This window comes from Sceloporus occidentalis, unplaced genomic scaffold (genome assembly GCF_023333645.1).
Source record: "Sceloporus occidentalis isolate IW3139 unplaced genomic scaffold, rSceOcc1.0.p SCAF_59, whole genome shotgun sequence".
Lineage (NCBI taxonomy): Eukaryota > Metazoa > Chordata > Lepidosauria > Squamata > Phrynosomatidae > Sceloporus > Sceloporus occidentalis.
Genome location: NW_028317039.1, coordinates 3919755 through 4063933, shown reverse-complemented (window position 1 = coordinate 4063933; position 144179 = coordinate 3919755). Strand labels below are relative to the sequence as shown.

Sequence of the window (144179 nt, the reverse complement as noted above, 5' to 3'; positions counted from 1 at the left end):
ATAATGTTATATAATGTGTGCTCTACAGGCTAAGTTCACACATCAGTGTGTGCTCTACCAGCTCATTCATGAAAATAGACCCAGTAAAATGCATGTATCATTGGAATACCAAAAACCATCACAGTGGAACAATATATTTATTTAACAGTATACCGTTTTCATGTAATTAATAAATTGTCATCATTTGGACTATTCCTTAAATATTTCCAGCACAAATTACCTAGATGTGAGTGGAAGAGTTGTCGACCTTCCTCATGATTAAAAGTAAATTGATGGAAATCTCTTGCATTTAGATTGTTGTGTGCCAGCCATACGGAGCCTATTGCTTACTCCATTTCAATACTCTCCATCAATTCTAGCCCCATTGCTCCTGTTGTTAAATACTGCATCTTCTCTTCTGACGAAGGGGGGCTTATCACCTCTTAAAGTCCTCCCATGATTATTTCTGTTGACTGGCAAACCTGGCTTTATCTATTTGAATGGGACTTTAGCTGTACAAACTTCCATATTAAATCAGTCTGTCTTGAATGCATGAAGACATTCCCGTCAGGTTAGTCACCACATTTGTTGGCATCTCCAGGACGAAAAAAATAAGCAATAAACTGAGGTTGCAATGAGGTTTTCCATCTGAGTATGTAGTTTGGCATCCTTTTCGTAGACAGAGTAAAACAGAGAATTCTCCCTTTTTTTCTTTCGTCATCTTCCTACATGGTAGCTTATGAAAGATGGCTCACAAAGATGGCACAGATGTTCCAACAGATTATGGTGGTGGGGAAATGTTTAATTTTATTCACAATAGAAATCTTTTGTAGGTCACTCATCAGACAATAAGTAATAATTACTGCGTTAAACTATAACTGCATTTCGAAAGAGCAATAATAACTACCAAAGCTGCTTCAGGTGGTTCAACGCGAAAGGATGTAAAGGACACAATTTTTGTTAATAAAGTACATGAGAAAGAGGGAGAAAAGAAAACACAAAAAGTAATCTGGTGTTGTAGCGTAAAATAGCCTTGGTCCTTAAGTGATTAAATTGCATGTGAAAGAGTGTTCCTTTAACAACTGTTGTTTCTGATTCCTATCAGTCTGCTATTTGATGCTGCAATTATTTATTCATTATGTTTACAACAGGTTGGAGAGCAGAAAGTATCATTTAGTTAGTGCAAGTCAGTGAGAAGCAAGAAGCAAATATTATTTCTTAATTTGTTCTGTCCAGTTGCACAATGAACACTGATAGCCGGCAGTGGGTGGGAGAGGACCACTCCATGGTCAGCCGTATGCAGAAAAAATTCTGGAAAACTAAACAGGTTTTGATTAAAGTTACTGGAAAGAAAGAAGATGAACATGTAGTTGCATCAGATGCAGAGCTGGATGCCAAACTAGAGGTAAGGAAGTGCCATTGCTACCATATTTGAAAAAAAACATGATGCATTAGTCTACAAAGGTGCCACTTGGCAAATGTATGTTAAAGACAGAGATGTTCGGGTAAGTTGATTAAAGCATTGTCTGTTGAATATATTTTCTTTACACCTTCACATTATTTGTAATGCTTATTTACACAGTTACATAAGGTGCTATCGTGTATGACATGCTAGCCAAGGATCATGTCCTAGCCCAATACCAACTAGTCTGTTGCTGTGGTCTATTGAGTCTGCTTAATATTGTCACTTAACTTATTGGGCTATACGTTATGCAAGGTCAACACAGCCCTTTCATATTGCATAGGTTAATCAGTGAGTTGAAACAGCAGCTCTCCTTCAAACTGACCTGCAAACTCAAGCTTTAGTGCATACATTTGCATAGTATCTCATATAAGGTTTATTTACTGTAGTCAGAATGTTTGTATTCATGGTTCGTTAAACATGTTGATGTAGCACTTAAACAAGTAATTTGGTAGCAATTATTTAAAGTTCAGAATTGGAAATGGGTATAACAGATGAATTGAAAAGTGAGAATTTTTAATGTACATAGTATTCATTATTAGCTATGCTATATGACCAGATGTAGTATGAGGAAACCCCTCCTAATTGAGTTTAGGTGTTTCAGCCACACCCATTGCTAGTAGGTGCATAAAATCAAGCACATAAGCAGCCATCTCCATACCCAAACACTGGCAGTAGAATGAGTCGTACTGAAGCGCTCAGTGACTTAAAAAGTAGTACTGTCATAGAATGCCACCTTTGCTATGAAATCTCTGCCCTGTTAGATCTTCCCATTGTAAGTAATCTTATTGCGACATGGAAGCATCTAGGAGTAACAGCTCAGCTATGAAGCAGTTGACCACACTCAAGGAGCGAGACTTTATTTGCTGAATGGGAACAAATTGTCACAGACATTCTCCAAAATCTTGTGGAAAGCCTTCCCAGAAGTAGACACTGTTACATATCTCCCCACATTTCAAAATGTGAAAGAAGGAAAAAAAATTTTGTAATCGCTCTAGGGCAACTCACCAATACAAGCAATGCCACTTTACAGTGTCGCCCTTGCATTGCCACTTTTCATTTTTGTCAGCACAGTTGTGGATATTAAAAATAACCAACACATTGAATTGAATTCCCATGAGGCTCACCCAGACATACTACTTCCATGCTGATAAAGCTGCAGATATTAGGTGTGAACTACAATTCACGGTGCCCAGCTAGCTAGGTGTCCACCATAACTATGCATCATGGGAGTTGTAATCCACAACTAACACCTGTCACAATATGTGCTGCTAACTACTGTTCCTATGAGGCACAGCCAGACATACTGTTTCCACAATGCTGGCTGAGCATCATGGGAAGTGCAGTCAACAGTAATGTTGCAGATGTTATCTGTGAACTACAATTCCCATGATTCGCAGCTAGGTGTCCACCATGATTGGAAGAATAGTCCACAGCAGCAGAGATTTTTTTTTTTTTATTGAAAAAAGGCTGTTAGCCTCTCTCCCAGGACCCTTACACACTGCCTTTACACACACCTGCCCATAAACACACATATACACATACATTACCCTTACACACACCTGCCCATAAACACTCATATTATCAGGGATACTGGACAGCAGCGACAGCAGAGGAGCGGAGACCAGTATGCTGGAGAAACAGGCACGGTATTTAGTTGATCCATCCCAAAAACGAAGTCAAGGAGAAGCCAAAAATCGGTACACAGGTGTAGCAGCCGTATAGTCGCCAAGGAGGAACCAGAAGGATAAACGTAGGCAAGCCGGGTCTGGTACACAAAGGGTAGGTAAGTAGAGGAGTCAAGGCAAGCCGGGTCTGGTACACGAATGGTACACTGCTCTTGCACACACAACAGCTTACAAGCACACAAATACCTCCACTGCTCTAACACACACCTGCACAGAAGCCGAGGTCTGAAATGACAGACCTTGCGCTCCCTAATATTGGGCCAGTTAGAGGGGGATTGTGATCTCCCCAACCAGTCCTGCAGCTGCTGATTGGGCGGCTGTGTGTTCCCCCACAGCTGCGCCCGATGTGAGTGCATCGCCTCGCCCTTTCTATGGCACTGGCAAAGCGGAACAGAGATAGGGATAGGCGGGACGTGGGACTGAGTCCCAAAATCGTGACTGTCCTGCCCAAATTGGGACTATTGGGTGGCATGCTGTTATAGCCACAGAAGAAGGACTCCACATTAAGACCCATGCTTTTGGAATGGGATGTCCAACAGGGTCTTGTAGGTTTGATATATATATATAGTGTATTAAACCCTTTATTCAATTTTGAATTCACAAAACCTACAAATGCATTGTGTCGGACAGTGATTGTTACCATTTTTATCGTAATTTGTCACCGGTTTACTATAATCTAATATACTTGGCAAATGGATTTCAATGTATGTCTATTTAATTTTGATTGAATTTGTCGGTTTGTTTTCAGTTGTGCAGATTAATTTATCAACATGAAAGACACTGCTTATAATGTGAACCGGCTTTTATGCTGTGCCTGTTAGAAAATGCAGTGCTTAAAACGTGCACCAAATTTTCTGCTGTGCCATCCTCAAAGATTTATTCCATCCTATGAAATATTTTGACAGGTATTCTTGTTGTAGTTTCTAAACCTGGGCTGGGAATTGTTATAAAACCTAGAGTTTTACAACTGCAAAAATATATCTACAATATACACTTCTCTCATATTATAAACACACATAAAATCGGTTCTTTAAAATGTCTGGTTTTGGTAGATATTAAGCAAAGATTACTTTTACAGGTATTTCATTCAGTTCAGGCAACAGGATCAGAGCTTATCAAAATGATTGATAAATACCAGCATGCACTGAATGGTATGTATAAATAGACATGTTAATTTTATTTATGCTGGAATAGATTCAAGAAAATAGGAATAATAAAAATATACTCATTGGCTGAGAAAGAAGGATTTGTGAAAAGGCTTAAGGTTTTTCTTCATTTTTGCCCCAGCTTTGTCCGAAGAAGAGAATGATTTAGGCCTGCATTTAAAGGTACATGCAGAGCAAAATAGTACAGACGCTGGAAAAATGATGAAAGCCACAGGAAATGCTCTTTGCTCTTCTGCTCGGCAAAGGTATGTTGAACAATAAGGGTGAATATTGAGGATTATAAAATTCATGTTTAAATTACGATTCAACTCCCTCATATTCCTGTTAGTTATGCTGGCAATTTTCTCCACTAAAAAGGGCCGAGCTGGCCCTGCATAAACCATAATTAAATGCATGATAAAATCTCTCTGATTTTACTATACATTATACAGGGAAAGCCAGTCTCTACCTGTAGCAAAAGCGTACTGGGGTTGGCCCATAATGCATAGTGAAGTCAGGGAGTTGAAACAACAGCTCTGCTGTCACATTTGCTTTTAGTGAATAGACCTTTATGTGTAGTTTAGACATCTTAATTAGTAGAAACATTCAGAAACCTGTTTTTCCTTGTCCTCACGCAGGTTGGCAATCTGTACCCCACTATCCCGCTTGCAACAGGAGATGGATACTTTTAGTAGACGGGCAGTCTCTGACACCCTAATAACTATCAATAGAATGGAGACAGCACGGACAGAATATAGAGGAGCCTTGCTGTGGATGAAGGATGTGTCCCAAGAGTTGGACCCTGACACCTATAAACAAATGGAAAAATTCAGGAAGGTATAATGTGTTTATAATCTGGCCAGGAACTGTAGTATAGGTCCCTGTAACAGGGATCACAAAAATACAACAGCCCCAAAGGTTTTTGCACATATGTTTTTTTCCTTATTCTCACTCATTTTACAGCACCTCTGATCCTTGTCAACCTATATATTCACAATTTACCAATCTATTTAAGAACAATATGAATTTTTATTAAGTATTTATGGCCATACCTGGGAACTCTCTGGGTTTGACCCTCCAGGTCGCAGGAGCAGGGTCTTGCCACGACCCGCTCCCCGCCCATTTTCCCTTTAATTAGGGGTTGTTTCCCGCTGACATCAGTGGGACATCAGTGGGCAGTCCTGGCAACGTCCTGCAAGGGAAGGCTCTGGGTAGCCGGAGCTCAGAAGTTCCCAGGTATGTTTATGGCCAACCTCTGAAGCAAAGCAAATAATCAGGCTCTCCAAATGCAGTGTCTCTTGAGATTTTTATTACAGTCGTTCTTGTGTACTATTCACAGGTGCAGATTCAGGTTAGAACCACCAAGAGCTTTTTTGACAAGACAAAGATGGATGTGTGCCAGAAGGTAGATCTCCTTGGCGCCAGTCGATGTAATCTGTTATCGCATTCACTAGCTTCATACCAGGTAAAAACTTACTGGTAGCGCCACTGCACCATAAATTGTGCTATTCACACTATTGTGTTTTGAAGATTATGTATATTTATTTATACTTATGAGGTGTACTGTTTACTTGCTTACATGCAAAACTATGATTGTTTCCACTTTGAAATGCCCATATCTACAAGTTACATATTTCATTCATGCTGTACTGAGTTGTACCAATTTCTCCTTAACTTTTGAGCTTTTTAATTCTGGTTCTCAAGCTTATTTATAGCACTGCAAATGAATGTGGACTTTTTAAACTCTCTATTTTGTATACTATTTTTGGATTGTATAATAACATGGTGCTAAGTAAAAAGCATTTACATGTTCATGCATAATAGTCTAAATAGTGAAAACTGGGAGAGGTAGCAACTTGGAGGAGACCTTTTCTGACTACCCAACGACCGTTGTAAAGTTGCAGAAGGTTGTCGGTGGAAGCTGTAGAATAGCCGACATTATTGTTTCTTTTGGGGGGGGGGTTGGTTTACTCCTAGCCTGAATTGTAAAGACAACATGAAATCAACTATGACCAACTGTTATGCCAGCTACATGTAAAGATTATGTTTCTTGACTTCCAAGCTGAAAGAAAAAATGTGTAGAAACAATTTCCTGCTGACTTAGCTAAAACCTGCAGAACCCAACAGTTGTATTGAACCTGGAAGGGTCCAAGCTGTCATTTGTGATCTCAGTGAATAATCAAGTTAACAGTTTATCGAACCCCAAAGAAATAAGGATCCATGTAAATTTCCTACGGTAAAAGTAGGAGCTAATGTTTCATTATTTCTCTCTAACAGAAAACACTTCTGCACTTCTGGAAAAACACAGCACAACTTATGTCTGAAATACAGGAGGAATTTCAAGCAGTGCTTACATACAGTGTTTTCCAACCAAAGGTTTTGTATTAACATTTTTTCTTATTCTTCTTCATTTTACATCATGCCTATTTCTTTATAGCAAACCCTACTCTTAGCTAGCAGTGGCTCCACCAAAATGCCGAATTTTAGGAAGGCCAAAATCAAAAGGAGAGCGAACCAGAATGAGATTGAATGAGAATTAATGTGGGCACCGGGCAATGAATTTTGTTCCTAAATTAAAAATGCCCTGATTTTTGGCCTAATTGAATGGACAGGGAATTACATTTGTTGCCCGGAAACAAATGGGTCAAAAACATACCGAAAAATTTGTCTGAATCATTTTTGGTCCATTAGTAAGGATGAGGATGTTTTTATTGTGGCAGTCTTGCTTAGTTGCATTCTATGAAGAGATGGGCAACAATATCAGGTTGTTTTTCAGCTAGCGTGATTTATTTTGTTTTTGTGAAAGCATTTCATTCAATTATACATAAAAGGTACCAATTCAAAGGAAGGCTTAATCAGTGTTGCTTTCAACTGAGTTGAAATCCAACTCAAAAGTGGTAAGAGAAATACATCAGTTGTGTTCTAGGTCCATTGTTATTTTTTTTTTTTATTAATGATCATGCGGTGCATTTGAAAGCCACGTATCAGTGTTAGTGAACCAGTTATTAGCTTGTGTGCGTGTCAGTGTATTGTGTTAGCGCGCCAGGGGTGAGCCTAGGATTAGTGGTGCCTGGGAGAGAGATAGTGAGTATGTGAAGTTTATGGTATTAGAGTGAGCATGTGGGTGTGCGTATATGGCATTGGAGTGAGTGGGTGAGCAAGTTTGTGCATCAGTATGTGTGTGTATGTTAGTTATAGAGAGGGCAGAGTCCTGAAGAAATATTGCACCCAGGTGCCACTGACCCTAGGCCAGTAAGATATTTTCATGTATAAAAGGGGTATGGGCTCTTGTGAAGAAAATATAAGATTGCCTCTGCATAAATCAATGGTAGAAGTTTGGGCACCAGTTCTTAAAAAGAACATTACAGAACTTGAAGAGGTCAAGAGACAGGCTACAAAATGAGTAAGAAAACACCTTAGTTATGAAAAAATTATGTTTATTTACACTAGAAAAAAATCTTAGAAGGGCTTTGATATCATTATACAAATACATAGGATGCATATAAATACATATAGAACAGGGTCTCCCATTCAGACTTTAGAATGAATGTTTAGCAAAGAATTATACATGTATACAAGGTATATATAGGTTGCAAGGACCTGATTAGCTATAGCTTGTTGATCCACTGAGAAATTAGATTGATATGTTGGAGTGAAAAAGGAATTCTTCTACTATTTGAGGCATAATTTAATATCACTTCAGTGCCGCCTTCTAGATCAACAGCGGGGTTGAACTTGATGGACTTGTGTTCTTTTTCAACCCTAATAACTATATATATATATATATATATATATATATATATATATATATATATATAATTATACCGTATAGGCCGCACTTTTTCCCCCACTTTAAGTCTTTAAAGTGGGGGTGCGGCCTATATTCGGGGTCTAGCGCCCGACGCCCGGGACATGCAGTTCCGGGCGCCGGGCAGGCAGCAGGGTTAGGATACAGATCCCCAGCAGCGGTGAAGGGGACCTGCATCCTACTCTCCGATGCGCTCAGACAGCCTCCCCTGCCGGCACTTCCCACAGGGGGAGTGCCGGCACGGGAGATTGTCTAAGCGCATCGCACAGACGTTTACCGGCTGCGGCAATGTGCGTAAACAACCTCTGCTGCCGGCACGTCTGCACTACGTGCTTTAACAATCTCCCTTACCGGGAATTCCCACGAGGGGAGTCCCGGCAAGGGAGATTGTTAAAGCACATCGTACAGACGTGCTGGCAGCGGAGGTTGTTTACGCGCATCGCCGCAGCCGGTGAACGTCTGCACGATGCGTTTTACCTCTGCCCCCAAGACTTACCAGAGCAGACTCCCAGGTGTCTTGCGGGGCCGGCGGGGGACATCTACGCAATACGCGTATACAACTTCCGGTGCTGGCACTTCCGCTGAGTGCCGGCACCGGGAGTTGTATACGCGTATTGCGTAGCTGTCCCCCTCCGGCCCCGCAAGACACCCGGGAGTCTGCTCTGGTAAGTGTGGGGGGGGGCAGAGTGGCAGCATATCTCGAGGGGGGTAGGACAGAGTGGCAGCATATCTCGGGGGGGCAGAGTGGCAGCATATCTCGGGGGTGGGGGGGACAGAGTGGCAGCATATCTGTTACAAAACCTTTTCTTTAACCCCTTCGTGACAAAGGCTGATTTTACTTTTTGTACCCTTCGTGACAATGGCCGTTTTAACATTTCTGCGCTGCTCGTGTTTAGCTGTAATTTTCTTCTTTCCCGTTTACTGAACCCACACACATATTATATATATATATATATATATATATATATATATATATTGTTTTTTTAACTCTTTGCATGCACACATTTTACCACCAGAATTTTTTCAAAGTTTGCAGTAGTATTTTTTTGTGTGTATTTTTCCCCCACACACCTACTTTATGTATGAATTTACAGCTCCTGGTTTATGCCGCTGTCACATGACACCCCAATATGTGTTCAGCAACATCTCCTGAGCGCAGTGACAAACCACACATGCATGGGTTTGTCATTTTTTGGGGGAACTAAAAGGCCACATTTGGTACGTGTGCATTTTTCTAATTGGAAATTAGATGTGTGGCCATCCTTCCCCCCGTGTTATTTGGGACATTGTTGAACCCGAACAATTCAATTTACCCCATCAAATCATACATTTTTTAAAAGTAGACACCCCATGGGCATTTAATATGCCAGTATTTTAACTCTTTCCATGCGAGAATTGTTTTAAGCTAATGTGCTAATTTTAGGACTTGCTCACAAAAATATATTTTTTTATATATATATTTTATTTTTTTTGCCTTTTTTTAAAAAAAAATTTAAATGTTTTTTCAACTTGAAGGTTCCCCTGATAGTGACATCAGTGGGAAATTATTTTTACATTTTACTGTTTTTTTTACTATTTTTTTTTTTCTAATTATTATAAATTTTATTTTTTAATTTATTTTTACAAATCACACTGTGATTAGAAAGCTGGGCTCCATTGACTTGCATGGTTGAATGCAGTACCTGTATTCAACCTGCAAGTGGAGCCAGAGTTCTCTAGAGGGTCAGGAGACCGTCTAGCGAACTTTTTCACCTTTATTGTTTTTTTCCCCGGGCCGCCGCCATCTTGCAGATGGCGAAGATCACCAGCAGCTGCGGCTGTGACCGCTCTCCGGAGCGGTCACAGCCCATCCAAAGGTAAGTGTTTGGTGTCGCTGGATGCCTCCTGATCGAGGCATTCCAGCGACACCATTTAAGTTTAGGAGGTGATCGTTGATCGCCTCCTAAACGCTTTTAAAACGGGCGTCCGTCCCGGGGAGGGGCCAGACATGGCCCCTGGTGCCGATCGTGGCGTTGCTGAATGCCTCGAGGTCGAGGCATTACAGCAACGCCGTTTGGGTGCAGAAAGCGAACGTAGATCGCTTTCTGCACCCGTTTAAAGGCGTGCCGGTTCTGGCACGTCATTTGTCATAATCGACTTGTTTTTCCGTGCCGTGCCAGAACCGGCAATTGTCATTAAGGGGTTAAAAAAGCACCAAACTTTTAGGGTGCGGCCTATATCCGAGCCAATACGGTGTGTGTATATATGTTGTGTGCGCCTTTCAATGTACAAGAATTCCATGACATTCTTCAGAGAGACACTGAGGTTTTTAACCTGATGCTGTACTCAACGTGTTGTAGGTAAAGGCAGTCAGAGAGCAGTGGATTACTCATTATGTTAAATATGACAATCTACTGTCTTATATGTATTTGTATTGTTTTCTAGCCTGATACACAGCTATCTGAAGACAAGCCAGCGAGAAAGTGCACAGCAGAGGACAGTGAAACGTAAGTGCACATTAATAGTAAAATAAATGTACGGATTACTTTTCAAGGACCCTTTAAAATGAATCCAGAAAACATTATAGTCAGTGGCCTAGGTTTTAAGGTGTTGGGGCAAATTGACCATTTGGGCAATCAGGCTCCACAGTGGCTTACAGCTCTTGGCGACAGCTGGCGAGAGCATTTGTTCTGTCATGGGTCAGGTTTATGGCAGCTCTCCTAGTAAATAGATTATCAGCTACTGTATTATTACTGTATTTCGCTCAATTTATTATTCAGACCCATGGGTCCTCTTTCTGTTTCCCTGTATTATTGTTTCCTTTCTTACCTTTCCCAGTCTGCCCCACTTTAATATAATTTGTTAGTGACCCATTTTACTGCTTGATATGATCTTCTTTCTTTTCTAAATGTAGTCTATTCTTCTTAATACAGAAGTGCTAATTGGTAATGATTATTATCAATGGTATCTAGACTAAGGGATTAGGGAAATAGAAGGGGAAGACAGAATGTGACAAGTATACTACTACGCTCTACGACAAACACAGAAACATAACTGTTCGACCATCACAAAATAATGGGAGAGCGGATATATGTGGGCTACTGGACACAGGTAACAAAGCGAATACCCAAGTGAACAGGAAAGGTGCTCTACGAGACAGCCATGTAAAAGCGATATGGTTTGATATTTCTCCTACAATTTGCTTAAAAAATGTGATCTGTTTTTTTTATTATTGCCAGGCTACTTAAGTTACAAGGGGAAATGCCTGCAGATCATGGAGCAGAAACAGGTAAATGTAAATTATTTATTCTTAAATACTTTCAGCAGCGTAATTGTCATATTCAACATCAAGTATATCCCCAAAGGTTGTGGCACACAAACTGAGCAGGCTTGTTAGGGCACCATGTCATCCACCAAATTTTACCTCTGCTTGTGTAAGACCATAACAAGCTATTTTCATATTAGTTATATGTCTGACGTAGATCATGCCACCAGCTTATTCCATCACTTGGCACTTGAGGTACGCTCCTGTGTTACTTAGCATATACAATAGACATACAAGCTACAAAGCAAGTAGCACTGAATAATACAATTTATTGTCTTGGATCGAGTTTATACAACCACAAAACAAGGAGCCTAACACTAACCAAAACAAAAAATGAGAATAAAGTAAATCAGGAGTTATACCTTAATATAATAAAGTCATGAATATCCTTGCCTCCAGTTGGACATGAAAGAAGTGAAGTGTCTATGTGCAAGGTTTTTGTGGGGAGGGGGTCTGTCTGTTTTCTGTAGTTTTCATTTAATGAGTAGAGAAAATAGTTTTGTATCACAAATTTATTAGGTGTTCTGGTTGCGTAGTATACTCGGGACCATCTTAACTCGGGGTAAAACGGTGAAAGAGAGCATGCAGTCTTCCCACCTATTATGTAGGGCTTGCTCAGCCCTTCACCATAGAGCAACCTGCTAGTCTTGGCTCCTTATGATCATAGACTCTCCTGTAGACAGTGCCTAGTGAATAGACCCTTAAATGGTATTGAAGATTACTGCTCTCTAACAAACCAATAAATTTTTTTGAGAATTCACTTATGGCACACAAAATGCATATCATTTTAAACCTAAAGAACACAGTAAAAAAAAGTGATACCTTTTAGTGGACAGCATCCATAGACACAAACACAATCTTGACATCAGAGATTCTTAGGTTGTTTACATAATCAAATGGCCCCTGATGTCTATGTGATTTAACATATATATATATTTATGTATGTTGTGTAACTTTAATTGTGTGCCTTTATGTTTATTTTATCCCGGTGCACTCTACCCAGCCTACAATGTTGTTTTTAACATAATGCTATGTCAGCCCTAATGGTCTGTTGTTTGTATTGGAGGCCATAGTGTTGAAGGAAGATTGGCTGTCACTGCTGCATTTTCCCAGCCGTTTTATATTGAATTTCGGTGGTTACCAGACTTTATCTCCTTGTAAAAATATAACAAAAAACAGCAGACATGAGAACACAATAGTGGAAGCACACATTATTAAAAGGAATAAATAAAATAAATAATTAATAAATAAGATAAAATGATTATCCACCCATCACATCCATTGTGGAAATTCAACCTGGAACCATTGTTGCACTTAAGTGGTTAATTGGTATCAGAGAAGCAGGCCATGGAAAATAGAATGTTGTTGAGATTAATTTCAGATTTATAATCCCTGAGAATGTAGAGCACAATTCCAAAAACACCATTCAGCCAGTGACTGTGTCATTTGTACTTGATTATTCATACTTTTTAACCTTTCTAATTTGCAAGAATTTCCCTAACAGTGCTACAAAACCTGAACTCTTCTACTTTGTAGTATAATCCGTGTGTTTTCACAACCCTTGGGTTTAAACATGGTCCGCCCACAGCATGCCTGGGACCCATTCAAGCATTAAAAATATGTTTACCTGATGTGTATAGTTAAAAAAAAGTTCAAGCTTTCCTGCAATACAACTATTTATATCTTAACATATAGGGCACATCACATTGCTAAATATGCTGCTATGAGTGTCATGATGTGATACAGTGATCAATACATGTACGCATTTTCTTAATAAGCAGAAATATTATTTGATTTATATAGTATCATTATACAATTTTTTGGCTCATTGGTTGGATGCATCTAAGGATATAGCTTTGGCACCATTAAAAAATATCTGGTCTGACACTGTATACATTTTACTTGTTGCATTTTAATATGTTATAAAATAGAATGTAATGGTCTACTGCTGATACGGTTGGGGTGGATTTTCTTCCCCATGTTCTTGTTAAAGTGTCTTTGTGTAAGATTTGTTTTCATATCTTCTCAGCGTCAAATGATCTACTCCTGGAATGTACTGTGGGAGAGGATTTTGAAAAGGAGTTTTCTTTTTTGAACTTGCAGCCATTTATGCCTCCTGAGATTGCAAAATATGACCAGGATATCTTTGGAGGGAACGTTGCTAGTCCCTGTTTACAGGAGTCTGACCAACAGACCAAGCAGTCAGAGAGTTTATCAGGATTTCTCCCTTCACAGCTCCTTGACTTAGGCCTTTCATCTGTAGAGGGAATCAAAAGTAAGTATTGTGAAATTATCACTCTAGCTAGTGTGTGTAAGACAGGGCATGACAAATTTGTTGTGAATCTAGGCGCCAGCTAAAAAAGCTAGGAGCCAGGATTTTTTTAAAACTAACAGTTGGTCAGGAGTGATCTGATCATCATCAGCCCATTTACTAAACTCACAGAACTTGACCTTTAAGCACCCTGGACTTTCAGGTCAGTGCTGTGTTTATTTTTTTGATGATTTCTTTTAACTCTTTCAATGCTGATGTTCCATTAGAGCACAGCATTGACTGATATTTAGTCCCCACAAGCTTGTGGGGACAAATGTTAACCCCTGCAATGCCACGAATGTGTCATACACAATTGTGGCATTGAAGGGGTTAACGCTGCACTGTCACTCTCATGGAGCGATCAGGCAGCAGGGGAGGGTTGGGGCTGGTCTCTACACTCATGTGGAGACCGAAGAACCCTCTCCCCCTGTCCCTGAAGCTGCCTCTGCCAGCTGGGACGCAATTGCTGGTCTATAGACCAGCCATTGCAGGGAGGAGTCTCTTTGATGACTCTTGTAGGCTTCCATGCCTACAGGAGTCATTACAGGGCTTGTGGGGGCAGCAGAGCCCCATACAAAATGGGAATTAACACCTAAAATGCCGTGATTGAAGGGGTTAACGCTGCACTGTCGCTCTCAGGGAGCGATCAGGCAGCAGGGGGATGTTGTGTCAGGTCCCCACACTTGTGTAGGGACCCAATCAACACTCAACCCCCTTCCCTGAAGCTGCCTGTGGCAGCTGAAAACGTGATTGCGGGTTTTCCTGCAATCGCGTTTTTAGCCTACAGAATCACTCCGTGACGTGGGGGCATTTTTTAGGGATTTAACAGGCTGACAAACACCAAGGCGAAATGCTCAGTCGCCATGGCGACCTGGCGGCTGGGATTTGTCGAGCCCTGGTGTAAGAAACTATTCTTACCAATATGCTTCTAATTTTTTCCACGTGGACTAGAACGTGTGAATTCATAAATCTGTTAATGCATGTTTTAGTGCCATTTCCTTGTTCTAAAGATAAAGCTACTTCAACCACATGAAAGTTCACATATATTTAGTAAAACAAAGCTTGGTGAAGAACAGTAGTACAAACTTACAGTAACTTTTTATGTTTAGATTGGACATTGCCTTTGAGTGACTTTAATGGCCAGTTCTGTCCTTTCAAGAGCACACCTGACCTACAAGGCAACTGTAAGTCAGGCAATGATAAGAACAAACTGTGATGTATACCTTTTGTCTCTGTGCAGACATTTATGTATAGATAATTGGAAATGGTGCGAGTGCTTAAAAAGAAAGTAATAGTAGGGTAAATAATCACACAACAATTAAATCTTAAAACATATTAACATATTGAGGTCAATATTTTAATAAGCACATTAAAAGCACTCACACCAGTTCCAAATATTTTTTGCAATGGTGGCATTCTTCCCCAAACTACCTAATATATTCAGGAAAGGGTTTATGCAAAAAATAAATTAATGCAGCAGTCTAGTGTTATATATCTCTCTTTCTATATAAACCTGTAGCAACAAACAAATTAAGACAGAAAGAACTTAGTAAGTGTTTTCTTTTTCATGGAACCACATTCATATTTTTTTCTGTCTCTTTCAGACCAAAATGCTGGAAGAAGGGACATGTCAGCGTGGTTAAATATGTTTGCAGATCTTGATCCGTTAGCAAACTTATCAACCACCAGCCGATCAGATGATGACCTTATTAGCGCATAAAAGCAGATTAAACCTGTTGACCTCTCGTATGAAAATGTTTCTGCAGACATTATGACAACATAAGCAAAGGGAATATTTATTTAAGTGACCTGAAAAATGTCAAATATGATGAGACTTTAACATTCATTCTTTTTTACGCGATTTCCTCTAATTTTCCCAATTTCAGATTCCTTTACAGTGCTCAGTGTTTTAAAGATTAACAGTTTTGTCTCGCAAAGTATTTTAATATTTCCAATAAAGTACTTTTTAACTGAAATTATAGTGGAAAAAGATGTTACAAACTTAACTGAATAAAATGTTTACCTCAAACCTCCCATAATGCTTTTCTTGTTGGATCCAGACAGTTTTCTTCTACAGATAGGCTAATGGTGGTATAGAAAAATAGACTTTAACAGCAGATAAGAACTATTTGACCTATCTTTTTTTTTTCCCTAATGTAAAGACTCAGACTTTAATCTGTCCTTGTTGCACAACTTTTGGGCAATTTGGAACAGTTTCATTTTCACATAGGTTGTGATGTAAACATATGCATTGTGAAATGTAGAGCTTTAAAGTTAAATTAGTTAATAACTCAATTTGAATGTTATAACATAAAACCGTTTTCCAGATCGAGAAAAATGTGAGGCGCAGGTAGGTCAGAGGAAGATTTTTGACCTGTAACTTGGTGGGTCCCTGAAGAAGTGAAATAAACTCAAAAAAGAAATTGCCCATGGGGAATACTAAAACGTATAATTTTAAGAAGGCCAATTTCAATAAGATAAGGGCAGCTTTACAACTTATTGACTGTCAAAAACAAACAAACAAATATTAGCAGGATACACTTCTCAGTATGTACCACTAGGAAACAAATATAAAAGAAACAAATTGAAACCAATGTGGCTTAGTGGGGACGTTAAGCAGAAAATTAAAAATAAGAAAATGGCTTTTACAGCATTTAAATCACACGAATCAGAGGCATCCTATATAAGATATAAGGAAGCCAATAAAGCATGCAAAAAGGTGATTAGATGGGCTAGACTAGAAAACGAGAGAGTGATTGCCAAAGAGAGCAAAACTAACCCCAAAAAATTCTTTAAGTACATAAATTCTAAAAAAAAACAAAAAATGAAAACATAGGTTCATTAAAAACAGAGAGGGGAGTGTTGATTAAGGAGGACCAGGAAAAAGGAGAAACTTTAAATGACTATTTTTCCTCAGTATATATTAAGGAGGAACCTATGGCAATGGATATACATAGGACCACTGAGAAAAATTTTCAGTCAAACTGTGAGTGGATGGCTCAGGACAAGGTGCTGCAGCAACTAAAGAAAATTAATGTTAACAAAGCTCCGGGGCCTGACGGTATTCACCCACGAGTACTTAAGGAGCTGAGTAAGGAAATAAGTGAACCTCTGTTTCTAATCTTTCGGGATTCTTTTCTTTCAGGAATTGTACCAGAGGATTGGAGGAAGGCAGATGTGGTTCCTATTTTCAAAAAGGGTTCAAAATCTGTGCCCGGAAATTATAGACCTGTGAGCTTAACTTCCGTGGCTGGGAAAGTATTTGAAGGGCTGTTTAGGGATAATATTCAAGAATTCCTTGGGAAGAACAGTATTAGCAAAAATCAGCATGGTTTTATGAAACATAGGTCCTGTCAAACTAATTTAATTGCATTCTATGAAGAAGTAAGTAGAAGTGTCGATCAGGGTGTTGCAGTGGATGTAATCTACTTGGATTTTGCCAAGGCATTTGACACGGTTCCACACAATAGGTTAGTATTCAAACTGAAGGAAATTGGTCTAGATGCAAATTCTTGTTCTTGGGTAGAACATTGGCTTAGAGATAGAGAACAGAGAGTTGTTATAAATGGTACATTTTCAAACTGGTCAAAAGTGGTAAGTGGTGTCCCTCAGGGTTCTGTTCTGGGACCAATTTTATTCAACATATTTATAAATGACCTGGCAATAGGCATTGAAAGTCATGTTTCTGTGTTTGCAGATGACACTAAACTAGGTAAAGTATTACAGGGCGAGCAGGATGTTACTGTGCTGCAGAGGGATCTAGATAGACTGGGGGACTGGGCACACAAATGGCAGATGAAATTCAATGTAGATAAATGTAAAGTTATGCACTTCGGGGTAGCGAATGCACAAGCAACCTACACCCTAAACGGCAGTGAATTAGGGGTAACAACAAATGAGAAGGATTTGGGACTTGTTATAGACAACAAACTAGGCAACAATGTGCAATGTCAGTCTGCGGTTGCTAAGGCCAGTAAGGTATTGTCGTGTATAAAAAGGGGCATCAAGATATAATTTTGCCTCTGTATAAATCAATGGTAAGGCCGCACCTTGAATATGCTGTGCAATTTTGGGCACCTATTCTAAAGAAGGATATCATAGCACTAGAAAAGGAATGGAGCTCTATAGGTATGAAGAAAGGTTAACTAATTTAAATCTGTTTAGTTTAGAAAAACATCGCCTCAGAGGGGATATGATAACATTATATAAATATATTCGGGGCCAATACAAACCATTGTGTGGAAATCTGTTCATAAACAAGACTATGCATATGGCATGTGGTCATGTGTTCAGACTGGAAGAAAGGAGATTTAGACTAAAACAGAGGAAAGAGTTTTTTTACAGTAAGGACAATAAGGATGTGGAATTCTCTGCAGTAGTTTTATCGGAGTCTGTACAGACGTTTAAACTGCAACTGGGTGGATACCTGGAAAAACATAATATTTGGGGATCTAATCTTTAATTATGGGGAAACAGCTTATTGATCCAAGGAGAAATCTGACTGCCGTTTTGGGGTCAAGAAGGAATTTTTTTTCCCTGGTTAGTGCAAAATTGGAAAGAGCAAAACCGGGGTTTTTTTTCCTTCTTTTGGATCAACAGCACCAAATTAACAGATATAGGAAAGGCTGAACTTGATGGACGCATGTCTTTTTTCAGCCTATATAACTATGTAACTATGTAAGTGGGTCTTGAGGGATTTCAATTACCCTGTACAAGAAATGCATTTATTTTCATCTTTGTAGAGTCCAGGTAGGTAATTGCCACATCTGGCATCTTCATTGCCAGAGCCTATTGAGTATTTGGATATTTATAAGATTGTCTGAAAGATCCCTGCTACTTTCTTGCCTGTGTATCGTAAGCTATACAGGTCTTTTTAAATTATTTATTTATTTGTGTTTTTCATTTCTTTTATTAACCCCTTAAGGACCAGGCTGTTTTAACACTGCGGTGCTCTTTTTTAGTTGTAATTTTCTCCTCTCTAATTTAGTGAACCCACAAAAGGTATATATTGTTTTTGTCAGAATGATGTTTTATCATATCATCTAATTTACTATAAAAATAAAAAAGAAAAAACACCTCACTTTTATTACCTGCTAAATAGGGCATTAAGTACAAGTAGCATATTGCTATTTCAAAACCTTTTTTTTTTTCTTCAAATCTGGTCATTCTGCCCACATGTGCTATTTGGGACATGTTTGAAGCCAATCAATTAAATTTACCTAGAAAACTAGACACCCCAAAGTATTTCAAATTTTTTTTGTGGTTTTTTTTTACACCCCAGTATGTGTTCAGCAACATCCCCTGAGTACAGTGACACCACCCATGCATAAGTTTTTTTGGGCTGAAGGGCCACATTTGGGAGGTGTGCTTTTTTCTCTTTATTTTGATATCTGGTCAGTCTGTGCCTATGACCTACCACATTCTTCCATTTGTCTGTGGTCCAGATATTATGCTCACGTGCCCATTGTAGGTGCTTTTGTCAGTGGTCAGAGGTCAGCATGATAAAAGGATAAAAGGAAAGAGGGGAAGAAGATGGGAAAAAAATGTCAGCAAATAAGGTGCAAAGCAGGAAATCCAAGTAATTGCTGTAATTGCGCCTTGGCAATGAGCAATGGCTAAAGGAGACACTGACATTTTAAATCAGCTAAAAGAAGGTAAGTGTGATAAAAAAGTAACAAGTCCAAAACTAATATGGGGAAGTAAAGCAACATTGGAAATCAAGCATCAAGACTGAAATATTAAAGAAAGATGATGGGGATTACACCAGTAAACTATTCTCAAAATATACACTTTTACGGAGCTGGACCATTCATTTTCTGAAGAAGAGAATGAGCCGTCTCATTAACCAAGCTGTCACTAAAGATACACTTCAGTAAATCTGCTGGCAACTGCTTTTGTAACATAAACATATACCATAATTCACATGCTGTGTCTGCCATGTCCTACAGTACAGCTAGTGTCAGGTGAGTGAAAGATTTACCTCCACCCAGTTCATTACTTTATTCGTAGCCCTGCTCCCATGTCACACGCTATTAACAATATGTGGATGTGCATCTGCTCACCCTGTCAGAAATAAGAGTGGAAATTAGTCCACACACAGAGAAGCTTGGCGCCCCCCGGGGAGGGGCCAGACATGGCCCTTGATGCCGATCTCGGTGTTGCTGAATCCGAGGCATTATAGCAACACCGTTTACACGGCGAAAGGCACATCATTGGTCATTATCATTACCTGACGGTTTGTGTCTGATGTGCCTGGGCCGTCATTGGACGTTAAGGGGTTAATAGACTCATATGCATTAAAGTGCCTATATACTATATTTACATAGGTCCTTTTCAACCGTATGTACTAAGTCCATCAAGTTCAACCCCTCTACCTAACCTTACTACTCTTGATCCAAAAGAAGGCAAAAAAACCCTAATTAAGCTACTTTGAATTCTGCCATCAGGGAGAAAAATTCCTTCTTGAAGCTCTAAAATATTAATTCTACTTATAGCCCTGTATGTCATGCCTAAAAAAATATCCAGATCCCTTTTGAAGGCATCTAATGTTATTGATAACACCACCTCCCTTGGCAGTGAATTCCATACCTTTATTGTCCTTACTGTAAAGAATCACTTCCTTTGTCGTCTATGAAATCTCCGCTCTTCCAGTCACGGAGGGTGACCTCTTGTTCTTTGTAAATTTCTGTTAATGAACAGGTCACTGAAGAGCTTTTTATATTGGCCCTGCATATATTTATATAGGTTTTTCCAGTATAGTTTTAACTATACTTTCTCTCTTCATAACTAGAATCTTCCAATCACCTTATTAATTTTGTAGCCCTTCTTTGCACTTTTTCTAGTTCCATAATGTAATTTTTAAGGAACGGTGCACAGAATTGTACCGCATATTCAAGGCGAGGTCTTACCATTGACCTGTAAAGAGGCAAGTGGATATTCTCCTGTGAATCAATACCTTGTTTTATGCATGCCAAAACTTTATTGGCCCTTGTAGCTGCTTGCTGGCCTTGCGCACTGTTGCCAAGTCTGTTGTCTACCATTATTCCTAAATCCTTTTCAATGGTAGTTTTCCCCAGGGATAATCCATTCATAGTATAGGTCGTATTTTACTTATTTTTAACTTTGCATTTATCTATGTTGAACCTCATCTGCTACTTGCACGCCCAATCCCCAACTCTGTCTAAATCCTCCTGCAAAGAAGAAACATCAAGATAAGTCTGAATTACCCTGCCTAATTTTGTGTCATCAGAAACAAAAACTGTGACATGGCTCTCAATGCAGCTTGAGAGAACAACTTAAAAAGAAGAGGACCCAGGACATGTACTCCACTTAATACCTGTGTACAGTCTGAGAAACATCCATTCACAACAACTCTGCATTCTATATTTTTGCCAATTTTTGATCGAAATACAGACATTTGCCCCTAAGCCTATTTCTGTTAATTTGTAGCGTAACCTTTTATGTGGAACTGTATCAAATGCCTTGGCAAAGCCCAGATATATCAAATCTACGGCCACACCCAGATCTATATTTTTACTAACTTCTTCATTGAATGCTAATAAGTTGGTTTGACAAGACCTGTCTTTCACAACAACATTCTCTACCTTTTTTCCATTTTCCTTTTACCATTTACATACTTAAAAATTTCTTGGGATTAGTTTAACTCTCCTTGGCAATTGGCTAAATTGGAAAAGGAGAAACTATTTCAATCGCCTTTTTGCAGGCATCTTTGTATGCTGTAAATTATACTGCAGATCCCTTGCTTTTATAATGCTTAAATGCCATTTATTTCTTATTTCCTGTTGGTTTTGATTTGCTTCTTTTGTATTTGTTTCCCATAGGTATATATTGGAATGTGTAATTTAGCACTGTGTGCTTAACGGTATTCCATTTGTCCTCTGTGTGTAGTCCAGAGAACAATCCATGCCACTCTATACAGTCCATAGTTGACCTTAGTCCATCAATTTTTTCCCTTCTGAAACTGAGTGTTTTGGTAGTGTAGTTACCCATTTGCTTTTTGGAATTAATCTCAAATGAAACTATGTTATGGTCACTATTCCCCAAGTGTTCTCTTATTTTGATGTTTGAGGTAAATTCCTCATTGTTCGATATTACCAGATCCAGACAGGCATCCATTCTGGTTGTCTCTACTAATTGTGACATAAATTGGTCATTAAGCAGGTTCAGAAACTTGCTGCCCTTGGTGGAACTAGTTCCACTATTCCAATCTATATCTGGGTAATTAAAATCTCAGATGATTAAAACTTAAAAAGTTAACATTTTTTTCCTGCCCACTCTTCTCCCAAGAGCCATTAATCCTAGGCTCATCCGATACTCTACCACCACACGCTACCACATACACACTCCAAAACCATATGCTGACTAGACCCTGTCTCCTTTCCTGTAGCTCTGTTTCTTCACTTCACTTGTCTTGTTCTTCTGTCTTTGTTCATTTCTCTGTGGACTTTGCCTCCAGGAGAACTTCCGCAAAAGAGTGGAGCCTCCGGCACACACTCTACCCGAAGGCAGGAACAGGGGAGAGGCTGTTACCGTGGCTCCACCCTTTTGTGGAGGTGAAAAAAAAGAGACCATAATAATGCAGACTGACTCATTATTTTGGCCTTTCCGGTAAACCTTTGCAAAAAAGGGCATAGCTACAGGGACAATCTGCCTCTCCCCCGTTCTGTCAATCAGGACAGAGGCTGTGATGGAGTGAATTCTTAATAAAAACTGGAATCTAAGAATAGAACAAACCCAAAAATAATAATAAAAAAAAAGCCTTATGGTTAATTCATTATCATTTTAAAGCAACATTAAGTAATTTTTAGGTTATAATGCTTTTGATGAGGGGTGATTGACATGATTGTTTTGCAAGAGTTTATGCAGGAGCTGGTAGTGGAGTTAAAGAGTCTATCATAAGAAAAGTGGAGGTGGAGTGTTCAAAATGCCCACTGGATATTACATTTTCCCCACAGTTAGATTATTTACCATTGTTAAATAAAATGTTCTTTCACCTCCATGGTTAACGAAAGTGTGGGTGTCTTGTGAAGCCAGACGTGAACAGAAAAAAAAAATGAATCCACCAGTCGTTGAGCTGTTTCCTGTGCACTTCTACAAAAGGGGCAATGCCCCTGTTACATCAATTCGGGGAAAGGATGTGTCCAAAGGCTTCATCCTTTTGCAGAAGTTCCACTGGAGGCTATGTCAAAGAAAGACATGAGGAGCAGCAAAGAAAAGACAAGCAGATGCAAGAGAAGAAGCGAGATGTGGGGCAAGGAGACCCATGGAAGCGGTCTGTGGAGAAGATAGGAAGACATTCAGAGAGAGCATGAGGGAGTGCGAAAGAGCATAAGAGCGAATGAGGTGAGCAACAATGAATTGTGTGTCCAAATGCAAAAGGCCATCCAAGTTTTAGATGAACTGAAAGGGCAGGAAACAAAACTCATCAGAAAATTAACAGACCCAAAATGAAACAAAAAATAAGTCTGAATCTGTTTTTTGTCCATTGACACAAGACTAATGCTGACACATACACTTATGCCAACACCATACACTTATACTGGTGGGCACTAAGCATATTATGATCAGGAGGCAAGGCTCCAGGACCCATGCTCCATTTGTTATCCTCAATGCCCACCATAGGTGCTTTTGGCAGTGTACAGGGGGTCAGCACGGACCGTAACTGGTCTGCGGCTATGCAGCCCCATACGCAACAAACTGCAATGCACTGTGTGCTCTGAAACCTATCCGAACCAGCATTAACTTTTTCAGCAATTTGATCTACAGTAGGTCATCTGTTGAATTTGACCACACTGGCCAGCATTTGCCCCTCCACGTACATCAATGAGCCTTGGCCGCCCATGACCCTGTCACCGATTCACCACTTTCCTTCCTTGGACCATGTCTGATAGGTACTGACCACTGCAGATCGGAAACATCCCACAAGAGCTGCAGTTTTGGAGATGCTCTGACCCAGTCGTCTCACAAGGCCCAAAATGTGATGACTAAAGTCACTCAGATACTTACTCTTGCCCATTTTTCCTGCTTCCAACACATTAACTTTGAGGACGAAATGTTCACTTGCTGCCTAATATGTTTACCAACATGAGCCATAACAACAAGATTATCAATGTTATTCACTTCACTTGTCAGTGGTCATAATGTTATGGCTGATCGGTGTATAATAAATACATACACGTGTGGGTGGATGAATATTCAAGCATCGCATGACTTCATGCACAAAAATGTTCCAATACATAAATGCCACCTTTGCTATGTCAGTTCGTGAAATTTCATTCCTGCTGCTAGGTATTCCATAGTCAACTGTTATTATTGGAAAGTAGAAGCGTTTAGAAACATCAGACCAAGTAAAGTTACAGAGCGGGGTTACCAAGTGATGAGACACATGGTGCATAAACATCACCAAAGCTCTGCTGATTCCATAGCTTCAGAGTTCCAAACTTCCGCTGGCATTAATATCAGCACCAAAATTGTGCAGCGGGAACTTCATGAAATGGCCGAGAAGTTGCATGTAAGCCTCACATCCACTGGACTCTGGAGCAGTGGAAACGTGTTCTGTGAAGTTACAAATCAAGCTTCTCTGTTTGACAGTCTGGGTTTGGTAGATGTTTTTCAGGAGTTGGGCTAGGCCCTTGCTTCCAGTGAAGAGAAATCTTAATACTTCAGCATACTAAGACATTTTGGACAATGCTATGATTCCAACATTGCTGGAACAGTTTGGGAAAGGCCCTTTTCTACTCCAGCATGACTGTGCCCCATCAAGACATGGTTGGATGAGTTTGGTGTGGAAGAACTGACCTCAACCCCATTGAAAATTTGTCTTATGAACATGGTAACCAACGGAACTACCCTAACAGCAAGAACACTTGGACTGCTTGTTATGGCAATAGGAGTTTTAACAATACATTTTATATTTTTCAGTTCAAAATCAAAAGGAATTTACCCAACTTCAATAATTCAATAAGCATTTAAAGAAAAAAAAAATAATTTAAAATGTTTATTAAATTAACAAGTCAGATAGCCACACAGATAGATCATGTCAGGTCCATTATGACCTACTCACAAACTGGTTTATTCCATGTTTGGGGTACTGTGATAGACTTTTACCGTGTATGAAATAACAGCTGGCATACAAAAATGGGTTCTCTTCTAAAACTTAACCGATGAGAGTAGAGAAATTGTGCGTCATAGAACAAGAATTAACAGTAACTTTCTGAGGAACCCTGTTTAAGATAGTCAATGGCCACAAAGAAATTTCTGTGTAACCAGCCTAATAACAGTTGGAGTGACTTAAGACACATCAGAAAACAATGAGCAAAGGTTTCTTAATTCTTGGAGCAGTACTGCTTTTGAGAGATAAAGGAGATAACAGCATCAGCCAAAATTTGCTTTTCGAACAAAACAGTTAAACACAGACTACAAAGGAAAATCCATTGAGTGATTGACGCCCCTGCAATTACCAGTTTTATTAACTGTTTGCAAAGGTAAAGACATGCCTTCTTTTATAGTATTAACACACAATGCACCCCTGATAAGATAAATTACCTTTGGGAAATATGTATATGTGGATGATCCAACAGTGTACTGTAGGAGAGCACAAATTCTGCTGAACAGACTCTTTCGCGTTAGCAGCATGTATATTTACATTTCACTATGTAGAAGATACTTAAAAACAGAAGACAAATTGGACATGTTTGTGCCTCATGAATACACAGCATTTTCTCTCGACAAGAACAAACTGGTCTTTTACTGTTGCCTTGTGGAAGCAGCAGATACTAGAAAATCCTTATGAACTATGCTTTGGAGTTCTGAAGAGGTTGATTGACAGTGTGCATAAAAACCCACACAAAAAGAATGGCATCCAAACAAAAGTCAGCAATTGACATATTACTCTAAATATCACAATATTTTCTGTTACAAGAGGACTAAGGGATGCTACACAATGCCACGGGACAAATCAGTTTCCACTTACCTAGTCATTTTATTATACCTTATTTATACATTCTGTTACTACTTCACAAAACATTAACCTTTTGAGGGGGTAAAGAAGGGGCTTGTCTGGTCAATAATGTATTTGGTCTGAGGTCAGTTTAAATACCACACCCAGCAAGTTGTCCCCTCCATAGAAAGAGACCGTTTCTAAACATGCAAATAAAAAAAATACATTCTGGAATTAGATGGATGGTTGAGTCCACCTCCTTCTCCATCATGATTACACTGCTATCACTGGCCAGCAGAAATTGTTCAAACATAAGCATTTAAAAGCAGATGAAAACAATTAACATAATGACAGAAAAAAGGGTAAACGCAGCATAAAGATTTTAAACATCTTTTTTTTTTTTTTTTTTATAGGTTTTTTTTTTTTTTTTTTTTTAGAACTAAAAGTCTGGTAAAGCCTTAGCTCATTAACATTACCAATGGTTAAGGGGTCAAAACAGAAAACTAAGCAAAGGAAAAATCTAATTCCTAAAAGAGCAAGCTCTTCCAAAAGCAGTCTTAATACTGCTAACACAATGGTTTTCCATTCTGTACATTTAATACAAATGTAGTTAAGTCCAGTATTTAGAACATCTTATTTCAGTACTGCATTTGGAGTATTTTCATTTGATGAGAAGTGCCCTTCTCTTTTTACAATAGTAAACTAGATTTTTTTTAATCATCTTCTTCATCAATTTGCCCAGTTGGGTGCAGAAGAGACATTGGAGAGACAAAAGTATTTGTCCCACGGGAATTACGCTCCTGTTCAAGACTTGCTGATAGTGATGCCATGTTGAAATTCTGAACAAGTGATGTTGGGATACTGGTCGGCACCGCAAGCGTATGGCTGGAGCTCTTGAACGTGATTTCCTGATTTGGCAACAGAGGCTTGAGGATGCTGACTAAGCAGAACGCAGAGCCACTCTTTGGAATAAAGTTCACCTTGTTCTTGTCAGGACAGTAGAAGGGTGGTATTTCATGAAGTGGTTTTGGCCTGTGAAAATAAAGTGTTTTTTTTTTATTTTTAACAAAATCTGTATTTTGATGAGCTTCCTTATATATACATATATATAATATCTGTGAACAATGAGCACTAACTAGAAGGTAAACTGGGTATTATAAAAAGGGAAATCCAACAGTGCTGTATAGTGCTATAGGCAAAGCAGATAAAAACAACCTCCAGGTCTATAGATAAAGGATGTCAGGTGATATTTTGGGAGACTTTCCCTGCACACCACACTGAGATGATTATTTATGGCAATGCAAATTAAGCCTGTTCCTCAACAAAGTTTAATTAGTCAGAGTGCCTGGGTAGATGATTAACAATGATGTATGTTTACCACAGGCAGTGTGACAAGGAGCCAATGTGTTTGTCTTGTAGATTGGGCTAAGATAGAAGAGTTAGAACACATTCAAATGGCCAACATGGAGCTGCCTGAAAACATATCATGCAAAAACTGGAACGGTTATTTAAAAAAAAAAAAAAGGAAAAAATCCCCGAGACTTTGCGCAAACACTCACCAGTGGTGTACCATTCAAACAAAACATCAAACTATTTCACACATTACGACTCTGCCACCACCCCCCCACCACTGCATGCATTAGTTCAATTTGTAAATTGGATTATCATTACTATAATGTTTGTTATTATATTTATTACCCTGCCAATCATTTTACATAGAGAGCGTTTACCCCTGCCACACATTTTCATTAAGCCCTTCATGACAATGGCTGATTTTATTTTTTGTACCATTCGTAACAATGACTGTTTTAACATTTCTTTTGTCCTTTTATTATTTAACATTTCTTTTCATGTTACAATTTTTTTTCCACTAATCACATTGTGATTAGAAAGCTGGACTCGATTGACTTGCATGGCTGTATTCAACCTGCAAGGGGAGCCAGAGAGACCCTCTTGGAAACTTTGGCAACTTGATTTTATTTAATTTTTAATTTGGGTGGGTGTTCGGTTTTGCTAAATACCTCGCTTTCGAGGCATTTCAGCTACACCAGAAAAGTTTAGGAGGCAATTGTTGATCGCCTCCTAAACTCTTAAAACGGCCGTCCGCTGCCATACAGTTGTTGACACCCCTGGGAGGGGCCAGACATCCCCTGATGCTGATCTCTGTGTTGGTTAATGTCAACATCGAGGCATTACAGCATAACTTAAAACATAGTAAAACATGTTGAATGCGTTGTCTGTGCATACAGTCTTCTTGCGCATACATGTCACATGTGCACTCACACATTTGGTACAATAGAGAGCTGGGATGAAAAGTTTTTCTTGGTAGGCGAAGTCCGCACTCAAAAGACCAAAACGGACTAATTTTGTGAGGATTCAGAGGGAAAATTAAAAAAAAACATGTTTTTTTCAAATTTTTGCTAGTTTTTACTAAATTTCTAATTCTAAATTTTCAGCTAATCATCCAACTATGGTATCAAAAGAAAGCTCTATCTTTCCTTGAAAAAACAATATATAGTTTATATGGGTACACTATTCACAGGAAAAGAGAATCATCGCTGAACCGACATAGCGCAAAAATTAATTGCAAAATTGCTCTGGGCTTTGAGGTACCAAAAACCCCTGGGATTGAAGGGGTTAAAAGCAGCCAGGTTTGCGAAAAAGAAAGAAAAGTGAAACAGATGGGGGACAGATTGTTGACGTTCTTGTTCGCGTGAGAGAAAGCAAGAAAAATTATTCTTCTCACTTTCCTCCAGGGATTAGAAAAAAACAAAGCTGATTTGTCCTGCACAAACTATGGCCATGAGAGATAGAAATATGTAGTTTAATACCAGTCAATTAACATTATGCAAATAGTTTAACATGCAGTCTGCACTCACTGTCTGCCCAATCCTTTTTTATTGATTTTTTTTATTTTTTTAAATACTTGTGCAAACAACTGCGTGCTAGAACTAAACATCTTGTTGGTGTAAAATTGTACTTACGCGCTTTCTTCAAACACTTTCACCTTCTCACAACCCTCTGGAGGTTCTCGTTTGAACATATAGCTGTTGTTTGGTTTTGGAGATGTGGCATATTTGGGAAGAGGCGAGTGATTTCCATTCTCTGCAATTTAAGGATTGTACCATTAACAGTTTTAAGGCAAATGGAGGCAATAGTTTAACTACTATGATAAACATGTGTACACTTCCACCTGCCTGTATAAAACTAGGCTTATAAACTAAAATGTGTAATAATTTATTAATAGAAGTAGTGACATGGTGACAAATCTTCCCAAAAACTGTAATTCAATGTCAGTGAAAAGCGGATCTGGTGTATTTATCAAATCTTTGCAATAATTATCAACCGCAAGGTAAAGAATTATCCAAAATAACAAATCCAAAGCTCTAATAATACTGTACAATGTAAATTAATACCACAATAATTTTCAGTTTAGTGTACTCATGAAAACATAACTGTTATGAATATATAAATGTTATTGGAGTTTAATACCTTTGTCTCGTGGATCTCCAGTTACGTCATTCACCAAAGAAGGGCTCTCCTGACTGAAGTTGTTTGAGATTGTAATGAAGGAGGCTGGTGAAATAGATTGTGAGCGGCTGCTATTGTTGCTTCCACAGTCAGCTGCTCCAGGTGTCTGAGTATCAATACTTCGCAGTGAAAGAGGGGGTGGAGCGCGATGTCCATCTGGGATATCTTGAGGCTATATTACAACAAATATAATAATAGTATTTCTTTTACACGTTTATAACAAAGTACAGCATTACAATCATTTCTAGTATTGTCGAATGCCAAAAACTTTCACAGAATTTGCCTCTTTCATATACCATATTTACTTGATTATAAAAACAAGTTTTTTTTCGGAGCAAATGCTCTGAAAAATACCCCTAGTCTTATAATCAGACCTCAAATAGAGACTATGAGACTAAGATCCAGATCCCCCACAGCGCTGCAGGGGACCTGGATCCTCCTGTCTGGTAACCTCAGCAGCTGCCGGTACTTCCACCGTGGGGCTAAAAGCCATATCAGGGAGGCAGAATGGCATATATGGGGGTATAAGGCATTACTGGGGGCAGAGTGGCAAGCCTGGGGCAGATGTGCATAACTAGGGAGGCAGGTTGGCAAATAAAAGGAAATAAAAACTTTTTTCTCTCAAATCATAGCTTTTATTAAATATGAAAAAAATAGTTTACATGAATTCATATTTACTAGTAAAAACTTTTTTCCTATAGGGTCATCTTATATTCAGGTTTTTTCCCCTAAATTAATATTCAGATTTTGGGGGGGGGGGATCCTCTTATAAATCGAGTAAATACGGTATTTTCAAGGAATGCTCAAATTGTCATATGTCACAAATGTAGACACAGTTTATCAATCCATAAAGTTCAGAGTTCAGCAAAGGCTTATTTGCTTAACATTCTATAATGCACAATTCATGTTTTGCCTAAGTGGAACAGTATCAGACAAAACCAATATTTATATAAATATAGTTATATAGTCATTAGGTAGCTGCATTTTATACATTAGTATGCATTCTCCTCATGCTGCCTTTTTGTAAGTAATACAATGGCTCACTGTATATCACCCAGCAGAGAGAAAAAACAAACAAAAAAAATCCTTCTCGACTCCAAAATGGCAATCTGATTACTCACTGTATCAACAAGCTAAAACCAATCTTGCCATTATAACCAATCATATCCTTGTATATTTTTTCAATATAATAAAGCCAGTGGTACCATGGACACAGTTGATGGATACCGGGGACTGCCCACCCACAACCAAGCAACTCCCACATGCCGCCTCAAATCCTGCTGTACTGCAGACACAATGGACAGGACGATCATTTATTCCCCACAGGCCACTTCTCACTATAGGCTGAGCCAAACTTATATTTTCCTTCCATGAGTTTGTTTTTTTTATATATACACACATGACAATATCTTGCTGATATTTCTACAGCTGACATTGAACCACTGTTTATCGTCTACAATTATTCCCAAATCTTTTTTATTTAATGATTTGCCCAACACAACCTCATTTAAGGTATATGTTTATTTTTAGTTTCCCCAAAATGCATAACTTTCCATTTGTCAACATTAAATCTCATCTGCCACTTGGCTGCCCAGATCTCCAATTTGACCAAATCTCTTTGGCAGGGAAGTAATGCCTTGCTCAGACTACATTACATTATGTAAATTTTGCATCTTCTGTCAAGACAGACACATGACTTTAAACACCCTTTGCAAGACATTAAATAACACCTGGCCTAGAACAGAACCTTGAAGCACTGCACTTACCACTTTTGCCCAGTTGGAGGATTTTATTGTGCTTCATAAAACCGTACTGACCCCTTTGAACCGGGCAAAATGTATGTATAAAAGATTTTAACAGATGTACTCTTTGTATAGTCTTTTGTGAGTGCATTATTGTATACATTTAGGGTTTAGCAAAATGCACTTTCATTTGCTTTTCATTTCTTCTTTTACATGTGTCCCTACCTATAGTGTGTAGGTATGGTGCCAGAGTCAGAGTGTGTGTATGTTTTTGGATAGTGTGTGCATGCGTACAAGAGTGTGGTGTTAGCACGTATGAGTGTATGGTGGTATGTGTTACTGTAAGGCATTAGTCTATGTCAGCATACAGTGTGTTAAAAGCGTGTGTGACTAATGTGTTAGCATGTGTGTGTCTGTTATTGTATTTTAACTACATCTTCGGATCTTTGCTAACCAATTTACCAATTTCAGAACTCAATGGGCCAAAATTCCCATCCTTAGTTTTTTTTCATTGTTTATGTATTAAAAAAATAATAATGGGATATTTCTCTTGCCGTCATTGGATTTCAGTTTCTCATTATCTAATTTAGCCATACTAATTGCTCTTTTGCAATTGTTAGCATCTTTGTATTTCATAAAATTATGCTGCTGATCTTTTTAATTCATGTCTCAAATGATATCTTTTTTTTCTTATTACCTGACTGTTTAACCACATTGTTTTTTATTTCATTCCTTTGCATGTCACCCAAAGGGACACACTTATTGTACTTCTGTACTTCTTGCTACAAAGAATTCATCCCAGTCAATTATCTTAAGGGACATTCTTAACCTGTTGAAGTCGGCCTTCTTAAAATTCAGCATTTTGGTGGAGCCTCTTCTAGTTTGCTTTAGTGAATTTCCAGTGTCATCATGTTATGGTCACTGTTCCTCAAATACTCCCTTAATCGAATATTTAAAAAAAAATCTCTATGTTGTTAGTTTTCACCAGATCCAGACAGGTGTCCTTTCTAGTAAGTAACTGAAGATAATCTGCCGAAATATATTGACTGACAACGGCAGCCTCCAGGTCAGCAGAGTTATTGGAGCAAAATGAGATAAAACATTGTTTTTGTTAATGCTAACTTACATTTATATATACAGCATTGTATTGTAAGAACAGTATTTTTAGCAAAAATCAGCATGGTTTTATGAAACATAGGTCCTGTCAAACTAATTTAATTGCATTCTATGAAGAAGTAAGTAGAAGTGTAGATCAGGGTGTTGCAGTGGATGTAATTTACTTGGATTTTGCCAAGGCGTTTGACACAGTTCCACACAATAGGTTAGTCTTCAAACTAAAGGAAATTGGTCTAGATGCAAATTCAATGTCGATAAATGTAAAGTTATGCACTTCGGGATAGGGAACAAGCAACCTACACCCTAAACGGTAGTGAGTTAGGGGTCACGACAAATGCGAAGGATTTGGGAATTGTTCTAGACAACAAACTAGGCAACAATGTGCAATGTCAGTCAGCAGTTGCTAAGGCCAGTAAGGTATTGTCGTGTATAAAAAGGGGCATCAATTCACAGGATAAAAATATAATTTTGCCTCTGCATAAATCAATGGTAAGGCCGCACCTTGAATATGCTGTGCAATTTTGGGCACCTATTCTAAAAAAGCATATCATAGCACTAGAAAGGGTGCAGAGGCGGGCTACAAAATGAATAAAGGAATGGAGCACTATAGTTATGAAGAAAGGTTAACAAATTTAAATCTGTTTAGTTTAGAAAAACGTCGCCTCAGAGGGGATATGATAATATTAAATATGTTCAGGGCCAATACAAACCATTGTGTGGAAATCTGTTAATAAACAGGACTATGCATAGGACACGTGGTCATGCGTTTAGACTGGAAGAAAGGAGATTTAGTCTAAAGCAGAGAAAAGGGTTTTTTACAGTAAGGACCACAAGGAGGTGGAATTCTCTGCCTGCAGAGGTAGTTTTATCTGAGTCTGTACAGACGTTTAAACAGCAACTGGATGGAAAAACATAATATTCGGGGATATAATCTTTGATTATGGGGAAACAGCTTATTGATCCAAGGAGAAATCTGACTGCCATTTTGGTGTCAAGAAGGAATTTTTTCCCTGGTTAGTGCAAAATTGGAAAGAGCCAAACTGGGGTTTTTTGCCTTCTTTTGGATCAACAGCAACAAATTAACCGATATAGGAAACGCTGAACTTGATGGACGCATGTCTTTTTTCAGCCTATGTAACTATGCAAGTTGGAAAATATTTTTCCATAGTTTCCCTTTAAGCGAGTGACCAAAGCAGATGACCCTTTTTCTTTTCAAATTCGTTTTCTGACAGTACTTGGCACTTTTTCAAAATACTGCCCAGAGAACAGTTCACCGAAGTTCAAAGTGCACTTATTAACACAAAAATGCAGCCATTTCTAAACACACAAAATGTTAACACTTCAACTTTATTTCTATGAACCAGTATTGTGTATAAAAGCAGCTCTGTCAATTTGCACTTCTGTAATCTAAATAAACTATGAGAAGCCAGAGTAGAGAATTAGTTTCAGCACGCTTTTTTTAGCGTAGGGGAGACAAGTACAGAAAATGTAAGTTGATAGTTCTGTCACAGATACCTGCTTTCATTAATAGCCCCACACTTTAAATCAAAACATATTTTAATACATTCTCTAAGAAAAAGAAAATGCTGTAGGTTATTTCTATAAATGTAGTTATTTAACAGTCCTAAAGATGTTTTGAAGGTAACAAGTCCAAAAATCCAGTTGTTTCTGCAACTCTTAAGGATTAAACACACCTTTATTTAGAAGAACACCTAAGTCACTCAGGTTATTTTCAACCTCTCCCTACCAAAAGTTCTCCTTGGACATAACTGATCTGGCAAAGTATGTTCCCATATCTACTTCAATTTGCCTCAAAGGTTCTTAAAAAAATTGTTTGATCCTCATCAATCTGGATTCCATTCTCAACATTCTACTGAGACCGCCCTTTCTAAAGTCACTAATGACCTCATCACTGTCAAGCCCATGGACCACTACTCTATACTAATCCAAGTGAACCTTTCTGCTGATTTTGACACTATTGAACACTTCTCTCCTTCTTCACATCCTGTCTTTATGACTGCACCTTTAGCATCTCCCTCTCCAATAACACTTTCACCCTCAAAGTGCTTTGACCCCTCCTCACTTTACACGACCTCACTTGGAAAACTAATCTCAACCTTTGGCTTCCAATACCACCTGAATGGCAATGGCACCAAGATCTACCTATCCTCTCCTGATCTCTCTCCTTCTGTCTTCGATAGTGTAACTCTGTCTCTAAACTGGATGTCTGCACATTTCCTAAAACTCAGTCTCTCCAAAACCAAACTTCTTATCTTGTTCATGGCCTCATATCTCATGCTTTGACTATTATAACCCTGTTAGCTTGTCTTCTCCCTCTACGATCCACCATGAACGTTGCTGCAAGGACTTATTTTACTCACCATCGCTTTACTAACACCTCTCCCCTCTGTCAGTCTCTTCACTGGCTGCCTGTGCGCTTCAGGATTAATTTCAAAATTCTGAATCTTTCAAAGCTCTTCATAGTGATTAGGTCTATCCCTAACAGTGGTACTTTTACCTCTTGCCAAAACTCCCTCTAGATTGTAAGCATGTTTGAGCAGGGCCCTCCTCATCTGTTTCTGTAAGTCATATTGTTTATCTTCACTGGCTGCCTGTGCACTTAAATTTAAAAAAATTAAAAATTCATTTAAAATTGGTTTATTCATTGTACATTGTATTTCCTGATGTAGATGCAGAACTCTCAAGACTTTGTAAGTACTTCAATATGCACTATTTAACCTGTAGAGAAAATATGTAAAATCAATCACCTTAAGGAGAAGCTGCAGCTCCAAACTGGAGGCCTGTCTGCATAAAGTTACACTATGGACATCTACAAATTATATTAAGTTATTATATCTCATTCTGCCCCATCCTCCTATTAGAACTGTCCTTATTGTCAAAATCCCCAAAAAGAAAACTTTTTTGTTAAGAAAATGTGACTGCTCAACTCCTTTAAGGTTAACGTACAAGGTATAAGAAGAATTTTAAGCGATATTACATATGACAATGTTAAGCAAAAATAGTTTATAAAGATGTTAATTTCCACACTAGTAAAAACACACATCAACCAAAACACAACCTTTGATACTATGAATGTTAATGAGATTATCCAGATGCTGTCACACCAAGGTATACCCATAATGGTTGAGGGTGTTTGTTATGCAACAACACTAAACACACCATACCATATTTTGTGCCCCAATTTACAAATAAATGGGGGGAAAAAAACAAAAGCTTACCTGAGGGAGCAGATGAAGGAACCCCATTGAAATGTTCCCATTGACATCAGGAAGGCCTGAACAATCTCCATGCTGAGAAACCACAAGGATATATGCTTCAAGATGAATACTGGAGTAACCCACCCTCCTATGTAGACCCACAATATGGAGGGTGATATTTAAAAGAAAAATGCTTCTTGATCACATGTGCAGCTGAGAAAACGTGGATACAGAGCCCAACTAATGGTAAGCCAAAATTGGCAAGAATCTAAGTATGGTACCAGAATAGCCAGAAGACCTACACTTACCATTAGCTGCTCTTCCTTTTCTCCAGTCTCCTTGATAATTATTTCAATCTCCTGGTTTAATCCCTCTATGCTGTTCCGAAATCGTGACCCAGATGACTTTGTGATAGGGATAGTCATAGGAGTCAATACATTCTTCGACATGGAGGTCTGAAAAAAAAGTCACATTGTTTAAAACAGGTTGCATTTTAAAACATTTTCCTATGGAACATAAATACGTCAATTCTAAAATGTTCTCAATTTATGTGGACTGCAAGATTATTCTTTCAATCTTAACTAGTATGGGAAAAGAAGGCACCTTTTAACTTAAAACACATTTCAGCTTCTAAAAAATAACTTGACTTGACTATATAAAAGAAGCACATTTTAAAGGGGGATCAAAATGTCCATATTCAAGATTTACTGTGGGTGGGACTAAACGGTTACAATGTGTTTATTTAGTAAACCCAGTGGGCACCAGCCCAAAGCGGATTCTGAGATTCTGTTTAATTCCATCACCACTCACTAATTTAATTCTTACAAAACATATTGCTGTGAAAGTAATAGTAATAGGATTACCAGTCCAAAGAGACTGTGAAAGAACAAAAGGTAGAAATGTTTTGTGTAACATCTTTGAATGATATTCATAGCAAACTACAGGGGCTGAATATAGCTTTCATTATGAATAGTCAGTTTATTTACATCTGGAATAAAGAATATCCGGTCAAATACAGGGTTTACTGAAGGAAACACTACTATTCCAGATAAGATGGGTACCAATCACAGGCCAAAGAAAAGCACTTGGAGCTTTGTGCTGGTGGCAGCAGGCTGTCTAATAGAGGCTTTGTGTGTACAGTAAAGCCATATCTCTCTGTATTTCCATAAGGTAAAGTAGTTGTGGCCTACCATACTGTTAGAAGCTGGAGAGGGTTCAACAGTGGCCTGAGGTACGTTTTAAAGTTTTACATTATTCAGGGCATGACAATTGCACATCGCTATGGCAACTAGAAATCGATTCTTGGCATCCTACACCAGGCCTGGCCAAGCAGGGAAGCTACATGACCCCGTGGTGGTAAACAGGCAGTGGCGGGCAGCAAGGAGTAGTGTTTGTACGGGAGTGTATGTATAGCACCAGAGTCTGTGTGTGTACACCATGCTATTATATATTTTTTTTTATTGCGATGAAGCAGAATTGCGAGAACGGCAAAACATGTTGAGGATGGGACTAACAGTGCCTGGTGTAATACAAAGCTGTAAGAGAACCACCTCATTGAGTGATTTAGAACGCAGAAAGGATATAAGTTTATTTAGACCTTTTCCATTTTTAGCACGTGTGCAACAACAGTTGTAAATCTGTTATACTCGTGTTTCAGATTTTTGCTGGGATACTGCACCATTGGTGTTTCTTTTTTGTTTTTAGAGTCAGTAGAAAAAAAGATTTTAACCCCTTCAGGACCGGGATTTTTAAGCTAGGGTGTCGCTAAAGGACCGGAGCCGTTTTTGTGTTTTTGCCATGTCTTTCTTCAACTGTAATTTCTCTCTTATCAATTGGTGCACCCACACAAATTATATATTGTTTTTTTCAGCACAAGTAGGGCTTTCATTTGAAACCATAGTAAACTGGGTAGTACATTGTTTTGTTTGAAAAAAACTGGAGAAAGTGGGGAAAAAATGAAAAAAAAACGCATTTTTTTACAGTTTTGTATACATACAAATTGTACACACATTAAACCAATGGGAAAAAATTATCCCAAATATATTCATTAACTTGTCCTGATTTGGAAACCACCCAACATGGCCAGGATTTTTATCTATTTTGACCAGTATAGGGCAAATATTGCAAGGCATGCATCACGTTTTTGAAGTGTAATTTTTTTCAAATTTGGCATGGTAGTCTAATAACTGCAATAGTTGTCACAGATACTGATTACCCCCCCAAAATTATATGTTTATGAAAAGTAGATAAGTCAAGGTGTACAACTAGGGTCATTTTGACACTGTTCAAACAGGGATTTTATCGCCAATTGCTGCCAAATTTTGAGGTATTTTTATATTTTTTGGGGTTTTTTTTGCATATGTTGCAATGTTGCTTTAGATTTTATATTATATTTTGTATAGAATATGTGCAACTGCAGAACAAAACACCAAATTGTGTTCACCAACATCCCCCGGTTCCAACAAGGCCTCACATGCATGGTTCATGCATTTTTTGAGGAAGCTATGAGGGCAAAACTGGAACATGCGCATTTTCGTTTTCACATTTGGAATTTTCAGAAATTGGTTTCCTGGGCCCATATCCCATTTGGGACATTTTGGAAGCCCCCTGCTGTAAATTACCCCATAAAAGTATATATTTATGAACAGTAGACAAGTCAAGGTGTTCAACTATGGTAGTTTTGACAGTTTTCAGCTAGCCTTTTCTTCACTGATGTCTGCCAAAGTTCACGGAAAATTTATTTTATTGCGTTTTTAACAAATACATTTCAATGTTAAAATTTATTTCTTGCACAGCATATGTGCAACAGTGGAAGAAAGCACCACATTTTGTTCACCAACACCCCCCGGTTCCAACAAGGCCTCACATGCATGGTTCATGCATTTTTTGAGGAAGCCATGAGGCCATAACTGGAACATGCGCAAGTTTTCAGAAATTGGTTTCCTGGGCCCATATCCCATTTGGGACATTTTGGAAGCCCCCCCACTGTAAATTACCCCATAAAAGTATATATTTATGAACAGTAGACGAGTCAAGGTGTTCAACTAGGGTGGTTTTGACAGTTTTCAGCCAGCCATTTCTTCACTGATGTCTGCCAAACTTCACAGGGAAATTATTTTATTGCGTTTTTAACGCATACATTTCAATGTTGCAATTTATTTCTTGCACAGCATATGTGTAACACTGGAAAAAAAACACCACATTTTGTTCACCAACACCCCCCGGTTCCAACAAGGCCTCACATGCATGGTTCATGTATTTTTTGAGGAAGCTATGAGGGCAAAACTAGAACATGTGCATTTACATTTTTTTAAATATTTTTTTTCATCAGATTACTTGTAAGTGACAGGTTTAGGCCGCTGACATCAATCAGGGAGACCGATCAATAATCAGCAACTTAAAATGTCACCGACAAGTGATCAGGTAATAATTATGATTTTTTCATTTATTAATAATTTGTGTTTTTTCATAATTACCCTAGATGACCCCTCTCTCTTTGTAGAGCAGGGTCATCCGTGGGCTGCCATAATGATCCGATCACTCCTATTGGCCAGGAGTGATCTGATCAGCCCAGCATTTGACCTGGAAGCACCCTGGACTTTCAGGTCAGTGCTGTTATTTTTTTTTTAATTATTATTATTTTTTTTTTTTATATTTATTTTTTTTTTATTATTATTATTCTTTTTTACATTTTTTTTTTTTAACTCTTTCAATGCTGATGCTCCATTGAAGCACAGCATTGATTGATATTTAGTCCCCACAAGCTTGTGGGGACTAATATTAACCCCTGCAATGCTGCGATGGGGGTCATACACAATCGCAGCATTGAAGGGGTTAATTGAGGAAGAGGGGGGTAGGGGTTAACTGAGGAAGGGTGGGGGTGGGGGAGGTCTGGTCTCCACACTCATGTGGAGACCAAAGAACCCTGTCTCCCTGTCCCTGAAGCTGCCTCTGGCAGCTGGGACACAATCTCCAATAGACTGGAGATTGTAGGGGTTGGAGTCTCTCTGATCAGTCCTACAGGACTGATCAGAGGACTTCTGGGGGCTCGTTTTTGCTGTTGCTGGTCTGCCTGGGCTTCCAGGCAGACCACCAGCAGCAGAACCCCCTAAAAAACGGGAATTAACCCCCGCGATCGCGGCATTGAAGGGGTTAACGCTGCACTGACGCTCTCATGGAGCGATCAGGCAGCAGGGGGGTGTTGGATCAGGTCCCCACACTTGTGTGGGGACCCATTCAATACCCCCCCACCCTTCCCTGAAGCTGCCTGTGGCAGCTGAAACCGCGATTGCAGATTTTTCTGCAATCGCAGTTTCTGCCTAGAGAATCACTCCGTGGGAGTGATCGTGGGCTTGGGGGCGGGCTTAGACAGGCTGTGCTGTCTGCCCAGGACTCCTGGGCAGACAGCAGCAGCAGCGCCCCCACGATCACCGCGATTGTGGTGATGTGGGGGCGTTTTTTGGAGGAGACGTACCTGGTACGTCCCGGTCTACCGGTGACTGTTAACCAGGAAGTACCAGGTACGTCCCGGTACTGAAGGGGTTAACAGATGTACTCTTTGTATAGTGTTTTGTGAGTGCATTATTGCATACATTTAGGGTTTAACAAAATGCTTTTCATTTCTTCCTTTACATATGTGCCCTTACCGACGGAGAGGCTCCACCAAAACTGCGCGACGGCCATTTTGGTTAAGCCTCTCCGTCGCGGCCGCCATTTTGTTGTAGCCTTCTAGGCATTTTGACATTTTTCCCGCGCCCTACACCCTCGTTTTGGCCCCCAAACTTATCATTTTTGCTTGGAACATCTCCCTCTATCGCACCATACTGTCCATTTCCCTGCCCTTTCATTTTTTTCTCTGCCTTGGTGAGTTACTTGCATCACTGACTCCCCACTACTCCCACTAGTTTATACTTCTGTATCGTGTCTCACAGAGATGGTGACCAGGCTGGAGCTGCTGCTCCTTCTGAGGACCTGCCTTCAATGCAGACGCTAATGCGCTGCTCGACCCCCAGGGCGAACCCCTGGTAATCAAATCCACCCAAGGTCGGCCAACTGGTTCCAGACGCAACCAAAATCCAAAATATATAGCCGCCAGGGTTCGCCAGCCCCTAGATAAAGCAACCTGCAATAAGCTAAAAGCCAAATGCCCCAGACCTACACTCCCCGACCAGGCAAGCAATACACCTGAGGTGGATCCTAAAATCTCCGGCTGGAGGCCAAAGAAGGGCCTGGACTTTTCTCTATGGAATTGCCAGAATAAAGTTCTAGATGTACTGGGCCCTTGTGCCCGTATCTTTGGGATGGTCGACCCCCCCCCTGGATCTTATGTCCATAAGATGGTGGATACAGCGGGCCATATGCTTAATAGGCAACACCAATATGACCATAGCCAGTGAAAGACGCAGGGCAATCTTAATTAAGATCGAGCCTAAACTTGTTAACTTGGCCACTTCCGAACCTGGTACCTCAGCTAAAGGCATGCTATTTGGGGACAAGTTCATAAAGGAGTTAGGCTCCTTCGCCCAGACATTCACGGCACTGGATAAAGCCCAGGCTAACGTGGAGAATGTTTAGCCCGAAGGTTTTTTGAGGGGCCGGAAGAGGTGGGGACCGTCCGGCTGGCCGTTATCACAGGGGTCCAAAACACGGCTCCCGAGGTCCCAATACATCCAGGCAGACCCACCAGGAATACAGGCCCGCAGCTGCGGAAATCGCACTTCAAATTCCTGCCATTTGGCCTATCTTTCACCCCTTGGTGTTTCACCAAACTGTTGAAACCCGTAATCGACCATCTGCGTTGGAAAGGAGCGCGTCTAATTATATATTTAGACGACTTATTAATTATGTCGCAAGACAAACACTCCCTAGAACGCCACTTTTATTGGACCCCAAGTCTCCTTCGGGATCTGTGTTTCCTTATGAACTGGGACAAGTCTATCCTGATCCCGTCTCAAAAGTTGGAATTCCTAGGTTTCGTGATAGATTCGCTACAAACATCCCTTCACCTCCCGGTAGCCAAGGTCAGGACGATCAAGAAAGATCAGGAAGGTTCTCCGTCAACCACTGATTACGATGCATCATCTTGCACGGGTCATAGGCCTTCTGTTTGCCTCCATTCAGGTGATCTTTCCCAGCCCACTTCACTACCATGCCATTCCAGTGTATTGCAAGGCTGCCGAGGAGCTTTTGTTGTGGCTTCAACACATAGATGGCTGGAATGGCAGGGCAATTTTCAGAACGGCCCCGTATTTAGTCATAGGCTCGGACGCCAGCCTCCTGGGTTGGGGGCTTGATGCGGAGACCACTCCACAGGAGGGAAATGGTCGAGACAGGTACAGGACCTCCACATAAACTGCTTGGAACTGCCAGCGGGCGCATTCGCAGTTTCGCACAACAATCCTCAAAACGTTCCGTATTGCTACGTATGGACAACGCGTCCGCAGTCAGGTACATCAATCACCTAGGCGGCACGAAGTCTCGAGACCTGACCCACCTCGCGTCGGAGCTCTGGCATTTCAGCCTGGCCTCCAATATATCGGTAAAAGCGACCCACATACCGGGCATCTCCAATACAGAGGCGGATTGGAACTCCCGTTTTCTGCGGGACCCGAGCGATTGGCGCTTACGTCAAGACGTTTTGGACGCTCCGCAGGCAACTCTCGATCTCCTGGAAAGCGCATGGGCACCAGGTACCACACAGGTTTATAGAGGTGCCTGGAAATACTGGGTTAATTGGCACGTGGGATGACACGTGGATCCCGTATCTGCCCCTTTAAGTATGGTATTGCGTTTTCTTACTCAAATGTTTGAGGATGGTAGAGCCTACCGTACCATCAATACATATCGGTCCGCATCTTGGCGGGACACGGAGTCGAGGGTACCCCGGTTGGTAAACACTCATTTGTCGTTTGTTAAAATGCATTAGACTTTCTCGGCCTCCTCGCCCTAGATATAATGCGGTCTGGGGCATTACCTTGTTGTTACGTCTGTTTGCTCAGTGGCCACTTAATGACGAACTGTCCCTACGCCAATTATCGCTAAGTTGATAGATGTTGTCTCATCTCACGCAAGAGGGTGTCGGATGTCAGGGCTTTGGATATCTCCGGTAGATCTTTTACCCCAGAAGGAGACATTTGATATCTCAAGGAGAGCCAAAACATCTATTACCTGAGTTTCTTATCCTTCTTTCCCACATAATTCACACCTGTGCCTCGTCTCATGTCTAAAAGAACACGGATCTAAAGCTAAAGATTTTCGAGACGTCTCTCGTCCCGACCCATTTCTGGCATTATGCAGACCGCATTTACCTGTTCAAACACATTCACTAGCTAGATGGGTTAAGTGGGTTTTAACTGAGGCAGGGGTTGATACTATATTTGTGCCCCACTCTATCAGGAGTGCTATGGCCTCTAAGGCATTCACCTCTGGTTGCAGACTTGAAGATTTACTTAAAGCACCCGACTGGTCTAGGGATTGTACTTTTAAGGAATTTTATTTTAGACCTACTATTCATTTTATCTCTAATGTTATTGCTCATCTTTGAAGATGTATAATATGAGCCTCCATGACTTTATAAATTCTAAGATTTTACTAGTTACATGACGTAAGGTCATGATTTATAAAGACACGGAGGCGAGTATTATTCCCACCCGATGCATTGGGCTTGATTATGATTTATTATTTTATTTACCCTCCCACTGGTAAAATTAATGTTTATGAATGTTTATGACTAAAAATGTTATTATGGTTTACAAGACAGGGGTCTACATTTCTAAAGACATGATTTTACCATGTTGTTTTTCTGTTTTAGCTTGACAAGTATACGTCTGCTAAGAGAACGTTTGGATAAAGCCTCTGGCTTTTTTGTTCGCAGATGATCATGTGGCGGTACTCCGTGTTCCGTTGGAGTTCCTTGGACGAACATTCCACGGCTGGATCTATGTTAATGACCGTTGGATATATTATCTGAGCCACGTCAAAGAAAAGGAGGAGTTTTGGGATGTACACTGTGATATGGAGAAGGGAGGAGTGTTCTAGTTGTATCTGATGTTTTCTCTCTTTGCTGCTTAGGGATTAAAGAAAAGAGTTATGCATAATACTCGCCTCTGTGTCTTTATAAATCATATCATGTAACTAGTAAAATCTTAGAATTATGTTGTCAGCTATATCAATGAATATCTTGTTTCCATACCATCAGCGGTAACAACATATTTGTTCATGCATTTCCTCACCGGGCATTGGTTAATTGCAGAGTGGTTGCCATGAAACGGAGACTGTCTGTCTTTCTCCCGATGGTGCCTGCTGCTATGTTTACTTCGCTGAAGTTGTTGACGTAGTTTTGCAATCTAGAAAATAAATAAGTTTAACAATGTAACTATTATAAAATTCAAAAGTAACATGCTATTACAGACAAGTATTGAGGTATTGACAATTTACATGGGTTGCATATAGACAATTTCGCAGGACATAATCATAGTCGAAGTCTTTTCTTTAACCCCTTCAATCCCAGGGGTTTTTGGTACCTCAAGTCCAGGAGCAATTTTGCCATTTTTGCGGTATGTTGGTTCAGCGATTATTCCCCTTTCCTGCGAAGAGTGTACCAGTGCAAACTATATATTGTTTTTTCAAGGAGAGAGAGGTCTTTCTTTTGATAGCATAGTTAAATAATTAGCTAAGAGAAATTTAGTAAAAATGAGCGAAAATTAGAAAAACATTTTTTATATATATTTCCCCCTCTGAATCCTCACAAAATCAGGTAAAGTGACGAAAAATTCCCTCCAAATTTATCAATTCAGGTGTCCTGATTTCAGAAATAACTAATTTATATAGAATTTCTATACTTTCCCAGCACTTATAAGGAACATACTATAAGGTGTACATTATTCTTTACAAGGCCGTAGAATTTTTACACTAGGTATGATGGGATTGCAACTCTAATTTTAAACAAATAAACCAGAAATACCAATCACTGTCAAAGGTGGCCACAGAAATTATTTCCTGCACTTTTTTCCCACCAACACTTCTGTGTTGCTTAGATTTTTTTGCACAGGGTATGTGTTACGGCAGAGAAAACTGGCCAAAATAGTTTAGCTTCATCTCCTGATAACAGAAATACCCCACCTACTTATTTATTTTTCTTTCTTTCTAGCGGGCCATATCCATCCCTTACATATAGTACCCTATAAAGGTAGTATTTTTTTTTTATACTTATGGCATAATGGGTTTGGGGGTTGTTAACTGGGGCAGGGGGGGGTTATACTTATTATATTTATTATAATTTTTGTAAACAAATTTGCATGGTTATCAGTGCAGTATGGTTAGAGGTCCTCTTAGGGACCACTTGAACATGTTAGTAATTCCAGTGATGTCACAATGACATCACTTAGCTCACTTCATTTTTTTTATTATTAATTGTATTTTAGGGATTTCTTTTTATTGTCAAACAAAATCACTAACACTTTTTTTCTTGTTTTGTTTTTCAGCTTGTAAGAGTGAGAAACATGGTTTCCTCCTTGCACCGATCACACTGTGATCTCCATGCAAGTCGCCATACACAGCCTGATCTCCCAAGAAGGTCAGGACGTACCGGTACGTCTATAAGGTTTTCTTGAGATACGTTTTATGGACATACCAATACTCCAATAGGGGACTAAAGGGGTTAATTCAACTCTATCAGTACCGCCAGCTCTGCAGAGAGTTTATGTATGAAACACTCATCAGAGTAGCTTGACATACTCTCTTTTACATTGACAACATTGGCACCATCCAGGCCTGCAGATAAAAGGTTTATGGAAACAAAATTAGATAAGGTTTTTGTTAATACTAACCTACAATTAGACTTTTCCCCCAATGAGACTCCCCCTTTGAGCATAATTACTAATCAACCAATAAATTTACTTAATATAGATGTCCTAATCAGCAAGCACTTCTTTAACATATAGTATTGTTTTTACCACATTGTTAAGATGAATGCAATGCCAATACTGACTATTTACATCACAGCAGATGCCTAACCTCTTTCAGTTGCTCTGTGCTGCCCCAAGATGCAGAACGCTTATGTGAGCTTTTCTTCTTTTCAGCATACTCCTCGGCCCAAGCGCTCTCAGTCTGTATTTGTAACAGAAAAAAAGACTCATGGTCAGACTGGATATGCAGTATTTAGTCAGTGAAAGTTGCATAGTGACAAAATGGACAAAGGCCATGGTATGTACTAGCTAGTTAAGGAGCCAAAGGCTGTTTTGACCAACTTTATTTGAAGTCATTAAATAAAAAACCTCAAATGAATCACAACAGTGTTATTTACATAAACGTTTCATTTAAATTCAACATATTATTCCTCTACATTAGCTAGTATTAAATGTTTGTTTTTTTTTTATGGATAGGATTTATTTTGCATGCAGAGACACAAGGGGTTTTACATCAAATGGATTCAATTACAAATGTAAAAATGTTAAGGAAAGTGTTAAAATGTTTATGGAAATCAGCATTGCCTTTTGTCAGACCAATACACTACATAGGAGTAAAACGCTTTCAATTCTTGCCTTTTCACATCAGAGCATATTAATTACTAACAAAATGCATGTGTGTTGTAACAGTTACAAGTGTATATGGCTTGTGTAGAATGTAATGCACATTTGTCAATATTAAGAAAAACCTGTCCACCTACTTGAGTGGATTGGTCTTTCATACAAGGTGCCACTTGTCCAAGTTCACGAGGCCACTGTCCAGAAAGATATGGAGCTGCAAGTGCATCCAATGAAGTTCTTAGAATTAAACTGGAAGGACTTGAAGAAGGAGGCTGTGGTTTATCACCTGGTTAAAAGAACCAAACTTTGTATAGCTTAATCATACATACAAAAGAACCTGTGCAATAAAAAGCACATTAGAAAAGAATCACTTAAACTTCTGTATATACAATAGGGTCCAAAAGCCTGTGTCCGCTACCACAACATGAATTTCAGCATTTATGAAAAACGATTTCATTTGATAAAGTATACAAAGATTTTTAAATGGGGCTGAGGTCCAATGAATAAGTTGATTATGTTGGGAAAAATATGCTCTTCCTTGGACTTCAGATACATCTGGCACAGCTGATTTTAAGATTGTTGTGCATCTTTAAGCCAGAAACGATAGCATATGCCTCTGCAGAACAAGCGACAGAAAGACCTTGTCTTATATATGTGGTATATTATTATGCACATAAATTTATATTATATATATATATATATATACACATACACACACACATACCTTTATCTAAAGCATACTTTGAGTGGAACTCTCTCTCATTGGTTTTATATATACCTTTTTTTTACGACAACCATTTTCTGTCCTTATTTAAAGGAGTATACATACTTTGCCATTTATTTCTGGCACTTTATAGGATTTGTGCAGAACAAGCGAGACTTGTGTGGTTGATTTTGTGCAAGTCTTCAACTCCGGAAGAGGCAAAGAATCCCCAAACCTAAATATTTAACTGCAGCCATTTACTCACACGAACTAAAAAGTCAAATTTTGTTTCATATGTAAACAGGATGTTTATCCAGTCATACGATGTGAAATTCTGTACAGATTGGCCCATGCTTAATGTTTAGACTTTTATCCCCCCAGAAAAAAGTGCTTTAGAGACAGCTACTCTCTTACAGAGGCTGTCAGTTGTCTTATCTTACAATGGTTGTAGATTGCAGTTACTACTTTCCAGTACCTCCCTGCAGTCACACCTACAATTGGCCCGCCCTTTTCAGACTCACTGGTGATTGGCCCCGCCCCTTTCCTTATAGTGTCCACACTGCTCAGCAACTCATCTAACAGTAAGTATAAGATGAATATTTTGGCTAAAGAAAGTTAGGGAAGGTGGGGGTTAATTTAGTGTCAGTTATGGTTAATGGGGTCTTTAGGGTTAACTTAATGTCAGTTATGGCTAATGGGGTGTTTAGGGTTAATTTAGGGGCAGTTATGGTTAACAGGGCCTTTAGGTTTAATTTAGGGGCAGTTATGGTTAACAGGGCCTTTAGGTTAAATTTAGGGGCAGTTATGGTTAACAGGGCCTTTAGGTTAAATTTAGGGGCAGTTATGGTTAACAGGGCCTTTAGGTTAAATTTAGGGGCAGTTATGGTTGATGGGGTCTTTAGGTTTAATTTGGGGGCAGTTATGGTTGATGGGAGTGATGAGGATGATGAGTAGGAATTTTATGATAATGCATTATTTTCAAATTTCGGGCCTCAAAATTAAGGTGCATCTTATGCATGGGGAAATACAGTATTTGAACCCCTTGGAATTAACGAGCATTAATGTATACATTTGTTTTAAAATATGATGTTCATCTAATTACAACAATGAACAAACACAATCAATAAAACTGGACTAGAGGTGTGTTTAGAACTACTTTGACATTAGCAAATTCGCAATGTTTGAGGTTTGTTTTTTATTTTCAAGACACTTAAGGTCACATGAAACATGCCTCACAAAAAAAAAAAAATCAGAAGACCTACAATCAAGAATTGCTGATTTGCATAAAGCTGGAAATGGTTATAAAACAATCTGAAAGATTTTACATATAGCACAAACAGTGGGGGGCTGATCTAGGACTGCTCACATCTCTGTTTCAGAAGCTTGGCTAAACAAGGTTGGTGGCAGAGGGCTTGAGGTGGGAAAACAAAGGGAAGGGTTAATGGCTGTAAGAGGCCAGAGCGGGAGGGGATCAGGAAAATAACATACATTTGAAAATGTAAAACACCAGCATTTGGTCAGAAAGACAATGTCCCCAAAATACATATTTGGTACATACACAGAAAAAAAACTGCATTAAGACAAAATATTAAATTAATGGGGAATGCCTCTGCCACCTTCTGGGCTCACTTTCGAACACAATTTACTTCAAGCAGCATCTTAGCGTTTACTAAGAGATCCAGACTAGATTTGGCATTCCAGGAACACCAGCATGACTACGCCTACACATGATATGGGCTTTAACCCCTTGATGACAATTGCCGGTCCGGGCACGTCACGGAAAAACAAGTCGTTTACGACAAATGACAAGCCAGGACCGTCATTTGTTAAAACGGGTGAAGAAAAAAAAAAAAAAGAAAAAAAAAGGATCCGTGATTGATTTTTTTCACCCAAACGGCGTTGCTGTAATGCCTCGACCTCGAGCATTCAGCAACGCCACGATCGGCACCAGGGGCCATGTCTGGCCCCTCCCCGGGGCGTCAACATCCGCCATACATTGTATCAACGATCACCTCCTAAACTTAAATGGTGTCGCTGGAATGCCTCGATCAGGAGGCATCCAGCGACACCAAACACTTACCCCAGGATGGACTGTGACCGCTCCGGTTCTCCAGACCCTCTAGAGAACTCTGGTTGAATACAGGTACTGCATTCAACCATGCAAGTCAACGGAGCCCAGCTTTCTAATCAGTGTGATTAGTAAAAATAAATTAAAAAAGAAAATAAAATTAGAAAAAAAAAATAGTAAAAAAAAAACAAAAAAAAAAAAAAACAGTAAAATGTAAAAATAATTTCCCTCTGATGTCACTAACGGGGAACCTTCAAGTTGACAAAAAAAGGTTAAAATTTTGTTTAAAAAAAAAATTATAAAATATACATAAAAAATATATTTTTGTGAGCAAGTCCTAAAATTAGCACATTAGCTTAAAACAATTCTCGCATGGAAAGAGTTAAAATACTGACATATTAAATGCCCATGGGGTGTCTACTTTTAAAAAATTTATGATTTATGAAATTTAATTGGCCGGGTTCAACAATGTCCCAATTAACACGGGGGGAAGGATGGCCACACATCTAATTTCCAATTAGAAAAATGCACACGTACCAAATGTGGCCTTTTAGTTCCCCCAAAAAATGACAAACCCATGCATGTGGGGTATCACTGTACTCAGGACATATTGGGGTGTCGTGTGACAGCGGCATATACCAGGAGCTGTAAATTCATACATAACATAGGTGTGTGTGGGAAAAATACACACAAAAGAATACTACTGCAAACTTTGAAAAAATTCTGGTGGTAAAATGTGTGCATGCAAAGAGTTAAAATACCAGCATTTAAAATACCCTGGGGTGTCTAGTTTTCAAAAATATATGGTTTTGTTGGGCACACTGAAATGGCCTGGCTCAAAGTTGTACCAAATAGGGCATGGGCAGTGGATCCCCAAATGCCAAAGTTCAACGTTGAAAAATGCGCATGCCCCAAATGTGGCCCTTTTGCCCCCAAACAGCCAGGCAAAATCATTCATGTGAGGTATCGCTATACTCAGGAGATGTTGCTAAACACATATTGGGGTGTTTTATGATAGTGACATATACCAGAACCCGTTTATTCATACCTAAAGTAAAATGTGTGTGAAAAAACAAATGCAAAAAAAATTACTACCATAAAGTTTGACAAAGGCTGATGGTAGAATTAGTGCTTGGAAAGGGTTAAAATACTAGCATTTGGAATACCCTGGGCTGTCTAGTTTTCAAAAATATATGACTTGATGGGGTAAATTGCATTGGCCGGCGTCAAAAGATACCGGAAATGGCACACGGGGGGGGAAGAATTACCAGATTTGGAAAAAAATGGCTTTGAAGTAGCAAAACGCTACTTGTACTTTTTGCCCCATAATGTGTAGAAAAAAAGCAAAAAAAACATAAAAACATTGGGTATTTCTAAACTCAGGACAAATAGAATCTATTTAGCAGATTTTTTTATTACCTTTTATAGAGGAGTAAAATATTTTTCAACTAAAAGTTAGAAAGTCATTTTTTTTTCTAAATTGTTCACCATATTTTATACTTTTTTTAATAAAAAACAATATCTAATGTGTGTAGGTTCAGTAAATGGGAAAGAAGAAAATTACAGCTAAACACGAGCAGCGCAGAAATGTTACAACGGCCATTGTCACGAAGGGTACAAAAAGTAAAATAAGCCTTTGTCACGAAGGGGTTAATTCCAACAAACATGGCATCAGGGTAAGGATGGCGATAGGGCAACACCAGGCACCGACAGAAAGCAACATGGCATATTGGACGGATTTTACCCAAAATTGGACCAATTTTATATATTGATTCCTTAGAGTAGGGGAGGTGATAGAGCAGTAGAGCAATGGGTAGACAGATGTTAACAACCACACCACACAATTTCGATATTGAAAGCTGGGTAACCTAGCTTGGGCAGATCGAGAGAGCTAAATCAAGATTCCATTTTCACGCAAATGAAAAATAGCAAGGCATGGAGAATCCACATGACCTCTTCTCTATCCAAGTGGTAGCATCATATTTCTAATCACTTTGCCACACACAAAAACATATTTGTGTAAACAAGATGTTCTTCCATATTTAAAGATTGAAAATTGGATATGTTAAAGCCTCTAGCAATTTTTCAAATTCTTGTACCTTCAAAATATAATTTGTTTAAAAATATGTAAAGTTTCTGAATTTAGCAATTTGAGCCCTCTAAGTCAGGATTTGCTTTAGGTGTCCTAGGACATATTTCGCATATTAATATTGCTTTGACTGCTATGCATAAAAATATATCAGCTACATAAATAATGCCAACATTGGGTTTATTAGAACACTCCCACCCTCTCCCACAAAGCAACCAGCACAATGCAGCTGTAAACAAATAGCATCCAAATAGCCCCATACTGAAAATGATTTTTTTAGTAGGATATTCTATTTTCTAAGCTTACCAAGCCTCAGCCATTACTCTCAAACCAGCTAGTAAGATGCAACAGGCCAAAGACAACCTTATAATGTTAGATAAAACCAGGACACATGAACCTTAGATGTTTTCCATGCATGCAAAGTAGCAAAGTCAACAGGACAGAAAATAAAAATCAGCCAGGCCATTTTCAAGGAGCACAGCATAGTGTTCAGACTGGTATGAGGGCAACACCACCAATGCTTAGTTTGCACAGTATCTTCTAGAATCAGTTAAGTAACCATTGTTTCCAGATCAGTCTCAAAGCAGGTCATCCTATAGATTAAATGATTTTTAATGACAAGAAATACTATCCAGGAGACCGCCATTTCTACATTCTGCTTTTATTTTTTTTTTTATATACCAGTATCTTCTACAGATAACATTACAAAATGAGATCTTAATTATGGGTATTAATTTTGCAAGGTCAGGTTTCTTTGAAAAAGAGCATGGGTTAGGAGAAGCCAATTTCATGTCAATTAATGCTTTTACAGACCAACAATCTACTACAGATAGTGGGCAGCACAACACAGAAATACCAGATGAGTAATATTGCGCTGAGCTCTAACCTAATGGATACCCTGGAACTGACTGCTCCACCAAGCAACTGTGACTAACGTAACCCACTGGGAAATTGTAGCTTGAAAAGCAAAGCCAAGATGCTATTAAGTCGTTAAAACTTTTAAAATAACTTGGCTTCCTCAAAAATTTGAGGGCAGCTTGCACTTTAACCCCTTAACGTCCATTGCCGGGTCAGGCACGTCATGCAAAACGGTCACTTAACGACCTATGACGTGCCTGACACGTCATCAGACTTAAACAAGCTTAGAAAGTGATCAATGATCACTTTCTAAGCTTAAACGGTGTTGCTGTAATGCCTCGATGTCGAGGCATTCAGCAACACCGAGATCGGCATGATGGGCCATGTCTGGCCCCTCCCCGGGGCGTCAACAGCCGCCATACATTGTATGGCGGCGGACGCCCGTTTTAAAAGCGTTTAGGAGGCGATCAACGATCACCTCCTAAACTTCAATGGTGTCGCTGGAATGCCTCGATCAGGAGGCATCCAGCGACACCAAACACTTACCTCTTGATGGACTGTGACCGCTCCGGAGAGCGGTCACAGCCGCAGCTGCACGCAGTCTTCACCATCCGCAAGATGGCGGCGGCCCGGGAAAAAAAATAATAAAGTTGAAAAAGTTCGCTAGACGGTCTCCTGACCTTCTAGAGAACTCTGGCTCCACTTGCTGGTTGAATACAGGTACTGCATTCAACCATACAAGTCAATGGAGGCCAGCTTTCTAATCACTATGTGATTAGTAAAATATTTAAAAAAAAAAATAAAAAAAAATTAAAAAAAAAGAAAAAAACATGGTAACATTTAAAAATTATTATGCTTTAGAGGAACTATCCAGTTCCAGCAAAATGTAAAAAAAAGACCAAAAAGAGTAAAATAAATAAAATAAAAAAATAAAGTTTATTATTATGAGCAAGTGCTAAAATTAGCGCTGTATCTTCCCAAAAATCCTGACGTGGAAAAATGTAAATAAAAGCATTTCAAATACCCAAGGGGTGTCTAATTTAAAAAAATGAATGGTTTGATGGGGTAAATTGGAGTGGCCGGGCTCAAAGATAGGGCATAGGCACAGACTGACCGAAATGGGGGGGGGGGGGGGGGGGGAAAGCGCACTTCCAAAATGTGGCATTTTAACCTCAAACACCAGACAAACCCATACATGTGGGGTATGACTGAACTCGGGAGATGTTCCTGAACACATATTAGGGTGTTGTTTGATAGTGACGTATACCTGGAGCTATAAATTTATACCCAAAGTACAATTTGTGTGAAAAAAAAAAAAAAAAAAAAAAAAATACTACCAAAGTGTGGCAAAGGCTGGTGGTAGAATCTGATGCATGGAAAGGGTTAAATACTACCATTTTAAGTACCTTGGGGTGTCTAGTTTTCAAAAATATATGGTTTTATGAGGTAAATTGTAGTGGCCAGGCTCAAAGATAGGGCATAGGCACAGACTGACCAAAATAGGGGAAAAAAAGCGCACTTCCCAAATGTGGCCTTTTAACCCCAAACAGCAGTCAAACCCATGCATGGGTGGTATCACTGTACTCGAGAGATGTTATTGAACACATATTAGGGTGTTGTTTGATAGTGACGTATACCTGGAGCTATAAATGTATACCCAAAGTACAATTTGTGTAAAAAAAAATACCAAAAAAATACTAACACAAAGTGTGGCAAAGGCTGGTGGTAGAATCTCATGCACGGAAAGGGTTAAAATACTAGCATTTGAAATACCTTGGGGTGTCTAGTTTTCAAAAATATATGATTTGATGGGGTAAATTGCATTGGCCGGCTTCAAAGATACCCGAAATGGCACATGGGGGGGAAGAATTACCAGATTTGGAAAAAATGGTTTTGAAATAGCAAAACGCTACCTGTACTTAATGCTCCATAACGTGCAGAAAAAAGCAAAAAAACATAGGGTATTTCTAAACTCAGGACAAATAGTAGAATATATTTAGTAGGGTTTTTCATTAGCTTTTTTGGATGAGTAAAAGATTTTTGGGGTAAAAGTCAGAAAATGTGGGTTTTTTTTACATTTTTCATCATATTTTATTATTTTTTTTATGGGAAATTAGATAATATGATTAAAACAATGGTATCTGAAGAAAGCCCTTCTTGTCCTGAAAAACAACAACATATTATTTGTGTGGGTTCACTAAATGAGTGAAGAGAAAATTACATCTAAACACGAACACCGCAAAAGTATTAAAACAGCCTCGGTCCCAATGGTACAAAAGGTAAAACACAGCCTGGTCCTTAAGGGGTTAAAAGTTACAAACTGTTTTCTCAGTGTGACCTTTACTGTCCCTTTGCAGTGATCCAATTACAGTCACTTACTACTCCTGCTCACCAGGATGGTACACAGACAGCCTGCTGTCAGCAGGACAGCTACGGAAAAGTACCGTCATATACACCTAATTTTCCAGAAATTTTAAACAGCAGATAGCAAATTTAGCTTCCATCAGAGGAGTTATTTTAGAAAGGTTTACCAACGCATTAAAGACGGCCTAAAACCCAACAGCTACATTCAATGCAACTTACAGCACACTCCATATGATACACCCACAGCAGTATTTATTGAAGGACACTTATATATTATAGGATGGCTTACGTAAAAATTAGTAGGTGGAACACCACTTTCAACTACTAACTTAATTTTCCTGGCATGCAAGGTCCATGATAAACAGCATAGCAGTGCTTTCCTTTATAGAAATCAGAAATTATTGGCGTGGCATTAGTAACAGGCACTGTCATGTAAGAAGCCTCATAAGCTTGCCAATTATCTGTCTTAACATTTTTTAGTGCCAAAGGGAAAGGGCGGGTAAAGGGCTACTTTGCATTGTGTAGCAACACCCTTACACTCCAAGACTAAAACGTTTATCAAATATGTTTTGAAGTAAAAGGCTAAACAAATTAGCAATGCTAATTTTTTCATTAAACTTTAACAGGCCTGCAAGGCAGCTGTCAAGGAAACAGGATAAAGGACATATTTGCTGTGGCATAAAGTCCCCAATATCCGATTAAGAAAGCAAAAATATTAAGCACTTGAGTTACACTAAATGGACAAAAGTATTGGAACACCTGACCATTGCACCAACAGGGACTTTTTTGACATCACATTCTATAATACATAGACATTAATATGTAGTTTGTCCCACCCCATTGCAACTATAACACAATAGGCTTTCCACCAACATTTTGGAGTGTTTCTGTAGGAATGTTTCTCCATTCATCCAGTAGTGTGGTGGAGCTCCAACCAGTAGCAACTCTAGGAACAATATATAGGGGGGCATCTAAGATACCACAGTCAAAACTGGGGGGGGGGGGGGACTAATAAGTATCGGGTAGCAGCGGAGCTTGTCTGCAAGCATCGCACAGACACCCACCAGCTGCCAGAGAGGAGGATCCAGGTCCCCGCAGCGGATCCTCCTCTCTGCAGCCAGTGAACGTTGCGAGCAGACAACCTCCGCTGCTGCTGGCCGGTACTTCCGTCGGGGCTTCTATGGTGGAGCACCGGAAGGTCATGGGCAGTAGCAGAGGTTATCTGCGTGCAGAGTTATAGCATCCAGTTTCTGGGGCATGCTGTTCAGTGCGGTCTAACAGTTTTATGCATCACTTTTCGAGGTCCCATTCTTCAGTAATTAAAATCAGTAAATCAAAAGTTTATCTGGGATATCCAGCTGCCTGAAACTCTGGATGTCCTCCTACTGCCACATTACCAAAGTTGTGAATACCATTGCAGAGCCCTTTATCAGTCATCCACCAACTTGGACATTCTTTCCTTCCGGGGCTGCTCTCCCAGGAACTAGGCACCCCAGGGTATTTCAAATACACATTGTACTTGAGGTATGAATTTACAGCTCCTGGTACTCACTATGTCACTGCCAAACGACACCCAATAAGTGTTAAGCAATATCTCTTAAGTACAGTGATACCATCTTTTTTTTTTTTTTTTTTTTTTTTTTTTTTAAAACATGCGGTCAGCTTGTGCCCATACCCTATTTGGGACATCTCCGAAACCGGCCAATTCAATTTACCCCATGAAACCATACCCCAGGGTATTCCAAATGCTGGTATTTTAACTCTTTCCATGCAAGGATTTTTGGGAAGATACAGCACCAATTTTAGGACTAAAAAATATATTTTTTTAATTTTTTGGAAATATTTCTTGGATAGTTCCCCTTATGATGCATGTGACATTTTTATTTTTAAATATTAGTAAACGTTTTTTATTTACTTTTAGCTGGGCTCCATTGACCTGCATGGTTGGCTGCAGTGTCAACCAGCAAAGGGAGCTCAGAGTTCTCAGAAGGGTCTGGACAGACCCTCTGGGAACTCGTACGTCTCAAGTGTCGTTTTAAAATGCTCCTAGGAATGATCAAACAGGGCCCATTATTTTTTTGTGTCGCTGAATGCCTCAACATCGAGGCACTACAGTAACACTGGTTGAGCTTTAGTAGGTGATCGTTGATTGAAGCTTCTTTTAGCTGCAGGGCGCAGCCATATTAGAAGGGCAAGCAGCCTTTCTATATGGTGAATATGATTGTTCCTAGGAATGGTCTAAAGTGGCCCTTACATTTTTTGTGGTTTTGCTGAATGCTTTAATGTGGAGGCATTGGAGCAACGCCAATCATTGATTGCTTTCTACACCCGTTTAACCTCATGACATGCCAACTGAAGAGGCATTTCCGTGACGTATGGACTAATAATCCCATAATTAATTAATTTGAACACTAGTACTGTTAGTTTTTTGTTTGTTCTCACAAGATTGTGTAACTACTGGCAAACACTCCGAAGCATTGAAAGCATTTATAAAAACAGGTTAATTGGATGATACAGCAATCAAGCAGTAAAATACTAGGTGAGAAACTTAAGTTGCTTTGCTTTCAAATGTAAAACTAGCCAAGAATCAGCTTTTTGTAAAATGAATTTCAACCATGGGTATACAAAAAAACAAACAAAAAACCCCCACACACACACGCACAGATAAGGATGTTCCATAATGGAGAGTTTTATTTATCTATTAAAGAAGAGGTGTACACTATGCGCCTGTGTATAAAAGCAAAATAGGCATTTATTAATATGACAGATAAAAACAAGGAGAATATATCCAGACTAAACCGTTTTCTCTATGCAGAGATGGGTTTAAGGACTTGGGAGTAGGGATCTGGCCGACCCATTGTTTTTAAATGGTAAGGTATTGTATGCACTTCTTTCATATAAATAAATCCTGCTTCTCTGTTGCTCTATTCCAGAATGAAGATTGATGTGACATCTCATATCTGATACAGAAACCTGAGAGGTCTGATCAAAAGCACTGGATATAGTGATTGCAATACATATTTTATTTATATATGCTTGTCTTGATATAGACTGTACTGCACTATGCATGTTATTCTGTTTTTTTTCCTTTAAGGTCCTGTTTTTACTGTTATTTATTGAGCATATTTTTAGGACTCATCTTCACTAATTCTTATTTATATACCGTATTTGATCAATTATAAGACGACCCCTCACAATCTGAATATTAATTTATGAAAAAAGAAAAAGCCTGAATATAAGATGACCCTATAGGAAAAAAAAGTTTACCAGTAAATGTTAATTCATGTAAACTATGTGAACAATTTTTTTTAATAAAAGCTATGATTGAGAAAAATATTTTGTTTTTATTTCCTTTTTTTTTTTTAACCTGCCCCCCCCAGTTATGCACACCTGCCCCCAGGCTTGCCACTCTGCCCCAGAAATGCCTTATACCCCCTATATGCCACTGTGCCCCATGATATGCCTTTTAACCCTCTAAATGCCACTGTGCCCCATGATATGCCTTTTGATCCCCTATATGCCACTCTGGCTCCAGAATTGCCTTATACCCCTATATGCCACTCTGGCATTTAGGGGGTTAAAAGGCATATTATGGGGCAGAGTGGCATATAGGGAGGCATAAGGCAATTCAGGAGGCAGAATGGCATATAGAGGGTTAAAAGGCATTTCATAGAGCACTCTGCCTACAGAAATGCCTTATGCCCCTCATTTAACACCCTCCCCCTCCAAACTTACCAGTGCTTCTGAGTCCCCGGTGCGTAGTCCGGACAGCGTGTAGAGCTCTACGCGATTCGCATAGACAACTTACGCTGCAGCCATAAGGAGGTGCGGTTAGCCTCCTCCCGGCTGCTGCGTAAGTTGTCTACGCGAATCGCGTAGAGCTCTACACACTGCCCGGACTACGCACCGGGGACTCAGAAGCACCGGTAAGTTGGGGGGGGGGGGCGCTAACACAGGAGGATCCAGGTCCCCTGTATCGCTGCGGGGGGATCTGGATCTTAGTCTCATAGTCAGACCTTTTTGAGGTCTGATTATAAGACGACCCCGATTATAAAACGAGGAGTATTTTTCAGAGCATCTTTCTTGTAAAATGGTTTTATTTACTTAATATGCAAAAATAATGTAATAGAACTGTAGACCGAGAAAAAAAAACCAACTACAGAACCCCCCCCCACATAAGCTGTGCACTTATAACCAATTATATATCCATATACACTCTTTGCTAAAAAAAAAAAAAAAAAAAAAAAAAGTTTCTTCAAATCTGACTGGATGAGCTCTTTGCACAGTCCAATTAATGAACAGACCATCAAGATAGAGTTTGCTATTCTCTCTGTATGTATTTGTATAATGCTATCATATCCCCTATAAGGTGTTCCATCCCTTTTAACCCTGTTGATTTTCAAGCTTGTTTAAGAACAGGTGCCCAGACTTTGCACTAAATATTCAAAGTAGAGACATACAGTTAGGAAAATTAAATCTCTCTGTATGAATACATACCCTTTTTATATATAACAATATTTTACTGTATATGGCAGCAGCTGGCATTTAACAAAATGTTGCCAAGTTTATTGTCTACATTTATATCAAGGTCATTTTCATTTAATGATGTCCCTGAGGGCATTCAAGATGAGAAGTTTGGTTTTGGAGAGATTGAGTTTTAGGAAACTTGCAGACATTCAGTTCAGAGACAGAGGCGAAGCCGTCAGTTAAGACAGAAGGAGAGAGATGAGGAGAGAATAGGTAGATATTGGTGCCATTGGTATTCAGGTGGTTGAGATTAGTTTTGCAAGTGAGGTAGAGTAAAAGTGAGAACAGAAGGGGTCCTAGAACTGAGCCTTGGGGTTTCTTGACAGAGGGGAAGGGTAGGGGGAGTGTTACTGGAGAGGAAGATGTTAAAGGAATTATCAGAAAAGGTAGGATGTGAACCAAGAGAGAGGAGTGTCACAGAGACCAAGATCATAAAGATTTATTTTTCTTAGGAGAAAAGAGTGAAGCATACATTTGTAGTGTCAGATATAAAATAAGACTTCCAAAAACTATGTTCAGATGCACAGGCGTAATGCCAAAGATGTTGGGCTACTGTTGTGTGTCATTGTTGGAAACGTGAGCGGCATGAAGAGCAAGTGTGAAGGGCTACATCCAGATGAGGGTGGAGTCAGAGACCAGTAGCAAGGCATGACATGTTTGAGATGGGGGAGAGAGAGTAAATCAGATGAGAATTCCTTAATCTTAGGTCTCTGGTTAGGCGAGGTAACATAGTAACATAGTAACATAGTTCATAAGGTTGAAAAAAGACCAAAGTCCATCAAGTTCAACCTATATACATATTGTGTCCCTACTGTGTTGATCCAGAGGTGATTTGGAGAATAGGGAAGGAGGGAAAGTAAGAGAGCAGGATAAGAAGTGTTGGTCAGAGAGGTTAGGGATGAAAAATCTCTTGACTGCCCGTCTTTCAATATGACCAAATCTCCTTGCAGGGAAGTAATGACTGGTTCAGACTGTATTACACCTTGCCTAATTTTGTGTAATCGGAAAACATTTACAAATGCAAATGGACACTTTCAATTTCAATACCCACTGCAAGATCATTAACAAAGATATTTAATAATAGCGGGCCTAGAGAAGAACCCTGCTTAATAGTTTTGCCCAATTGGAGAGTTTTCAAAGTGTAAAAGCAACTTTTTATGCAGCTCTGTATCAAATGATTTTGCAAAATCCAAATCAGCTGCTGAAAGACACTGATCTACATTGTACTCACCTCCTCACAGAAAGCATTTAAGCTACTGACACAATCTGTCTGTTCTTCATAAAACCATGTTGACTCTTGCTAATATGTTGGATACATTTATACCTGAATGCTATCACTTCGTTCCCTTTTATGTTCAATAATAAACATGGCCCCTTAACTTACACTGAAACCTTAGTGGACGTTGAGTATCTGACAACTGGTATGTACCAGTCGTAACTTCTAGGCAGGTGGAAATATAATGGTACATAACACATTACTTTTGAATCATAGGTTTAACATCACATATTATGAAATTCCAGGCACTTACTAAGCTAATTCAGCACAAGGTCATAAGGCCATAGTTCCCAAACTATGGTCTGCATAATTGTCCAGATTAATTGGTTTGTGAAACCCTTATTCTGCCTGAAAACGACACAGGTTCCATGACACAAAATTATTAGCAGAAAGAAACCACATTTTGAAGAAGAAAAAATGGACTAGACTTCAGCACATGCTAGATTGTGACATGACTAGACTGGAACTGGTTTTAGTCTATCACAGTTATACTGCAAACATGTAAATGTAAAATTGATGACTACAAATATCAGTGGTATCAGGCTCAATTTTAATAATTACGGACTTTCTCCGCGCAGCAATACAATTAAACAAATACTAGATATTTTAAGACCGGCACATGTGAAATGTAATAATTCCCTACAAATTGCATGTTGGGTATTATGATAGCCACGGCTGGAAAACTTAAGATGGACCAAGCATGGCATGTATTTTTTCCGGTGGCACCCAGCCTTTTCCTCTATTCTATACTGATCTGTATGAATGCATGAAACAAATCAAGGCGGTTTCCTTCACTCCTCAGACTAGTCCAGAAATGTTTACAACCATTCCTGACACCACATACCGATCGGTTCACTGATTTACACGAACAGTTATTTTAGCTATTCCGGTCACTAGTGAACGGTTACCTTTGGGAGAGCTGGGGCTTTTCGTCTCTGGTGAGCTTCTCTGTTGCCAGCCGCATCTGCCCACAGACGACAGAGCCACAGGAGACGGGGAGGAGGAGGATGAAGCTGGGGGGCCACCAACCATAGAGGAGTCAGCTCCTGGGCTTGGGAGTCCTGGAGATGTGGAGGTGGGGGAGCCAACACCCTGCTGGTGGTGATGGTTATTGTGATGATGTTGGTGGTGGGAGTGATGGTGGTGATGATGATGGTGGTGGTGGTGATGATGATGCCGATGTCCACGAGTGGGCGACGACCCAGTTTGAGTGGACACTGTGGGGCTTCCGCGGCAGCTGGTCATGGCTGGCGGTGATTCCACTCCATTCCCGTTCCCCCCATTGCCTCTTGAGGGACTGGTGGTGCGAGGCGAATTGCGATGTGAGGCCCCATTGTTGTTATTGTTATTGACCCGTGTTGGGCTGCAGTGTTGTTTCAGTTGGAAAGGCACCGTTGCCCTCATCGGCTGCAAACGGCTCCCGCTTGCTCCACCCGCCACATTACCCGGGTTTACCGGAGGCGTAGGGGAGCCGTTTCTTCTCACACGCTGCTGGGACATCCTTTCCGGTCCTTGTTCCACGATCTTCGCCAAAAATTACACAAAACAAATGGCTAACCCCATCGAGGATTATAACAGAAACAAAACGGTATCGTCAATTTACGCGAGGAGAAAAACCGCGCGGGCACAAACGGAACCTTTGCTAGCGCTGCACCTGTGGCGCGCGCGGCATCTGAGAGAGACTCGAGACAACACAACACCCTGTGCGACAGTAACCCACCCACCGCCACTTTCCAGCTACACACATTGGGGTGGAGGAAATAATCCAATAGCCGCATTACTTTCCGCAAAGCAGCGATAGCTGGTTGGTCAAATGCCGTCTCCGAGTCGCCTGACGACCAATCAGCTCCTGCATTTATTTGCCTCAAGGAAGAGAGGGCGTTAGAGATAGAGAGTGGGCGGGAAGCAGCGTTCTTCCCTGTCACTAGCAACACAGTGCCATCCAGTCACCTGCTATAGGTTTTCGCTCACTGGACCGGGGGCAGGACCAGCCGGCAGTAGCTATTTCGTCACGGCTGTAGTAACAAGAGAATGCTTGTAACATCAGTATGCAGAAGGGGGCTGTCTAGTATAACAGCTGTGTGGATTAGCTTTTGAAGTATTATGTATTGAAATAACAAGGTAAATAAGATCGGAAAATAATAATATAAGTAATACGTTATTTTTTCAAAGAATCGTTTTATTTAATATCTAGTAGTTTTTTTATATTTACAAAATGACACCCAATATGGATGTGAATCCCATACCACACCTTAAAAACAAAGCAGAAATTCAGCTTTAATGGATAAGGTAAATCCTGTGTGTAGCAACATGTCACATGTTGTGAAAGAACCTCATATTTCATCCTTCACATCTGCCTGCTACTGTTTTATCTGGAAGAAAATCTAAACAAAACCTGTATCAATTGGACACCTTTGTAATTTTACTTTACAGAGTGAATCATTCCTTTCTGACACAAAGGCATCCAGATTTGATATTTTATGGATTTGTCTTTACATTAGTTCTGTAACCGGTCATATCTGTTTTGTTGGAAATAGAGCAGCCTGCAGTAATTGTCAATTTGTGGTAGGGGCAAATGGTTAGAAATATAGAGGAGAAGAAGACAGAGGCAAAGGAGGACACATTCGGTCTGAGGTGAGTCAAAACCAAAAAGGGGGGGAAACAGATGGTGCAACGAAGATTGTGGGAGGGAGAAGCGCTCTTTAAATACCCATCCCCTCCCACAACTACAGGCTATTTTATAATATGAAATAATTGATTATTGGTGTATTGATTTATTGATGAAGCATAAATGGATTGCCGTCCAGGGACATATGGTTTTCATCAGCCAATCAGGTTGATATATAAATATGAACAAAATATATTACAAGTCTACAATGGCTTTCTATTTTTATTGCTAACACTGAATACATGATCTTGTCGCACGGATCTGTATTGCAGTCAAGCGAAAAATCATATAGACTGTCTGGATATGCTACAGTGGGATATGTTAACTCATAAAATGTTGATTATTTAATCAATAATCTGATTTCAATTGTTTTGCACTAGAGAATTAAGGAATACTAAAATGTATACGGGTAAGGTTGCAAGACAGTTATGACTGATGTAGTGTAAGAAATAATAAATGCTCAGAATACCTCAGAAAGTCTTGCAAATCCTGCCACCAGATCAGATTAAAAAATCATCTGCGTTAGACACGTCCACTGGCAGAAATACGCAAGCCTGTGAGTCAATCCATCATGGTGGACGGGTAAAAGAGGTCAGGCTATCGACCTTACTAGCTCAGGACACAGCCACTGACGTGGCACGTCTTGCATCTTACGTCATACAACTCATTGCTGGCATCTAATACTATTTTCTCTTGCAAATCGATGGCTCAGATTTGATGAAAAGTTATTTCTACTTTTTCAACACTCCAGAGTAAACTGGTTTTCATGTCAGCTTTGCTGATTTTTTTTATCTGATTTTGGCCAGGTGGTTTTGTTCATAACCCTTTTTTTGTAGATTTGGATTGAGGTTTCCTGGGCTCAGAGACATGTTCAAAAATCCACTCAAGGTAATACTGAGTAGAGGTGAAAATCCCAGGGCTTTGCACCTGACAATAGCCCAAGACCCAAATAGTTATGCCAACCACAGTATTCAACTTAGGTTTGCTGCTTTTGCACATCAAAGGTCCTCCACTGTCACCTTGTGTGAATCAAAAAAAAGCTAGCATTCCTTGATGAATACTTTCAATTGCTGCAATGTCTCAACCAGGCCATAATTAAAACCAAGAGATAATGGAATGGTTTATCTGCCTGTGTCTTACTGTCTTTGCTGCTACTTCCTGTGTTTCATCTTTGCCATCCTGAAACTGCCACCCACTTTTCACATATCCTTTCAGGATATTTAAATAGTTCTTTGTTATACAAACTTTTTATGACCCATAAACAAGCTATATGACCTCACAACTAATCATTGCACAGTTTTAAGTACTGTCCAGAATGATTCTGTTGTCGGAGACAAACATTGGTATACCTGTGAACTATCGATACCTCCATTTTCATATCCTGTACATATGTAGTCACTCATAGCACCAGTGTACCAATGTGGGCTATTGCAACATTCAACTGGCATCAAATTTACTAAAGCTTCCTGAAGAATATCTGATGGTTCAGTGGCTGAAGAGAAAGAGTATATCAAATGCAGAGCCACCCTCAACTTGGGGTCAGGGGCGTAACTAGAAGCCTCAGGGCCCCGGTGCGAGAATCTGTTAAGGGCCCCCCCAACCCAATCTACCCCCTCTCTCCCCTTCTCAGGCTATCTACCCCCTCTCTTTCCCTTCTCACTGTCCACCCTCTCCCTACCCCCTTCTCACTATCTACCCTCTCCTTATCCCCCCTTCTCACTATCTACCCCCTCCCTACCCCCCTCTCACACTAGCTACCTCCTCTCACACTATCTACCCCCATACTCACTACCTACCCTCTCCCTACCCCCCATTCTCACTATCTACCCTTTCCCTACCCCCCATTCTTACTATCTACCCTCTCCCTACCCCCCCATTCGCACTATCTATCCTCTCCCTACCCCCATTCTCACTATCTACCCTCTCCCTACCCCCATTCTCACTACCCTCTCCCTACCCCCTTTTGTAGGTCACTTACCGTGCAGTCGTGTGATGGGGGCGTGAGGCCTCTGTCTCGCTGCTCTGCCGCGGTGCGCGCAACTTCACTGATGAAGCGCCGGCCCCCGAGACAGACGCCTCACGCTCTCACCACTGCAGTCGGGGCCGCGCTAAGGCAGCGGCAGGGAGCTGAGGAGACAGAAGGGCGCCGAGCGGTGGCTCATGGTTAACACAACATTATAGTGTGATAATGTAGTATTAGTTACACAAAAGTATTATTTACTGTAATGTTTTTTAAAGGTGAAATTCTCAATGCATAAGTAAATTATGAGCGAATCACGAGCGGAGGCTCCAGGCCGCATAAAGGATAAAAAAAAAAATTGGGAAAAACTGTTGTCCGCAGGGGCGTACCTAGAGTATTTAGCACCTGGGGCGGATCCTGTACGTGGGACCCCCCACACACACACTTTAAAACTGCATAGCTTCTATCGTTAGGCAAACATTGACAGGGGTACAGCATAACTGTTATCATTATTTACTAAGGCCCACATTGACGGTGGTACAACATGGCACCTATCACTATATACTGAGGCAGACATTGACGGTGTTACAGCATAACTGCTATCATTATATACTGAGGCAAACATTGATGGTGGTACAGCATAACTGCTAACATTATATAGTGAGGCAAACATTGACAGTGGTACAGCATAACTGCTATCATTATATACTGAGGCAAACACTGACAGTGGTACAGCAGAACACCTATCACTATATACTGAGGCACGCACTGACGGTGGTACAGCATAACACCTATAACTATATACAGAGGCACACATTGACCGTGGTACAACATAACACCTATTACTATACAGTGAGCCAGACACTGACAATAATGCAGCATAACCCCAATCACTATATAGTAAGCCAAACATTGATGTGGTGTAGGCCTACCACTTTAGTGTCTGGCCTAGTATCTATCTATCTATCTATCTATCTATCTATCTATATACCATATTTGCTCGATTATAAGACGAGGTTTTTTCCAGAGCAAATGCTCTGAAAAATACCCCTCGTCTTATAATCAGGGTCGTCTTATAATCAGACCTCAAATAGGTCTGATTATGAGACTAAGATCCAGATCCCCCGCAGCGATGCAGGGGACCTGGATCCTCCTGTGTTATGCCCCCCCCAACTTACCGGTGCTTCTGAGTCCCCGGTGCTTAGTCCCGGCAGCGTGTAGAGCGCTACGCGATTCGCGATGCGCCACCCCCTACCCCTGGGTGGCGCATAACACAGGAAGATCCAGATCCAAATATAAAAAATATTAAGTTAAAAAAATAAAAATTTTAAAAAAAGTTTAAAAAATTATTTAAACATAAAGTAGTTTAACTTAAAAAAAAAAAAAGTTTAAGTACTCTAGCTAAATGATCCACTGTGGTAGCCAATGTTACCACAGTGATCATATAGCTATAAAAAGTCACATTCCCTTTTTAAAAATCGCCGATACAAATTTTTAATCCCATGATCCCTTTGATCATGGGGTTAAATTTAGCCAACAGTAGAGGGAGGCAATTTTTGAAATCCTGATGAACTGCAAATATTAATAAAATCAGCCATTTAGCCTGTGTGGTACGTGAGTAACCATCTTATCCCTGGAGTGCCTTGCATTTTTACTGCAAAACTAATTTTTGCTGTAAAAGTGATTTTTTTTTCTCCCTTTACCATCATTTCTTTGGGATTGTAAGGGGAAAGAATGGTGTGTGCTTCTGTGAGTGAATGTATGGAAAGTATGGTGTGTGCTTCTGCAAGCGAATGGAGATATGAAAGGCGTGTGAATAATCAGTAATTAGGGTTAAAGCCTTGATGTGGCATTACTGCTCACGTAGGAAGTTAAATTATGGTACAAAAAGTACACATTTGCAAGAACTACACCCCTTGGCGCATCAAATGAGGGGCTGTATGTGTTTCTAGTGCAAACCTGGAGTGCGCAAGACACAAATGAACATGTCGCTATGGTTAGAAAAAACATATTTTCTAGCCAAAGTGAAATATTCCATCATTATTTGTGCAGTCAACTTTTGTCCTAGAAATACATGTAGTCCCTCATTTGAAGCTCCAAGGGGCGTAGTTTCTTAAAATGGATGAGTTGTCTGAATGAGGGAGAGCATGAGTTAATATGTGAATGAGTTGTCTGAATGAGGGAGAGCATGAGTTAATATGTGGATGAACTGTCTGAATGAGGGAGAGCATGAGTTAATATGTGGATGAATTGTCTAAATGAGGGAGAGCATGAGTTAATGTGTTTGTGCGTATCATAGATGTAGAATTGTGGAAGGGCAAAGATGGCACTAGCAGGATGTTTGAGCCTTGGGGACCAAGATGGCACAGGCAGGGTGTATATGGGACAAAGATCGCAAATCTTATGTGTGTTATCTGGGTGCTGGCCAGGTTCTATGTGGGCAGTGTGGACGCCAGGGCTGACTTTGGGGTGTGCAACCTGTGATCTACAATCCCCTGTAATTTAGGGGGTTTAAAATATACCTTTAATACTGTGTTTTTATGTGAATTCCAATTGACCTACACCTGCAAAGCTGGGTTTCTGTGTTATTCTGTAGATCCATATCTGCTATGCCATGTTTCCATACATTATTTATGTATACCTGCAAATACAGGGTTTGTATGTCTTGTTCAGTTGATTAATACCTGCAATGCTGTTTCCATGTATTTATTTGATCTATACCTGCAATGCTACATTTCATATATTATTATTGTATACCTGCAAATACAGGATTTGTATGTCTGATTCTGTTTATTTGATATATACCTTCAGTGCTGAGATCACAAGTGAATTTCAATTGATCTATACATGCAAAGCTGGGTTTGTGTGTTAATGTGTTGATCTATACCTCCTATCAGCAGCAGGATATAATATTTATATATATATATATATTTATATATATATATCGGCAGCAGGGACTTATATTAATATATATGGGCAGCAGGGGCAAATATATATATATCAGCAGCAGGATCTAATATTAGGCCCTGAAATCATTTAGTGCAAAAGTTAAGGTATTGTGTTGTTTAAAGGATTTCAAGGATTAGTCGTACTAAATTGTGGCTTCAGGCTTCCCATGTTGAATGATCAAGTATTGTATTGTCCAATAACAAAAGTATCATTCCATAGTACATTACTTTTGGCAATATATATATATATATATATATATATATATATATATACCGGTGTGTGTGTGTATATATATATATATATATATATATATATGTTTTTTCAGTGGTATGATTTAATGGTGGAAATTATTAATGCCCCCCCAGTTTGACTGTGGTATCTTGTGTGCCCCCCTATATATTGTTTCTAGAGTCGCCACTGTCAAGAGATGAATCAGGATTTTCTTTTGCAGCTTGCCCGTTGATATAATGTAGACCACCTTCCTTACAGCTCAACAAATCCAGAGTGGTTCCTCTGTATCTCACAGGCACCACTTATCCTAGGCTCACCCCAGACACTCCAGCACCATACACTGACATACACATTCACAATACCACCATATGCGGCCACACATACACCTCAATGAACAAATTTGTGAATGAATATTAACCTTAAATTTAGCCTTTGATTTACAGTGATTCAGATCACAGATATCAACATTTATATTATGCCCATAAATTGAGATAATGACTTCTTGTTTTTCATTTGAAATAAACTTCCCTCCTTGTTACCTTGTACATTTTCCTGTAAATTATGGCAGGAAAAGGTTAAACAGCCTCTTAACCAAAAAACGGAAGTATGGCAGGAAGCCCACTGGAAGGGCAAACGGCAAGAAGCCCTGTGGAGGGGCTCACGGTAGAAAGCCCACTGGAGGGGCGCAGGGCAGGAAGCCCACTGGAGGGGCACACTGCAGGAAGCTCACTGGCAGGGCACAAGGTAGGAAGCCCACTGGCAGGGCTGAAAGTAGGAAGCCCACTTGGCAGGACTGAAGGTAGGAAGCCCACTTGGCAGGGCTGAAGGTAGGAAGCCCACTTGGCAGGGCTGAAGGTAGGAAGCCCACTGGCAGTGCTGAAGGCAGGAAGCCCACTTGGCCGGGCTGAAGTCAGGAAGCCCACTTGGCAGGGCTGAAGGCAGGAAGCCCACTTGGCAGGGCTGAAGGCAGGAAGCCCACTTGGAAGGGCACAAGCTAGGAAGCCCACTGGCAGGGCTGAAGGCAGGAAGCCCACTTGGCACTTGGAATTTTTCAAAACCCTCTTGCTTTGAATATTGGTGGGTGGGCAGGAAAGTTACTGCTGGGCCACTAAAGAGAGGCCTGGCCAGCTTTCTGGTCCCAAAAACTTAGAGGGTTGGTACCAGGAGTTAGTGGCAGTTCCTCAAATTAAGCTTTCACCATCTCAGAGGTGCTGACTGTGGGGAGCTTGGGTGATACATGTAGTTGTACCCCCAAGGACAGTTGTGGTTGCACTGGTAGTGCTGTTTTTTTCCATGCTTCATCATAAAATAGCTTGCAAGCTATCTTCGCCTGGAACCTGACCCCTCAGTGAGTCCTTGGTTGTAATTGTGAATAAAACCATGCCTTACTTTGGTAGGTGGAGTAGACAAGATTTTAGCACTAGTAGTAGATTCAGGATGTTTGTCTGTATAGCTGCGGCTAGTGCATGCGACTCATGGTAAGGGTAGTTCAACCTCTGACTCCAAGCAAGAAGGCTTCTGCCTACTTAGGACTGGTATACTGGTGGTGAGCTGACTACTACATGCCTGCTGCCAGCTCTGCCCAGTGAAAACTGGAATCACTCCTTTTCAGGGATATTTAATATAAGTTTTTTTATATACTCACCAGTAAAAATTAAAAAATAATTAAAAGATATACCCCCTAAGTGGAAAATTTTACACAGTCAAATGCCAGATTTTGTCACCAATATTTATTATTCAGCAATTAATTAAAGATAATAAAAATATTTTGTGTTGTCCACAAATTAGAGGTTTGACTGGTAGCGTAAATGGGCAACTGCTTATTACTCAGCAACAGGTTTTACATTTTAAACACCTGAAAGAAAGCCACAATGTGTCACCAATATTTATTTATCAATGAAGTCAAATAGATGATATGATAGAAAGGTAATAAAAAAATTAACGTATCCACAAACTACATGTTTGGTTGGTACTACCATACTGTCACGCGCGCTGCCGCGGCTCCCTTTCCGGCTGCTCGTGCCGGCAGCCCCACCTCCGTTCCACACGCGCGTCACCGCCGGGTAACGCGCGCTGCTGCGGCTCTTACCTCGGCCACTCACGCTGGTTCCCCTGACGTCGGCGTCACTCGGGAGGCTTGCGGTCCTGCCTCCTCGGGCAGGCACGCCCGCTCGCGCTGCAGGCGCGTCGCCGCGTCCTCCACGCGCACACGCTGGGAACACGGCAGAGATGCGCCATCTAGTGGTGGTACCAGCCAACGCACCTGATTACAATTTCGGCCGCGACGCACGCTACGGCGCGGCCGATGACGTGAGTGTCTCCTTTTCTATTTAAACCTCATTTGTTTGCCTTGTCTTTGCCCGTTCTAAGCGTTATTTAGCTTTGGGTGTGCTATTTCTCGTTCTGCTTTATCTCTGCCTTGTGTACCGACCTTTTGCCTGTTTAAACGACCACGATTCTTTGCCTGCCTACGAACCCGGACCTGTTTACCGTTTTTACACCTGATCTACCAGCCCTGACCTCGGATTGTTTTTGACCTTGCTGCCTGCTGTTGCCCTCGACCTTGGACTGTGTACTGGACTTTCTTTAGCTGTGCTTACCTGCATTGTTGGATTCACCTCGTATACCTGACCGTAACACATAAATGGGCAACTGTTTTAAATACTTTAAATACTTGGGAAAAGGTTTTATCTTTTAAACACCTGAAAGACAGTCACACTGTGTGCAAACCCAGTAGAATGCCTGTTCTTATCACCAATATTTATTTATCAATGAAGTCAAATAGATGATGTGACGGGCCTCGGGTACCCCGGCTGGGTACACCCCTCAGTTCTTTGTTGCTTCCTCCCGGAGCCGCAAGAGTTAACCGCTTCCAGTGCTAGACAATACTAGTGAGGAATCAGGAACTGGCTCAGTATCCTCGATGCAATAGCATTGTAGCCCGCCGAGGCGTAGCCGAATACGGTGCTGAAAAGGACAATGAGTGATCCAGCGAGCCCCTGAAGCATTAGACAAGGGAAGTAACACACACTTTATTGGGAATAACACATGGGCTTATATACAGTTCCAGAGGGAAAAAGGCCATAAATCACATCCCCATATCCCTGCCCTGCCCAGTCCGGCATCATGCTTAGGCCATGCAATGTCCGTATAAGTTTAGCTGTCGTTCTCGGGTTGATCCCAAAGGAGTGGCGGCAATCCTGGGGTGTCGATGGATAGCTCGGGGTCTTGAGGATATCCTGTCCAAAAAGTGACGCGATCTGTCGAAGGGACCCAGAGCGACAAAAGTTCAAGGTTTCCCCAGGACAGACCGCGAGATAGCCGGCGCACGTTCGGCAAACGCGCCGGTCGTCCTCTGCTCTCCTGGAAGGTAATAAAAAAAATAACTTGTCCACAAACTACACATTTGGCTGGTAGCATAAATGGGCAACTGTCTTTATCAACTAAACTACTCAGGAACAGGGGAAACATTTTTGTCTGCGGCCCCTGTAATACACTACAGTAGCCACTACAGCTTCTCCATTCCACCCCACAACTAAATTTACTGCACTAAAATACACTATTCATTAACTTGCAGTATGGTAGGAGCAATGAGCATTTATCTCAGCCTCTGCTAACCTAACTCTCACTGTCTCCCACTCCAACTCTCAGCACGCTTATATTTCTAATGCTTGTCCCTTCCCCTTGTAAATGCTGATTGACCAGAGTGCAAAAGGTAAGCAAAAACTCCCACAGGTTTTTGGACTATGTTTTTGGCTACTTCTACCCATCAGTCATTAATATGTACCCTCCTACACACAGTTCCTCCCACTTTACCTCATCAACAAAACACGCCAAAAACACATTGAAATGGTGGCTACACCTGATGACAAATCCTAATGATTTTTCTGCACTTTTGCAATTCATTTTCATCAGTTTTGTTGAAGATCGCCCTCATTTTCATTGATTTGTACAAACAGGCAATTGTCATTAAAAATAAAGTTGGTACAAAAACGAATGCACAAGTCTACTACTCAGCACACACACAAAATAATGGTAAACAAAATATCCTCTTTTTTATCTTTACACCTCACAAAAATCTACGAGCTGTATCTTCCTTTAGTGTCCATCAACTACTGGGGCATACCTGAAATATAGCATATTAGACACAAGAAAGCAAGATATCAGAGCACACCCATCAAATACTATTTAGAAGCACCTATCTAAGACATAAATATTGGGGATTCTGTCACACTGTATAGCCATATATTCCTTAGCCTGCCACAAAGTACCCAATTTTTAGCGCATTCTATCTAATTTTACCTGGCTATTTTGCTTACCAATTAGCTGAATTAGTGAGACTGCACTGTATTTTTTTTTCCAAAAAGTTTTTATTGAAACGATGTTGAAAACATAATGACAAGGTTGAGGTATACATTCCACCAATGTCCAATACACAAGATATAAGCAAAGTCTCACAATAAAAGTAGTCTGTACCATTTCTTAAGGGAGTATCAAGCAGGACCTATAAACCGGGCCCACAATCGAAAGAATTTGTGAGTTTTCTTCTCTTTATCAAGGCTCGTCTCCAACCAATCCATTCTGACTGCACTGTATTTTAACCCAATGAGACTCTCATGCAATATAAAGAGTGATCTGGACACCATTAATGTGGCACCTGTGTGATAGGCGGTGTACTGAACCCTAAGGTTTGGTCAGAACCTGCGAAATATGCAAAAAATTATACAGAAATGGAAGCACACCCTAAAACGCATACACATTCAGATTCTGAGGTGCTGCTAAATTAACCCACATGTATATACAACAAAGCAAGAGATCAGTGCACAGCTTACAAATACTTATTAAAGGCACCTATTTGAGGCATAAATATTTTGGTACTTTATGGCTAATATATATATATATTTATTACTTACCAATTAGCTAAATGAGTGGGATTGCATTGCATTTTAACTCACTAAGGCTCTTCTGCAACTTAAAGTCTTCTCCTTCTATTAGACACAAGCCTGCATCATGGGTTAGTTATATGATAATGTATACCTAAGTAATCAGTGGTGTACACTTGTTTGGAGCCAAAATCTATTTTGCATGTATTTCCCCTACCCTTTGCTAGATTACCACGTTGTGTTTATGTTTGCTGCCTGCCCTGACCTCTACAACTATTTTTCTGCTTCTGGTGATTTGGTGCTGTGTACTTCTTCCTAAACTGTATATCCCGGATTCCACTGCTGGTTATCTTGATAGAAACAGAATAAACAAGTAGAAGATTATTTGTCTGACTTTAGCTGTGTGACAGTAGAGACCATCTGAAATAAATTAGCTCTGTGGGACTGCTTCCATTTGGATATTTCTGAGCAGAGCATATTTAGAGAAAGAAAGAAACAGAAATAGTTCCCACCTGAAGAATTTGGTATAGAAGGAGAGCGTTGCACTAAAAATTACGTATAATACACCTTTGCTCATATCTGAATGCATAAACATTTTTTAGCATATTAAACATTTGAAACTTTTATTTGAACAGAATTAATGGCAACTGACAGAGATTGACTGTGGGATTGATCAACACTAAGAATTTATCCAAGTGACTAGGCATAAGTACGTTGGAGAGAGGAAGGTGAGAGGAAGGAAATGGCAGGAAGAGGAATGCAGTTGGAGAGGTATGGAAAGAGGAGCAGGACAGGAGAAAGTAGGGGTGGAGGTACACCTGCTCAGGCAGGCATGGGGAGAGGAAGAACAAAAAACAAATTAAGCATTCAGTGCATTCCATTAAAAAAACACAATCTAAATATTGGGGATTCTATCACACTATACTTCCATATATTGCTTAGCCCATCACTACATCAAAGTACCCAAAGTTTGGCAAGTCCTATGTAATTTTTCAAGGCTATATTGCTCACCAAGGAGCTGAACCATTTTAACTCACAAGAGACTCTCAAGCAATTTAAAGCCTTCTCTAGACACAATTAATGAGGCACCTGCATACTTTTGACGTGGTGGCAGGCTAAGAAATATATGGCCATTTAGTGTGATGGAATCCCCAATAGCTATGCCTGTTTTTTAAATGGTATTTGCTGGGTATGCGCTGAATTCTAATTTGTTTTATGTATTTATTGGTCTTTATTTTTCTACCAAGTGTTTCCAGCATACAAGATGTATCCAGTCACCTCCACAATCTTTGTGTGGCTGTAAGCATTGGAGACTCTGGTGAATGTGACCTGAAATAATCTTGGATTCATGTGTCCACAACGGCTGAACTAGTAACCAGGTGCTTGTAAGATACTGCACCTACTGTAATGTCTCCACCAGAAGGCTATGTGGTCACTGGTTGTCTGTCTTTTTTTGATATTGGTCACCTTGGATTGATGTCTCCCATCTCATCTGTGGTCAATAAAGCAATTAAAACTCCATTATTGCTGCTGGATTATCTTTGAGTTCTTACAATTCCAAAATAATGCCCCAGCGGGGACAAGGGTAACTTACAACTACAAATAAACCAATCCTGTTCCCGGGATAAAAAAATACCCTTATTATAACCCCACCCTAAAACATGACTTTTATTAATATGTTTATTAAAAGGTATAGCCAAAAAAAAGATTTTTAAAAACACCAGTGTCACCAGTCCTACTATAAAAGGTATACGTCACAGTAACATAAGCTGTGTAACACTAATATTAGGTCGTACATACTGTTGATGGCTGCAGTCCTAACAACAGAAATAATTTAATTATGACCAGTGACAGAGGCTAATTAAAAACTCAGACAAGTAGCCCCCCTGACATGTTTCGCTCCTCAGAGCTTCATCAGAGGTCTGGGCTAATGGCTTCCAAAATGGAGACTGTTTGGCCTTATATCTCCTTTGTTAGTGACATCACGGATTCGGGGAGGGAACAATCATATCCAATGGTTACCGATGTATTAGATGTGTTGCCAGATCCAGCCAATTGCTTTAAAGGTGACTAAGCATGACATCACCCACATAGTCCAGTAGAATTCCATATACATGATGGGCAGTGGTTCTCTCCAATTCCCAAAGGTGAGCAGTCAAAGAAATTGACTGACAGTTATTCTCACCAATCATAGATGTTCCTTTCCACTCAGAACCACTCCTATTACTAGATCTCCTATCCATTGTAATTCTTATTATTCACATTACACACGGTTCACCAATACAAATTGCCAGGCAGCACAGTGGCCCAGTGGCCTACACCGTTGCCCTGCAGCATTGGGGTCCAGGGTTCAAATCCCACAAGGGACACCAAAAAACACCAAGGCACCACATCCAAAAAACACCAGTGCAAATTTACATCATTTTGGCATATTTACTGTACATAGTTATACGCTTCACAATTGAATAATTCCCTTCCCAAATATCCCTATCACAATGTAAGTCTCCATAATATGGTCATACCTCCATATAAAATAAGTAAATCATTATCAGATAATCAGTATTACAAATCAGAGTCCTATTATTTAGAATCTACAAATAGGCTGAGAAGGAGAAACCTTCATTTAAACCTAGAGGACTCAAACTTTTGAGTCTATAGATCCACTTGGCTTCCTCTTTTAATAGTAATCGATCCAGATTCCCTTTTCGTGGACCAAGTTTAAGTTGAGAGATACCCCAAAACCTCAGAGACTCTAGATCTCCACCATGGAAAAAATTAACATGACGGGCCAAAGATGTTTCTTCTTTCCTCCTAATCGTGCCCAGATGTTGGGATATACGTCTACGGAACTCTTGTAAAAACATTTCGGAATCCCGTGGATGGCAGGAATTATGAAGTCAGACAATTCATAAATTGTAAAAGTAAGGGAATTGTATATGCTGCTAAATGTAGCTGTGATAAATTGTACATAGGGAAAACCATCCAAGAGTTCCGTAGACGTATATCCCAACATCTGGGCACGATTAGGAGGAAAGAAGAAATATCTTTGGCCCTTACACTGCCCATCATGTATATGGAATTCTACTGGACTATGTGGGTGATGTCATACTTAGTCACCTTTAAAGCAATTGGCTGGATCTGGCAACACATCTAATACATCGGTAACCATTGGATATGATTGTTCCCTCCCCGAATCCGTGATGTCACTAACAAAGGAGATATAAGGCCAAACAGTCTCAATTTTGGAAGCCATTAGCCCAGACCTCTGATGAAGCTCTGAGGAGCGAAACATGTCAGGGGGGCTACTTGTCTGAGTTTTTAATTAGCCTCTGTCACTGGTCATAATTAAATTATTTCTGTTGTTAGGACTGCAGCCATCAACAGTATGTACGACCTAATATTAGTGTTACACAGCTTATGTTACTGTGACGTATACCTTTTATAGTAGGACTGGTGACACTGGTGTTTTTAAAAATCTATTTTTTGGTTATACCTTTTAATAAACATATTAATAAAAGTCATGTTTTAGGGTGGGGTTATAATAAGGGTATTTTTTGATCCCGGGAACGGGATTGGTTTATTTGTCTTTGCGTTCTTGTTCCCTATTCCTGTTACCTGGTTTGAATTGCATTTTTGTTCTGTTTCAGGCTCTTGGGTTACCCCTCTGTGTTGTTGCTTGGACTTTGTTGACATCTGGCTCTAACTTGGCTCCTGGTATTGTTTTGTGCTCATATATTATCTTTTGTCTTGGTGTTCTGGATTGGGCTTATTCCTGACTGACCTAGTTTCACTTCTGGTGTTTTGGACTGATATCTAGTTTGACCTAGCTTGTTCCTGACCTCTGATCCTACCTCCTCTGAAATTCGTGCATCTGTGTTCCACAAGTTCTACCCAAGATTTACAAAGGCGACTGGATTTCCTGATTAACTGGAAGGTTGATGTTTGTCTTACATTATGGGCATCCAGACTTGCCCTGAGACCACATGTAAAGGGGTCGGGGGTTACGTACCCCAAAGTCATCCCTACAGTATGGGCATGTGTCTGTATTTAGTCATGACCACTCTAACTGCCATTAGACAACATAGGTGCAATGGTGTCTAACATTGACATGTATTTAAGCGGTCATATTGCTATCATTCTTATGCAAAACCAGGGGTGTAACTGGAAACCAGGGGGCCCTGGTGCCAACAATTGCGCCAGGTCCCCCAACTTCAACAGCTGATCTGTTCCATCATTGCCCCCACACAACTGGTCTGTGCCTTCTAACATACAACATATGTAAACACAATTACACAAATGACACACACTTACTCATACTCACTAACACACACTCCATCTCACCCTACTTACACATCCATGCTCTCACACACACAAGTACACATCCATGCTCACACACACAATTACATATCTATGCTTGCACACACACAAGTGCACATCCATGCTACACACACATAGAAGTACACATGCATGCTCACACACACAAGTACACATCCATACATCTATATATAAATATAAATATATATATATATATATACACAATACAAACATATATACATATATCCCACCTCCCGCCCCTGTTTACCTTTCATGGCTCCTGCAGCTTTCCCTCTGGCTACTCGCGCATAGTATGCACATATGCACTACATAAATTACACTATTCATGGGCTTAGTGTTAGTTGTTCCTTTTAACAGTGTGTGAAATCAATCATGAGCGCTTCATATTTTTAGACAGGGCTTTAAATTGTCTAGAAAACCTGACCATTAGAGAGTATCTTTTTAACACGCAGTGGTTTCTACATACCTTATTCATTTAAGTGTAGATGTTTCAATTTGCTTTTTTAGTGATAGAGTCTACTCCTGAGAATTTGATTTTAGATAAATCAATGACATGCAAACCAGGGCGAGCAGCATCAAAGATGGGTTGGGGCTTCGCAATGTAAGTGTATATCTAGTGTGTCAGTATGTGTGTCTGGTCATGTTAGTATGTGAGGGTATGTTAGTGTGTAAACACGTGTCTTTGAGTATGTAAGTGTGTACCTGGATATGTTAGTATGTGTGTATTGGGATAAGTCAATGTGTGAACATGTATATTTTGGTATGTTTCTGTGTGGGGTATGTTAGTGTATGCGGGTATTTTAGTGTGTAAACCTGTGTCTGTTTTTGTACGTGAAAATGTGTGTATGTCAATGTGTGTCTGGGTATAAAATAAAATACTTGGTGCTGAACCCTACACCAGCATCAAGTGAATCAGTGTAATCATCCCTTTCAGACAAAAACATAAACCATAAAAACAAAAATGAATCCATCTCAAAAATGTTTTAAACCTTATAATTGCTCTGTTCAAAGTGGAAGTCAATTTCCAGATATAGGGGTAGGGATGTTGAAGCTTCAATGTCTCAATAAGTGTTCATACATGAAAAATAAAACATATAGATATACAGTGTAGTGTATCAGGGAGAGAAAAAACATAAAAAGTAGAGAACATATTAATTTGAGAGTACATATGAAGAGAATATATGAATAGAGTACATATGAATTTGAAATGAAATATGTCTAAATATTGCACTCAATTATTTAGTGTATTGCGCACACACACATATATTTATATACACCGGTATATTAAATTATAAGTTTATTGTTTATTTTTTCCATAGGGTTCCAATAAGCGCATGAATCACATTTTTGGTTTTATGTGTCTGGTTATTTCTGTGTGTATTAACCCAAAAAATGATACATGCGCTTAGTGTAACCCTCAAATAAAAAAAATATATAATATCCTGGAAAAAGATCAGATGCCAACTTGCTGGTAGAACTTCTGTGTTTTAATAATTATTAATGTAGATGAAAAATAAACAGAAATATAGTGCAATAGTTCAATGTAAATGTGTCTGTATGTTTAATTGTTGCACTCACAAGTAGTAAAAGAAAGCCAAAACTGTGACATCAAGAAGTGAACCTCAAGGGTTTGTATACCATGAAAAACAATATATATACACATATATAGTGCAGTGGTCCAATGTTTTAGTGACTTGGGAATTTAAATATTGCATTTACATGTACTTTGATTGAATAAAGCTCTTCAAAATGTGTGGTTCTATGATATGATAACTATTGCACTCAAACAGAGAATGATGGTAAAGGCTAATCAGAAAATGTTATTGTAGATCTCTCTCTCTCATGTATACTCCGGAATATTGAAGACAACAATTTCAAAAAAATCTAATTAAATACGCAAATCTGTTGAAAGTATTACAGCGTTTTGCCTGAAAAGGCTTATACTAGGTGTAAATTAAAGCTGCAGTAAGCGTACTTTTAAATCGTTGAATCGTCATTGCGTCTATATATCATGCTGTCTGTACAGCATGTTACACTGATTCACTTGTGGCTAGTGCTGGGTTAAGCGCTTGGTATATACCCCCTTTATACTAAGTTATGTTAGTGTGTGTGTCTGGGTATGTTAGTGGTTGAGTATGTTAGTGTGTATGTAGGTATTATAGTGTGTAAATATGTGCCTTTGGGTATGTTAGTGTGTGTCTGTGTTAGTTTGAGTATCTGAGTATTTTTGAGTGTGTGTTAGTGTGTGTGTGCATATGTGTTAGTGCTGAGTGTATAGTTGTGTTGTGAGTGTCTGGGTGTGTTAGTGCTGAGGATCTGTAAGCATGTGTGTCTGGATGTGTGTGTTAGTGCAAGTGTCTAGGTGTGTGTTAGTGTGAGTGCCCCTACCAAGGTTAGGCTCTGATTCCGCACTTGCCCCCAACTACCGACCTCATTTGTTAGTTGGAGGGAGCATTGAGAGCAGCAGATTTGTCACCTTTGCCTGCTTGATTATGAGGGGACTAACCAAGTAGCTAACCAATGTCGGCCCAAAGATCCAGGACAGGTTCTCAGCCCTTACATAATTTTCATTATTTATATCAGCAGCATCCATAAATAGGGAGAGCAGGGTGAAAGTGAGCAGGAGGGGTTCTTGCAAGCTGAGCTGGAATTCTGTCAGGGCCTCAAAGATGTAAATATCCTTTAGAAATTCTCTGACATAGTCTGTGAGTTCAGACGTCTCACGCAGTGGCACAACTACGAAAGGGGCCCATGTGTCTAGGGTGTCCTGGGTGACCCCTGCGACCACTTCTTCCTGTCTCATCGTACTGGTTCAAAATTGTTCTTGACCGCAAGGGCCCCTTCTAAACTATTTTGAACTGACACGGGGAGACAGGAATGTATTGAGGTCACGTTATGTCACGTGACCCCGCGTTGAAACCGAGGCTGCTGCACAGTGTGCGAGCAGCCAGACAGGAAGCTGCAGGAGAGGTGAGAGGTAAGCGAGTGTGGGAGTGAGGGGGTATGTTTGTATGTGAGCATGGATGTCTATGTATAAGTGTATGTGAACAAAAATGTCTATTTATAAGTGCATGTGAGCATAAATGTCTATGTATAAGTACGTGTGAACATGAATTTGATGTGAAAGTGGTGTGAGATGGAGTGTGTGTTAGCATGAGTTGTGCAAGAGGCTGTGTGTGTTAGCATGTGTAATTTGTGTATTTGTGCCAGAGTGTATGTTGAAGGGGGTTGAACAAAGGACAATGATGGCACAGACCAGCTGTTTGAGTCAAATATGGCACAGATAAGCTGTATGGGGGCACTGACAAGCTAGGGGCAAAGATGGCACAGGGAGGCTGTATGGGGGTTAGGATGGCACTGATAAGCAGCTTGGGTGATGTTGGGGGGCCTCAGGCCCCAGGGCCCTGTGGTTTCTAGTTACGTCCCTGCTTTCATATGGGGTAATGCACAAGGGTCAGAGGCAAAGTTCCCTCTAATTTTTCTTGGGTGATGTGCGCAGAAATTTTCTGTTGTGCAAATTTTTTCCCAGAGCCAAACTTTTGTGTGCACAATATGCTTCTACAGTCCATATAAAGTTGGTGCAGCTGAAAAAAAATAATCACATTGCAAGGGGGTGGAGCTATATATTTCCAACCCTTTTGACTCCATGGTCTATTCTAAAGGTGAAATTCTCACCGCAAAAATTAATTATGAGCGAATCATGAGCGGGGGCTCCGGGCTGCATAAAGGATCAATATATATATATATATATATATATATATATATATATATATATATTACTTTTTTTTTTTTATTGGGAAAAACTGCATACCATTGCCAGGGGTACAGCATAACACTATATACTGAGGCACACATTGACTGGGGTACAACATAACACCTATCACTATATACTGAGGCAGACATTGACGGTGGTACAGCATAACACCTATCACTATATACTGAGGCACAGCACAACACCTATCACTATACATTGAGCCAGACATTGCCAATAATGTAGCATAACCCCTATCATTATATACTAAGCCAAACATTGATGTGGTATAGGCCTACTGCTTCAGTGTCTGGCTTAGTATATAGTATATGCACCGAAATGAAAATCCTGGACCGAAAATTCAATCACTTTATTAAAAATAACACACCAAAATTGGACAAAAACCCCCAACAACAATATTATATATATAAATATATATATATACACACACATATATAAAGTCCAAAAATAGTTACCGGCACTCCAGGGACTTTCCAAACAACCACACAAACAACTTCGGTTTTCAAGTCAAGTCAGTCCTGATGAAAGTCCCTGGAGTGCCGGTAACTATTTTTGGTCTTTATACTATTTACTGCTACAGCTATTTGGCACCGGGCATAAACTTGGCATTTGGAGTGCAATTGTTAATTTTGGACTTTATACACATATATATATATTGTGACAGGCCTCCCTTTTCCTTGGGATTTTTGTCAAGGATCTTGGCTGTAACCACAGTCTTCTAGGGTAAATGAAGTCCAGGACACATCCAGCTCAGCTTCAATGTTTATTTTAAAGGAATAAACAGCAGCAGTTTATAAGTAGCACAGGATAACAGTCTTTGTTTGAGCACTTGCTTAGTAAAAAACAGCTCCAAACATTCACCTTCTAACCAGTCACAAGTTATCATCAAAACAGTTTTAAGAGAGAAACCACTCCTCAGTTCATCAGCTCTCCCAGCTGGAATAACACTGGTCTCCCCCTCTGAATCAGGCTCAATCCCTTTAACCTTCTGCCTGCTAATTAATCAGCCACAGGTGAGCTGTTACTTAGTCCACACCTGTGGAGCTCCTGTCCAGAATACAGGCTTTGGACTGGATCAAAACAGCAATTAGTGCTGTTGGAGCACTGGCCCACCCTGCTCTTCCAGATGCTCCGCCCCAGGGACCCTTACCATGTTTTGCAAACTGCCAGTAGTGCAGTTTGTAAACAAACATATTTCCCTGGGACATATTTTAACCCCTTCGTGACAATTGCCGGTCCGGGCACGTCACTGAAAATCGTGACGATTATGACAATTGACGTGCCAGGACCGGCACGTCTTTAAACGGGTGAAAAAATCGATCTGTGATCGATTTTTTCACTCAAACGGTGTTGCTCTAATGCCTCGACATCGAGGCATTGAGCAACACCAAAAAAAACATTCCCGCCCCCCCCGATCGCTCCTAGGAGCAAAAAAAAAACATGTTTGAAAGACTGCACGTCTTTCAAACATGGCGGCGCCCGCCGCCGAAAAACGGGTTTAGGAAGCGATCGCGAGTCGCTTCCTTTGCTTAGCTGGTGTTGCTAAGATGCCTCAGTATCGAGGCATCTTTGCAACACCTGTTTAGCAAAGGAAGCGACTCGCGATCGCTTCCTAAATGCTCAACTTACCTTCCCGGTGCCGGTGTCTTCGAAACACACGCGGTGTTTCAAGATGGCGGCGCCCATCAAGCCGGGGGGCGGAGCCTGCTGACATCATCGGGGGGGTGTTGCTGGATGTCATGGACATCCAGTGAATAACACCCCTAGTGGTCAGATCACTCATAAGAGTGATCATGATTTGATAAATCAAAGGCAATGTTTTCTAAACATTGCCTTTGATCAGTATTGGATCTGCCCCCCTCCTTCACTTGCTTCTAGTGAGGGAGAGAGACAGATCGGTGTGTTCTGGTATTTCAGGTATTCCCTAATAAAAATATATATATATTGATCCAAAGGCTCTTATAAGAGCCACCCATATAATATTAACCCCTTCATTGCCATTGATCACTGCATAAACAGTGATCTTGCATAGTGGCAATTGTTTTTGGGTTTTTTTTTTTTTACATGTTTTTTTACTTTTTTTAGTTTTTTTTACTTTTTTTAGGTTTTTTTTTTATTTTTTATTATAGCCATTAACCCTTTCCTTCCCCACTATTTTTGCTGCAATTCTTACCATGCAGCGGTATACGGCTGAGGAGGCGTATGCCTTTTTGGCCACAGATTCTGAGGCCACTGATACAGCGTCAGATTTTGACGTTGGTCAGTTCACAGATACATCTAGTGATGTATCTGTGGCTGTTAGGACGCCTACCACACGTAGTCGTGGCAGTGCACCAGAGGCATGGGTAGCGCCTAATAGGTACAAGCCAGCTATCCCTCCTTTTTCTGGAATTCCTGGCATCAATATTGATGTTACAGGATTCACTCCACTGCAATTTGTGCAGTTTTTTTTGGGAGACGATGTCTTGGGAGACATTGTCACACAAACAAACATTTATGCCCAGCAGCACCGTGCTGCTAGCCCTAATTCTTTTTGGGCAAAACAGCCATGGACTCCCATTGACGTGCCAGAATTTCTTAAATTCTGGGCACTCACAATGTTAATGGGCATTATAAAAAAGCCCTCCATCCGCTCCTACTGGAGCACCAGCCCCATCTTTAGTACCCCCATTTTTGCCCAAACTATAACTAGGCAAAGGTATGAAATGATTCTTCGTTTCATGCATTTTAGCGACAACAGCCTGTGCCCCCCTAAGGAGGACCCCCAGTTTGATAGGCTGTACAAAATCCGCCCCCTGATTACCCATCTCGCTGCCAGGTTTCCAGAGGTTTATACACCTGGAAAAAATATCTGCGTGGATGAATCCCTAATGAAATATAAAGGAAGGTTGTGATTCAAGCAGTATATTCCTTCCAAGCGCTCCAGGTATGGAGTGAAGGTGTATAAGCTCTGCGAGAGCGAGACAGGATATACTCATGCCTTCCGGGTATACGAGGGTAAGGATAGCTACCTTGACCCTCCAGGTTGCCCAGATCATCTGGGCACCAGTGCCAAGATTGTTTGGGACCTAATATTCCCCCTTATGAACAAAGGCTACCACTTGTATGTAGATAACTTCTATACAAGCGTCCCTTTGTTCAAGCTGCTGTATTGTTTCGATACGGTAGCTTGCGGTTCTATAAAAAAGAACCGCTTGGGTTTCCCACAACGCCTGGTACGAACCCGGCTAGGAAAGGGGGAGACCTCAGCTCTACGCCAAGAGGAGCTTTTGGCATTGAAGTTCAAGGACAGAAAAGAGGTGTGCATGCTGAGCACCATCCACGATGAGAGAACCGTGGAGGTTTCTGTCCGTGGCAGAGCTGGGGTCACTACAAAGCCAGTGTGCATCAGGGCCTATAACAAGCACATGGGTGGAGTTGATCTGTCAGATCAACTCCTACAGCCCTACCTCATTATGAGGAAGACAAAGGCCTGGTACAAGAAGGTTGCAATTTATCTAATGCAAATTGCAACCTATAACGCTTTTTTGCTGCACAAAAAAGCAGACACTGGGCTGAAGCTGTCTTTTTTGCAGTTTCAGCTCGAAGTAATTTCAGGTATCTTGTACCGTGATGCACCTGGTCCCGAAGTAGTGATGGGAACCAACAGAATTGGGGCTACCCATTTTATTTTTAAAATCCCCCCTACAGCAAAGAAGCAGAATCCCCAAAAGAGATGCAGGGTATGCTACAGCAGGGGGCAAAGAAAGGACACCACATTTTACTGTCCAGATTGCCCTGGAAAACCTGCACTCTGTGTCGGTGACTGCTTCAAGCTGTATCACACAGTTTCCCATTTTTAATTTTTTTTTTTGTTCCTGCTCCATTTTTGTATTTTTTTTTAATTTTTTGTTAGATTTACTGTTTTTTAGCTTTTATTTGCTCCACCATTTTTAAGCGTTTTTATTTGCACTGTCAAGTGACCCCTGTGTCCATTCCGTGGCATGAGGGACCACTTAAGGTGCTAGATCAAATCCCTTCTTGGAGATAGGCCAGGCTTTCTTGTAACCTGTCCCTACTGATAGTTGGGTACAAGCATTTTTCTTTACCCAGATGTAAAATTCCTACTGAATTTGAATTGCTCATGTTCCAAATGTGGCCCTTTTGCCCCCAAACAATCTGACAAACCCATGCATGTGGGGTATCAATGTACTCAGGAGATGTTGCTGGACACATATCTGGGTGTTGTGTGACAGCAACATATACCAGGAGCTGTAATTTCACACCTGAAGTACAAAGTATGTGAAAAAAACACCAAAAACAATTACTATCCCAAACTTTGACAAGGGTTGGTGGTAGGATTAGTGCATGGAAAGGGTTAAACTATCAGCATCTAAAATACCCTGGGGTGTCTAGTTTTCAAAAATATATGGTTTGGTGGGGTAAATTTAATTTGCTGGCTTCAAAGATGCCCCAAATACCACATAGAGACAGAATTACCAGATTCAGAGAAAAATGGTTTTGAATTAGCAAAACGCTACTTGTACTTATTGCCCCATAACGTGTAGAAGAAAGCAAAAAAACATAAAAACATTGGGTATTTCTAAACTCGGGACAAATAGTAGAATCTATTTAGCAGGTTTTTTCAGTAGTTTTTTATGATGAATAAAAGATTTTTCAAATAAAAGTGAGAAAATGTGTTTTTTTTTCAATTTTTCGTCATATTTTATTATTTTTATTATAGGAAATTACATCATATGAAAAAAATTTTGGTGTCTGAAGAAAGCCCTTCTTGTCCTGAAAAAAACAATATATAACTTGTGTGGGTTTAGTAAATGGGTTAAGAGAAAATTACAGCTAAACACAAACACCGCAGAAACGATAAAACAGCCATTGTCACGAAGGGTACAAAAAGTAAAATCAGCCTTTGTCACGAAGGGGTTAAAGTAGGCTACTATTGACCAAGGCTGGTCTAATATATCTGCCATCTATCACTATACCACACCTTTTGTCACATATCCTCCCCCCCCAGCTCAGACCTAAGGAGTTGAGCGACCATGGATATCAGAGCATGTACTCTGGAAAGGCCATCAGCATTTCCCTGTTGGAGGCCTGCCCTGTGTTCCACTGTAAAATTAAAGGATTGCAAACTCAAAAACCACCTGGTAATTCTGGAGTTTTTCTCTTTGTTTTGACACATCCAAGTCAAAGGTGCGTGATCTGTTATTAATCGGAATTTCCGACCTAGCAGGTAGTATTTAAGAGACTCTAATGCCCATTTAATAGCGAGACACTCCTTTTCTACAATAGAGTAGTTTTTCTCTTGTGGGTTTAGTTTCCTGCTCAAAAAGAACACAGGATGTTCTTCACCCTGATATTCCTGGGAAAGGACAGCTCCTAAGCCCACATCAGAAGCATCTGTCTGAACCATGAAGCTTCTGGAGAAGTCCGGAGTTACTAAGACTGGTTGGGCACAGATAGCCTCCTTCAGTCTATTAAAAGCTTTGTCTGCTTCAGGGCTCCACCTAACCATAACTGGGTACCTTGCCTTAGTGAGGTCAGTTAGAGGAGCAGCAATGGTAGCAAAGTCTGGAATAAACCTCCTATAGTAACCAGTCAAACCCAAAAATGCCCTTACTTGTTTTTTCGGAAGTGGCTGCGGCCATTTTTGTATGGCTTCTACTTTTGCAGTTTGTGGCTTAACCAATCCTCTCCCAATTGAATATCCTAAGTACTTAGCCTCTTCTAAGCCAATAGTACATTTGGAAGGATAGGCAGTTAAACCTGCCGAGTGGATAGAATCAAGCACTGCTTGAACTTTTGGAAGATGGGATTCCCAGTCTGTACTGTGGATGACAACATCATCCAAATAAGCAGCAGCATAGCGAGTATGGGGTTTAAGAATTCTGTCCATCATTCGTTGGAATGTGGCAGGTGCACCATGTAACCCAAATGGCAATACAGTGTACTGAAACAGGCCACTGAAAAGGCTGTTATTTCCTTGGCCCGGTCTGTGAGAGGGACTTGCCAGTAACCTTTTGTCAGGTCTAGAGTTGTCAAATAGCGTGCTTTACCCAGTCTTTCTATTAACTCATCAACTCTTGGCATTGGGTAGGCGTCAAATTTTGAGATGCCATTCAACTTCCGATAGTCATTACAGAATCTCGGTTTTGGCACCAATACAATAGGACTGCTCCAGTCACTCTGGGATTCCTCAATGACTCCAAGTTTTAGCATTTTTTCCACCTCTACGCTTATAGCCTCCCGCCGGGCCTCAGGTATTCTATAGGGTTTGAGATTAACCCTTTTCCCTGGTTCTGTGACTATGTCATGTTTGATAACATTAGTCTTTCCTGGGACTACAGAGAAAACATCCTTATTTCTTCTGATAAAATCCCTGACCTCTTGCTTTTGATGTATAGATAGTGTCTCGGCTATATTTACCACTGGCTCGGCCTTAGGAGGTTCTGAAGGCTTTAAAGCCACCAAGACCTCTCTGTCTTGCCAAGGTTTCAGCAGATTTACATGATACAACTGCTCAGGCTTTCTTCTACCTGGTTGCCTAACTTTATAATTGACGTCACTCACTTTCTCGATGATCTCGTATGGTCCATGCCAAGTTGCCAGGAACTTATTCTCTACTGTAGGGACCAGTACCAACACCTTGTCTAGCCATTCTATCCTGCATTTGAGCTATGTGCTCAATTACACTCCGGTGGGGTGTGCTCTCCTGCTCCCAGGTCTCTTTAGCTATATCCAGCATTCCACGGGGATGCCTCCCATACAACAATTCAAAAGGAGAGAAGCCTGTGGAGGCCTGCGGAACCTCCCTAATGGAGAACATTAGATATGGCAATAAACAGTCCCAGTTTTTCCCGTCAGTGTAAATTACTTTACGTAACATACTCTTAAGGGTTTTATTAAACCTTTCTACTAAACCATCAGTCTGTGGGTGATATACTGAGGTCTTAAGGTGTTTAACCTGCAGGAGTCTGCATAGCTCTTTGGTGACCCTGGACATAAAAGGGGCTCCCTGGTCTGTCAGGATTTCCTTGGGGATACCCACTCTGCTAAACATCAGCATTAGCTCCTTTGCTATTGACTTTGCAGAGGAATTACGTAAGGGTATGGCTTCAGGGTATCGTGTTGCATAGTCCAGAACGACTAGTATATACTGATGCCCTCTAGCGGATTTTATCAGTGGCCCTACTAAGTCCATAGCGATCCTTTCAAAGGGTACATCTATGATAGGTAGGGGAACTAGTGGACTACGGAAAGCCTTGAACGGGGCCCTGTGCTGGCATTCAGGGCATGAAGAGCAATAGTTTGTTATAGCAGCAAGCACTCCAGGCCAGTAAAAACGTTTAAGGACTCTCTCTCTGATTTTATCAACTCCAAGGTGTCCTCCTAGTATGTGGCTGTGAGCCAACTGCAATACTATATTACGGAAAGCCTGTGGAACCAACAGCTGCTTAATAGTATCTGCAGCTTTCTTTTCTACACGGTAGATTAAGTCATTTAACGTTTCAAAATAAGGGAATGACAGTGCTTCTCCTGGCTGAGCAGCAACCCCATTTACAACCTTTATATTGTTTCGGGCTGCAATTAAAGTGGGATCTTCCCACTGGGCGCTTTTAAAGTTACCAGGACTGATCCCTATGTCCAATAAGTCATCATTCTCTGCAGTATTAGCCGGCTCCTCACTAGTTTGTTCTGGGTTATCCCCCACGAGTACTGGTTTAAGGTAGTAAGATTTGCCCGGGTGTCTCTCCCGATGGTCAAAATCCAATTCGGTATTGGCAAAAGGAAACACATAATCCTCATCAGCTTGGTTAATTTCTGGTGAGCTTTGGCCTGTCTTTTCTGCAGAGGCCCATAATTCTAGAAAATGGGGAAAATCTCTACCTATTACCACCTGCTGGGATAGTCTAGGTACTACACCCACTCTGTATTTTAGAGAACCATAGGGGGTTCCAATATTTACTTCTGCTGTGGGATACTCTCTCTTATCCCCATGAACACAGATAATTCCCACTTGTTGTACATGATCAGACTTCACATAGGGTATTACAGATTCTGCTACTAATGTGACCATACTTCCTGAATCAAGTAATGCTTTAGACATTTTTCCATTCACATTAACATAGCACCAATAAGGGTTATTATCATAGTCATTGTTAATAGACGCGACACAATTAAACAAAAATGAATGCATTCCCTCATTTTCTCCCATATTGCACTCCATAGGTTCATCCTTCAAGGGGCATTCCTTAGCCATATGACCAGCCTCATTGCACCTAAAGCACTTCACAACATAGTCTGACCCCCAATTAGTTCCTCTCCCAGGCCTATTACGTCTGGTTAACCCTCTGAGTCCTGGAGTATTGTCCCTGGTGTCCTGAGAATATAGCTGCAGTTCTTCAGCCCCCCTTAAACCCAGAACAGTCTTACCAAGTCTTGCAGAATCCTTAAGCTTAGAATTGCAGGGTTTATCTGGTGAAGCAGGGCTTAACAGTTCTCCTGCAGCCACATATCTTTCCACCAAGGCAATTAGCTGGTCTGCTGTGTGTGGATCACTCTGGCTGACCCACCGACGCAGGGCCGCTGGTAAACCACGCAAAAATCGATCCATCACTAGGATTTCCACAATGTGGCTAGCTGAATTGACTTCAGGTTGTAACCATTTCCGGGCCAGATGTATGAGGTCAAACATTTGGGATCTTGCAGCTTTGTCCTGGGAAAATGCCCATGAGTGGAATCTTTAGGCACGTACCGCAGCTGTTACCCCTAGACGTGCCAGGATCTTAGCTTTCAATTTTCTATAGTCGCTTGCTTCTGCAGGCTCTAGGTCATAGTACGCCTTCTGCGGCTCTCCACTCAGGAACGGTGCCAGTATGCTTGCCCACTCGGTAGCCGGCCATTTCTCTCTCTCTGCTGTGCGCTCAAATGCCAGAAGGTAGGCCTCAACATCATCAGATGCAGTCATCTTTTGGAGGTAGTGGCTTGCCCGAATCATCTTTGGTCCTGGGGATCTCGCCTCAGGGTCCAAGTCCAGCTTTTCAGAAATAGCTTGGATCTCCTGCTGTAGCACACAGGTAGCATTTTGCTGCTCTTCACGGGTTACTTTAAATGCCTCAACTTGTGCCGCTACAATCTGTTGCACTAAGGATTCAGTGCTTTCTATTTGTGCTTTGGCCAGGAGTTTAGCATTCTCTGCCTGGGTCAGTACCAATTGCTGCAGAACTGCACTGTTTTCTGTAGCTCTCCTGTTAGCCTCCTGTTGCACAGTGGTGGATTGGATCAAAGCCTTGATAATATCCTCCATGTTGAGCTGTAACTGACTTCTACCCACAGACTTACGTGGATGCCCGCATTCTCCACCATATGTGACAGGCCTCCCTTTTCCTTGGGATTTTTGTCAAGGATCTTGGCTGTAACCACAGTCTTCTAGGGTAAATGAAGTCCAGGACACATCCAGCTCAGCGTCAATGTTTATTTTAAAGGAATAAACAGCAGCAGTTTATAAGTAGCACAGGATAACAGTCTTTGTTTGAGCACTTGCTTAGTAAAAAACAGCTCCAAACATTCACCTTCTAACCAGTCACAAGTTATCATCAAAACAGTTTTAAGAGAGAAACCACTCCTCAGTTCATCAGCTCTCCCAGCTGGAATAACACTGGTCTCCCCCTCTGAATCAGGCTCAATCCCTTTAACCTTCTGCCTGCTAATTAATCAGCCACAGGTGAGCTGTTACTTAGTCCACACCTGTGGAGCTCCTGTCCAGAATACAGGCTTTGGACTGGATCAAAACAGCAATTAGTGCTGTTGGAGCACTGGCCCACCCTGCTCTTCCAGATGCTCCGCCCCAGGGACCCTTACCATGTTTTGCAAACTGCCAGTAGTGCAGTTTGTAAACAAACAACATATTTCCCTTGGACATATTTTAACCCCTTAAGGACCGGGCTCATTTTTCGTTTTGTACCCTGTGGGACCGAGGCTGTTTTGACACTTTTGTGGTGCTTGTGTTCAGCTGTAATTTTCTCCTCACCCATTTAGTGTACCCACATAAGTTATATATTGTTTTTTTCAGGACAAGATGGGCTTTCTTCAGATACCATTATTTTGATCGTATCATCTTATTTACTATAAAAAAAACATGGTGAAAAATTGAAAAAAAAACACATTTTATGACTTTTATTTGAAAAATCTTTTACTCACCTAAAAAAGCAAGTAAAAAAACTAGCTAAATAGATTCTACTACTTGTCCTGAGTTTAGAAATACCCAATGTTTTTATGTTTTTTTGCTGTTTTTTGTAAGTTATAGGGCAATAAGTACAAGCAGCGTTTTATGATTTCCAAATCTTTTTTAACAAATCTGGTCAGTCTGCCTCCATCTCCTCTTTGGAACATCTTTGAAGCCGGTTAACTCAATTTAACCCATTCAAACCATATATTTTTGAAAACTAGACACCCCAGGGTATTCCAAATGCTGTTATTTTAACCCTTTCCATGCACCAATTATACAACTACACTTTGTCAAACTTTGTAATAGTAATTTTTTTTATTTTTTTTTCCACACAAATTGTACTTTAGTTATAGATATACAGGTGCTGGTATATGCCACTGTCAAACAACACCCCAATGTGTGTTCAGCAACATCTCCTGAGTACAGCGATACCCCACATGCATGGGTTTGTCAGATTGTTTGGCTGGTAAAAGGCTACTTTTGGGGCATGCGTAATTCAGGTGGTCATTTGGTCATTGTGCCTCCCTCTCCTCTTTGGAATATCTTTGAAGCCGGTTAACTCAATTTAACCCATTCAAACCATATATTTTTGAAAACTAGACACCCCAGGGTATTCCAAATGCTGTTATTTTAACCCTTTCCATGCACCAATTATAGAACTACACTTTGTCAAACTTTGTAATAGTAATTTTTTATTTTATTTTTTCACACAAATTGTACTTTAGTTATAGATATACAGGTCCTGGTATATGCCACTGTCAAACAACACGCCAATGTGTGTTCAGGAACATCTCCTGAGTGCAGTGATACCCGACATGCATGGGTTTGTCGGGTTGTTTCAGATTTAAAATGCCACATTTGGGAAGTGCGCTTTTTTTCTCCATTTTGGTCAGTCTGTACCTATGCCCTATATTTGAGCTAGGCCACTCCAATTTACCCCATCAGCCATTTTTTTTATATATTAGACACCCCTTGGGTATTTGAAGTGCTTTTATTTTAACTCTTTGTTGAGATTTTTGAGAATTTTTAGCACTTGCTCAAAATAATAAACTTTATTTTTTAATTTAATTTTATTTTTTTAATACTTTTTTTATATATTTTTTTACACATTTTGCTGGTACTGGATGGTTCATCTAGTGACATCACTGCATAATTATTTTTAAATGTTAGCACATTTTTTTTTAATTTTTTTTTCCATTTTTTATTTATTTTTATTTTTTTTGAATATTTTACTAATCACATAGTGATTAGAAAGCTGGGCTCCATTGACTTGCATGGTTGAATGCAGTACCTGTATTCAACCAGCAAGTGGAGCCAGTTCTCTAGAGGGTCTGGAGACCCTCTAGCGAACTTTTTCGTCTTTATTGTTTTATTTCCCGGGCCGCCGCCATCTTGCTTGATGGCGAAGATCACCGGCAGCGGCGGCTGTGACCGTTCTCCGGAGCGGTCACAGCCCACCCAGAGGTAAGTGTTTGGTGTCGCTGGATGCCTCCTGATCGAGGCATTCCAGCGACACCATTTAAGTTTAGGAGGCGATCGTTGATCGCCTCCTAAACGCTTTTAAAACGGGCGTCCGCCGCCATACAATGTATGGCGGCTGTTGACGCCCCGGGGAGGGGCCAGACATGGCCCCCGATGCCGATCTCGGCCTTGCTGAATGCCTCGACATCGAGGCATTGCAGCAAGGCCGTTTAAGCGAAGAAAGTGATCCTTGATCACTTTCTAAGCTTATTTAATTTTTTGACGGTTCAGGACCGTCAAAGGTCATTTAGTGACCTTCTTGTTATGACAGTTCTGAACCGGCAAAGGTCGCGAAGGGGTTAAAGTAGGCTACTATTGACCAAGGCTGGTCTAATATATCTGCCATCTATCACTATACCACACCTTTTGTCACAATATACACATATATATACACATATATATATACCCATATATATACACACATATATATACATATATATATACACATATATATATATATATACACATATATATATATATACACATATATATATATATACACACATATATATATATACACATATATATATATATATACACATATATATATACACATATATATATATATACACATATATATATACACACATATATATACACACACACATATATATACACATATATATATACACATATATATACACATATATATATACACACATATATATACACACACATATATATATACACATATATCTATACATATATATATAATTGCTAACAGCAATCACACTCCTATCATGCCCAGGCAGCCAGTACATGCTGGAACCTGGGCATCATATTAATGTGATTCAGTGGCGACTCTAGAAACAATATATAGGGGGGGCACACAAGATACCACAGTCAAACTGGGGGGGCATTAATAATTTCCACCATTAAATCATACCACTGAAAAAACACACACACACACATATATATATATATATATATATATATATATATATATATATATATATATTGCCAAAAGTAATGTGCTATGGAATGATACTTTTGTTATTGGACAATACAATACTTGATCATTCAACATGGGAAGCCTGAAGCCACAATTTAGTAGGACTAATCCTTGAAATCCTTTAAACAACACAATACCTTAACTTTTCCACTAAATGATTTCAGGACCTAATATTAGTCCCTGCTGCCGATATATATATATATATATATATATATATATATATATATATATATATATATATATATATATATATATAAATATATAAATATTATATCCTGCTGCTGATAGGAGGTATAGATCAACACATTAACACACAACCCAAGCTTTGCATGTATAGATCAATTGAAATTCACTTGCAGGTATACAATAATAATATATGAAATGTAGCATTGCAGGTATAGATCAAATCAATACATGGAAACAGCATTGCAGGTATTAATCAACTGAACAAGACATACAAACCCTGTATTTGCAGGTATACATAAATAATGTATGGAAACATAGCATAGCAGATATGGATCTACAGAAGAACACACAAACCCAGCTTTGCATGTACAGATCAATTGGAATTCACATAAAAACACAGCATTAAAGGTATATTTAAAACCCCCTAAATTACAGGGATAGATCACAGGTTGCACACCCCAACCACGCTGCCCACATAGAACCTGGCCAGCACCCAGATAACACACATAAGATTTGCCATCTTTTTCCCATATACACCTTGCCTGTGCCATCTTGGTCCCCAAGGCTCAAACATTCCGCTAGTGCCATCTTTGCCCTTTCACAATTATACATCTATGATACACACAAACACATTAACTCATGCTCTCCCTCATTCAGACAAATCATCCACATATTAACTCATGCTCTCCCTCATTCAGACAATTCATCCATTTTAAGAAACTACACCCCTTGGAGCTTCAAATGAGGGGCTACATGTATTTCTAGGACAAAAGTTGACTGCACATATAATGATGGAATATGTCGCTTTGGCTTAAAAATATGTTTTTTATAACCATAACAACATGTTCATTTGTGTGTTGCGCACTCCAGGTTTGTACTAGAAACACATGCAGCCCCTCATTTGATGCGCCAAGGGATGTCGTTTTTGCAAATGTGTACTTTTTGTGCCATAATTTAACTTCCTACGTGAGCAGTAATGCCACGTCAAGGCTTCAACCCTAATTACTGACCATTCACACACCTTTCATATCTCCATTCACTCACAGAAGCACACACCATACTTTCCATACATTCACTCACAGAAGCACACACACCATTCTTTCCCCTTACAGTCCCAAAGAAATGATGGTAAAGGGAGAAGAAAAAAAAATCACTTTTACAGCAAAAATAAGTTTTGCAGTAAAAATGCAAGGCGCTCCAGGGATGATATGGTTACTCACGTACCGCACAGGCTAAATGGCTGATTTTAATAATATTTGCAGGATTTCAAAAATTGCCTCCCTCTACCGTTGGCTAAATTTAACCCCATGATCAAAGGGATCATAGGATTAAAAATTAGTATCGGCCATTTTTAAAAAGGGAATGTGACTTTTTATAGCTATATGATCGCTGTGGTAACATTGGCTACCACAGTGATCATTTAGCTAGAATACTTAAACTTTTTTTTTTTTAAAGTTAAACTACTTTATGTTTAAATAATTTAATTTGGGGGGTCTCTAGGCAATTTTGATCTTTTTTTATGTGCCTTAAGAGACCCCCAAATCATTTTTTTTACATTTTTATTTTTTTTAACTTAATTTTCAACAATTTTTAACAATCTATATTTGCCCCCCCTTGCCCCCCTGTAGCGTCGCCACTGATGTGATTACAGCCTCCCTATGCCATGCTACCCCCCCCTTACACATCCATGCTATCACACACACACACACACTCATTCACAAACATTCAGCATAAACTACAGCATAACACCCATCACTCTCACACACTTACTAATCCACAGCATCAGTTGCCGCGCGCATAGCAAGGGAGCAGGATCGGAGGTCTGTATTAACAGACCTCCCACTTCCTTGATTGATTTTAAGCCGGTTGGGGTGAGATTTTTGATCTCCCCAACCGAGCTTGCTCCTCCGGCGGCGGACATTAATGTCCGTATCTGGAGGAGTGCCAGCGTCACCCTGGACGGACTGCCCACCCCCCCCCAGCTCCCCGTTAGGTACTGTGCGCACAATGTTAGAGCGTGTGCGCTCCCTCGAAAAGTTATGTGCGCGCGCACAAGCGCACAGCTTAGAGCAGGGGCGTCCAACATGCGGCCCGCAGGACCTCGAGGTGCGGCCCGCGTGAGATCGGCAGCCAGGATCACAAGAGCCCTGCTGCTTACTTGTGGGAGGGTCTATTCTCTGCTCCAGCTGCTTCCTCTGTGGGGAGAATGAGGGAGGCCGCGCCCCCCTGCTGAAGTCTGTGAGCGGCATCGAGAGCTGTAGAGCAGGTAAGGAGGTGGGGAAGGTTGTGTGAATGAGTATGTCTGATTGAGGGAATTAATCTGTGAATGAATGAATTTGTGTGTGTGTGATAGCATGGATGTTTAAGTGCTGGAACCTAGGCATGATGGGACTGTGATTGCTGTTAACAATCCCACTCCTATCATGCCAAGTCAGCCAGTACATGCTGAAACCTGGCTAGCTGCCCCCCTTGTGTATTGATGCTGCCAGCAGTATGGGGTCTGCACTTACAGCCACCCTGTACCAGCATGTACTGGCTGATTTGGGATGATAGGAGTGGGATGGCTAACAGCAATCACAGTCCCATCATGCCTAGGTTCCAGCATTTACTGGTTGCCTGGGTATAAAAAGAGTGTATTTGCTGTTAGCAATCACACTCCTATCATGCCAAGTCATATTGTTGATTTTTTTTGTCCAATTGTGGTGTGTTACTTTTAATAAAAGCGTGGTTACACACTAAAATTGGACAAAAAATACCAGTACAATGCCCAGCCAACCAGTACATGCTGGAATCTGGGTATGCCTGAGATTGCTGTTAACAATCATAATATATAATTTTTTGTACAATTTTGGTGTGTAACTTACTTTTATTAAAAGTGTGTGGGGGGTCATTTTCAGTTTCGGCTAAGTGAACCCTGAAGTTTCGGTTTTGGTCCAGAATTTTCATTTTAGTGCATCGCTAAAATAAATAGAACTATTTTTTTTTTACTTATCCAGAATCCTGAATTTGTAGGCCCAGAAATCCCAGAAATCAGTGAGAGGGAAAGTAAAGGTTTTGTGTCATTTACTTTATTTTAATCTGAATATCTTATTAAAGGCCATATTTTCTCACAGTGAAAAATGAGTCCGGCCCGCGCACGTATACAATTCTGATGAAGTGGCCACTGCAGAAAAAACTTGGACGCCCCTGGCTTAGAGGGAACACTGGTCAGAGGGAGGGAAGATGAGGATTGTTATTGGAGGAACAGTTATGCAGCCCACAGCACCTCTATAAAAAAATTGAGTGGTTGGGCATGTTTATAGCCTCGGTGTGCCCAAAGTATGCTCCAGCCTACCTAAATCCAGCTCATAACAGTGAGTTTTATTACTATGCAGCTCTGTGATACACACACCTGCTCATTAATCAGTTTTATGGGGCTCTGTGATACACTCATGCTGCATATTATTGTGAATTTTACTACTGCGGGGCTCTGCAATACACACATACACTGGACATTACAGTGAAGGTCCTTACAAACTTCAGACACTGGTAGGCCCTTTATATAAATTATGTTGTGCCTGGTGTAGTTACCTATATCTTCAATAAAGCAACATATTTAAAGTAGAACTTTTTCATGAAGGTGCAGTTTTTTATAGCCAAGTTTTTTTTATTGTCAAATGTTTCATTCCCAGCTGGGGGAGAAATAGCCACTTATACTGAATTATATAAATGATAATAATTGTAAAGAGCTGTATATTTTTTACAGATGTATGTTGGAATAAGAATGTATGTGTGTGTTAGTATGAGTAAGTGCAGGTTATTGTATGTATGTATAAGCATGTATTTTTGTCTTAGTTTGAGTGTGTACGTTTGTTTAAGTGTATGTACATATGTGTGCCAGTATGTATGTTGGGGGGGGGGCAAAAGGGGTCACTTGGTTTTATTTGCCCCACCCCCTGGGCCAGAAGATGCCAGCCCTTCCCTGCTGAGAGTCTTACTCTCATGTGTTCTGTGACCGTTGCATATTTGCTCAATATATGCATTTAGTGAAAAATCAAATATACTTCAGTTTTGTATTGACTTGTTAGTACCATGCCCATCTGAACCGTGGAAGTCTATACTAATAAATTACGCAGCTCTGCCACAAAATAGTTAATTAATAGTTAACAACCACGAACCCAGACAACATTTAATCTAGCAATTACTAAAAAACACTAAAGCATATCATTGTCCAAAATGTGCTGGTATGTCCCCTTCAGCATACCAAGACATTTGGGACAATGCTATGTTTCCAACTTTGTGGGAACAGTTTGGGAAAGACCCTTTTCTTTTCCAGCATGACTGGAAAACATTTTCCTGTCATGCATTTCTATGTAATTAGAATGCAATGTTATTAAAGTCCTTGTTGGTGTAATGGTAATGTGTCCCAACACTTTTGTCCATATAGTGTATGCATGCTATGAGGTGTATTGATTTAGCAGGTGAATTGAAGGTGGTTAAAAAAAAGTATATAATAATAAGAGTTATTAGCACCCATCAATTTCATTAAATATCTTGTTTTCCACATAAAGCTATAGCTTTAATTAGTGGAACTTTTAAACTTAAAGGGGAGTATTGTGGGGGTTTTCACAAGTTAACTTGATATTTCCCATTTTGCAACCAAAGTATAATTGAATTATTTTTGTCATTTAGTTTTTTTTAGTTTGTTAAATAAATCAGCGTACACAAATGCACTTTGCTTATCAACATAATTATTTATTTCAATTAATTATGGAAAAGAACAATAATGGAAAGAGGTTAATCCGCCATTTCAAATTCTATGCAACAGAAGATAGATTTGTTCATGCTTCTAGTTAATAGATCCCATTTTGCTTCCTGGTTAAAAGACAGTTCCAGATGAAGCTATGGAAAAGTTTTTTGAATGCTTTTTTTTTTTTAAATGAAAATATAAAATTAAGATTTATTAAACCTTAAAGTTTATAAAGACTTGCAGAGAATTAATGTCCCCTAGTACTATTTGTGATACATTATTTCTGCAGATACATAGAATGTTTACATTCTTTTTATAAAAATGCATATTCCATTCCATCTAAAGGAGAGACTTCTGTGGTCTGGAAAGCTTAGGTTTTATTGTGTTGGCCAATAACAGATATCAGCTTCACTAAAGACTCCTTACCTTTGCCAAAGCTGCAAAGGATATTTTCCAGTTTATGCTACAGATCTGTTCCAGGAGTCCTATAATATGTGGACGTGTCAAGAGACCACATTAAGGCATTTGAGGGTATAGGTGAGGTCTCCCGTAAGCCCCTCGCCTCTCACAAAAACTGGCTCTGTATACATATGCCTAATGTGGCCAAAGGAAAATCCAGCCATGCTGGTGCCTTTTTTTCAAGGAGCTCAGAATTCCTTATGTTTATAAGTGTATCTTGGAAATTATCACTTCTTGGGACAACAGAAACAATTAGTTTAACAACTAATTAAATATGTAGCCAGTCTCACAAATTGCCATCAAATGCCCAAATACATAAAATGTTTTGGTAAAGCTGCCCCCTAGGGATGCCTCAGGCTATGTCCCCTTTGGACATTTGTAATATGCTTATTAGTTTTTTACTATCTGCTTTGGGATGACATGTAAATTATTAACCCCTCCACTTCTAAGTTATCTGGCAAGAAAGGGGTTACACACAGGTTGGTTCTGCTATTATAGTTAAAGTAGCACTGGTTCTTTAAAGAGACACTATCATGAAAACGTTACTACACTTAGTAGTTCTCAGATCAATATTAATTCCAGAATTAGTAAAAGTGTACCCTGTTAAATGCTGTTTTCTATACAAATGCAAGTTTCAATCTCTTGAATCATTAATTCAAATCAGACTACTATAAAAAAAAAAATTGGGTCTAATTTCTCTCGAAAGATCTTTTGTGATATAAAACCCCTACTAATTGACTGATCCACTGCAAAAACTTTGTACAAGCAAAGACATGAGCTGTGGTCGTGCTGTAGTAGAGAAAGCAGACAAAGGAGTTAATATGTATGATTAATAACATGTAAAAAGAAAAGAGTAACAACATTTTTGTTGCAGTACTAAACTTGTTTACACCACAGGCCATCTTCATGCACAGGCAAAGCTCTTTTATTCCTTGATAGTGTCCATTTAAAGTTTTTTTTGTTTTTTTTTGAAAACTGACATTTTGCATACATTTACTCTGTGTATATATATATGTATATATTAAAATATAAAATTAAAGCTTGTTCACAGGACAAAACCAGCAATGGCCCAGGTGCTGGAAACACAGACCACAGTGTGGGGGAAAGGAATAACTCATAACAAGAATTCAGGTAAGAAAAATGATGTAAAAATATTCACAATATCGTGGCAGAAAACACTGTACTGTTAGTGAAATATATTTTTCATTAAAGCGTGAAGCAAAATATAGACCATTGCACATTTCAACCAAGTACAAGAAAAGTCAGGGTACAAAGGGTAAAGCACTCAGTTAAACAAGTGTCCAATCTTGCACATATAGGCTAAAATATTACTCTTGTAAGGTCTTTTCTTTTTATACTCAATTATCATATATATTTATATATACATTTTTATATTGTCAATTTTAACATCATTCTTTTAAAAAAAAAAAGAAATTAAACAATTCAATGTTAAAAGCACCTAATTCAACTGCGGAATGGTATTGCTTTTCTCTCTAACTCTTGGGCATGTTTAAGTTTTTTTTTTACAGACCCAAACAGTGAAGGAAGCAACATTTTTTCTTAGTTTATGGATTAAAAAACTGGAGAAGGGACATATTCAAGGGGCAAACATTTTAAATATGACCCGCAGTGCTTCCACCTAAAAGTGCAAAGTCTTATCTATTAAAAGAAAAAGCAGTGATTTAGGATCTGTTCGAGAACATTTTTTTCTCCTGAAATGAGTACAGCTTTAACACCAACATACAGACTAAACGCAGTATACAAAATAAAATTGTGTGCACAACACTGCTGCACAATATCTGGTCTGCTAGATTTCTTAGGGTCTTAGAGACCTTATGACCAGCAATGCTGGTTATTGTTGAATGAAAATATCCTCATGGTGAAATATTTCATTTTTTCTTTGTTAAATATATATGTTGTTATAAATCATGTTGTGGGCAGATTAAAAACTTGATCAATATTACATAAAAAGGTGCAGACATATTTAACACAAAAAGAACAATAAGAATAATGAAAATAAAAAATAAAAAAACATGGAAGCATAAGCATTTTTGTGTTTACTCTGCATAGCTGAAATCCGTTGAACCTTTAGTTAGTTTTGTAGGATCCGTCAATATGTTGCTTTGCAATCAATTGATGGGAATCTCCAGAACTGTTGAGGTTAAAAAGCAAGTCCTGTACAAAATTGATGATAAAAAGATGTTTTGTCCCCTCTGTCATCTGCTCATTGAATGATAAGACCAAAAGAAAAAAAACCACCATGTTTTTGTAGGCTTTCAAACAAATAATAATAATAAAAAAAAATAAAAAAAAATGCTGAACATTTACAAGCAGCTCATCCTGGCATCCTTTGAAAGGGCAGAGGTGGAGGTGCCCCCATCTATAAGATAAACAGCTGTGCTGGACTTTGAATGACTGAAGCTTTCACCGCTCCCATTGTTGTTGACTTCACAGTCCTGGTGTTCTGTGGGAATAGCCCAAGTAGATGGGCGCCACCGCTTGAGGGAGTATGGCGTTTTCACTCGCTTCTTAATTTTTTCACCTGAGCCAGGTCGGGTGTCTGATAGTGTCTCACCTACACAGAGCAGAAAAGAAAAATATTTTTTATATATATATATATATATATATATATATATATATATATATATATATACACACACACATACACACCACAAAGAATGGCTTGGGGCACAATATTGAAATATTAACAATAAAACCCACTGAAGATCTAGCAGATCCATTCGGTATAAAAATAAGATTTGTGAACGCCCTTATAGATAAATCAAGTATGGCTATTCAAGACAGTGCTGCCTCCAGCCTTCAACTTTTATTCTAGTTTCCAGATCACGTGTAAATAATATAGAGAGTTCACAAAAAATGCCCAGACCCCTGTCACAGTGCAGAGGAAATGTCCCTTTTTTTCCGCTTTTGTAGATTTACGTGTAATAAAACATCCTAAGTAATTAACACAAAAACTAAGTCAAGCAACCTAAAAATAGCATAGGTTAATTAAAATAAAAATGTATTAAAAAAACTCCACAGGAGTGCAGATTTTCTGGCAGCCAGCTACAACTAGAGATCAAATAGAATATCAAATTTTTCTCAGGGGCATATTAACAATGGGGGAAAAGTGCCATTTACCCTAGGGCCACTGGTGGCCAGGGGACCCTAATTGCTGCTGTGTCGTTTTTATAGTTCCCTGCATTGCAAAGGAACACAGTGCCTGTTGTGCTGTGTGATGCCAGGGCCCAGATGGGACTTCTTTAGTGCACAGGGTTCCTCTTCCCCAGCAGGTTTTCACACAGGGATATATACAGACCCCATTTTGGAGTATGATCAACGATAACAAAGAGGGCTCCCTGCATTCTGTCATTATGACAAGATTACCCTTACACGTAGAAGGGAAGAAGCTCCTTACACGTAGAGTGGAAGCTACATAGCTCTCTGCTTATAAGGAAAAGGCAAATTTCAGAGGTGCTGTAAATGAGTCAGCTGGGGAGATCAAAGTTCTCTTTTGTAACCGGCCCATTTGTTTTTGTAGCAGACGACCTGCCATCAAACTGCTGCTTGATACATCTCTGCAGCTGATACTACTGGTATGATTTCTTTTACGCTCAATAGACCGTTACATTGATTGCAATGGCAAGCTATCGACATTAGACTTACGTGTGCCGCAGTTATCCATAATACTGGACGTTGATGACAAATCCAGAGAGTTTGGTCTCTGTGCTCTTCTTGTCTGACGCTGCCTGGGCTCTACAGGAGCATTCTGTGGAGCTGTACTTTGAGATATACTTTGTGTGCTGTTGTTATTGTTGTTTGAGTTCACATGAGTACTCTCCACAGGGTGCTCCCTCCTTTCCACCAGTCGATCTAAGACAGACTCGTCCTGTCCAACCTGCTGCTCTCGTCTGAGCAAGGGCTCATTCTCATCTGGGCTTGAGTTGATATTCAAACGACTATCCTCCCCTCTGAACTGATTTTGAAGGATCTCTTGAGCCCTGTGGGCCACGGAATTGGTGCTGGAGATTAATGCAGAGTTAGAGTGCTGGGCTGTGGGCCCCTGAGAGTTCACATAGCCTGTCCTGCCCCCTGTTGCTGTGGTTATTGTTACCACGTGTGGTTCTGCAGCACTCACCGTGTTCATTTTAGCTACCCCTGTCTCAACATGTTTCAAGTTAGATTTGTGCTTGCTCCCAAATTTCAGCCTGGAGTCTTTGCTTGAGTTTTTAGAGTTCAGTGGGAGGCTGGTAGGTCTCTTGGGAAGATTCTGCTGCTTAGGAAGAGGATATATTTGTGTTGTGTGAACATCTGGCACAAGACAAGCATGGCCATTCCCAGCTTGGGTGAAATCAGGATGCCCTGTTGACTCCACAGCAAGTTTTATCAATGGGTAAAACAGATTGGAGCTAGTACTGCTCAAGGGATCAGGTCCACTGAACTGCTTGAGGGAATGCTCCATAAGGTTCTCATCAGAGCTCTCCTTGAGATTTTTATCTACTTCCTTTGGATCTAACTTGTTAGTCTCTAGGTCTTCCTCAGTTAGCTGCAAACAAACAGGAGTGGGCCCTGTTTGCTGCAACCCATGTACATCTTCTGAATACTGGGCCTCTGATATCGTAGTCATACCAGTACTTGGTGTAAGTCCAGTGGTGTTGGTAGTTGTAGTGTTGGTTGATAAGCTGGTGACACTAGTTTCTGGGCTCGGTAGGCGTGCCTGAGCCTGTTGCCTTTCATAGTTAATAGAGTTCCTGTTCTTTTCACCAGTGATGAGAGGAGTACTAGACATTGAAGTCTCAGATGAGATATTCTTCACAATGTTGTCTGTGTTGTGTACTGAATCTTCAATATAGGAGGATGAGGAGTAATCTGGATATGGCCCAATCTTGGGGACCCTCCGACTTTGTGATAGGTTACTTTGAGGACATAAAAAGGAAAATAATGTAAAAAAAAAAAAAAAGGTATGGACAATATTAGCAAAACAGAGATAAAATAAGAAAAGGCAAGCATTTATCTATTAAAAGGATAACTTTCACTTCCTAGCCTTTGGCATAAGTAGATTTATTGCAGCTCTATGTCCTTTTTGTGGCTGCACATTTCCCTGTCCTGAAGTTCTCTCCCTTCTCCTTATCCCACTCAAACAATGGCAGTCAGTAACGTAAAAAAGGATGAAGATTAGGTAATTCGTAGGAATCATGAAGCTCCCAAGAAAAAAAAATTTACCTTTCAAAGACAACGTTTTATACCATAAAATCTCAGGTATAATAGTCACCTGTGTATAATATTTGGGTATAACTTTAAACTCAATTTTATACGAAAAAATGAAGTACCTATGTATAATATGCTCCCACCAGTTTAGGATACTCAGTGACCTAAAGAGTCTTTAATCATTGATCATCTAACAAGTTATTGGGTAAAAAATTGCTAAAAATAAATATTGTGAAATCAAAAAAATCTGTAACCACTATCAGATCACTTGTTAAGCGACAAGTTTAGGCCACTGACATTGATCAGTAAAATTAAGAATCTGACCTAATCAGAGAATAACGTATGTAATACATTTTTTTTAAATAATATCAAAATGTGTGTGTTTGTAACAGAACAACAATGCCTAAATGCACAACAGAAAATGCATTTATACATTGACTATACAAAGGCTTGGTGAAGCCCTGCCCAAACCCTACACACCTAAAGGCAAAGTTAGCCCTTTTTGGTGATTTTAAATCCTGGGATATGCTGGTGTCTCCCTGCACTAGTACACACCGCTCATTCTGTACTACTGTGGAGGTTGGGTTGATCGTTGGGCTCACAGACTTGTTTCTCTCCCAGATCATCATGAGTTCGGCCATCCTTTCCTCAGCACACTGTGCAGTCAGCCGAGCTTCTGCGTCCTGATCCCAGCAATCATCAATAGTCTCCTTCAGTGACCTAACAGCCTGGTTTCATTTAAAGGCATAAGATTGTCACACATAACACTTACTGAATGTAAAATAAACTGCATAGAATTGAAAAAGATTCTACACTGAGTTTTTTTTTTTATTATTTAGCTTATGATTCCATCTATATGTTTTTGATTTTTTCACATTCCTCTTTAGGATGCATAATTATATCTTAGTTAAGTCAAACTAATTGTATACCACCCTTAACTAAATACCTATAAAACGTAACTTTATGAAAAGATTTATCAAAGATCTGTTTTTTTTTTTATCTTAAAAATTACAGGAGTGGTATATAGGATTACATGGTGTTGTGGGTTACTATATATTTTAGTCAAAACATTAGACATAGAATTGTTTACAATGACTACAACCTTAATCTCACCCTACTGAACAGTGCTGTCAACCATAGTGTTATCTGTGCGTACAGGTTTTAAAATAAGGAAAGACCAGTTTAGGTAGCAGAAAAGGGGTCTAATGCTTTAATTAGTGTGTACCCTGTAACATTATGATACAACACACTGGATGTGGAGCAGATATGGGCTCTAGTAGGGTGTTACCTACAAGTACATATTGGATCATAATTGTTTCTAATTCTACAATAGGGCTTTTAACATGGTGCCTGCTCTTACCAAGCTGTTCTCTTTCCAGGCCTCTGGGAATTTTGGTCTCTGCTTCTCTCTGGATACCAACACCTGCATATCCTCAAATGTAGGGTGGTTTCCTGCTTCAGGTTGGAAGGCCATTTGGTATTCTGGAACAGATTCCCCTGCACAATGCAGACATTGAAAAAAGGATATTTGTTTATTAACGCAATGTAACGTAGTTATTCTTCCTTGACCGACAAGAAGAAGGTGTTATACTATGTAAAGTGGCAAGAAAAATTGAACCCTTTAGAATTACCACCATTTATGTATAAATTTGCCTTAAAATATGATATGATCTTCACGTAAATTACAATAATGAACAAACATAATCTGCTTTCACTAATAACACACAAATTATTATATAACACACAAAATATGTTCTTGTTCATACTGAATACATCACTCAAATTCGCAGTGTGGGTTGGAAAAAGATTTTGAACCCCTAGGCTAATCAGTTCAACGAAAGCTAATTGGAGTCAGGAGTTAGCAAACTTGGAGCCCAATGAATAAAACTGGATTAGAGGTGTGTTTTAGAGCTACTTTGACATAAAAAAACTCAAACATTTTTAATTTGCTATTCTTAAGATGCATAGGGTGATGTGAACCGTGCCTCACAAAAAAAGAACTCTCAGAAGACCTATAATAAAGAAGTGTGGATTTACATAAAGCTGGAAAGGGTTACAAAGTAACTCGTCAACCCACAGTTTAAAAATGAAATTGTTATAAAATTGTTTATAAATGGAGACAATTTAGTACTTTGGCTACCCTAGAAGTGGGTGCTCAGCCAAGATGACTTCAATTGCACAACACAGCAATTGTTGCCAAATTAGAAAGAGCTACAAAACTGGATTTTTTTGCCTTCTTTTGGATCAACAGCAATTAACAGATGTGGGAAAGGCTGAACTTGGTGGACGCATGTCTTTTTTCAGCCTATGTAACTATGTAACAGCTAAAGGCTTGGAGTAATAATTGGAACTGGTTAACATCCCTGTTCATGAGTCTATCATACATAAAACATTGAACAGGCATGGGGTCCATGGCAGGACACGACAAAGAAAGCCGATGCTCTTCAAGAAAGCATTGCTGCATGCTTGAAGTTTGCCAAAGAGCACCTTGATACTCCACAATGCTACTGGGAAAATGTTTTCTGGACTGATGAAACTAATGTTGAATTGTTCGGGAAGAATATACAGCAGTATCTATGGCGTAAAAAGGGCACCACATACCAACATGAAAACATCCCAGTGGTGAATAGAACATCATGATTTTGGGCTGCTTTGCTGCCTCTGGGCCTTTACAGCTTATCATCATAGAGGGAACAATGAATTCCCAAGTTTATTAAGGTATTATACAGGATAATGTCAGGATGACTGCCAGTTGAAGGTCAGTAGAAGTTGCAGAGTGGTGCAGCAGGACAATGACCCTAAACATTGCAGTAACTACTACAAAATGGCTTAAAAAAGAAAATCTCCTTTTGGAGTGGCCCAATCAGAGCCCAAACCTTAACTCATTAAAGATGCTGTGGAATGACCTCAAGAGAGCCATTCACACCAGACATCCTAAGAATATGGCTGAGCTTTTGCAGTTTGATGTTGTTAAACCAGACACTGTGAATGTTTAATGGATGTGTTCAATAAAGACATGAAAGATTATCATTGTTTGTGTGTCATTAGCCTAATACTTGCTATACTTGTGACTTAGATGTAGATCAGATCACATCTAATGGACAATTTATAACAACCTTTGCTTTTTGTTTTATTTGCCATCAGCTGTACTAAGTTACTTATGTTAAACCTTGTTGCCTGCTAAAGACTCACAGTAATCATCTGGTCCACTGAGATGTGACTAAATGCTTGCTTGACTCAGATATAAAAATGATAAGTATCAATATGCATATTGAAGAAATAACAATAATAGGTCTAACCATAAGATGGCAGTGTGCTTTCAAAAATCAATTTATTTTCACACAGAAAAAAACTAAAGAAAATCAGTTCATTTCATTCCCTAAACTTCCAAATGTTCCATAAGATGCTAGTATATACAGAAAAGGCTACAATGTATTGGTCCTACATTTACATGTATACTATTTAACAGTAGTGCAGGCTGAACACAATCTTGCAAGCGGTTTGCTTAAAAATATGTGCACTTAAGCAAGTCCATACCAGGGAAGAGGTCTGTGCATCTCATGAAGATTTCCCAGTAGATTAAACCAAGAGCGTACATATCCACTTGTTTCAGAGCAGACTCACAATCCCTCAGGTTAACAGCTCCTTCTAGGACTTCAGGGGCCATATAGCGTATAGTTCCAACCTACAGCAATAACACACCAACACAGTTATTTTACAGTTATGTTTTGTTTTTTTATATCCTAGTCTGAGCGCAACCAAATCATTCAAAATTGATTTAAAAACATGTGTTCAGACAAATATATATATATTTCCTGGTTTATCTGTGGTACTGTAATAAAGTAATCTGAGTACTTCCAAAACTAAAATGTAAAAATAAAATATACAGCTGCCTCATTAATGGTGTCCAGAGGTGGGTTTAAATAGCTTGAGAGTCTCTTTTGGGTTAAAATGCAGAGCAGTCCCACTGATTCAGCTCTTGGTAAGCAATGTAGCCATGAAAACTAAGACAGGACTCGCCAAACTGGGGCCGGAAAAGCAATATATGGCCCTATTGTGTGATGGAACCCCCAATATTTATACTTTTAAATAGTATTTACTGGGTATACACTAAATTCTTGCTTTTTTTTAAGTAACTCTTGGGACTCTGCTTCGTCCCAATATACAATGGCTTGAAAAAGGTCTGTGAGCACAAAACCATCACCTGCATTATGCTGGAATAAATTACCATTTTCGCTGTGCCCTTTTTCTGGTAGATATTTTAGTATTTGATTTAAAGCTTAAAGCTTTTCACAATATAATCATGTGTCTCATTCGGGAAAAGCATCAATGCAGCACTGAAACACAAAATACGCCAAAGCACACCACGAAAACCAGCAGGGGTGTAATGCATGGAAGTGTATCACAAAGCAAAGGCATATTACGCTGGATTCAATGCTGGAGTTAAATCCATTTACATTACATTTTCTCTATAGAGCAGCAGCTGATTTCATAGTGCTATTACAATAGGGAGAGTGAGAATTAACGATAATATAACACTTGTCTATTACATTAACACACATTAAGCCTTACTGGTTCTTGTGAATTTATCATCTATTATGACAACTAACCAAATAGTAATCCTTACAAAGATTGCAATGGGAAAAATAGATTAAAAACAGGTATATTGACCTGGATTTAGTTCATTCTTTTATGTTCCACAAAAAGAAGGAATGGTAGCCCATGTTCAGGACAATAAAAAAAAGAGTATAACACTTGGCAAGCAGAATTATGGATATACAAATATTACTTAAATATGCGCACTGGTGTTTGAGCACCATGGCTCCTGATCGTAAGCAAAATATGAGACTTTGAGCCCATACAAGCTAAAACAGAATTGAGTCAATTATTACCACACACAGGCATTCCAAAACAATCAATAAGTAAGCCCAGTAATATACTATATGCATATATAAAATATAAAATGTAAATACAATAGTGCCTGGGCTTTAGCCCTATTAGACACTCCTCCTACAAAGCATGACAAACACAGCCCCAGGATGAATTTTGCTCTAGCATTAAGATGGGATGAACGTGTTTCTGAATGTCTAACACAAATTGTAGTCTTGGTTTGACATGCAGGGAATTGAAAATTATGCAACAACTCTCACCTCACTGATGGCTGCATTATCTTCATCTCCTGGCCTGACTAGCCTGTTTCCTGTGAGTCTCATGGAGAGGCCAAAGTCACTGATCGCACAGGTTCCATCATTTTTCACTAGCACATTACGGCTATTGAGATCACGGTGGGAAATTGCCGGCTTGTAGTGATCTGTAATAATTCATAGACATTGTTTTTATGTTTGAGAAGTAACATCAATATCCTGCATTTATCATCCTTTGGCCTTCTATATACGTTTTTCCTTAGTTAGTCATCACTTCTAAAACTCTGTCACTGTTTGGCATTAAAATATTTTATGAGGCTGTGGAGGCATAACTATGCTTAGGAGGAGCTCATTTGAGAAAGATTTTGTTGCCTACCACAGCCTTTTCTACCACGTTTCATCTCTATAGCTTCAAATTGCCCTAATAAGAGTTGGAGTAGTCATCAGTCACTCAGCAGTTCTTAAAGTTAGGTCTATAATAAGTAGAACATAGCATATTACATAAGATATTTTATGAATTCATAGGTAAAACTACCCTTTATCAACAAAACTATTAAATGTTACTGTTATTACTATAGATAACATTATAGTGTATTCCAATAGTTTATACATAATGTCTTAATAAATATTCATATATTGTTCATCTGGCTTTAAGAAGCTACCAAAGAAGACTTTAGTTTTAATAAACTTGGTACAAAAGGGTATGAAATAGCCCAGCTTTTCTCTCCACCTTTAAACTAAAGATCTAAACATGAAGAGGTGGGATGTGCAACATCAAGCATTTCTTCATGCGTTATCAAAAAAGAACAAATATGCATCTTAAATCTGAATAAAAGGATTCATTAATCTCTGGTAATATTCAATTATTGCCTGTCATTAGCATACCCCCTCGTAGTAATTCCGTGTGTAGATATGCTAATCCTCTGGTTACAGAATGTGCCAGGCGGCAGGAGTTGAGCCAGTCACCGGTGTGAATGCTTAAATACTTGCACAGAGATCCCTGTAGGCACAAACAGAAGAACATTCTTTCCATGGCTAATGTACACAAATATAAAGAGATATGCTTTATATTTTAAATACGTTGACAGCTACAACTTTAATGCCATGTTTACTGTATACTAAATACAAAGACAGACAGGCAGAAAGATGCTCATAAAACTCCTCAGCCTAACCTTGTATATTTACAGAATCCAATCTTTGGAAATTAGCTCTTTTGGTGCCTCCCAACATTCAGTGTGGATCCTTACACTTATCTATCCTGCTTTACCGGTTTTTAATGGTTGATCCAAAAATCCCTGAAGTTTTACAGTGTAACTTTATTGTGGCAGTCTCAACAGAATTATTTTTAGTATTAATTAGAGCCTTTTACATAATAATGGATAATACGCGGCACCACCCTGTTTAAGTATGCAGCACTGAGATTAACGTCATGTCTTTTGTTATATTCTACGTGATTTGGCAGCCTGGGTATACACTAGGGGATTGGCCCCAACAGATAAACAGCAGACATGCCAAGCTCTTAGAGTTTGGCATGTTTAATTTTCCTTTATATATACATCAGTTGTAGTGAACAAAAAAAATATGTACTTTAGATGTGGGAAAATAATAATGTAAACAGGAAATTTTCAAGATTACCCTTTATTTTACTAGAATACTTCTGCACATTTAATGCTTTCGTGAAAGCCATTTTAAGGTTTTTAAGCTCAAGCAACTTGATGAAATCCAACTATGATTATTTCTGTTGGCGATGATTGAAAAAAGCAACTAAATCCTGCCAGCATAAAGTGTGCAATTCCATTAACATCACTTAGCACAATGTAGATGGATATTTGTTTGCTAACATTTGAACAAGAAGGTTTCTGTAATGTATTTAAGCAAACAAAAAAAGCATTTCTTTAAATCAAATGCGTTGGAATTCTTATTAATTTGAATTAAATGAATATTCATGTTAAATATATTGGATTATTTTACAATAAAATATGTAAGCCCTCCTACTCTTTCATGCACCACATCATATGCTTTTATCATAGAAACATTATAGCATTTAGCTGTCTCCAGAGGGTGCTGGCAACATAGTCTGTCTAGATGACTTCTGAGCATGTACAATGTGCCACCGGGCCCACTGATAAACCTAGCAGAAAGGTCAAAATGACTGATGGAAGGAGACAACCATTTATGAAGCATTGCAAGACAGACCAGATGTTTGTACAAATGACTAGCCCATCATGGATGCCCTTTTTTTAGTACTGTATAAACCTATATTGAATACCACTAAGAGGATGGATCCTATTGTATCATTGAAATGCTTGCTGGTGGTGTTTACTTGCTCTGGACAACATGAGAAAATAAAACTAAATGTCTGGGGGAATATTTAATATTTATGTTAAACAATACTGGCATATGGTAATAATGATTTACATCAGTTTCTTGACCAGTCAAAAACAATAATTAAATCAGGAGGATGTTTCATAGAGATTTAATTATATTAACTTCACTGTAACTGGTTGGTTACGTATATCCTGGATAAGTTAATTGAAATAAAAACATCTATTTGTTACAGGTCTCCTATTAGCGCTTCTGTTTAAAATTGTTAATTGTTGGACCTTTCTTAGATTACAATGTATTTTTAAATAAGCTTGTTTTGAATAAAAAACCTGGTTAGAGAGACTTCTGTTTTTGACACAGTTTTACATTTTCTCAGAAAACATATCTAATATTCAAATATTATATAAAAAAACCTTCATTTATTTAGGCTGAAAGCTGCTACAACTACAGCAATTCTCAGATGTAGTAGTTTGTAAATGCTGAGAACATCCAACGATCACCACCAGCTAAACTTACATTTGCATAGTATTCCATTACTAGATGATATTCCAAACGCCCATCCGAAGACACTCTTTCATCTGCAACGATGAAGTGGGCGATATTATCATGCTCTAACATGGGGGTTCGGTAAATACTCCTTTCGTTGATGAAATTCTGGCGATTGTTGAAAGAGAATACTTTCACTGCCACAGGGCGCTCATCGAGAGATCCTTTATACACTGAGCCATAACGACCCCGGCCTATGAGCTGGAAATAGAGATTATGGGATGGGAATACATTAGGCACCACTCTGACAAACACCACAGGTAGGTTATTTATGTTTAACACAGTGTGTCTGACAGCAATTAAGATAAAATACATTTGCAATTTGCATTGAAAGGCTCCAAACTTGAGTTACAGCTATTCCAATAAGGACTTTTGTTACAATAAATACCAAAATGTTGGCCAAGGAGCATTACAAAAAGATTATATGTCTAATTTTTTATATTGTCTGTGTTGCTTACCCAGTTCTGAAAAAGTTATGTTATAATAAGCCATTTTAAAAAGTTGCAAATATACAAAATCAACTAAATATTTGCGATAGCCTGACTTTGCCAATTAATGAAGTTTTAACATTTAATTACCCGAAAAATATAGTATTTAATGTGTTTGAGTACTTTGTGAACAGGCGCCTATTACCTCTAGCAATTTCAGATTGTCCAGATCTAAAGACGGTTCTGAGGTTGCAGTCTCCATCATATTCATACTGTGAAGACCCTGCTTCCGGTTTCCTAGGAGACGAGCAATATGTGTCACCACTAGACCAACACAAGAATAACAAACACAACAGACTGGAACACTAAAAAATATTGAATATGAAGGAAACAATGATGTTCAGCAATGGAGGAACTTACTCTTCAGGGGCAGCGTACACAGATTTACAACAAATGCACAGCACACTACTAAACTCTTTTGTGCGCACAAATAGCCCACACAGGAAATTATATATATATATACACAAAGGTGGATCAATCAGGGTTTTAAACATTCACAAAGGCCAATGAGATCCTGCAGCCATGAATTTTAGAAGACATTGTATTATACCTCCAAATATCCTGTATACGAAGAAAAATACAGCTATCAGCACAGCCATTACTGAGACAGAAGCCAGGGCAATTGTTATCGTCATCTCACGGTGAAACCAGCCAGTTGGACCTATGAAATGAAAAACAAACATGATGAAAGGAAATATCTCTGTGATTATACCGGTACAATATTATTCATAATACAACGATCTCTGAATTAGTCACTTGAGAGACAATTGTAGGTCACACTAAAAGTAATTACCCCCTAAATCTAATAAATGATTTTACCACCCTTGGCGGCAACAAGTGCAATCAAACATCTGCGATAACTGGCAATAAGTCTTTTACACCACTGTGGAGGAATTTTGGCCCACTCTTCTTGACAGAATTGTTTTCATTCAGCCCCATTGGAAAGGTTTTGAGCACGAACTGCCATTTTAAGGTCATGCCACAGCATCTCAATCAGACTCAAGTCAGGATTTAGACCAGGCCACTCAAAAACCTTCATTTTGTTTCTTTCGACCCATTCAGAGGGGTACATGCTTGTGGGCTTCGGTGAATTGTCCTGCTGCATAACCCAACTGCGCTTCAGCTTTAGGTCACAAACAGATAGCTGGACATTTTCATTCAGGATTTTCTGGTTAATGGTTCCATAAATTATGGCAAGTCACCCAGGTCCTCAAGCAGCAAAGCAGCCCCACCGCCATATTTGCCTGTTGGTATGATGTTCTTAGTGTGGAATGCTATGTTATCTTTACGCCAAATATAACAGGACTCATGTCTACCAAAAATGTCCAATTTTGAAATCATCAGGGCACAGAATATTATCCCAAAAGTCTTGGGGATGATCAAGATGATTTTTTAACAAATGTGAGGTGACAATCTTTTGTGTTCCTTTCGGTCATGAGTGGTTTTTGCCTTGCAACTCTCCTATTGATGCAATTTTTGCATCTCTGTCTTATTGTGGAATTGTGAACACTGACACTGAGACAAGCGAGACCTGCATTTCTTTACATGTTACATGTTGGTAGGCCTGCCACTCCTTCACCACTGTTTAAAGTTTTCTCCATTTGTAGATAATCACTCTCACTGTGGTTCCCTGGGGTCTCAGAGCCTTTCAGACCGATAAATGTCAATGACTGTTTCTCATTGGTTCTTGAATTTCTCACTGCATCATGTGCTGATTTTTTAGACCCTTTAGCCTACTTCACTTTGCAAGACTGGTTCTATTTAATTGATTTTGTGTTTCCTTGAGTTATCTTTATCTACCGTATTGGCTCGATGATAGTCTGCACACGATTATAGGCCGCGCACTTAAAGTTTGGTGCTATTTTAAAGAACAAAAATATGCCCCTCTGCTCCCCTGATATGCCACTCTGCCCCACAGACCCCCTAGATATGACACTCTGCTCTCCTGATATGCCACTCTGCCTCCCACATATGCCAATCTGCTCCCCTGATATGCCACTCTGCCCCCCCAACTTACCAATGCATCCCCAGACTCTCTGATGTCAAGCAGGGGCAGCAGTGGATGCCTGCGCGATGCACGTAGACAACCTCTGCTGCTGCTCGCCACTTTCGCCGGGGCTTCTATGCTGGGATTCTGTCATAGAAGTCCCAGCCGAAGCGCCAGTAACAGCGGAAGTTGTCTGCACGCACTGCACCAGCTGCCAGAGTCCCCTGCAGTGCTGCAGGAAATCCTCATCTCTGGCAGCCGGTGAACGTCTGCGCGATGCACTCAGACAACCTCCGCTCCTGCTGGCCACTGGGGCTTTTATGGTGGAGCACCGGAAGGTCATGTAACGCTGGCGCTCCTTCATAGAAGCCCCGGCAGAAGTGCTGGCAGCAGCAGAGGTTGTCTGCGTACACTGCACAGAAGTCCTCCGGCTGCCAGAGAGGAGGAATAAGGTCTCCTGCAGCGCTAAATGAAAAGAAAAAAAACACCTGCCCGGCGCCTGGAACTGCATGTCCCGGGCAATAGGAATTGCGCATCCCTGTGCTAAACCCTGATTATAGGCCGCACCACCACTTTAAAGACTTAAAGTCTAGGAAAAAAGTGCGGCCTAAAATCGGGCCAATATGGTAATATTTAAATTAGTTTGATGATCTGTAACAAAGTGTAACAAATATGCAAAAATGCAAGAAACCGAGAAGGGGGCAAATATTTTTCTTTACAGCACTGTATATATCAAAAAATAAATGTAGCTTTTATAAATCAGTAGACTAGCGAAAGTTCATCAACATGAACATATGTTTCTAAACTTTTTAAATTACACTTTTCATTTGTGTTTCAAATTAGCTTTAACAATCAATAAAACACAAATATCAAATCACACCTATATTAATGGAAGTAACTGACATTAAAGGTAAGTCATTCGGTTTTTAACCATTGACTTATAACTATGGGTATATAAGATATCATACATTTGAGCGGTTTATAAAGCTGGCTTCAAATCATTTTGAAAACAATTATACATACAATCGGGTATGTAAACCTGAACAAAATGTTATATTTAAGCAAACACAATTTCTTATGAGTTTTGTTACCATAAAAAACAACAAATATTCAGAACTTTTAGAAAAATAAGGGCATGTGATCTTGAAAGGTGTGAATAAGAAAAACTGGTTACGTCATACATTTCTTTATAGAGACAAAAAACACTATTGTTATGAAAATATATTTAATTCTCTGATAAAAATACCTACGCAAGCAAACTTGTGCCTCAATGTTATTCCAAAACAAAAAATCCTTGAAAATGTCACTGTGGTATGAGGAAGGAAAAGGAGGGAATGGGTAATCTGGCTGTAAAATAAGTGTTTGTATTGCAGGAGGCCCCCATTACAGACCGCGACAACAGTAAAGTAGTGAACGACAAGCACTTTCGGCTCCAGACTGTTCGGCTTTGCCCCTTTCAAAAATCCAGAATTAATACTGAGGTAATAGTGAAAAAGGAAATTTGTTTGAGGTTCAGTGCCAGTCAATTGATATATATATATATATATATATATATATTTCTATTTCTGTGTGTATATACATAACATATTGACATCAGAGCCTGTTATATCACCCAGGGATATGATATAAACAATAGTGCTCAGGAATGTTAAACACATGCCTAGTTTGCTTGCAGCAAAATTGTTTTCTATGGAAAAAAAAAATTGTGAAATGTGAATAATAATGGGAATTTTTTTTAAAGATTACAAATTTATTAGTTTGTCTTAGTCTGTCAATAATAATTGGGATAAATTGACTGTTACAGTTTTAAACCAAGTAAGACTTCTCATTTAACTGGAATATTTTGTGTCTCGGCTCTTCAAATTAGACTATTTCTAAAACCAATATGAATCAAAATGTTGCCCAACTAAAATAAAGATGAATGTTAAAATGACAGGTGACGGAATGTTCTATTAATTAATCCATGCTTTACACATATACTTGAATATACATAATATTTGTGTGTCTTTTTCTAAGATCATTGTTGTGGTCTTAGGCAGGGGAGTGGTGCTTAGCCACACCCACTACCTGCCTTATTCCCCTCCCCTCCCAATCAATTTAATTATACATGGGGCTAGCCACACCCTCTCATTAAGCCACTCCATCAGAAGGGGAGAACTCTGGGTAGCCTGTTCTCTGAAGTTCCCAGGTATGCTTGGAGTTCCTTAAGCCTACAACAGATCCCTGGTAAACTCGCTTAATGTTGTAAACCAAACTACCTGGTCCTTCACGTGATATAAACTTTGGTAAAGAGGGCTAGGAAGTGTTTCCTTAAATGGGTAAACTTAAGTGCCCCAATTCTTTTTACACAAGTGGACTCATTTTACAAGGCAGTGCAGTCAGTTGTATAGTTAAATATGGACTGTGTATCCTATTTCGACAAAATAACATGATTAACTCCTCTTGGTGCCATTTTTAAGGGGGGCTGGCTAGGAAAAATTTCACATTTAAAAGGACCCTGAAATGAAGCACTGAAATTGCTATCTGGCAATCATTATTACTATTATGGTAATCATTATACTAAAGAAAAATGTTATTTGCAGCAGCACTACAAATGGGGTGGATATAACCAATCACAAATTTGTATTCATTTATGAAAATAAATATCTTGGCATTGTGATAGTGTTTTTATTTTGCCGAATATAATATCATAAAAAATCTGGTTATTGTGTTTGGAGGAGACAAGTTACAGACTGGAACCTTAGGCAGGCCCAGTCCACTGACCAAAGAGTGTCTCACTTAAGTCAGTCAGTGATGCTGATTTTAAATGACCGATGAAGTAACATGGTTTGATCATGTAACATGGTGTGTTCCAGATGTCTAAGTACCAATGGTAGAAATAAACAGATTATTAAGCACTCCAGCAGAGTGACATTGATGCTTTATTACATCATCAAAGGAATGGCAGCACAGAGTCCTTATCAACCTTGATAAAGGTGTTAAGCTATCTAGTCCTTTGATAGGTAAGAATTTTTGTCATGCTACTGGAGTGCTGCATAATCTTTTTTTGTCTGATGTTAGAGTAGGTGGTGGGCCCTATAAGCCATGTCACCCACTTGGTCTGCTTTTGATTTGTATTTTGTGTATCAACATGATATTGACTATCGAGGCTAGGCAATCAATACTGATAAGTAAACTCGTCTTAATTCCAACCCTTTCAAGGTAACAACTGTTTTTCAACAAGTCTTTTCCTTCATTAAAGAAATGTGTAAATAAATTCATGCTAACCTAAGTAGTTGTAGATGACAAACTGTCTTCCCTGCTTTCAATCTTATACATACATGTTTTTTAGGATGCCCTTCCATACTGCATGTTCTTGAGGGGATCCTAATAATTCCATGAAGGCGATGACTTTCCCTGGACCACATCTTAAATACTGACTATAACTTAAGCCTTTTATTGGCAATCTGTGTCATTGTTTCAAGGTATTTTTACTGTTAACCTCATAGCTGAGGTCTGTTTCTCAAAGTGCCAACTTAACAAAAGTGTAGTAATGAGATAACGTGGAATAAATGTGCACATTTCGAGAGTGTATACCTTTACCCATGGTATATACCGTATTGGCTCGAATATAGGCCGCACTTTTTCCCCCCACTTTAAGTCTTTAAAGTGGGGGTGCGGCCTATATTCGGGGTCTAGCGCCCGACGCCCGGGACATGCAGTCCCGGGCGCCGGGCAGGCAGCGGGGTTAGGATACAGATCCCCCGCAGCGGTGCAGGGGACCTGCATCCTACTCCCCGATACGCTCAGACAGCCTCCCCTGCCAGCACTTCCCACGGGGGGGGGGGGTGCCGGCACGGGAGGTTGTCTAAGCGCATCGTGCGGACCGTCCGCACGATGCGTTTTACCTCTGCCGGGGGCACTTACCGGAGCAGACTCCCGGGTGTCTTGCGGGGCCGGCGGGGGACATCTACGCAATACGCGTATGCAACTTCTGGTGCCGGCACCGGAAGTTGTATACGCGTATTGCGTAGATGTCCCCCGCCGGCCCCGGAAGACACCCGGGAGTCTGCTCTGGTAAATCGGGGGGGGGGGGGCAGAGGAGGACAGTGGCAGCATATCTCGGGGGGGGGAGGACAGTGGCAGCATATCTCGGGGGGGGGGGGACAGTGGTAGCGTATCTCGGGGATGGAGGACAGTGGCAGCATATCTCGGGGGGGGAGTGTGACAGGGCCAGGCTAGCTGGCTCATGTGTCATATGAAGTTTAGCCGGGTCACGGAGCACTTTTGTGTCCGGTTCTGTATACTGTGACCCGGTAATATATTATATTGTGTTTATTGTGTAAGCGGCCCAGAGACTGATGTGGATTCAGCCCCAGCCTTCAAAGAGACGATCCTATAATCTGGCTGGGGCTCTTAATCAGCCAACACAGCCCTGTCTGCCCAGACGGCACCCGCACTACAGGGGGGATAACACAGGTGGGGGAACCCATTGTATTCTGTAATCCCCTCACCTGATACATCCCCTGTATACTGATGGGATTTGTGATGGGATGTGGCTGATGGGATTGGGGGTTGGGTTCGGTACACATTGCATTGAGATTGTATATAAGTTCTGTGTGTTTGTAATAAAGAGAGTTCTTCTTGGTTTACTACGAATGGTGGTCTGGATGATCCGTGGATAGCTGAGTGCTATCCGTACGAGGGACTGACTGGTGATTCCTCAGCCCTCAAACAGGGGTACCCAGCCTTGGGTACGGTGACCCTGTAACAGGGAGGACAGTGGCAGCATATCTCGGGGGGGGGAGTGGCAGCATATCTCGGGGGGGGGGGACAGAGTGGTAGCATGTTTTTTTGGTGCTTTTTTAAAGAAAAAAACTTTTTCTTTAAAAAAGCACCAAACTTTTAGGGTGCAGCCTATATACGGGGGCGGCCTATATCCGAGCCAATACGGTACCTAAAGTTGTTTTTTTATTATTTTAATTTGCAAACACTGTTACATAGGTTAATTAGTGCCTACAAGAATTATACAAAGATGCTGAGAATTTCAATAGCAATATAAAGAATATTAAAAAGAGATCTAGCACGGTGGCATAATTCCTTTAGTGTTGATGTAAGACAAGTTCCAACTTCATGTTCTGCATCCTATAAATCTAGGTAAGGAAAATTCTGTTCCAAAATGAGTGCAAACATTTTCACTATGAAAGATGAAACATGCTAAAAATGTACTTCTACAGAACCTAAGATCCCACAACATTAAGAAAGTAGTTATATTTTATAATGGATACAAAAAACAATGATGATATTTCCTAGAAATAGTTTTTCTGTTTTTTATTCCTTGGTGTGGCATGCTCTCCAAACGGACCTGAGAGCAAATTATACTCCGGATACAGAAACTAAACCTAATATGTCTGGCACTGTGTCCAAGCAAGGGAATGATGGGAGAGAACAAACCTCAACTATTTTTTTTTTTCTATAAAAGTAGAACATGAACGATTGATTTGAAAACCTGAGATATTTTTTTTGGCCTCTAAAGAGTCTCATGGAAACAAGACTATAAAATATAAAAAATAAGGTGATTTCTGACCCTCAACCTATAGTCCCTCAACTATAGAATTGATTGTATATAAGGAAGATGGTTTGCCATTTACCCCAAAATAAGATACTGGGTGCATCTCTAAACTAGGTTGGTTATACAGGAAGACTTTAAGTGATGTAAAACAAGAATACATTCACATAAATAGCTAAGTCATAAATACACTTACATAGTTTAATTATATATATATATATATATATATATATATATATATATATACACTGTATATTTTTACTTTTTTGTTTTTCTAGACTCCAGGGCAAACACTAGAAAGCTTTATACTGACTTAAGATGTAGTTCTCTTGGGAGAGCATCATACAAATGCTGCTAGTCTAGCCTGTAAATAATAATAATAATGATAATATTTATACTAGTCATTTAAAAGGAGAAAGAAATATACAACCGGGATACCGAATATGGAGAGGTATCTGGATTAGAACAATAGGCTCTTTTTACCCTAGCATCCTTATTGATCATCTGAATTTGTACATGAAAGAAATTAAATGTTTCCCAACTGAGACAATTCATTTCTTTTTTTATCTGCTTAATTCATTCCTAGCCGTTGATTCATAAAGTCATCTCTTTCTATGCCAGACTTGAGACTGCCGAGTTATTTTTCTTTTCAGACTGATGTGCCTCCTATGTGTGTGTGTTTTTCCCTTATGGCCTAACAGGTTGTGAGGAAGTTAAACCAGGCTCCTCTTCAACACTCAGTACATCCACTTATGTAGTGTCCTATTTCACAAATGATACTATATACTCCTAAACCTTTTGATGTTTTGTTTTTTAACCCCTTAAGGACCAGGCTGACTTTTACCCCAAAAATCTTTTACTCATCCAAAAAAGCTAATGAAAAAACCTACTAAATATATTCTACTATTTGTCCTGAGTTTAGAAATACCCAATGTTTTTATGTTTTTTTGCTTTTTTCTGCACGTTATGGAGCATTAAGTACAAGTAGCGTTTTGCTATTTCAAAACCATTTTTTCCAAATCTGGTAATTCTTCCCCCATGTGCCATTTCGGGTATCTTTGAAGCCGGCCAATGCAATTTACCCCATCAAATCATATATTTTTGAAAACTAGACACCCCAAGGTATTTCAAATGCTAGAATTTTAACTCTTTCCATGCACTAATTCTACCACCAGTCTTTGTCAAACTTTGTGGTAGTCATTTATTTTGTGTTTTTTATCGCTAAAATTGCTCTTCAGGTATGGATTTACAGCTCCTGGTATACATCACTTTCAAACAACACCCGAATATGTGTTCAGCAACATCTCCCGAGTACAGTCATACCCCCCATGCATGGGTTTGTCGGGTTGTTTGGGAGGTAAAACGCCACATTTAGGAAGTGCACATTTTTTAACTTGGAACTTTTACATCTGGTCATTCTGCCCCCATGTCCTAATAGGACCATCTTTGAAGCCGGCTAATTCAATTTACCCCATCAAACCATATATTTTTGAAAACTAGACGCCCCAAGGTATTTCAAATGCTAGTATTTTAACCCTTTCCACGCATGAGATTCTACCACCAGCCTTTGCCACACTTTGTGTTAGTATTTTTTTTTTTTTCACACAAATTGTACTTTGGGTATAAATTTATAGCTCCAGGTATACGTCACTATCAAACAACACCCTAATATGTGTTCAGGAACATCTCCCGAGTTCAGTCATACCCCACATGTATGGGTTTGTCTGGTGTTTGGGGTTAAAATGCCACATTTGGGAAGTGCGCTTTTTTCCCCTATTTTGGTCAGTTTGTGCCTATGCCCTATCTTTGAGCCTGGCCACTACAATTTACCTCATAAAACCATATATTTTTGAAAACTAGACACCCCAAGGTACTTAAAATGGTAGTATTTAACCCTTTCCATGCATCAGATTCTACCACCAGCCTTTGCCACACTTTGTGGTAGTATTTTTTTTTTTTCACACAAATTGTACTTTGGGTATAAATTTATAGCTCCAGGTATACGTCACTATCAAACAACACCCTAATATGTGTTCAGGAACATCTCCCGAGTTCAGTCATACCCCACATGTATGGGTTTGTCTGGTGTTTGGGGTTAAAATGCCACATTTTGGAAGTGCGCTTTTTTTCCCCCCATTTCGGTCAGTCTGTGCCTATGCCCTATCTTTGAGCCCGGCCACTCCAATTTACCCCATCAAACCATACATTTTTTTAAATTAGACATCCCTTGGGTATTTGAAATGCTTTTATTAAAATTTTTCCATGTCAGGATTTTTGGGAAGATACAGTGCTAATTTTAGCACTTGCTCATAATAATAAACTTTATTTTTTTATTTTATTTATTTTACTCTTTTTGGACTTTTTTTTTACATTTTGCTGGAACTGGATAGTTCCTCTGATGCATAATAATTTTTAAATGTTACCATGTTTTTTTTTAAGCTTTTTCTTTTTTTTTTGTAATTTTTTTTTTAAATATTTTACTAATCACATAGTGATTAGAAAGCTGGGCTCCATTGACTTGTATGGTTGAATGCAGTACCTGTATTCAACCTGCAAGTGGAGCCAGAGTTCTCTAGAGGGTCTGGAGACCGTCTAGCGAACTTTTTCAACTTTTTTTTTTTTTTTTTTGCGGGCCGCCGCCATCTTGCGGATGGCGAAGACTGCGTGCAGCTGCGGCTGTGACCGCTCTCCGGAGCGGTCACAGCCCATCCAAAGGTAAGTGTTTGGTGTCGCTGGATGCCTCCTGATCGAGGCATTCCAGCGACACCATTGATGTTTAGGAGGTGATCGTTGATCGCCTCCTAAACGCTTTTAAAACGGGCGTCCGCCACCATACAATGTATGGCGGATGTTGACGCCCCGGGGAGGGGCCAGACATGGCCCATCATGCCGATCTCGGTGTTGCTGAATGCCTCGACACCGAGGCATTACAGCAACACCGTTTAAGCTTAGAAAGTGATTGTTGATCACTTTCTAAGCTTGTTTAAGTCTCATGACGTGTCAGGCAAGTCATAGGTCGTTAAGTGACCGTTTTGCATGACGTGCCTGACCCGGCAATGGACGTTAAGGGGTTAAATAAATTAGTTGAGACAGCTAATGAAAGGAAACGGAGATGCTCTTTATGTTCCTAAATTGCATGTGTTAAAAAGTTTAATTGTGTTTCCTTAGACATCAATCAGATTGTGATATGCTACCTGTCTTCAAGGTATGCTGGTGTCTGTCTGTAAGCAAATAATTCAGTGGACTCATCACCACGAGGAGTGTCGAAATTTAGTTTCATACAAAGGCCAATTTGATTATTTTTTTTTTTTTATTCTATTAAAACCACTTTCCACAAAGACAGCAATTTTATATCAGTCTGAAACCCATTTGGGACCTTATTGTTCTATGGAGTTGGCTGAATAAAAGAAATATATGAAGGCTTACACAGACTATATATTTTTTACTACTACAAGAGATTATTGTGTGTTAGCATGCAGGCATAATAGTGTTTTCTTAAAGTGGGGGGATACATTCTAAAACACAAACTTGCTATACTGTATAAAATAGTAGACAATATTTTATCATAACCAAAAGTGTTATCATGATGGTCTCTTTTCTTCCATTATTTTAAGTAGGGCTGAAACAACGAATCGATAAAATCGATAATAATCGATAACGGAAATCGTTGTCAACGATTTCCGTTATCGATTAATCGAGTGATCGATTCGTTGTTGGAGCACTCGGCTCCTTTTACTTACCTCCGCGAGCGTTCCCCGCTTCCGCTGCACTCTCCGCCTTCTTTTAGTTGCGTGTGGCTCCGTTCGCACAGAGCGGTTCGCTCTGTGCGAGTGGCTCCGTTCGCACAGAGCGGTTCGCTCTGTGCGAGTGGCTCCGTTCGCACAGAGCGCTTCGCTCTGTGCGAGTGGCTCCGTTCGCACAGAGCGATTCGCGGGGGTGGGGGTGGGGTTTCAGGGGATGCAGGGCAGAGTGGGGGTGAGGGGGCAGGCCAGGGTAGGAGACTGAGTGCAGGGCAGAGTGGGGGTGGGGATGCAGGGCAGGGTGTGAGTGTGGGGGCAGGGCAGGAGACTGGGTGCAGGGCAGAGTTGGATACTGGGTGCAGGGCAGAGTTGGAGACTGGGTGCAGGGCAGAGTGGGTGCAGGGTGTGAGTGTGGGTGCAGGGCAGAGTGGGTGCAGGGTGTGAGTGTGGGTGCAGGGCGTGAGTGTGGGGGCAGGGCAGAATGTGGGGGCAGGGCTGGGTGCAGGGCAGAGTTGGAGACTGGGTGCAGGGGCACAGTGCAAAGTACTGGGTGCAAAGTGCCAGGGCTGGGTGCAAAGTGCCAGGGCTGGGTGCAAAGTGCCAGGGCTGGGTGCAAAGTGCCAGGGTGCAAAGTTCTGGGTGCAAAGTGCCAGGGCTGGGGCAAAGTGCTGGGTGCAAAGTGCCGGGTGCAAAGTGCCAGGGCTGGGTGCAAAGTGCTGGGTGCAAAGTGCTGGGTGCAAAGTGCTGGGTGCAAAGTGCCAGGGCTGGGGCAAAGTGCTGGGTGCAAAGTGCCAGGGCTGGGTGCAAAGTGCCGGGTGCAAAGTGCTGGGTGCAAAGTGCCAGGGGTGGGGCAAAGTGCTGGGTGCAAAGTGCTGGGTGCAAAGTGCCAGGGGTGGGGCAAAGTGCTGGGTGCAAAGTGCTGGGTGCAAAGTGCCAGGGCTGGGGCAAAGTGCTGGGTGCAAAGTGCCAGGACTGGGTGCAAAGTGCCGGGTGCAAAGTGCTGGGTGCAAAGTGCTGGGTGCAAAGTGCCAGGGCTGGGGCAAAGTTTCTTGAACAGTAATAGTCCACCTCTTTTCAGAATGTTTGGGGTTATTTTGTTTCATAAATATTGTGTTTGGGTTTTTGTACTTTGAACATATTGTTTTTTTATTACATCATAACAAAATAAGAATGTTAATGTAAATTTTAAGTTGTTTTTTAACATCCAGTTCATTAAATTTTAAATAAACAAAAAATTTGCATATTGTTTTTTTTTATCCGATTAATCGATTAATCGAAAAAATAATCGGCCAACTAATCGATTATTAAAATAATCGTTAGTTGCAGCCCTAATTTTAAGACACTAAAAACTATTTTTCCATTTGAGAATGGTTGGCCAATGAACCAATCTCTACAGCCACAGTAGACAATGGAAACAAATAACTAGATTACAAAAGAAGAAAAAAAAAAGTTTTTATCTGTCATCATTCCTATGTATGATGAGACTTCACGCAGTTGAGAAATGAATGCATTGCAGCAGACTGTGACCGAGATAATGCAAATACCAATATTGTTTCAGTACTGTAAAACAAGGAGCAGACTTATCATCCCTGAAGTCTGTTTGATTTTTGAAATTATTGTGAATGATGGCTACAAAGGTAAGCATACAACTTTACGTAATCACAGCACAACCACCATTTCCTGAGATAGAGGGTAAATAAGAAGCTTATGTTACAGACAATAATGTTCCATTGAACAGCAATACATAAATAAGTGATTTGCCATTACAGGGGGGTGATGTATAAAAAGTGATACTGGTGCAAATCTAAAAAGTAACCATACCACCCTAGCAAGTACCGTATTTGCTCGATTATAAGACGAGGTTTTTTTCAGAGCAAATGCTCTGAAAAATACCCCTCGTCTTCTAATCGGGGTCGTCTTCTAATCAGACCTCAAATAGAGTCTGATTAGGAGACTAAGATCCAGATCCCCCGCACCGCTGCAGGGGACCTGGATCCTCCTGTCTCACCCCCCCCCCCCCCATCATACACACACTTACCGGTGCTTCCTGCTGTATTGCCGGGGCAGCGGGTTGACGTCTACGCGATCTGCGTAGACAACGTCCGCTGCAGCCGGAAGGAGGTGTGGCTAGCAGCGGGGGTTGTCTGCGTCCGTCGCGCAAACCTTCCCCGACTGTCAGAGATCAGAGTTCCCCGCACCGGTGCGGGGAACTCTGATCTCTGACAGCCGGGGAAAGTATACCCGACGGACGGATACAAACCCCCGCTGCCAACTCCACCTCCTTCCGGCTGCAGCAGAAGGCGACGTCAACCCGCTGCCCCGGCTGGAAGCACCGGTAAGAGAGGGCTGAGAGGGGAGGGGAGGGGAGAGTGTGTGTGTGTGTGTGTGTTAGTTAAATGGGGGTATAGGGTGTGTGTGTGTGTGTGTGTGTGTGTGTGTGTGTTAAATGGGGGCATAGGGCATTTCTGGAGTGGCGTTAAGGGGGCATTTAATAGAGCACTCTGCCTCCTGAAATGCCTTATACACCTATATGCCACTCTGCCCCATAATATGCATTTTAACCCCCTAAATGCCAGAGTGGCATATAGGGGTATAAGGCATTTCTGGAGGCAGAGTGCTCTATACAATGCCTTTTAACTCCCTTAATGCCACTCTGCCTCCTGAAATGCCTTATACCTCCCTATATGCCACTCTGCCCCATAATATGCATTTTAACCCCCTAAATGCCAGAATGGGATATAGGGGTATAAGGCATTTCTGGAGGCAGAGTGGCATATAGGGGTATAAGGCATTTCTGGAGGCAGAGTGGCACATAGGGGGTCAAAAGGCATACCATGGGGCACAGTGGCATATAGAGGGTTAAAAGGCATATCATGGGCCACAGTGCCATATTGGAGTGGCAAGCCTGGGGGCAGATGTGCGTAACTGGGGGACAGGTTGGAAAATACAAGAAATAAAAACAAAAAAAATATTTTTCTCAATCATAGCTTTTATTAAAAAAAATAGTTTACATGAATTAACATTTACTGGTAAAACTTTTTTCCTTTAGGGTCGTCTTATATTCAGGCTTTTTCTTTTTTTCCTAAGTTAATATTCAGATTTTGGGGGGTCGTCTTATAATCAGGGTCGTCTTATAATCGAGCAAATACGGTAAGACCTTCTTTTCAAACTTTTTACCAAAATCACTCTTCATAAATAACCGAGCCCTCACTCAGATTCCCGATACACTGATTTTCTATGTCATCCACCTATACCAATGAAATATTAGATTGTTATATACAAATGCAACCAAAGTTAATAGGATTGCCAGTGTCTGGGTAATTCTGTGTTGCCTGTTGTTTACTTGACTACCACATGTGCCTGTGTTTGCAGTACTCATAAGTGCATATGCTTTGGAATGTTTTTATTTTATTTATTTTTTGTAAATCCTTGTTTAACCCCAAAAATCTGTAATATTTGTGGAGATTTTAATTCAATGTGATGAATGGGTATTGCAAATAGGATTGAAAATTAAGTTCAAGCAATTTAATCTGATATCTAGCTAAGTAGATAGGGAGGGCTTTAGACTGGGTAAAAGTTATTTTTAAACCTCAGTAGTCCCCTATGATTTTAACCCCTTCAGTCTCCTTTCCTGCGAATAGTGTACCCATGTAAACTATATATTTTTTCAAGGAGAGATAGAGCTTTCTTTTGATACCATAGTTAGATGATAAGCTTAAAATTTAGGATGAGAAATTTAGTACAAAACTAGCAAAAATTAGAAAAATAACCAATTTTTTATATATATATATATATATATATATATATATATATATATATAAGCGGTTACATGAGATCGGGCAGCAGAAAGCCTGCGATGCTGGCTTCTGCTGACAGGGGGGAGTCCAGCCTGGTCTCCCGTGTAGCGGCAGGGATGTGTCCCTGCCGCTGCAAGGTCAGGACGTACCGGTACACCCAGGACACTGCATAATGCTCAGAAAAGGTCCTCACACAACTTAACACACCCAAGACACAACGCACAGGATATTGCAGTACACACAGATCACGGCGTAGCACACAGGACACAACATAATACAGACTTCGCCTGACACAGACATAATGATCCTCTTCATAAAACACAAAAAATACCTAGAGCATACCTAAAAGTTAAAATATGGTGAAGGGTAGATCAAGCATAATATAAGAGAGAAACGTATAATGAAGGGGATATACAGTGGGGCAAAAAAGTATTTAGTCAGCCACCAATTGTGCAAGTTCTCCCACTTACAAAGATGAGAGAGGCCTGTAATGTTCACCATAGGTACACTTCAACTATGAGAGACAGAATAGGGAGAAAGAATACAGGAAATCACATTGTAGGATTTCTAATGAATTCATTGGTAAATTCCTCGGTAAAATAAGTATTTGGTCACCTACAAACAAGCAAGATATCTGGCTCTCACAGACCTGTAACATCTTCTTTAAGAGTCTCCTCTGTCCTCCACTCGTTACCTGTATTAATGGCACCTGTTTGAACTTGTTATCAGTAAAAAGACACCTGTCCACAACCTCAAACAGTCACACTCCAAACCCCACTATGGCCAAGACCAAAGAGCTGTCAAAGGACACCAGAAACAAAATTGTAGACCTGCACCAGGCTGGGAAGACTGAATCTGGAATAGGCAAGCAGCTTGGTGTGAAGAAATCAACTGTGGGAGCAATTATTCGAAAATGGAAGACATACAGGACCACTGATAATCTCCCTCGATCTGGGGCTCCACGCAAGATCTCACCCCGTGGTGTCAAAATGATCACAAGAACGGTGAGCAAAAATCCCAGAACCACATGGGGGGACCTAGTGAATGACCTGCAGAGAGCTGGGACCAAAGTAACAAAGGCTACCATTAGTAACACACTACGCCGCCAGGGACTCAAATCATGCAGTGCCAGACGTGTCCCCCTGCTTAAACCAGTACATGTCCGGGCCCGTCTGAGGACTGGGCGAATGTCATATGGTCAGATGAAACCAAGGTAGAACTTTTTGGTGGAAACTCAACTCGTAGTGTTTGGAGGAGAAAGAATGCTGAGTTGCATCCAAAGAACACCATACCTACGGTGAAGCATGGGGGTGGAAACATCACGCTTTGGGGCTGTTTTTCTGCAAAGGGACCAGGACGACTGATCCGTGTAAAGGAAAGAATGAATGGGGCCATGTATCGTGAGACTTTGAGTGAAAACCTCCTTCCATCAGCAAGGGCATTGAAGATGAAACGTGGCTGGGTCTTTCAGCATGACAATGATCCCAAACACACCGCCCGGGCAACGAAGGAGTGGCTTCGTAAGAAGCATTTCAAGGTCCTGGAGTGGCCTAGCCAGTCTCCAGATCTTAACCCCATAGAAAACCTTTGGAGGGAGTTGAAAGTCCGTGTTGCCCAGCGACAGCCCCAAAACATCACTGCTCTAGAGGAGATCTGCATGGAGGAATGGTCAAAAATACCAGCAACAGTGTGTGAAAACCTTGTGAAGACTTACAGAAAACGTTTGACCTCTGTCATTGCCAACAAAGGGTATATAAGAAAGTATTGATATGAACTTGTTATTGACCAAATACTTATTTTCCACCATTATTTGCAAATAAATTCTTTAAAAATCAGACAATGTGATTTATGGACTTTGTTGTCTCATTCTGCCTGTCATACTTGAAGTGTACCTATTACAGGCCTCTCTCATCTTTGTAAGTGGGAGAACTTGCACAATTGGTGGCTGACTAAATACTTTTTTGCCCCACTGTATATATACCGTATTTGCTCGATTATAAGACAATGGTTTTTTTTCCAGAGTAAATGCTCTGAAAAAATACCCCTCATCTTATATTCAAGGTCGTCTTATAATCAGGATTAAGATCCAGATCCCCCGCAGTGCTGCCGGGGACCTGGATCCTGAGCAGATAACCAGCAGAGGTTGTCTACGCGCATCATGCAGACGTTCACCGGCTGCCAGAGTGGGGGATCCTCCCGCAGCGCTGCAGGAGACCCGGATCCTCCTCTCTGGCAGTCGGTGAACATCTGCGCGATGCACGCAGGCAACCTCCGCTGCTACCCGAGACTTCCGGCGGGGCTTCCATGAAGGAGCATCGGCATGATAACTTCAATAACTTGAAGTAATCGTTTACTATATTAGTCTCTCACATCCTTGTGGAGACATTTTGGCCCACTCTTCTTTACAATGTTGCTTAAGTTCATTGAGGTTTGTTGGCATTTGTTTATGCACAGCTCTGTTACAGTCCCGCTACAGCATTTCAATCAGGACTTTGACTGGGCCATTGCAACACCTTTTCTTTTTCAGCCATTCTGTTGTAGATGTGTTTAGGTCCTATTGCATGACCCAGTTTCGGCCAAGCTTTAGCTGACAGAAAAGATGGCCTCACATTCAACTCTAGAATCCTTTGGTATACAGAGGAGTTCACTGACTAAAAGGTTTCTAGATCCTGTGGCTGTATCTGATGTTGTATTTACTGAATTTGAGTTCTGCTAAAGAACAGATGATTGTTGTTATGGCTTTACATAAAGGACACAGCATTCAAAGAGGGTGTAGTTTCACATGACTGTGATATGTGTGTACATCTTCAAATGGTTCCAGGAACTATACATATCTTTTACCTATCCCATGCAATGTATATGCACATATTTTATATTGCCTTTGTATTGTGTTAAAGCCTTACGTTTTTTATAACATTGGTTTATACAGGATTTGTGTTTAAGGTTTAGTCTATTTCATATGTAATTAACTTTGCTACCACACGTCTCAGCAATTCATTGCTTTGCTGCAGAGGGGTTAATTGATTTTATATCTTTCCTCTGTGATGGTGTAGGCAGACAGAGGCATGAGGAAGCAGACAGACTGCCTCCAGGCTGGGCCATATCCAGGCTCCAGCATTCATAAACATCCCAGGCTCCAATCAGCCAGGCAGTGATACACCCCCACTAAATCCTTCTCACCCCTCACCCCCCTTACTCAGGAAACGCCTTCCTAGTCACAGATTTTCTCTCATCCTCTCCTTAAAGGTGATGTTAAAGCAGACCTTGCAGAAATAGTCTAGCATTAATATTTATATCATATTAACCTACTAACATAGCATTGTGAAGGTTCTTTTTACACAAACATATTTGGTAGTTTAAACATATTTTACTTGTCTCTTAGATTGTAAGCTTATATGAGCCGACCCCTCCTCCTCATTATTATAATTATTATTATCTTTTATTTATATAGCACCAACAATTTACGCAGCGCTTAATACAATACATATATTCAAGGGGTATGACAAGACGAGAATTGACAGACTAAGACAAACCGATACATTCACTTAATGTTTCTGTAAAGTCCAAATTGTTATGTTATGCACTACTTGTTATGTCTTGCCTACCCATAGTACAGCACTGTGGAATACGCTGACGGTATATAAATCAATAGATAAAAGTAATCAACTAGGGCTAGTGTATATTTAAGGAAAAATTTTAATCCAATGCTGGAAAAAATACGGTAATCATCATGAACATTCTACTGGCTGCACTTTCACCACTTTGTACCAAAACAGCTACTAAATAAACATAAACCCCAAAATATTTTAATTGGAAGGGTAAAACAAGTTTTTTTAGCATTGGTGACTAGATTCTAGTATTTAGATAAAAACTAGTAAACTTAACAAAGCTAAGTTAACGTAACAAAGTTGTGTCTGCTGTCAATTGCAATGTGCTATGCAGCAGCAATGACTTGAATTCTTATAAATAAACCAGCACTAAAGAAACATGATACAGTATTCAGGTGCATTTTTGATTGTCATTGCACTTTCATTTCTTCCAGAATCAACCTTGGAATGGAAGACTTGCACTTGCACAAATGTTTACTGAAGTGTGCATTATTTTGTGAAGGGTGAAAAAAGGGGCAAGAACAAAGGAACATTACGCAGAAACATATATAATGTACACAAACAAAAATTAATTTTATTACTAATTATTATGTATAAATTCACACATACACGCATTATATATATATATATATATATATAAGGGGTAGTAGAAGTATTATTAAACACTCATCTACAGACACCAGACAAGCCAGAAGGCTTGTTTTTCCCTAAGAAATCTCATGATGCTTTGACAACCACAAGGGATTCTGGGTAGGCACATGCAAATAAGGTTAACAATTATCACCTTTGCCTCTATATCCACTTTATACATGGATCCCTTGAAAGTAATTGCCTGCTGTACAAGACAGCCTTTAGACAAAACTCGGGAAGAGGTACAATAGCCAGATCACCACTCATGGACAGCTGTTTCGTCCTTTATGGGACTCGTCAGCATGAGGTTGTGATACTGGCTTAATAGTTGAGGCTTGGGGTAGCTAAGAAATACCATTACATAAGTTATGGTGGGTAAAAAGTGATGGAAACACTTCCACTTAAATTAAAGGGGTAGTAGAAGTATTATTAAACACTCATCTACATATACACACGCACATACACACACACTCAAATAGCTAATCAGCCAATCACATGGCAGCAACTCAATGCATTTAGGCATGTAGACGTGGTCAAGACAACTTGCTGAAGTTCAAACCGGGCATCAGAATGGGGAAGAAAGGAAATTTAAGTGACTTCGAACGCAGTATGGTTGTTGGTGCCAGACGTGCTGGTCTTAGTATTTCAGAAACTGCTGATCTACTGGGATTTTCCCGCACAACCATCTCTAGGGTTTACAGAGAATGGTTCGGACAAGAGAAAATATCCAGTGAGCGGCAGTTGTGTGGATGAAAATGCCTTGTTGATGTCAGAGGAGAATGGGCAGACTGGTTTGAGATGACAGAAAGGCAACAGTAACTCAAATAACCACTTGTTACAACCAAGGTATGCAGAATACCATCTCCGAACTAACAACACGTCGAACCTTGAAGCAGATGGGCTACAGAAGCAGAAGACCACACCGGGTGCCACTCTTGTTAGCTAAGAACAGGAAACTGAGGCTATACTTTGCACAGGCTCACCAAAATTGGACAATGGAAGACTAGAAGAATGTTGCCTGGTCCGATGAGTCTCGATTCCAGCTACGATTTTTAGATGGCATGGTCAGAATTTGGCATAAACAACATGAAAGCATGGATCCATCCTGCCTTTTATCAACGGCTCAGGCTGGTGGTGCAATGGTGTGGGGGACATTTTCATGGTACACTTTGGGCCCCTTAGTACCAATTGAGCATTGTTTAAACGCGACAGCCTACCCGAGTATTTTTGCTGACCATGTCCATCCCTTTATGACCACAGTGTACCCATCTTCTGATGGCTACTTCCAGCAGGATAATGCGCCATGTCACAAAGCTCACATCATCTCAAACATGACAATCAGTTCACTGTACTCCAATGGCCTGCAAAGTCACCAGATCTCAATCCAATAGAGCACCTTTGGGATGTGGTGGAACAGGAGATTCGCATCATGGATGTGCAGCCAACAAATATGCAGCAACTGCTTGATGCCATCGTGTCCGTATGGACCAAAATCTCTGAGGAAAGTTTTCAACCATGTAGCAAGTATGCCACGAGGAATGAACGCAGTTCTGAAGGCAAAAGGGGGTTCAACCCGGTACTAGCAAGGTGCATCTAATAACGTGACCAGTGAGTATATATGTGTGTTAATATTTTCAATATTGTTTTTAGGATTAGTTCTTAAGCATTGATGTTGGATGAGAAGGTCTGGCTCACAATCGGCATTTCAATTCATAAAAAAGGTGTTCCACAGGGTTCAGGTAAGGGCTCTGTGCAAGCCACTCGAGTTATTCCACATCAAGCTCTTTATACTATGTCTTTATGGACCTTGCTTTGTGCACAGGGGCACAGTCAGGCTAGAAGAGGAAATAGCCTTCCCCAAACTGATGCCACAAAATTGGAGGCATACAATTCTCTATAATGTATTTGTATGCTGTTTGCACTAACATCATGCTTCACTTCAATTAAGGGGAATAGCCCATACCTTAAAAAATAGCTCCTCGCTATTATCCCTCATAAAACTTTACAGTAAGCACTATGAATTCTGGTAGGTAGTGTTCGTCTGCTATTAGCCAAAAAACAGATTTGTCCATCATACATAGTGCTGTATGATTCATTACTCCAGAAAAAAATTTCCACTGTTCCAGAGTCCTTTGGCAGAGTATTTCGCAAAACTTGAGTGTGGCTAAACTCAATAATTAGGAGGGATGCCCACATACTGGTCATAAAGTATAGCTAGACAGATAGATAGCTAGACAGACAGAGATAGATAAGATGTGCACAACGCCAATGTGTGATTCCTTACCAATTGTTACATTAAATAGTTAAAGCTTAACAACTTAACCTTTGTTAACTATATCAAGACTTGGCAATCAGCTCTAGACATAATTGTTCTTTTGCTTGTGTGGGCCGTGTCACAACTACGCTGCCACAACCTGAAGATTCTCTCTGGTGACCAGGAGAAGTGGTGCTTTACCCAGAGTCTCCGGGCAAAACTCGGATAGTTCCCAGGTATGGCTTCAACAATTTTTAAGTTATTAAAAAAACTGCCCACTGTGATATGCCTGGGGTTAAATAAATCAAGCAAAAAAAGCTTCAGGAATCCAATCCAAATTGTGACCCCAAACTAAATTATCAAACAACAGCCAAATATAGATACATTGTAATTATCTGATTCCCCTTTCCTGTCTGTTATTGGTGCTGTAAAAAAACAGTATAGGATTCTGGAAATGGGGATATTTATGGCAGAAGGGCAAGCAAGCACCTTAAACCATGTTGTTTTAATTAACTAGGCATGGGGTTAGCACAAAACATGAGGGAGTGATTTAAACAGACAATCTAAAGAATTAAACATCTACAATTAATATCCCAGTAGAGATGACATTTTAAGAGATGGAATATGGAAGTTTTTTTTTAATCTCAGCTTTAAACTCAGCTTTCTACACATATGTGTGCACATTTAATGCAATATTTAAAGGTGTAACTTTTTGTAGTAATAAAAGAGTAGTTACTTTAACAGCTTTTCTTATAGATAAATATTTTTTTTGTATTTTTATTTATTTATTTATTTTGCTTCCTCATCAGTTTAATTGTTTTGGAGATATTTGGTTTAACCATTTTATGCATCAGGATGTACAATGGCATCCTTAAAAATGTGTCTAGAATGCATCATGTTCAATACCAGAAGGAGTAATAAAAAAGTAGAGACCCCAGAGGGGTCTTGTCCAGACCCTGCTATATTCTAGGATTACTCCCTTCTAAAAAAAAAAATAAATAAAAAAAAATAAAAAAATAGCAAGGTTACTTAGTCATGCCTCCTAACCACATTGAGATCAGCTATAGGGGAAATCACAGTGTGAAGAGTTTCTCCTTCTTCAAAATATTAATAATTCCCAAAGGGATCTCTAGTATTACGTTGTATTTAAATACTCTGACAAGAAATAATTAAAAAACCTTTAATGCTTCCAAAACCAACGTTTTTCAAATATAATATTATATATATATATATACCGTATATATATATACCGTATTGGCTCGGATATAGGCCGCCCCCGTATATAGGCCGCCCCCTAAAAGTTTGGTGCTTTTTTAAAGAAAAAGTTTTTTTCTTTAAAAAAAGCACCAAAAAAACATGCTGCCACTCTGTCCCCCCCCCGAGATATGCTGCCACTCTCCCCCCCCCGAGATATGCTGCCACTGTCCTCCCCCCCCGAGATATGCTGCCACTGTCCCCCCCCGAGATATGCTGCCACTGTCCTCCGTCCCCTTCCCCCTCCCCCCGAGATATGCTGCCACTGTCCTCCTCCCCCCCGAGATATGCTGCCACTGTCCTCCTCCCCCCCGAGATATGCTACCATTGTCCCCCCCCCCCGAGATATGCTGCCACTGTCCTCCTCCTCCTCCCCCCCCGAGATATGCTGCCACTCTGCCCCCCCGACTTACCAGAGCAGACTCCCGGGTGTCTTGCGGGGCCGGCGGGGGACATCTACGCAATACGCGTATATAACTTCCGGTGCCGGCACTCAGCGGATGTGCCGGCACCGGAAGTTGTATACGCGTATTGCGTAGATGTCCCCCGCCGGCCCCGCAAGACACCCGGGAGTCTGCTCTGGTAAGTCTTGGGGGCAAAGGTAAAACGCATCGTGCGGACGGTCACCGGCTGCGGCAATGCGGGTAAACAACCTCCGCTGCCGGGACATCTGCACCATGTGCTTTAACAATCTCCCTTGCGGGGACCCCCCCCATGGGAATTCCCGGCAAGGGAGATTGTTAAAAGCACATCGTGCAGACGTGCCGGCAGCGGAGGCTGTTTACCGCCATCGCCGCTTCCGGTGACCGTCCGCACGATGCGATTAGACAACTTCCCGTGCCGGCACCCCCCCCCCGTGGGAAGTGCTGGCAGGGGAGGCTGTCTGAGCGTATCGGAGAGTAGGATACGGGTCCCCTGCACCGCTGCTGGGGATCTGTATCCTAACCCCGCTGCCTGCCCGGCGCCCGGGACTGCATGTCCCGGGCGTCGGGGGCTAGACCCCGAATATAGGCCGCACCCCCACTTTAAAGACTTAAAGTGGGGGAAAAAAGTGCGGCCTATATGGTATATATATATATTTTTTTATTATTATGGTTTTTTTTTGGCAGAGGCACCTAATCTATGGTAAAAGTAAGACTGTAGAAATGTGGGTTTAAAACATTTTCCTCTATTTTTTCAAAACACAAACTAAGTAATGGACTATGCATATTAAAATCTTTAATATTTAAAATTAATATAAAGCCTCATATGTCCTTGAAAAAAAAGAATCTGATTTGTCTAGGTACCCAAAACAAGGGAAATTATGGTTAAACATATGGTAAAAATATGAAATGCACCATGGTCATGAAAGGGTTAGAGAAACTAGAGCATTTTAGCTCAGAGACCTGTCGTATAACAAGTATATGAAATAGTAAAACAAACAGGAAACATCTAGATCAATAAAACACAAGTGCAAGAACAGTAATATTAATTACAACTATATTTATAATTTCACTTGATTTCTCCAGAGATGTAAGTCAGCCTCCATAGGCCTAGCTATTAGATTATGTATCTGTTCTATAGTTTTTTTCATTGAGAAATCTAAACTCACTAGAAGAAACAACTATCTTTCCTCATTTTGTTGACATCTCCAGAAATGTAGCTCAACCGGCAAACAAGTATTGATTAGATTTTGTAGATCAGGAAGTCAAGAGGAGATTAAAAGCAACAGGTTCACACGTACTTAGTGGCGTAATTTTTCCTAGGCCTACTGGACCTAGGGTAGCAAATCAAGTCCTACTGATCTGTCCACCACTTATTTACGCTATGGAGCTCTGCGCCGAGCTGGAAGAGCCTCCAGTTCAGTAGATTACATTAAATTAATTTCTATAGTGCCAGCAAATTCCATAGTACCTAACACTGGACGCCTTTAAGAGACATTGCAACATTATATCTTGGTGCCCTGGGTCAGACCTAGTGCAGCGCTCAATGCAAATACCTTTATATAATGGTAGAAGCTAATACAGTGAAGGAATTTAAATATGCACGGGATCGACATAAAGCTATCCTGATAAGACCAAAGACTGGTTAAGGTTAGACTAGATGGCCTGAATGGGTCTTACGTGCTGTCAAATTCTATTTTCTATATAATACTCCTGAACCATTGTACAGTGTTGCAGAATATGACAGCGTTATAAAAAAACAATAAATGACAATCAAATAATCAGTTGTTCGCTGACACTGAAAAATAAACATGGATACAGACAAAAATATTTTAGAAGAATAAACCTTATTAGAAGGACCACTGACCATGCACAGAAATCATACACAGCATTGCATTTATCATGGTGTTTGCTTCCTACACTTCCTGTCTGCTGAAGACTTATTATTGTCTCTAAAAACCCCTATCAAACAAACGTGCACTCTGAGATAATATAATAGAAAACAGTTCCCCTTAACTGGTGCTTTCCTGTTTACTTTTAAAGTTCTTACAAAACTAACCACAAAATGCGAAATGTCTGTTTGAGTGCTCCTAATTATCTCGCTGCTCTCTGCTGATGTCATGATAAAAATGTGTAGAACGTATAATTATACCTTCATTCAGCTTAAACATATTAGGGTAAGGTACATCAACGTTGTTTGTCTGCCTTTTATTTGGTAGAAGAGAGGGGATAATATAAATGCTTTTGGCTCGAAAATAGAAAATAAAAAATGGGTAAAAATAGACACAAACAATGCTTGCAAATATTAAATTAAGGAATGTTATCATTACATTTACTACATGCACAACTTTGGCACAAACATACACCTTGTGCCAGATTTATTTATATGCTTCTAAGCGTTTGGTTACCCATAAGCAGTAGGGAAACTAAAGGGGGGCGAGCGGTACACCCCGGGTGCCACTCATCAGGGGGGTGCCTGGTTGCCTGACGGCCGCCTCACACAGGCCTGCAGCCTATTGCTGTGGCGCCCGCGTACTCTATGAGGAAACTCTTTTCCTGCGCAGGGGGTGCAGGAACGTGGGTGGGAATAGAGTTTCCTCATACAGCGCACGGGGACCACAGCAGTAAATTACATCCAAAAATGTATGGTAATAAACAAGGGAACACGGGCATCTATCATTACAAATCATCCCCAAATACTTTACATGGATGTCTCCTGTGCTATATTCATGTGATGTGAGTGCATGAAATCTTATTTGTGCATGCGGTATAAGGAACCGTTTTACTGGTTCTATTATGAGATACTGAGAGTTAGGCATGCAGATCCAAAAAACTATTTAGGCAGCTTAGGGCCCGTGAATAATATGAAGGTACTCAAACACTACACAGCAAGCAATATAAGGATCTGGAGGTATATAGACTGATTGAAGTACACCACGAGCTTATGTGATGTAGGTTAGGTTTGTGATTAGGTTTAGTGATGCCCTTGTTTTAATCAAGTTCTCCCTCCATCCACAATGTAACTCACTTAACCACACATAAATATAAGTAAAGCAATAGGTAGGTGTTATCAGTTCCCATGATTTATCAGTAACAATAATCCAGTAAACACTATTTCTAATCATGGTGTTAGAAACAAAAAAATAGGTCACAAATAAAAGTGGTAATTCATGATTTTATTTAAGTATCATACTTGTTATTCTGAAAATAACTAATAAAAACGAACATGTCTGTATATTTGAAAAAAATATTTTGGCTACCCAAAATAGAATAGGAGCAACCTTGCTACAAAGTTCCAAAAGTAGCAACCGCTAAAATCTTCTCGTTTACTCAACAGTTATGATTGCCATAGCGGTAAGACCACTTTTGAAAATTCATCAGAATCACCTTTCACAAAAAAAACCCCCCAAATGTTAACAAATAATGTAAACCAATAAATCCTCAGCATTTTAGAGCTAGGTTTTTATATATTTTTGCAAGACAGACATGAAGCACCGTCAAGACACATGGCTTACTTACTGTATGGTGTGGTATCTGTGGGGTCTGGTGGGGTGAAGTTCTCAGTGAAGTTGACATTGCACATGTCTGCACTGCAGCAGCAGAAACGGTAAGTACCACTTTGTATGAGTGGTGGGGTGGTGGTCACAACACATTCCTCATAGTGGCAGTCATGCGGGTCACCTTTGTATGACCAGCAGCCTGAAACACACAAATACTAGCATGAGATGCAGTTGTCTGTCTCACCTGGTGCTAAGACCAGCCCAAGTTATGTAAATATATTATATATCATAAGTAAATACCATCTACGTATAGCTTCAAAACCATGAAACAACAGTAAAGAAAATGAATCACCATACATATTTTCATTGTTTGGTACGCGTGGTTTATTCTTCTGCTAAATTAAACAATAAGCACATTTGTGCTCTTTAACCCAAAAATATTCCTTACCCCTCACCTAGGGCTGTATTATTGTGGTGACTGTAACATTATTCATTTTAGGTCTGGAATAGTTTCCTGACACATGTATTACATGTTTTACGTGTTCTTGGCTAATTTGAAGAAGCTTGTTTTAAAGTACAGTAGGGTTTAGTATGTTTGTGTGCAGGACAGTGTCACATCTTACTTACCTTGTTTGACTAGATTGATTTCGCCTTCTTTTGTTTTTTCCCATAATCCAAAGCAGGTACTTCCTTTGGTACACTCAACAGTTCCGTTCTCCTGGGATATCTGACTTTCACTGACACCTTGGTCCTGCTGGTTTGGATCTTTATACGCACACAAACGTTCCTCACTCTGAGCAGCTGTGGGAAAAGAAGAAATAAAATGAAAATATTAGTTTCACAGAAAGAATATGGCTGCTGTTTTGGTAATCTTAGTTTTTCCGCATGGCTTGCAAAGGCATCATGAACACATGAACTAATGTGGAAATTGTCACTTGTATTATTAGTGTATGATCTCACTTCACTTCACCCAGTAATATCCTGTAATAACTTACATTTAGGGTTTTTTGTTTCACAAAAATGAGCCCCAAATGAATTAACAGCTCTGACAAGATCTGCAACTTATCAATTAATCAATTTAAAAAAGATTAGTATGAAAAGGCAGTATAAATCCCTGCCCTTGCTAAGGTTGCCTGAACCAATTAACTACAGTCAGCAACTTAACAACAGGGGAGAGAGTTCTTAATGGGCAGAAGAAACCTTGTAGATCCTGAGAACACAAAGTTAAACTGGCAGACCACATGGTATTCACGTAAGGTTTCTAACACATATATTGAGAAAACTATAAATGCTAAAAGTTGAAAATGCAAGTTGACAGTAAAGTACAGTTTTTAAAATGGAACACATTGGCGACCTAGAATAAAGCTAAATGTCCAAGTCATCTAATTAAAAAATGCAAGCATCTCTTTTACAAGGCAAAACCTGCTGTTCTCACAGGCTACGCTGCTACACTTGAATTCATCATTACAAACAATCTGCTATTCAATTATCACACACTGGATTGACCAGCTATACAATATTTATTAAAGTAGGAACAATTACGTTAGCTGGTTAAACCCACAGGCCAAATGGTTTTAGATTAACATTTATTGAAGCAGAACTAAAATAATTTCAGAACTGAATGCAGTCGGAACGAGATTTGTTTTTTTGTCTTTTTGTCCGGAAAAACACAGGCACCGACGGGCCTGTCTCTTTAAATAGAATAGGTCCACAGTGGAACACCATGCTGTATGCTCCTAGTCACATGAAGACATTTCCGTCTCAATGACAGCTTTGTGAAGCATAAATACTCAGCTGTTATAGTCTGTGATAGTCTTTTAATGGCACATGGAAGGACAAAATACTAATGCCTGTTCATATAAAATTAATGGGCACTAGTAATTTAATACAATCACAAATTAAATTTTACTACATAGAAATCAAACAATTATTTTTGTGACAAAAGGAGGGACAAATGACAAATATCTGTGTAGGTTTTAGGCCTGGATATTGCATGGCGATGGTGAAATACAGAAACATAATTTGACAGTAGATAAAAACCTTTCAGCCCATCTAGTCTGCTCATTCCTCCTCTAAAGACTCATCTCTTAGTCTGTCCTTGGTCTTGTCTTAGATTCAGGATAGCCATATGCCTTATCCCATACATTTTTTTGTGCTCCACCACTTCTGCTGGGAGACCGTTACACTTATCTGTCCCATTTTTGTGGGTAGTGGGGATCATGGGCCAGGTGGGGATATCTTCTCATCTCCCTTGACCAACCCAGGAAGCGGTAAAATCAAGGGAGATCTATGCTCCCACACAGCCACCTTGTTATGCTAAATGCTGCAAGTGACCCTGGCCTCTACTGCACCTGACCCTGCCAAGTCCACCTCTGACCCCACCCTCAACTAAGGGGTCCTGATTTGGACACCTACAATGCTGAAGGGTAGGGCATCTGTATATTTTTCTTGATAATGTATCAAAAATAGTATTTGACAATTATTGTCTGATGTTTGTATTTTAAAATCATTTCATGGAACGTTAGGTAGTATTAAAGAGATGTCTTCTTGTTTTGTCTTCTGCAGGAATTAAACAATGTGAGATGCCTGGCATATCCCCCAGGAGAGCAGATAGTTCTCTTGTCAAAAGATCTTACCTTTTACACTAATAAACACAAAGTCACAGCGGAGATGACTGTTTCACCTATTGTTTTATGCACAAAAAATGCAAATGTAATTGATATTAAGCTACACAGCAATGTATTTTTTTTCTGACAGCACCTGTATTTTAAATATTTTTATGACATGTTATATACACATGTATCTTTCTAAAAATAATAATTACATAAAATGTGGATGTCACAATCAACAGATTCATATTTTTCTCTATTTTCCCTCTATTGTTAGTGTCCTATCAACTGATAGGTTGGTCACTTGTGGTCCCCTGGAGCAATTCCATCGCAATGAGAGATAAAGGATCTGTCGTAATTAGCTTACATTTCTTTTTATTATGCAGCATCTTTACTTTGACAGACATCATGCTTGATGTTATATTTGCTAATGACATTACAGTGAAATGAACTCTAACCCCAGCATAAACTGTCAGGCTGTGGCCTTCAGTTTACCTGTGCTTTCAGTTTACTGTTCCTCGACAGATAAACCACTGTTTGTTGAACACCTTCCCTACTTATCTAATACTTTTGCCAGGATTCACATTAGTGACTCTTCATTTATAAAGTAATTATACAAAAGCTGGGGTTTATTTGATTTTTTTTTAATAGCTGCTCATTATTTCCCCCTTTTCACCACAGAAAAGGCCTTTACTTTCGTGGTACAGGTAATGGAGTAGCTCCACAGAAGTCAGTCTATGCACTTAACTCTGACAAAGTAGCTTTTCAGAGCTTGGCATCTTCACCATTTTGTAGTATATCTTTACTTCAAAGATTTCAATGGGTATTTAGTAGCTCAACTCATGAGAATTTCACAGCCAGAAAGATTCCTCAGCTCACTGTTATACAGCACTTATTGTCTGAGGTAGCATGTAATGTGATTCCTTTTACGGTATATGGTCTGGTGTGAAATTCACATAAGCTTCAGTTTGAACTCGTACACCATACTACCTCTGATCCCTAGCCTTTTAAGACATGAAATCCTTATTGACGATTCTACGTTTCCAGGACATGATTGACATAGGGGTTAATGGAGCTGAAGCTACAGGCCTGTGTGTTTTAAAAAGTGTCAGCAGCTAGCACAGAGCTGCTTGTAAACGTAAATTACTGGGTGGCAGGCAGCAGAGAAGGATGAGAAGATAGAAGTCTCCCTCCAACCAGCCCACATTAGTGAATAATGTTAATGTCTTTGACATAGATCAAACCACTTATTAAATTCCATACTTTACAAGAGGCAAAGATCCCTTAATCCAGCGAAGTACTTTGTAAGACTGTCTACCAGATTTCTGATCAGGTGAAACCCACAAACAAGAAACTAATAGGAGATGGGCTGAACTTCTCACCACATGATGTACAAGGAGGGAAAGTTTCAAAGAACCCACTTTTGCACCAATAAACCTAGGGTGCCCTCTAATACCCATGGCCCCCTCCAAGGGCTTGTGTTATGCCCCTGCACAAAAAAAGCAGAGACAAACATCATTGATTGACCTTTTCCGTTTACATGACATTAATTGCATTGTGTATAATCTCACACTGCCTACAAAAGTTACTGTTAAGTAGCAGTGCTCAAGCACTGGCTCAACCTCTCAACCAGAGCTGAATCATTTAAAATGTCAGTAGCAGCTCTCCAGCAATGAAATTGTAAACTCAGAAACCCACAGAAATGCTCACGAAAAACGTATTTCTTCACCAGTCTCCACAATGCCCCCTGTACAAGCATCAGACTGACTCTTACACAATCTTTAGGAACCCTGCAAGATCCTGATGAAAGTATTGGCTCCCAGAGCAGGGACAGAAGCATTGTCTCTGCATTGATGTGAGCTTTATGGTTTGCAGCTTTTATATTCAGCTGGGCACTGAATATTTTGTTAAAAAAAAATAAATATATATATATAGTGTGACACTGTACATGCCAGGTGTGGATTTTGTACAGAGGTGTACGAAAGTTCCAGTTGAAGACTTTGTTAAAATGGACATTTAAATTTCCCAAGCCTCAGAATCTGGGAGAGCATCGAGGAACTAGTAAATCACACTGTGCTCTCATGAAGCCCACGGGGGCCAGAATGGATTAGAGTGGGCCCTGACAGAGTGCTGAGCAGGGCTAGGCTAAGGCAGGAATTGTGGATTTTAGGGGAGGAGTTTTGGTCGGAGGATATTTAAGTTTGGTGATTACAGGGGTAAGGATCCATTTTGTTTAACCTTACCTGGTGTTGTTTGGCTTCCCCTGTCTTTTTGTCTGTGTCTCTCTTGCATCCTTGGCTGTTTCTAGCTTCTGTTTCTTTTGTGTTCCTTTGCTGTCTGTTTCTCTCTTGTGTCCTGGTCTGTCTTTGTTTTTTGTGTCATTTTGTGTTTGGGTCTGTCTCTTGTTTCTTTTCCTTTTTATCTGGGGCTCTTTTTTGTGGGCCTGCCTATTCTTTCTTTGTTCCCCCTTTTTTCTCTCCCCTCTTCTTGTCCCCTGCAAGTGTCTGTGTGGATTTGAGGTTCTGAAGCAGCTGTTGGACCTCGTGGCTGCAGGAGCGACTAGGCCGCATGCTGG

General features: G+C 40.0%; 3 protein-coding genes and 1 non-coding gene across 4 annotated transcripts; 2 read left to right on the top strand and 2 right to left on the bottom strand.

Annotated features, from left to right (window-relative positions):
• The first annotated feature begins 1222 nt into the window (after positions 1–1222).
• On the top strand, positions 1223–15417 carry LOC149287571 (islet cell autoantigen 1-like protein). The gene is made up of 10 exons (XM_089492765.1): positions 1223–1384; positions 4208–4280; positions 4417–4540; positions 4913–5111; positions 5614–5739; positions 6552–6650; positions 10507–10568; positions 11301–11350; positions 13416–13661; positions 15302–15417. The coding sequence occupies exons 1-10, from the start codon at positions 1223–1225 to the stop codon at positions 15415–15417; spliced, it is 1257 nt and encodes a 418-aa protein (XP_089348891.1).
• A 10952-nt stretch (positions 15418–26369) lies between these two features.
• LOC149287570 (protein FAM117B-like) lies at positions 26370–60616 on the bottom strand. Its single transcript, XM_089492764.1, has 8 exons — positions 60583–60616; positions 45930–46075; positions 45278–45370; positions 43495–43608; positions 35572–35718; positions 29149–29359; positions 28641–28761; positions 26370–26688 (listed from the first exon to the last, which is right to left on the bottom strand). The coding sequence occupies exons 2-8, from the start codon at positions 45948–45950 to the stop codon at positions 26370–26372; spliced, it is 1026 nt and encodes a 341-aa protein (XP_089348890.1). The 5' UTR covers positions 45951–46075; positions 60583–60616.
• Positions 60617–84418: 23802 nt separating this feature from the next.
• Positions 84419–84548, top strand: LOC149287569 (small nucleolar RNA SNORA35). Its single transcript, XR_016277470.1, has one exon. It is a non-coding gene; the product is annotated as a small nucleolar RNA SNORA35 (small nucleolar RNA).
• A 16320-nt stretch (positions 84549–100868) lies between these two features.
• LOC149287568 (bone morphogenetic protein receptor type-2-like) lies at positions 100869–143896 on the bottom strand. Its single transcript, XM_089492763.1, has 14 exons — positions 143848–143896; positions 139623–139796; positions 139015–139194; positions 112806–112916; positions 112401–112492; positions 111738–111968; positions 109782–109896; positions 108903–109063; positions 107290–107437; positions 105113–105249; positions 104308–104480; positions 102211–103460; positions 101497–101499; positions 100869–101119 (listed from the first exon to the last, which is right to left on the bottom strand). The coding sequence occupies exons 1-14, from the start codon at positions 143894–143896 to the stop codon at positions 100869–100871; spliced, it is 3075 nt and encodes a 1024-aa protein (XP_089348889.1).
• Between the last annotated feature and the right edge of the window lie 283 nt (positions 143897–144179).

Excerpts from the sequence above, each read along its gene's own strand:
- LOC149287571 (XM_089492765.1), top strand. The coding sequence starts at position 1,223 with ATGAACACTGATAGCCGGCAGTGGGTGGGAGAGGACCACTCCATGGTC. Across the intron at positions 1,385-4,207 it reads AGCTGGATGCCAAACTAGAG|GTATTTCATTCAGTTCAGGC; the intron begins GTAAGGAAGTGC and ends TTACTTTTACAG. Across the intron at positions 4,281-4,416 it reads ATACCAGCATGCACTGAATG|CTTTGTCCGAAGAAGAGAAT; the intron begins GTATGTATAAAT and ends TTTTTGCCCCAG.
- LOC149287570 (XM_089492764.1), bottom strand. The coding sequence starts at position 45,950 with ATGAAAGACCAATCCACTCAA. Across the intron at positions 43,609-45,277 it reads GCACAGAGCAACTGAAAGAG|ATTGCAAAACTACGTCAACA; the intron begins GTTAGGCATCTG and ends TTTATTTTCTAG. Across the intron at positions 29,360-35,571 it reads AAAAGGAAGAGCAGCTAATG|CCTCAAGATATCCCAGATGG; the intron begins GTAAGTGTAGGT and ends GTTGTAATATAG.
- LOC149287568 (XM_089492763.1), bottom strand. The coding sequence starts at position 143,896 with ATGCAAGAGAGACACAGACAAAAAGACAGGGGAAGCCAAACAACACCA. Across the intron at positions 139,797-143,847 it reads GGGAAGCCAAACAACACCAG|CTGCTCAGAGTGAGGAACGT; the intron begins GTAAGGTTAAAC and ends CTTTTCCCACAG. Across the intron at positions 109,897-111,737 it reads TAATGGAATACTATGCAAAT|GGATCTCTGTGCAAGTATTT; the intron begins GTAAGTTTAGCT and ends TTGTGCCTACAG.